At 50.2% G+C, this 118,949-nt stretch overlaps 2 protein-coding genes and 1 long non-coding RNA gene across 4 annotated transcripts; 1 reads left to right on the top strand and 2 right to left on the bottom strand.

The window, feature by feature from the left end:
* Positions 1-27,435: 27,435 nt before the first annotated feature.
* Positions 27,436-51,404, bottom strand: WDR4 (WDR4 tRNA N7-guanosine methyltransferase non-catalytic subunit). Its single transcript, XM_082840284.1, has 11 exons — positions 51,301-51,404; positions 49,557-49,622; positions 48,416-48,559; positions 41,603-41,759; positions 40,906-41,018; positions 38,272-38,332; positions 32,089-32,187; positions 30,597-30,661; positions 29,679-29,862; positions 28,915-28,984; positions 27,436-28,063 (listed from the first exon to the last, which is right to left on the bottom strand). Exons 1-11 carry the CDS (start codon positions 51,387-51,389, stop codon positions 27,867-27,869), a joined length of 1,245 nt encoding a protein of 414 aa, XP_082696410.1. The 5' UTR covers positions 51,390-51,404; the 3' UTR covers positions 27,436-27,866.
* Positions 51,405-60,230: 8,826 nt separating this feature from the next.
* On the top strand, positions 60,231-70,827 carry NDUFV3 (NADH:ubiquinone oxidoreductase subunit V3). 2 transcript variants are annotated; one of them, XM_082839147.1, is made up of 3 exons: positions 60,231-60,329; positions 61,558-61,678; positions 70,277-70,827. In XM_082839147.1, exons 1-3 carry the CDS (start codon positions 60,276-60,278, stop codon positions 70,438-70,440), a joined length of 339 nt encoding a protein of 112 aa, XP_082695273.1. In that variant the 5' UTR covers positions 60,231-60,275; the 3' UTR covers positions 70,441-70,827. The 2 variants fall into 2 exon arrangements, with proteins under 2 accessions (XP_082695273.1, XP_082695272.1); XM_082839146.1 differs by lacking the exon at positions 70,277-70,827 and adding an exon at positions 66,664-68,047.
* Positions 69,333-74,136, bottom strand: LOC309961678. Its single transcript, XR_014326200.1, has 3 exons — positions 74,084-74,136; positions 73,775-73,921; positions 69,333-69,702 (listed from the first exon to the last, which is right to left on the bottom strand). It is a non-coding gene; the product is annotated as an uncharacterized lncRNA (long non-coding RNA).
* Positions 74,137-118,949: the final 44,813 nt, after the last annotated feature.

Here is a 118,949-nt window from a genome sequence, read left to right as displayed (position 1 = left end):
CCCAACATCTAAAAAAAACCAAAACTGTGGTTTTGTGAGATATTGCATTTCAAGCTAGTTATAAATAAGAGTGGTTTAAGAGGCTGGTTTTCTGTCATGTTAAGACGTCTGGAGATCAGCAGTTGTGGGTCAAATGTGAAATAAGCCTCTTGCCAGCCTCACAACTCCTCAAGGACCCAGGAGTGTCCCTTTGAAATGCAATCACCGAGGAGGTTAATACCCCATCTCCCAGTTTCCTAGGACGAGAGATGGCCAAACCTCAGCTGGCACCTGACTCCACGACACAAACCCTACCTCCAGTCATAAAGGTAGAAGAAATTGAGCCGTTTCATCTTAGAAATGTGAATATAATGGGTTATAGTTACTTAGCTACATGCAAGAGAAAGATTCCTGCCTTTGCAGTCTCTGTAACAGATTATCTGGGATGCACATCACATCGTAGCTAAATGCTTGTTCAATAATAAAAGCGCTTTCTTGTTCTCCTACCTTTATGGAGATGGTTTGTGGACTGGGAGGAGATTTTGTCTTTCTTTCTATTTCCCCAGCATAGTTCTGAGCTAGTAGGGCAGCTGCTCCTCTGATCAGAGCTCCAGGTCCTTTTGTGCTTCTTCTTCACCGTCCTTAATATGTGGCATCATGGAAATAAATGAAACCCACTCGAATGAGAAAGCAAAGGCTATTCATTCAGAGCTGGCTGTAGCAAGGGGGTCAGAACTCCCAGGCAGATAGAGGTGGGGGAAAGCTTCACAAGGGGAAAACGGAAGGCTCCAGGCGTGCCCTGATGGAGGCTGTCGGTGTGGGAAGCTGCAGGCAGGCTCACTAGAAGTGGGGGTCCTATGTGACTCTTTAGGGGTGCATATTTGGCTTTCTCTGGTTGGTCCCAGGTTGCAAGCAGGAACAAAACTTAGGGAAGCTGTCAGTTATTAATCAAGTCCTGGACATTTGGGGCCCACTGTTGCAAGGGTTATTATTTGGTTTCCTGAACCATATACTAGAGATAGCAGTCTGAATTCATACATGTCTGACTTATAGCAGTCTGGCTGTAAGATAAAGGGTTGGTTTCCTCTATAGGCCCCTACAGTTTGTGGGTCAGCATTCTTTTTTTATATATGATCTGGCCGTTGTCCACTTACACATTTAGTCTCAGCATTCATCATCAAGGTCACCTCACAGTCCCAATATGGCCACAGTAGATCCAGCCCTTGTGACTGCATTCCAGGCAGAAAGAAGGTAGGCAGAAGGGCAAAGAGTATGCCTCCCAGGTGAGTCCCTTTGCAGGACGTTTTGTTATGAGGTTCCTCCCAAATACATTTGCTTAGATTTTTCCAGTCCTCCCTACGTTCAGGGAGGCAGGGAAATGTGACTGTTTACTAGGCATAAGGGTGCTCCCCCAAAAGGAGACCTTGTGCTAAAGGAAAAAAACGGAGAACGGATACAGAACAGGCAACCGACAACCTCTTTTATACCTTCAGATTGAAAAAATGGAAGAATAAATCCATCTAAAAAACATTTATGAAAAATGCATCACTGAGCGTAGTCTTGAATGTATTCTTCAATATGAAATATTGGTTTTATGACAATTATTTCATGTTAATAAAGAGCTGGTTGATCAGAACTCTTCATAGTCAAGGTCACAGGCTTAAAACATACTCCCCGTTGCCTTCTCCAAAGGCCCCTTTCTACATCTCTCCATCCCCAGGGCACTGAGGCAGAGACAGAACGGTCTGAATACGCTGATATGAACACAAATTGAAAACTGCTCAACTACAACGGATTGGTTCAAAGAAACCATAAATTCAGGGAATTGGTCATTCGGCAAATTGGCTCTTAAGATAATTAATTGGCTTTTAGCAATTGCCGGAGAGCGAAGCGCGAGTTCACGCAGAAGAGCCCATCGTGATGGGGGTGGGGTGGGGGGAGTCGTCTGTCAAAGGCTCCCAGGGGCTTTCCTGCGGCTTGGAGGGTCCTCCCCACGCTCAGGGGAGGTCCCAAGGGCTGGAAAGTTGACTCCACTGCACGGCCATCACTCCCTCTGAAGTGGGTAATTTATGTCCTCTGGAAGCAAGGAAATGAGTCCTTTGCACATTTGAGACCGAGTGTGCTTTTAAGACGGGGCCCCTTGGCAGCCAGGGAAGCAGGATAAGCCTCGCTGGGGAGAACACTGTCACAGGAGGAAATGGGCCAAAACGGGGGGCATCCCAGCCTCCCCTGCGGCTCCCCGGGGAAGGCAGCTTTCCAGCCAATGCAACCAAAGTTCTCAGGACACGAGAGCGACCTTCATGTGCCTTTCCCTCCCCTGCGAAGGGTCCAGATGCTGCAAATACCCACGTGCACATACACACACGCGCGCGCGCGTGCACCCACCCACAGCCATACACGTGCCCGCACACACGCACACGTACGCCGCGCTTGCCTGTCCTTCCCTGGGGTTTTCAATTTTCTCGGCTGCTAGGAATGGATTAGGAGGGGCTTTCCATTTCTGCTCGGTGTGATTTGCCCGGCACTTTCCTCAGCTGCAGTGCCATCCGCACAGCCTGTCCCCCCCAGGTGAGGTGCAGTTTCCCACCTGACTCGGGGAACACGCAGGGTCCTCCTGCCACCAAGTCTCGCACAGAAAACATTTTTTTCAATTCCTCCATCAGAAATGTATTTTTTTCCATTAAGGAACTGTCCATCATTAAAATGTAAAATGGGAAGCAGGAGGATGTTTCGAGCGGTAACTTCCAATCTACAAAGAAAAAAATGTAAAGCGCTTTATAATCCTGGGAAAACAGGGAAAATGGAAAACCTCAGGGGGAAAAGGAAAGTCTTGTCTGGTCCTGCTTTGATTGAGGGGTTGGAAGCAAGAATATTTAGAAGGCAAAATAGGAAATTAATGGATTGGAAGCTTTTTAAGGGTAAAGAAAAAAAAGTTGATGAGCTGATGCGTCATTGACAATTCAGTGGGGATTAGTCCTCTGATCACACCTGACTGCACTCAACAAGAGGGGGATTTGAAAGGAAGAGATCCCATCATTGTCAACCTGGAAGGGCCAGAAAGCGCATTTCTTCGAGTGCCCCTCGGGGGATTTCACTGGGAAACCGCTGGCTCGCTGTGAGGAGGGGCCTCGGGGGTGGTGATAAGGAGGGCGCTTGCGTGGAAGGTGGCGCAGATGGGCTCCCATGGCACCAGCCGCAGGCTTTCCGATGCCCAGTCGGCCACGGGGCGGCAATTTCCGCTAGACCAGCAGGGACCATGGGCTTTGCCTCGGAAGCCAGGCGGCCAGGTCCAAATTCAGGATGGATTATTGCTAACCTCTGGGGCCTCAGCTGCCCTGCTTTAAAGGAGGGGTCAGCACGACATTCATCTGGTCGTGAGGGTTAAATAAGAGTTCATGAAACCCCACTGGAGGAGTTCAAAGAGTTCCAGGTTGAACCCCTCCACACACCAGAAGGTGAGTGCCTCAGCCCCATGGGGACAGAAGTCCTGGGCTCAGGACCCCTCTGGACCTTGCCCGGGCTACCTCGTCACCTGGCCGTCCATCTGCATCCCTTACGATAAATAGGCGAATGTAAGTAAAGCGTTTCCCTGAGTCCTGTGAACTGTCCTTGCAAATTATCAAACCGAAAAGGGGGTTGCGGGACCCCCTGATTTGTAGCCAAGCCAGACAAGCTTGCGGGACCTGGGGACCCACTCCTTGGGGTCCGCATCCACAGTGGGGGCCGTCTCGTGGGGCCGAGCCCTCAGCCTGTGAGATCTGCACTAACTCCGGATACCTGGCATCAGGACAGTTGAATTACAGGACAGCTGGTGTCAGGGTTGGAGAACCGGCTGGAGTGGGGAATAAACCCACACATTCGGTGTCAGAGCGAAGAGTAGTGAGTTGAAAACAGAAGTTTCCTTTTACGTAGAGGCTGAAAGCAGCCTGGTGGTTGCCAGGGGCTGGGGGTTTGGGGACGGGGAGTGACGGCTTAGGGGGTGTGAGGGTCTCTTTTGGGTGATGAAATATTTGGAACTAGAGGAGGTGGCGACTGCTCAGCACTGTGAATGCACTGTCACTGAATTGTACTCTTTCAAATGGTTAATGAATATATATATTTTTAATGAGTCGTGGTCTCTGCTCTCAAGACTCAATCTAGTCGAGAAGAAAAAGCATAGATTCATCACAGTTTGTCACTGCAGGAAGCAAGGGGGAAGAACACCAATTCCAGCCCATTCTCAGCTGCCACCTCCATCCCTCCTCTTGACCCGACCTCCCCCATCACTTGGTCCTAAGATTAACCTAGAACAGAACATTCCGAGGTGCCCACAGAGCTTCCCAGGCAATAACCCCCTCACCCTGACTCACCCCTTCCCGACACCTGCTTGCAGATATGTTGTTCCTCATTTTCTGGATTAAGATTTTTTTTATTCCATTTTTTCTCTCTCCTCTTTAAGAGTTACGTACCTACTCTATGTCTAGTCTTCCAGCGGCGCCATTATGTTTTTAACTGTATACTCAGATTAACGCAATCTAAAGTGACTAACTCTACCCTCCTGCAAAATGCAAACATCTCAGGATCTTTCACTCCGATTGCCCCTTTCGTTTGTGTGTCATTTTTGCCCAGTGTTTTGGGGTCTACCTGTGTGCTTTAACAGCCCAAAGTAGACTTTGACCATTATCCTTATTTTTCAAAGTCAATACTTGTGTATGTTTACCGAATCCTCTGCTCACTTCTGTACCTGGCTGTCCAGCTCCTTTCATGGTAAACTCCCTTTGTTTTCTCTTGTTTGAAAATGTCTTTGTTTCCTGCAGGCTTGTGAAGGATGATTTAGCCCAGGACCTACAGCCCTAGGTTGGCAGTTACTTCCTTTTCTCAGCACTTTGTTCTGCTACGTTCTCGCCATATACGTTGCTGTTGAGATGTCCGCTGTTAGACCATCACCATCCAGGTTATTTAGCTTTTCTCTCGGCGTGCTTTAAGACTGGTACATGGGCGAAGTGGGAAAGCCACAGAGGACTGAGGCAGAGATCAGGCAAGAGACGTTTAAGATGAACACAAGGGCTTCCCTGGTGGCGCAGTGGTTGAGAGTCCGCCTGCCGATGCAGGGGACACGGGTTCGTGCCCCGGTCCGGGAAGATTCCACGTACCACGGAGCAGCTGGGCCCGTGAGCCATGGCCGCTGAGCCTGCGCATCCGGAGCCTGTGTTGCGGAGAGGCCACAGCAGTGAGAGGCCCGCGTACCAAAAAAAAAAAAAAAAAAAAAGCAATTATTGATAAGGAGGTACTTACTTCCGTCATTTTGCTACTTGTTTTCTATATGCCCTATAGCTTTTTTGTCCCTGATCTCCTGCATTACTGTCGTCTTTCGTGTTTAGTTGATTTCTTGTCATGAAATGTTTAAATTCCTTTCTCATCCCCTTTGGTGTATATCCCATAGCTATTTTCTTTGTGATTACCATGAGGATTACACTTAGCATCCTAAAGTTGTAACACTCTAATTTGAATTTGTAGCAGCTTAACTTCAATAACATACAAAAACTCTGCTCCCTTACAGCTCCATCCCCACTCCTTTTCCTTGTCAATTTCACAAAAAATTACATCTTTATACATTGTGTCTCACAGGGCCCTCAGGCTCTGTTCACTTTTCTTCAATCTTTTTTTTTTTTTCCTCTTCGTCAGACTTGATAATTTCAACTGTCTTACCTACAATAGCACTGCTTCTTTCTTCTGCTCAAATCTGCCTTTGAATTCATCTAGTGAACTTTTCATTTCGGTTGTAAGCTCCAGGATTTATTTTTGGCTTCTTTTTAGGTTTTCTTTATTGGTCTCGATTTAGGTCTATTTATTGATATTTCCATTTTGTTTGCATATCATTTTCTTGCCTCTCTCCACATCCTCCTCTAGTCCTTTGAGCCATCTTTAAGGCAGTTGCTTTAAAGTCTTTGTTTAGTAGATCTGCCCTCAGGTCTCTCAGAGACAGCTCCTGATGATTTTTTGTTTTCCTTTGAATGGACCCTGTGTCCCTGTTTCTTTGAATGCCTTGTAATTTTTTGTTGAAAACTGGACATTTGGATCTAATAACGTGGTAGCTCTGAAAATCAGATTCTTCCCTCTTTCCCCGTGTTTGCTGGGTTTTGTTGTTGACTTGTTTATTGTTGTTGTTGGGGGTTTTTTTTGGAGTATAGTTTCTTTACAATGTTGTGTTACTTTATGCTATACCACATGTATACATATATCCCCTCTAGAACGCTTCACGAATTGCATGTCATCCTTGCTCAGGGGCCATGCTGATCTTCTCTGTACCATTCCAATGTTAGTATATGTGCTGTCGAAGCAAGCACTGTGTGTGTGTGTGTGTGTGTGTGTGTAATTGCTGTAGGCTGTCTCCTGTGCCTGAGGTGTAAATTTAGTCTTCTCAGGTCTTTTCTGAGCCTTTCCCTGGGTATATACAGTTACTTTCTAGTTCTCCCCATATATGCAGTTGTTTTTGGATGTTCTAATCTTTAATGTCTGGCTCCAAAAAGGAAAAAGCAAAAAATGAAGGATAAAAAAAAAGATGCCAGCCCTTTAAGTGCTCTGGCGGTCGCGTTGGCCTGAGGGGGAGGGCCTGGCAGCCATGGGGGAGGTACAACTATGGCTACCCCCGCCCCCGTGGGCCCCTCTGGGTTCGGAAGCAGCAGCCTGCCGTCAGATCACAGTACCCTGTATTTGGGGGCAGAGTCCTGTTTCCCACCCTAACTCTCACAATCTATGCAGGTGGCTGCGAGGGCGCAGCTGCCTGCCCTGGGCTGGTGATGGGGGCTGAGTAGCCACTACTGTGCAAGAGCTGACTTTTACCAAAATTAACCGCAATTTACAACCCAGCCCTTCCCCCTTGAAGTTGCAAGGCTTCAACAGACTCCAGATTGCGAGAACAGTTCCACCATTCAGATGCTGCCAGTGCAATGGTCCAGGTGGGGAGACAGATTCTGCCGCTTCCTACTCTGCCGTCTTCCCAGAATCCTCCCACATAACTCTGGGTGCCTCCTGCATGGGGGGGAGATGAGGCTCAGGGACATAAAGACAAAGAAAACTGTGTCTTGTCTCAAGGAGACAACTGCACATGGGAGAGGTTGGACTTTGAAGCCAGAAAAACCAGTGCAACCCCTGGCTCTGGCGCTGGCAGCCGTGTAACCCTGGCCACGTCCCAAGTCTCCTGTCCCAAGTCTCCAGGTCCCAAGTCTCCTGTCCCAAGTCTCCACGTCCCAAGTCTCCCAGGCTCCTGACCCAGAAAGGGTGATAACAGTAACTGCTGTGAAAATTCAGCAAAATGAGCAAAATTCAGCAAAATGAGAGCACCTCCCATGGTGCTCTCCCATGAGAGCACCTCCCGTGGTGGTCAGCAAGTCAGCAGGTCAGCACTCAGGATGTCATTTTCTTCCCATCTCCATGGAAACAGCCCTCAGAGTCCTCAGGCTTGCTCTCCACCAAATGTGAAGATCTCAGAGGGGAAACCGTTTTCAAAATCAAGAGTGACGGCTCACAGCTGACTGCCCCAGCCTGCTGTGGCCCCACGGATAGGTGTGCCCTGCGCCTGCCAGGGGACAAGCCAGACCTGCCCAACATCAGGCAAAACCTAGGAACTAAACAGGAGTTCCCAAACCTTTAAACCCGAAAATGTAATCCCGGGTCTCCATCCACCCAATCAGTCCTCCAGTTGTGCTGTGACCACACTCACACCAGGAAGGACATGCGTAGGCAGGCATCAGGCAGGGCACACACAGGGACAGTCACAGCGGCTCAGATGCAGTGGCCCAACGCTCCAGCCAGCACAGCTGTGAGGCAAGGCATCCTCCCAACAACGTGATGAATCGCACGCCGTGATGCAAAACGAAAAAGCCAGACACAATGGAGAACATAATAAAGGATTCCATGCATGTCAAGTTCAAAAAAGACAAAACAATATATGATGTCAGAAATCAGGGTTGTGGTTACAGGGGAGTGGAGGGGAGTGAGCCCAAGAAGACTCGAGGGGAGAGGGGCTTCTCCTGCTGCTGGCGCCCTGTCTCCTGACGTGGGAGTGGACTACACATGTGGTCGGGACAATGAGAAATCAAGCTGGCGTGTGCTGCAACAGACGGGCCGACTTACATTCTCAGGTGAAAAGAGAAAAATAGAAAGGGCTGGGGAGCAGGATTCAACGGGCACAGGCTGCTTGTTCTGCACCAGAAGCAAAGAGCAGGGCATCTGGCCCAGTGTGCAGTGCCGAATCCCAGCACAGCACTCCTGGCGGACACCCGCTGCGGCACTGAGAGCAAACCTCGCTGCCCCAGTGGGGTCTGGGAGGGACATCCGTGCATGCCCGCTGGCTCTGCAATTAGAGGGGACAGGCAGCTGGCGCACGGACATGGGAAGTCCCGAGGGCTCAGGTGGCTGACTCAGACACAAATCATATGGGCATGACACGCTTTGCAACAGGTGTAGACCAGACTTCCAGCCCTTGCGTGAGAACGCATTCCAGACTGCTGCACAGTCTCAATCAAATGACATCTGAGCTCCGCATCACCACCCTCCCCCACTGCAGGTTACCTCTGGTTACATGGGCATCCCCCCACCTGGCTCCCCAGCCTGACACTCAGTAAGAGAAGGTCAGAGAAAGAGGCAGGACCGTCTGTCCATAGGGGAATCCATCGCTGCAGGTCTGCGGCACCTCTTGACAACTTCCTATGACCTATACTTCCCTTCCCTCAATACATGTTAAGAACGGGCTTAGAACTGCAGTAACGATCCAAAAGCTTGTACCACTGACCAGCTTTGTATCCTCAGCGCTGGCACACAGTGGGAGCTCAGTGATTATTTTTTCCGTGATTTAATATAGTTTTCTCCAGTTTTCAATTTTACATATAGCAATATATACAACACACGTATTTCTTAGTCTATATCTAATGAGCTAACGTTTATTAAGAGCTTATTATGTGCCAAGCCCTGTTCTAAGCAAGACACAGATGAATATATGTAGTTTCTTCTACATGTAATTTTCGCGGCTCTAGCAAGTGGGCATTCCTCTTGCCCTCCCTGTATGGACAAGACACTGGTTATCTCGTCTAAGCTTTCTGCTACAGACTGTCTCCCCACAATTCATACGTTGACATCTTTCTTCTTATAAATTATTTATTTATTTTTGGCTGCGTTGGGTCTTTGTTGATGTGCACGGGCTTTCTCTAGTTGCGGCGAGCGGGGGCTACTCTTCATTGCGGTGCACAGGCTTCTCTTGTTGCGGAGCACAGGCTCTAGGTGCGTGGGCTTCAATAGTTGTGGCATGTGGGCTCAGTAGTCGTGGCTTGCAGGCTCTAGAGTGCAGGCTCAGTAGCTCTGGCACATGGCCTTAGTTGCTCTGCGGCCTGTGGGATCTTCCCAGACCAGGGATCAAACCTGTGTCCCCTGTATTGGCAGGCTGATTCTTAACCACTGCGCCACCAGTCAAGTCCCATACACTGACATCTTAATGCCTGATGTGATGGTGTTAGGAGGTGGGGCCTTTGGGGTGATGAGGTCATGAGGGTGGAGCCCCCGTGAATGGGATCAGTGCCCTCATTACTCACAGTGCAGTGGCCCTTGGGAACCTGTTTTCACGGAAACAATCTAGGTCTTCCTGCTGCCCAGTTCCCTAAGACCACTTATTTCATGCTGGTTCCCCCAGCACTTGGGTTGCTGTACCACCCATCTTGCTGCCGTGAATAGCGGTTTCCAATGGCTTTCAAACGTGTGGTTAATGGTGACCGCAAATGCAAATGTGAACGACAGTCCCTTTTCTGGCCGTACTGGATTTACTGTTGGAAATTTCATGTAGGACAAGGTGCCTTCCAGTCTTGTCTCCAACCGGCCTCCCCAGCTGTGATCGCTACACTCCCAGAACTCTCTCAATGTTGCCACACCCATGCCCTCCACACTGCCACCAGTGGGAGGCCAGGAGAGGGGCCAGGGTGGAGCCAGAAGAGATGGCCCATTTGCACAAGGAAGGTCCATGACTTTTCCCACAGGGTGAGCCTGACATAATTGCCTGGATTGGAGACCAGAAAGGATAAAGGTATGGGAGCAAGGGTCTCACGGTCCTCAGGGGAGATGGGTGTGGCCACTCCCAGGACTGCCTGCTGACAGCCAGGGGGGGCACACAGGGCAAAGGAGGCCCCCCACCATCTTGCTGCCCTTGGGTGCTTTACCTGAGCAGTGGAACATGGAAGGGCAAGCAGAAGTTGGGCATGCAGACACACACACACACACACATACACACACACATACATAGGGCTGCAGCCCATGAGCGAGGGATGCACTGGTCAATCCCAGGAGGTAGGGTATAGAGGATCACGAAGTACCCCAAAAGGTAAAGATGGGGATCGGCCATTCCCAAGCATGAGAAGTACTTGGACAATTCAGAGGAAGGCACTTCAAGGTGTGGGGCCCCCGGGAGGGTTCCCAAACCACTTTTATTTGCTGAACCCGTCAACCTACGCCTGAGGCACGGGGTTCCACTTGCCCTGGTCCAAGCGTGGTCCTGGGGAGGTACTGGGGTCAGGGGCCCAAGGAAAGTCTCCAGGGATGGAAGCCCTCAGCTTGGTTTGAATGATGGTGTGTGGTGTGCACGTCTGTCAGTGTCCACCCAACAGCATCACGGAGCGCTCCGTCTTCCCGTGTGTAAATTAACCCCCACCCCAAAATGCAACCAACTCCACAAAGGCAGGACAGGCAGCCACTGGTCCCACCCGGCTCCCCTTCCTGTGGACTCCCTCCTGCGGCCCTCCCCTCTCTCCTCCTTATCAACTGCCCCGCCTCTGCCAGTCCATTCCCATAAACACACACCAGGCCAGGTACCTCCCGTGTTTAATAAGTGTCCCACTGACGTCCTCTTCCTGTTCCAGGATCCACGCCAGGCTCCCACACTCCCCCGGGTTGCTGGGTCCCCACTCACCTCCACACTGAGGCTGTCCCCAGTCCACCCGTCTGTCGTGGCCGTGACGCCTTGGAAGGGTGAGCCCTGGAGACTGTCCCTCCAAGAGGGCTTGTCTGACATTGTTTCATGGGTTACTCGTGTTGGCAGGAGCTCCACAGCCATGATCATGGTCCTGCTCAGTGCATCAGGCAGGTCAGGGGGTACGTGGTGTCCACGAGCCTGATTACAGGGGAGGCTGACCTTGATCACCAGGCTAGGGGGTGTCTGCTGGGGGTTTCCACTGTAAAGGTATAGTTTCCCTGCGTAATGAATAAATATCTTGGAGGAGGTACTTTAAAACTGTGCGACTCTCCTGTTGCTCTCCAAACTTTTGCCCTCTGGACGGAGCACCCATCGGTGGGACTTGCTGGCAATGATTATCATGGTGGCGTGTGCCTAGCGGTGATTTGGAATTTCAGTCCTTCTGTTTACATTTTTTTTTTTTTTTCTGTACGCGGTCCTCTCACTGTTGTGGCCTCTCCCGTTGCGGAGCACAGGCTCCGGACGCGCAGGCTCAGCGGCCATGGTTCACGGGCCCAGCCGCTCCGCGGCATGTGGGATCTTCCCGGACCGGAGCACGAACCCGTGTCCCCTGCATCGGCAGGCGGACTCTCAACCACTGCGCCACCAGGGAAGCCCTCTGTTTACATTTTAATTGGAACTCTTCTGCAAGGAAGAACTGTCTCTCCTCCACCATTTATTTATTTATTCAATACTTTATATGAGCTTGTGGATACCTCTTTTATGCTAGGGTTATAATACAACTCAATCACCATTTATTTAGTTGCCCAGATTATCCTAGATTTGGCCACTGGGAACTCCTGCAGGTTGGTTCCTGTGTACTTTCAACAAATGCCCCTCTTTTTCAAGTGATTCCTTATTTTCTCGTTCCACAAGATGTTTCAGGCTCAGCTTGTATTTCCGCACCACAGTCCTGGAATCAACCAATTCTCCAAGGACCCTTGGTTCCTTACATTGGAGAATGGTGCTTAAACACCAAGATTTGGGCACCAGGTGAGCTCACTGTGACTGAGGTGTCATTGTCTTTGAGCAACGAGAGCTAGAAAACATGTATATATGCTAACCCAAGCATATGCATACTCTGTATTGATTTCCGTGTCTACATACCCGTATATCAAAAACCAGAGATTCACACTGATTTCTCAGAAACAATCCAATACCACCAGGTTCCTTGCAGCTCTCCCCTTTCCTTATTTGTAACGTCTTTCTCCAACAGTAAGAATCCTCGCCTCCTTCTCCACCATGTATTTAATTACTTTTTCAGTCCTAATGTGCACAGAGAGTAATTTTTTTACAAGATATTAAATATAATTCCCTGTGCTATACAATATATCCTTGTTGTTTATGTATTTTATGTATAGTAGTTTGTATTTGGTAATCCCATACTCCTAATTTGTCCCTCTCCCCTCCGGTAACCATAAGTTTGCTTTCTATGTGATTCTGTTTTGTATATACATTTATTTGTATTATTTTTTAGATTCCACACACAAATGACATCATATAGTATTTGTCTTTCTCTGTCTGACTTACTTCACTATGCATAATACTCTAGGTCCATCCATGTTGCTGCAAATGGCATTATTTCATTCTATTTTATGGCTGAGTGATATTCCATTGTATAAATATACCGCAGCTTCTTTATCCATTCATCTGTCGATGAACATTTAGGTGGCTTCCATGTCTTGGCTATTGTAACTAATGATGCCATGAACACTGGGGTGCATGCATCTTTTTCAAAATAATTTTCACTTTTTCCCAGGAGTGGGATTGCTGGCTCATGTGACAGCTCTTTTTTTAGTTTCTTAAGGAAGCTCCATACTGTTTGCCATAATGGCTGCACCAATTTACATTCCAACCAACAGTGTACAAGGGTCCTCTTCTCTCCACACCCTCTCCAGCTTTTATTATTTGTAGAATTTTTGATGATGGCCATTCTGACCGGTGTGAGGTGATACCTCATTGTGGTTTTGATTGTATTTCTCTAATAATTAGCAATGTTGAGCATCTTTTCATGTTCCTGTTGGCCACCTGTATGTCTTCTTTGGGAAAAATGTCTATCTAGGTCTCGTGCCCATTTTTTTGATTGGGTTGTTTTTTCAATATTGCGTTGTATGAGGTGTTTGTACATTTTGGATATTAACCCCTTGTCAGTTGCACTGTTTGCAAATGTTTTCTCCCATTCCGTAAGTTGTCTTTTCACTTTGTTGATGGTTTCCTTTGCTGTGTAAAAGCCTGTAAGTTTGATTAGGTCCCATTTGTTTATTTTTACTTTTATTTCTTTTGCCTTGGGAGACTGATCTAAGAAAATATTGCTACAATTTTTGTTCAATAATATTTTGCCTATGTTCTCTTCTAGGAGTTTTATGGTGTCATATTTTATATTTTAGGTCTTTAAACCATTTTGAGTTTATTGTTATATATGATGTGAAGAAACGTTCTAATTTCATTGATTTACATGTAGCTGTCCAGTTTTCCCAGCACCACTTGCTGAAGAGACTGTCTTTTCTCCATTGTATATTCTTGCCTCCTTTGTCATAGATTAGTTGACCGTATGTGTGTGGGGTTACTTCTGGGCCCGCTATTCTGTTCCACTGATCTGTGTGTGTCTGTTTTTGTGCGAGTACCAGGCTGTTTTTGATTACTGTAGCTATGTAGTACTGTCCAAAGCCTGGAAGGGTTATATCTCCTTTGTTCTTTTTCCTCATGATTGCTTCAGCAATTCTGGGTCTTCTGTGGTTCCATATAAACTTTAGGATTATTTTTTTCTAGTTCTGTGGAAAATGTCATGGGTATTTTGATAAGGATTGCATTAAATCTGTAGATTGCTTTGGGTAGTATGGCCATTTTAACCATTTTAATTCTCCCATTCCAAGACCATGGGATATCTTTCCATTTCTTTGAATCATCTTCAACTTCCTTTATCAATGTGTTTTTTGTTGTTGTTTTTGTTGGATTTTGCCACGTGGCATGTGGGTTCTTAGTTCCCTGACCAGGGGTCAAACCCACGCCCTGTGCACTGGAAGCATGGAGTCTTAACCACTGGACCGCCAGGGAAGTCCCTCCTTTATCAATGTTTTAGAGTTTTCATCATATAGGTCTTTCACCTCAGTGGTTAAGTTTATTCCTAGGTATTTTTTTATGCAATTAAACAGGATTGCTTCTTTACTTTCTCTGATGTTTCATTAACAGTGTAAAGAAGCACAATAGATTTCTGTGTATTAATCTTGTATTCTACTACCTTGCTGAATTCATTTATTAGTTACAGTAGTTTTGTGTGGAGACTTTAGGGTTTTCAATATAGAGTATCATGTCATCTGCAAATAGTGACAGTTTCACCTCTTCCCTTCCAGTTTGGATACTTTCTTAAAAATTAATTTATTTATCTTCGGCTGTGTTGGGTTTTTGTTGCTGCATGCGGGCTTTCTCTAGTTGCGGCAAGCAGGGGCTACTCTTTGTTGCAGCGCGCGGGCTTCTCATTGCAGCGGCTTCTCTTGCTGTGGAGCATGGGCTCTAGGCTCATGGGCTTCAGTAGTTGTGGCATGCGGGCTCAGTAGTTGTGGCTTGCGGGCTCTAGAGCACAGGCTAAGTAGTTGTGGCACACAGGATTAGTTACTCTGCAGCAATGTGGGATCCTCCGGAACCAGGGCTCAAACCTGTGTCCCCTGCATTGGCAGGTGGATTCTTAACCACTGTACCACCAGAGAAGTCCCTTGGATACCTTTTATTTCTTTTTCTTGTCTGACTGCTGTCGCTAAGCCTTCCGATACTATGTTGAATAGAAGTGGTGAGAGTGGGCATCCTTGTCTTGTTCCTGAATTTAGCTGGAATGTTTTCATCTAGTATTATGTTGCTTGTGGGTATATCATAAATGGCCTTTATCATGTTGTGATAGTTCCCTCTATACCCACTTTGGTGAGTTTTTATCATGAACGGATGTTGAATTTTGTCAAATGCTTTCTCTGCATCTATTGAGATGATCATGTGGTTTTTGTCTTTTCTTTTGTTAATGTGATGTATCACATTGATTTTGCTTATACTGAACCATCCTTGTGACCTGAATGAATCCAACTTGATCACAGTGTACGATCCTTTTTATGTGTTGTTGGATTCAGTTTGCTAATATTTTGTTGAGGATTTTTGCTTCTATATTTATCAAAGCTATTGGCCTGTAATTTTCTTTTTTTTTTGTAGTGTCTTTGTCTGGTTTTGGTATCAGGGTAACTGTGGCCACAAAGAATTGATTTGGGAGTGGTTCCGTCCTCTTCAATTTTTTGGAATAGTTTTAGAAGGACAGGTATAAATTCTTCTTTGTATGTTTGGTAGAATTCCTCAGTGAAACCATCAGGTCCTGGATTTTGTTTGCAGGGAGTTTTGGAGGGTTTTTTGTTTGTTTTGTTTTGTTTTTAACAGATTCTATTTCACTTCTAGTGATCAATCTGTTCAAATTATGTTTCTTCTCGACTCAGTTTTGGTGGGCTGTATGTTTCTAGAAACTTGTCCATTTCTTCTACGCTGTCCAATTTGTTGCTTATAGTGTTCTCTTATGATTTTTTGTATTTCTGTGGCATTGTTATTTCTCCTCTTTCATTTCTTATTTTATTTGGGTCCTCTCTCTTTTCTTCTTGGTGAACCTTGCTAGAGGTTTGTCAATTTTGTTTACCTTTTTTTTAAAAAAAACACTGCTCTTAGTTTTATTGACCTTTTATATTATTTTCATCTCTTTATTTCCTCTCTGACATTTACTATTTTCTTCCTTCTGCTGACTCCGGGTTTTGTTTGCTCTTCTTTTTCTAATTCTTTTAGGTGGTAGGTTAGGTTATTTGACATTTTTCTTGTTTCTGGAGGAATACCTGTATCGCTATGAACTTCCCTCTTAGAACTGTTTCTGCAGCATCCCATAGGATTTGTCAATTTGTTTTCATTTTCCTTTGTCTCTAGGTATTTTCTGAGTAGTTTCAGCATTACTAACCCATAGCCCTGTGTGAAACAAATTTACTATCTAAAGGACAGTATTTTGTCCAATTCTTTTTGTCTTTAGACTTAGCAGTATCCTGTCAAAATACTGTTCTCCAAAGTGACTTAAGTTGGTTCTTTCCTTCCTGGCCTCCTTCACAGGGGTTCATTACTCGCTGTAGAAGAGTTAGGTTCATTTGTTGCTGTTCGTATTCCTTTCTCCCCATATAGTGCTTGGTTTTCATCATTTCTTTGTGGGTGCACTACTACGGTTCTAAGAAAGGGAGCTTTAAAAAAAAAAAAGTACCCAGTTCCCTGGCAGTCCAGTGGTTAGGACTCTGTGCTTCCACTGCAGGGGGCATGGGTTCAACCCCTGGTTGGGGAACTAAGATCCCACGTGCCACACCGTGCGGCCAAAACAAAACTAAACAAAGTATCCTTAGACGAAATTTGCTCCCACTCCCCCCAACCTCCACCCCCGCAGGTAACCAACCACCCTCTTTAGTTGCTGGTTTATCCTGTATTTCTTCGGCACAAATAAGCAGGTGCCTGTGTCTTTTCTTCTATCCCCATCTTTCTCACATGAAGGGATCATGCTACAGACACTTGTGCGTGGTGTCCTACACGTAACAGTATGTCCTGGTAATCACTGTGTCTGTTCATATAGACCTTCTTCATTCATCACTACGGCTGCACAGGCTCCATTGTGTGGGGATACCCTGTTTATTTATCCCTCCCTACGTGGGCATTTGCACTGGTTCCTACATTTCACAGTGACAAATCATGCTCAATAAATCACCTTACGGGTGTGTATTTTCATATCGTTGGACATGTGTCCTCAGCGTGGATCCCAAGAAGTGGGAGGAGAACATAAGTGCATGTGTGGTTTTGCTAGTTATTGCCAAATTTCCCTCCAAAAGAGTTCTGCCCATTTGCATTCCTTCTAGCAATGTACAAGAGGGCTTTTCCCCAGAGCCTCACTGAGTGTGTCATTTTATTTAAGTTTTTGGCAATCTGGTAAGTGAGAAACAGTATGTCATTGTCGTTTTAATTTGCATTTCTCTAGTTATGAGTCTGAACTTCATCTTCTTCTTGTTTGAGAGTCATTTTCACGCCATTTTTGTCAATTACTTGGGCGTGTCTTTTTCCCATTTCTCCCCAGTTTTTAATCCCTTTGTCACTCAAGTCTTTAAAGAGCTCTTATATGTTAGAGATTTTACAGAGACAACTCTTTGGTCTGTGTTGCATGTGTTTCCTCTCAGTTTATCAGTTCAGTTTTTATTTGGTTTATGGTGTTTTCTGTGATACAGTTTTTTTTCTATTTGTATGCAGTCAAATGTATCAATACTTTTCTCATATTGTCTCTGGATTTGGGGTCATAGTTAGACCCTCCCTACACCAAAGTTAAGCAGAAATCCACCTATGTTTTCTTCCATCACTTGTGTAGTTTCATTTTTTACTTCCTAATCTATTTGGATTTCATTCTTGTGTATGGAGTGAGATAAGGATCTAATTTTACCTTTTTCCAAATGGCAATCCACTTGTCCCAGGACATTTTCTAAACAATTCATCTTTACGCAGTGACATGAGACACCACCTTGTCACTCACTCAGCTTCCACATACACTCGTGGCTACTTCTGCACTGTCTCTCCTATTCTGGGCTCTATTTGTTCACGTGCCTGCACCAGACGGTCTTGACTACAGAGGCTTCACGGTGTTAATGCTGGCTGGGTTGGGCCCCCTCATCATTTTTCCATGTTTTTCTGGCTATTTTTGTTTGTTTTTCCATATGAGCTCCATAAAACAGCTAATATTTTTCATGGGACTGCTCTGAATTTGTAAAGTTAGGGAGACCTGGCATCTTTGTAAAGCTGGGTCATCCCATGCAAAAGGAGACATGTCTTTCCATTTCTTCAAGTCCACTTTTGTGTCCTTCAAGACTGCTTTAAAATGTTAATTGTAGACGTTTCCCCACGTTTCTGGTTAAATTTATTCCTGAGCAAACCTTGCTGCAATTGTAAATGGAATTTTTCCGTATTGTCTCTTACTGTTCATATGTAGGCAGGCTATTGACTTTTTAATATTAACTTTGTATCCAGCTACTTCACTGCATATTTTTTTAAAATCACTGATCCCCTAAGGGTTTTCCAGATACACCATCATGTCATCTGCAAATACAGATGGTTTTACTTCTTCTTTACCATTGTTATGCCTCTAATTGACTCCTCTTGTCTGATACGTGCAGGATAGTAGAAAAGGTCGTGGGCATTCGTGCCTTTTTTCTGATCTTAATGGAAATGCCTCTAAGTGCCTCTTCATAAAGTAAGGTGCTGGCTTTAGGACTAAGGTGTATCGTGTCAGATGGCTGTAAACAGCGTGACTGTACTTAATGCCACTGAACTGTAGGCTTAAAAATGGCTAAAACGGCATATTGTATGTATATGTTACCACGATTTTTTTCCCTCGATTCCCATTCTTTTATCATGGTACTGAATTTTGTACAAGACGTATCCATGGAGAGAACTATGAATTTTTTTCTTAGATGTGTTAATGTGATAAGTGATACTAATATTGAACAAACCTTAAATTCTTAAAACAAATCCCATTCAGTCATGATGTATTATTTTTGTAATGCTATTGTATTATTTTTATGTTAGATTCCAGCTGCTAATACTTAGTAATTTTGCACTGATAATTCATGAGTGATATTGGTGTACAGGTTTTTCCCTTTATACTGTCTTTATCTGGTTTAAGTATCGGATATTATACTAGCTTCACAAGAGGAATCAGGAACTGCTTTCCTTCCTTTTCTACACTCTGGAACACTTTATGGTGCTCTGGGACTATCTGGTCCTTGAAGTTTGGTAGAATTCCCCTGTGAATGTCTGGGCCTGTGGTTTTTCTGGGGTAGTTCCTTAATAACTTTCTTACGTATACTTATTTCTAACATGCTGTCGTCCTCATTTAACCACATAACAGTGAAGAGCTTTCCAACACGCACCTACCAGAGAAAAGTCTGCTCTCACCTGTGCTGGTGGCTTCGGGGGTCTTTTGAATACTGGACTTTGTTAAGGTTCAAAGCAAGCTTCCCAGCAAGGCTCAGCTGCAGAGGGGCCCTGAGCACACGGTGCTGTACAGTCAGACTTGACCTGGCAGGATTCACGGGTGCAGGGCCAACAAGTGGGGGGCCCGCTTTGTCTGCTCTTCGGGTCAGATGAAGAATGCTCGAGAGCTGAGGTAGCCATCACGTGACCCTCAGTCAAGGGCGCTGTCTGCCCGCCTGCTGTGCAGAACAAGCCACTTCACTGGAATATTCACTGTCGTCGGAATATTCCACAAAAGGAGCAGATGTTCCAAACAGGGTCGCCGTGACAGATGTCTCATAGCCTTTTGATTTCTCTGGGTAATGGTCCATCTGAGCCAGTAACCTCAAAGAACACTGACCTAAGAGACGCTTGGCCCGGAACCGCAGGCTTCCAGGAACCCTGACCCCCTCTGTGGCCGCCCCTGCCCACCTGGCTACCGCCTGTGCCCTCTCAGCCACGCTGGCCGCTCACAGGCGCTTCCCCCACCAGACGCCTCCCCTCCCCGTCAGGCCAGCAAAAGTCAAAACAAATCACCCAGAGGAGCCATGAGCACAGCTTTTTTATTTTCTTTCATTTCTTTGTCATGGAATTGGAACCAGCAAAACATAACATCAAATGTCAGGCTGGTGATTTTCTGCTTCAAAAATTGGCAAATCCCACTGTGAATCTTAGCACCACTCTGCCTCCATTTCACGGGTAAAAAGCCAGGCTTGGGGGGAAAAACAAATGGCTTTTGACACGGAAATCACAGTCTTCCCACACGCTCCTCCCCGACGTCAGGCGGGCTTGTCCTGTCTTTGGTCGCACGCTTCTGCCCCCCTGCTTCCTAAACCAGCTGTTTCAAAGGTATGCAGGGTGGAGAAAACCTTCCCAAATACAGTGTGATACCCAAAAATCATAAAGAGATGGATGAATCCGACTACCAGAAAAGGCCATATTAAAAAGAAAATATCTAAAACAAAGCCAGAAGCCAAACTGGGAAAGATGCGCAATTCCCATAACAGAGGAAAGGCTAGGAAGATGCCCTTCAGATCAGCGCCCCCTCCCCCCAGGAAACCCTGCCAAGCACCTGGGCCAAGGACTGTCACAGGCAGGTCAGAGACGAGAGGCCAGGCCTCACTCGTCACAGGACAAATGTGACTCAACCACAGACCATGGGGAACACGGCGGGCCCAGACACAAACCCCGCCCCCCAGGACCAACTGGAAACCTGGCGACACGGGCCTGAGGACTCTTTGCCTCAAGTAATCGTTTGGCCGTAGCACAGTGGGGGCAGGTCCAGGTGGAAGGGAATTCGGAGGCAGGGCAGCTGAGTCTGGGACAGGGTGCCTGAGAAGAGGGGGCTGCCCGGGTCCCCTCGGGTCTCTGCTTCAACACCACCCTGCTCACGTGTGGTGAAACCCCACGAGGCTCACACAAGTACTTCTGAGGACAGGACGATTCCCAGACCAGAGGCCACCCGAGGCCCCTCCGGCCAGCCCAGCATGGGGAGACTTCACGAACATACAGGTGTTCCCCAGGGATGCCAGGTGGGCCGGCCTCAGAAAGCAGGGCACACTATCCCTCTAAAGGCTGCTCCAACCTGCCCCGGTGAGCTCCAGAACAGACCCCAGGAGGATCGACTTCATCCCCAGGAGCTTAACAGCCTGCCAGGAGGAGCGCAACATTCTCTAAAGGAAGGTAATAGAGCTGAGCACTCAACCATGACAGTGTCACCACATCAGGCACCCGACAGAAAACCTCCTGGACACAGCAGCAGGAAAAGAGGTGCATAAGCAGAAGGTAGACCAGTCAGCAGAAACAGGCCAGAAACGACAGGGAAGGTGGAGTCGACGTAAGGGAAAACCACCATTTTAAGTATGCGCCGTGTGCTCAAGGACAGTTTTTTCATGAGTATGATGAGAAAAATGAAAGCTATTTTTAAAAGAACAAAATCGAAATTACAGAGATGAAAAATACAATGTCTGGTTCAGAAAATACTCAGCCTTGGAATGACAGCAGCTTACACACCACAGAAGAAAAGATCAGGAAACGTGAAGATGAGAAATAGAATCCATCCATGGAATTCCCCGGTGGCACAGTGGTTAAGAATCCGCCTGCCAGTGCAGGGGACACGGGTTCGAGCCCTGGTCCGGGAAGATCCCACATGTGACGGAGCAACTAAGCCCTGCACCACAACTACTGAGCCTGCGCTCTAGAGACCGTGTGCCACAACTACTGAGCCTGCACTCTAGAGCCCGTGCACCACAACTACTGAGCCCATGAGCCACAACTACTAAAGCCCGCACGCCTAGAGCCCGTGCTCCGCAACAGAGAAGCCACCCCAATGAGAAGCCCGTGCACTGCAACGAAGAGTAGCCCCTGCTCACCGCCACTAGAGAAAGCCCGTGCACAGCAACGAAGACCCAACGCAGCCAAAAATAAATTTAAAAAAGAGAATCTATCCACAATGAAGCAGAAGCAGAAAAAGGCCCGAAGAGAAACTGCTGAGACTGGTTGACCCTAGTGCCCGCAGCAAACAGCCTGAAATGCAAGTACTGAAGTCTGCAGGAGGCAGAGAGAGAAGGGGGAAGGAAACAGATATTTGAAGAAATAATACTTGGAAACTCCCAAATTTGATAAAGACGATAAATCCACAGATTTAAGAAACTCAGCAAATGCTGAACAGGACAAACACACACATGCCCCCAAAGCACATCATGATCAAATTACAGACGACCAGTGAGGAGGAGGAAGCTTTTTAAAAGCCAGGAAAAGAAGACACATTACGTACAGTGGGGAAAAGAAGGTGTATCGGCCAAGAGATGGAAGTCACACAATTTAAGGAGGAAAACGCTAATATAAAGAACTGTTAAACAGGAACAGAGGGCTGCTGAGTAAAGTGTGAAGAACTTTAAAGGACAAAGGAATCTGAGTCTGGGAGTAGCCGGCACCTCCAGGACTCACGCAGAGGGAACAAGCCAGGAGAAGCGTGGCATCTGTGGACCTCGGGGAGATGGCAGCATCCCACTGGGGGTTTGGGGTGGGGACTGGACCTTGTTTGAGGGGGTGCGGCTGTGATGTGCCAGCTGGTGGTGCTGGCGAGCAGAAAGCCTCCTGCCAGGGTTCCAGCAACTCACTGGGGCACCAGGAGACACGCTCCCTGGGAGCTGGACGTGGTACCAGGGCACGTGCCAGGACGCCTCCTGCTGGGGTGCAGTGCATGCTCACTGCGAGCCCGCTGGGGTGTCACAGAGCACCCCGTGCTGCCGGCCGGCATATCACAGCCCACGAAGGAAGGACCCTGGGCCCTGGAGCAGCAGCCCTGTCCTCCTGCAGTGCCCCCCCAGCCCAGCCCAGCGCCCTCCACTGACCATGCCTGCCACTGTGCCAACCCGCAAAGGCAAAGGCAGAGGGTCCAGCTGCAGGGGCACGGAGCTGGGCACAGACTTTGTGCATAGACACTGAGGCCACCAGCACAGAGGAAAACAGACACTGGGGAGACTAGGGCGGCCCCGAGACAGAGCAGGAACATCTCCAAAGAAACGAAAATTAAAGAACTACATCCAGTGAAAATACCCTTCCACAATGAAGGCCACAGCGGCAATTCAACAGAGGACAGACAGCCTTTCCAACAAGTGGCACCAGGGCAGGCAGACGTCCACAGTCAAAGAACAGAACCTCACATCTTACACACAAATTAACTCATGATGGATCATGCACTTAAATGTAAAATGGGAAACTATGAGACATCCAGAAATATCACAGGAGGAAATCCTGAGGGGCTAGGGCTAGGAAAAGGGTTCTTGACACCAAAGGCACCATCCGTCAAAGGAAAAAACTGATGAACTGGAGCCCATCAATATCACACGTGTTTGCTTTGCAAAAGACCCCGTGTTCGCTTTGCAAAAGACCCCGTGTTCAAAGGATGAGAAAAGGAATTGCGCCCTGGGAGAAGACGTCTGCAAACCATATCTGGCAAAGAACTTGAATAAAGAACTCTCAAAACTCACTTAAGATAAAACAGTGATGACACCAAATGCTGGTGAGGATGCAGAGAAACTGGGTCAATGTGCACCACCCAGAGGAATGTAAAATGACACACACACTCTGGAAAACGGTACGGGGCTTCCTTACAAAACCGCACGTGTGCTTCACACAACCCAAATTGCTTAGAGCGAGCCCCCGGACGTTTTCCCCACCACAGCCAAGGTTGTGGCTGGACCAGCCTGTCTGGTTCTTACGGTTGCAGGACGCGCTTCAGCAAAAGCCATCAGGGAACTTTGAGAAATGAGGTTTATTACTCAGTCCTAGAGAGCACAGCACACCTGAGGGCCACACAGCGAGGCCCGTGCAAACGCATGAGCCTGGGGAACTGCCTCTATTGGGGTCGACGCTGGGGTGCCTAGGGCTTCAAGGGTTCACTGTTTATTGGCTACTTTGAGGCTTAAGAGTGGGAATTAGGTTGTGGGAAGGGCAAAACAAGGTCATTCACGCAGTCAGTTTATCTAGGCTACCAGGGCTTTCTGAAAGAGGAAACTTATGTACAGTAGACACCATATTTCTGACAATTAAGACTAAAAATAGAATGTAAAATAGCTCATGAATAACTTTTATATAGATTATATGCTAAAACACCACTTTTGCTGTATTTGGTTAAACAGACTATTCTCAAAATTTTATCTTTTTCAAACTTCTCAAAGTGACTACTGAACACTTTAAATTACATACGTGGCTCAGCTGAATTCCCACTGAAATCCAAAATTTGGAGGATAAGAAGAGATTGTCTACAAAAAACAAAAAGAAACCACTTTAAATATAAACACATACATAGGTTAGAAGGGATGAAAAAAGAAATTCCATGCTAACAGTAACTTTTTACTTGGAGTGGCTGTATTCACAGGATAACCTCCACTTCAGGACAAAGAATAGGACTAGGGACAGAGCGATATTTCAGAATGGTAAGGCATCATTCATCAAGATGACACACTACTCCTACGTGTGTACGCACCTAATATCAGAATCAAAAACCACTAGAACGATGGAAAGTTAGTTCCACAATTAGACATTTAACTACTGCTTTCAGTACGTAAGAGAGGTACACAGAAACTAGGAGGATGGCTGTGCTCCTGAAATTGGTAACAACCAACAGCATCACCAACTTGACCTGATGGACATTTACAGAACACGCCTCCAGCCAGCAACGATGGGACATGTTCTCTTCAAGGGCACATGAAACCACCACCATACTGGAGCATAAAACAAGGTTCAATAAATCTAAAGGGAAAGGAATCAAAGTGTATCGAGACCACAATGGAATCAAAACCAGAAATCAATTTTAAAAATCTGAAGAAAACACATCCAACGTTTGGGAATTTAACCACACTTCCAAACAGCCCATGCAGCAAAGAAATCACAATGGAAATTAGAAAGAAAAATGCATGGCAACACGTACAGAACTCAAATCAGTGCTGCAGGAAACAAATCCACAGCGTTCTCTCCACATTTACACAAGAAAGCTCTCCCAAGACAGGAGGCCTCAGCTCCCTGCCACAGTGATCTACTGGCAGGCCTGAATGTCCCCACGACCGCGTGCCGGCTTCCCCCGGAGCGGTGATCCACGCTTTGTTAAGGTGCCTTTGCTGAGAACAGGGTCAAGGTTAAGCCTCCACACGAAGTGGGCTGCTTCACTGGCCCGCACACAGCGGCCCATAACTCCAAGTCTGCCCCTTTGCAAAGTTAAACCTCAAAGGCTGAGCAAGAGAATGTACCCAGTTGTACATTCTCCGTTCACGGTAGGGGTTGAAATGAACGAGGGTGGGCGGCGCTGTCCAAGTGCCTGCGGAACAGCAAGGGCTCTCCCGAGAGAAATGCTTATGCGTGTTCCAGGACAGCGACCAGCTCGCTCCCCGCAGCCCAGAAGTGGGAACTACTCAAATGCCCACGTGACAGTGGGGTGAGCGCGCTGTGGTGTTTTCACACGAGGGAGCAGTGAGAGTGACCACCACAGCCGTACACAACAGCATGAGAGGCGGCGAACCAGCGCGTTGGGTCGGCCTGGCCTGGGGGTAGGGGTGGGGGGTCGGCGGTAACTGCCAGGAGGGAACCCGGGGACCACTCTGCTGTTGCTGAGCGTCCTGGCTCTGGCTGGGACTGTTACCCATTCCGGGCACACTTGCCAACCGTACACTAGGGTGAAAACGAAGGAACAAAACCCCTTCGAATTCACAACTGTGGTGACCAGGTTTTTAAAAAATCAGTAAATGAGCCGGAACAAAGCCCAAGGAATCTCCCCAAACGCAAAACACACGGACACTGAGAAAGGACGGAAAATGGAGATGAGTAAAGGGGTAAGAAAGCCAGCTCAACTCCTCCGCCCCCGCGGCTCAACAGACAAACCCAAAGAAGCCGCTCTTCTCATCAGAGGACGATGGACCGGCCTTCTCAAGGCAAAGCCACGGAGGGAAGCAGGGATGCTGCTGCTACGGGTGAAGACGGAAAAGACGAAAACCCAGGAAATCCAACAGCTGGCTCCTCACGGGTCTGCGTTCCGCCAACCACGGGAGAAACTTCGGGACAACCGGGGGCACATGAGCAGGAATGGCTCCTAAGTCAGGCTTCCAGCGAGAATTCAGCTCACACTCACCTGAGATTCGCTAAGGTCCTTTGATGCAGACGCTAGTTCCAGAGACGCGGATGGGGTTTCGGGACCAAGAAGAAGCCACGTCTGCCCCTGGGGCTGGGTGGAGCCAGGGCCCCCAGGAGGCGACAGTCTCAGAGGGAGGCAGCCCACGGGAACGGGCACCGCAGCAGAAGAGAAGGCCGCTGCCTCCCTCCCCCTCCCCCCCCCACACCTGCTGCCGGGCCTCTAGCGGCCGAAGCCCCGGGAATGGAGGCACGGATCACCAAGTGGGGCGGGGCTGTGTGGGAGAAGCAGCAGACCAGACCACAGTCCCAGTCAGCCCGTCAGTATAGCCTGGTCTCTGACACGTGTGTGTGTACCTTCGATCAGAACACAAGTAACTTTAAAGCAACCCCCGGAAAGGCGGGAGATGTTCATGGCCCCTCTCACCTGTGCTCTGCTCTCCCGGACAGGCTGCCTGGCACTGCCGCTGTCGTTAAGTTTGAGCCTCCCAATCAGATGCAAGAGGCCAGCCTCACACACCCCTGAGCGCCACCCCTGCTGCCCGGAGCTGGGACACCGGGGTTCCAGAGGCTGCTCCCCTAGCTGCCCTCAGGGACCACGTGGAGCGCGGTGAAATTAACCAGTTCCTTTAAAACACTGCACAGACTTGAGAGAGAGCGCGGTAGGGACTGGCAAGGCTCTCTGTACAGAACCAGAAAATCAAGGCTGTAGACTGGGCAGGCCATCCGGTCTCCGAGGCAACCATCCCCCTCTGCGGCTGCAGCCCCGAAGCTGACGTCGACCACGCCCAATCGCGCAGGCGTGGGCGCGTCCCAGTAGAATTTCAGTGATGGACACTCATCTCGAAATCTTTTGCTTTTGACTTTTTTCAACCCTTTAAAAATGTAAAAACTACGCTTAGCTCAGACCACAGAAAACTGGTCAACAGGCAGCATGTGGCCTGCGAGCCCGTTTGCTGACCCCTATCTTAGACAGAGACACCAAAAAGAACAAACCTAAACTGCTCCTAAAACCAAGAATTCAGAGCAGACTATTATCAAAAACCCTTCCTGGGCCCGATGCAGTGCTCGAGAGGTCAGGCTCCCCCTCCAGGACCATGGCCAGGGCACCCCACTCTGCCCTGGGGACCCCATTCCATCCCAGGCACACCCCCTCTGCTCTCCTTTGCCCAAGACAGCCCCCAGTCTGGGGAGGTCCTGATGTCCCTTGTGGGAAGCTACCCCGGGCGGTTCACAAACAGCACTGTTTTCAGATCAATGTTTAAAGTAAAGTAAGGCACTTAGGAAAAGTTTGAAGCCTTGCAGCTTCTGATACACAAAATGATTTGTGTCCAAGTACCCTGTGAAACCCCAAACCAAAGAAATGTTTTTCTTCAAATCAAAAGGCAAATGTTTCAGTCGGAAACAGCGCACTCATCACAAATGGTTCCACTCGATATATTCTGAGATTAGCTCCAGGTGCTGCTGCTAAAATTTCTAGAAGCTGCAAAAAAGCTCATCTTTATTGATCAGTAATTAGAATTCAGCCGACCCTCCTGCTCTGCAGCACGTGCACAAAGTGCAAACCGAAATCAAACATACACAACATCACCCATCACTTCCCTGCGGAGTAAGTGTGCAGCCGGACTTCTCTGTCCGCACGCGTCGCGGACAAGCTCCCGTCTCCACCAGCGCCGGCGAGGAGCTCTCCGCACCCCGAGGGGCCTGAGCACCGGAGCCAGCGCTGCCCAGGGAACCAAGGACTTAACTCCTCAGGTTTACGGCCCCCGCGGCGCGCAGCCGCCTGCTGGACAGCGTAGTGGACCATCCAGGAGGGCGAGGGGACTGGAGAAAAGCGCAGGTGTGCACCGCACTGCTGGAAAGACATCCGTCCGCGTCCAGGCTCCCCTAGAGGAAGCCGCGTGGACGAGCAGGAAAGGACAGCGCCACAGCTGCAGGGTGACGTGCCCTCCAGTGTGAAGGGAAGGGGATTGGAGGCACTCACTGCTCAGGCATAGCGGCTCACACGCTGCATGGCCTCCCTCCAGCCAGAGGGCTCTGCTCAGCAACAGAATGTTCTAGAGCCCAGGGTCCCGCGTCCAGCTACCTGGCACGGCCCCAGGTGTCCGCTGAGTCGGGATGGACCTCGCCGCCCCCCAGCCCGAGTAGGGAATGAGGTCCCCCCTTTGCCTGCGTCAGGGCGCTGCGGGCAGGAGGGGCGAGCACAGCGTCCCGCCGCCCCGAGCACCCCCAAGGAGCACTCCAAGCCGAGCTAGGACGAGCAGCTCCGTGGTGCGCGCCCCGCCTTCATCTTCTTGGTCTGCCCGTTGGACCCGCGCGGTGGCCCCCTGCGTCGCTTCTTCTCCAGCTGCTGCTGCAGCCGTTCCTCCTTCTTCTTCAGGTAAGTGGTCATGTTGTCACAGGTGGCCTTGTAGAGGCTGCTGAAGCCACTGTCCGTGCCAGCAGAGCCTGTGCGGAACAAGAATGGGTGCCAGTGTGCCACAGGAGCGCAGGGGCTCTGCTTCTAGCGGGGGACGTGGTGGGCCGGAGGGACCCTCCTGCGACAGTGACCACCCGGCTCTCCGTGGACCTGTGGCGCCTCCTCTGGCATGGCCCCAAGGATGCCCACCTCCTGGTGGCCACACCTGGCTGGACCGAGGACTCGCTTCTAACAGGACATGCGGGGCCCGGAGGTCCCCGGGAGGCCAGGTGCAGAGGCTGTGGCTGCGTCCTGTCGGCACCGCGCCCCTGCTCCTCTGCACTGGGGACTGGGGTGTCCTCCAGCCAACAGCCAGCGGGGACCTGAAATCTGCCAACCACCGAGCGGCCGGATGCAGACCCCGCAGGGCCCACAGAAACAGTGGGACGTGCGGGCCGCTCTAGCGTCTATACACACCGAAGCTGCGTTTGTGTCCCCAGAGCTCGGAGGACCCAGGCCTCCATCTGGACGGTGGCTTGTCTTCCCAAGAAGTCTTCTGAGCAATCATTTCTTTATTCGAGTAAAGGCACCTGAGTTCCAGGGCTGAGTTAAAAGCACCCCCAGACACAGCCAGAAGCTGCGTCCCAAGAGCCTGCCTTCTGCCAGTACAAACGGAGGGGCTCTCGGCGCCTCAATCTCCGCGAAGGGAACCAACCAGGCCCCGGCTCACAGCAGCTCTGCTGTCCTGACACGGACGCGGACACACACACCGCACCCACCACAGGCCCTGCACCCTCACCCACAGAACAGCTTCCTGCTGCGTTCCGCGCTCTGGAACCAGCGTCCGCCCGCGCCCACGGCTGAACATGACCCTGCAAAGCAGGCCAGGGCGGGTCCTCACCTTCCAACATGGCCCAGTTCTCGCGAAGGTGAGCACAGACCCTCTTCGACACAGCACTTTCAGGAAGAGACTGAGAAGACGAACGGAAAACCTTTATTGGAAAGAGGCCGGTGGACAGTGGTGACCCCTGTACTCACAGGAGGCGGAAAGGCCGCTCTCCCCGGTTCATCAGGCATGGCAGCGACCGCGGCTCGCCACGCAGGACTCCGCCCAAGGTGTCTGGAACCTGGCAGGCGCCAGCTGGCGGCATCACTCACTGCTAGTTTTCAGATAAAGACCCCCGAGCGAGCTGCCGGGCGCTCTCAGCACTCGTCAAGGCCGTGCAAGTTTGCAAAGGGCTCTGCGGGTGTCACCTGCTTCTCCCCATGGCACCTTAGACACAGGACAGGCGGGAGGTGACATCCCTGCTTTATGCACGGCTCACCCAGGCCACCTGCAAGGAGGGGCCCCCTCACTGTCCAGCGGGACCACTGCCCCAGCGCAAGGCTGCGCCGAGGCTGCAAATGTTAAGGACACACCCCCAGGGCTCACCAACTGTGGGCTTTTCTCCTAAAAAGACGTGTCCGCAGAACAATCACAGGAAATACATACCAATGACAGCAATTCACCCCCGAGACACCCGTGCAGGCACCGTGACACTGAAGAACCCAGCCAGGCACCCAGCTCCCTGCACCCACGCCGCAAGCCCTGTGGCCGCTGTCCCCCAAGGACACAGCCGCTGGCACGGGCGTAGTCGACGGAAACAGCGGGGCCGCCCATCTCACCTGCCACTGGCCGCCCACAGGCCTGCAGAGCACGAGGGGGGCCTCCCGGCAGTCCTGCAGGACCCACAGCCCCCGGGCCTCCTCGAAGGCGGCGTCCCACACTCTGTGCTGGAAAGTCAGCTGCTGCTGGTAGACCAGCTGCCGCCGGGGGACATCCAGCTGGAAGAGGCAGACCACGGGCAGCCTTCCCAGGGAGAGAGGGGACGATCACGACAGCGCCCACGGGGTCACTCAGCCCCGGGCCAGCCCCGCCAACACCGCAGCGGCAACCTCGGGACGCCCTGAGCCCGGAGCCCCCAGCCAAGCCACTCCCGCTTCCCCGACCCCGGGAACCGTGAGCTAACGAACGCTCCAGTCCCGAAGTCTGGGGACAGCTTACTAGGCAGCAAAGTCGAAGCCGTGCAGATGAGACAGCCGCCCTGCCCGCCAAGCAGCGGACGGGACCCCGGGCCGCGCTCAGCCCTCCCCAGCAGGCTTTTTACCCTCTAATCCTGCGTCCTCATTTCCAACATGAGCTCAGCCGCCCACCCCAGGCCTGCTGTCAGGACAAGTGACAATGTGGGAGGCCCCCAAACGCCCCCCCCTCCAGCACGCAGACAAGGCCCAGGAGGGAACGCTGAGTGGCCCGTGCCCCCCACACCCACCTCGTCAGCACCGCCAGCCCCCGACGGGTCTCTCATGCCCAGCTGGGACTGACTGAGGTGGACTCTACCACAGCCGACCCTTCGTTGGGATTCTATCTGCACAAAAGACCAGCCGGGGGCGACTGCTCCCTTCACCCTAGCGGATTAAGATGCAGCGCACAGAAAGGGAGCCGCCCGGCCCGCAGCAGCAGGGCTCGTAAAGCGAAGTTCATTGCAGGCAGACGCCGCGCCAGCGTCGCCGTCCAAGCCTCCCGAACGGGCCGCGTGGGCTCACCCGTCACACAGGAGCGCCACGCAGTCCTCCTGGCGCCAGTAAGTGATCCTGGACGCAGCAAACCTCTGAAAGGAAAAGCAGCGGCTTCAGGGGTGTCAGCCTGGCAGGACCTGACGCCGGGCTGCTCTGCTCCAACTGCGAGCATCGCTGCAGGACAGACGGTCCCCACGTGTGGTCCATGACAGGCAAAGAGAAGACACTGCAGGACTCTCTGCACACCAGTGAGGGCACAGCTCACAGGGAATTCCGACACACGGGGCAGACGGCAGAGGCCGCTCCGTGGCTCTGGCCCTCCCTCCGGAGCTGTGCCACATCTCCAAGGCCAATGGAATTGCTCAAAAAGGAGGGAGGACAGAGCACACGGGGAGGAAAGGAAGGCATGCACGTGAGCATCCACGTGCTCCGGCAGAGGAAGCAGCCTGGGCTGGGAGCCAGCAGAGGCGCAGGGGGCACGGCAGGCCCACGCACAGCTCTCAGGGGCTGCCCTGGCCGCTGCTCCCCTCTACGCTTTCTCCTCGCCGTCCAGGGGCGTCAGGGGTGAGCAGAGCACAGATGGAAAGAAGGCAGAACGAGCAGGCCTCTCTCTGCCGCAGCTCTAACGGGGGCACCGTGGCTGCAGAAACCCAAGGCGGAGGCGCGCACGGGGGCAGCCAGGGCAGCTGGAGGCCACTGACCCAGAGGGCCCTGAAGCCACTGGGCTGGGTGGCCGCGGCCCTGAGGTCCTGGGGCTCTGACCCATGTCAGGCCTACCTGCCCACGTGCTACAGAGAGGTCTCGGGGTGGACGAGAGAACCGAGAAGCCAAGGACGAGGGAGGAGAGCCCTTCAGTTCAGGTCCAGGTCTCGTTAGACATGCAGCAAAGCCCCGTGCCACAGGCTGCCACCCTGCGCATCATGACCCCAGCCCCCAGGCCAGCTCTGCAGGCCCTGGAAATGCGTGAGCAGACCCTCCCTCCCCACCAGGCCCAGCTGGGCCTCTGGAAGCTGCCAGAACCGTCCACGTGTGATCAGCTGGACCCCAGCCAAACAGGGCACCCGCCCGGGAGCATCAGAGCGAAGAAGCCCGAGAGCCTGAAAGGCAGCCCACACCTTCTCCCCTGCAGATCCCCTGACAGCTGAAGGCTCAGGTGACCCGACCTGGGGATGCACTGGCCAGTGCGCCATCCTGGGGGCACGAGGCTGACCCACGATGGACCAAGGTAGGGAATCCTGGGCATGCTCAGCTCCCCACCAGGCACCACTATTTTTTCCATTTCCAAGCAGGATTAGAGGCCTTTCTGTAAATTAGTGGTTTGAATGCAAACATGGTAAGATATAAACTTTTTCCCATTTACATGACTAGGTGCCTTCAGAATTTGAAATACACGATTCCTCTCAAGCTGGAAGAAGTTTACATTGACAGGAAAAACACTTTTCCAACGTAAAACGAATTTTTTCCACAGGATCCACGACTGGAGAGACGCCCTATAAACCAGAGACAAACGTGAGGTTACCTTGTTGCTCCAGGGCTCCGCTGGCTCCTGCAGGCTGGGCAGGTGACAACAATGCAACTCACGGCCGCTTCTGTACTGCCAGAGTCTCAGGGTGCGGTCCTGCACACAGCAAGGACGGGTCAGCACCCAATGAGGCATCCAGGCTTCACCGGGTAGTGGGAATAACTCAGCTATGTCCACTGCACCTCTCTCCCAGCTAAAGGCTCTTTGCTTAGTAACAACTGTGCAGAGTCGCACAAACCAATAAGTAAACACGGGTGACCCCACACAGCCAAATGGGCAAGGACACAAGACACCCTGTCACATGCCGGAGGTCAAAGACAACACCTGCTATGCTCGGGCTGGGAGTGAACACACACGCATGCATGCACGTACACACACGGACCCATCAATGAGCATGCATTCGCACAAGGAGAAACACATGAGGTTAATGAGCATGTGACGACTGTCCACACATCACTGTTTAAGAATGGGTGAAAAGAGGACATCCGTTTGTTACCCATGAGAGTGTCAACTGGCACGGCCCTGATGTGTGCGCCAAAAATAACATAAATGCAAAAAAAGGAGGGTTTATCAGGAACAAGACAAAGATGCCCACTTTGGCACTTTTATTCAACACAGTAATGGCAGTCTTAGCCACAGCAATCAGACAAGAAAAAGAAAAGGAATCCAAATTGGAAAAGTAAAACTGTTACTGTTTGCAGATGACGTGACTTTATATATAGAAAAGCCTCCACCAAAAGACTACCAGCAATAATAAATGAATAGAATAAAGTTGCAGGGTACACAATCAATGTAGAAAAATCTGTTGTGCTTCTACACACTAACAACAGACTAAAAGAAAGAAAAATTAAGAAAGCTACCCCACTTACAATTTACTTAGGAATAAATTTAACCAAGGAGATGAAAGACCTGTACTCAGAAAAGTATAAGACGTTGTAGATAGAAACTGAAAACACAAACAAAGGGAAAGATATTCCTGCTCATGGATTAGAAGAATTAACATTGTTAAAATGTACATTATTAACTAAAACAATTGAAGACTCACTCCAATCACTATCAAAATCACAACATGTTTCAAACATAAGACAAAAAAATCCTAAAATTTATATGAAACCACAAAAGACCCAGAATAGCCAAAGCAATCTTGAGAAAGAATAACAAAGCTAGAGTGTGTCACGCTCCCTGATTTCAAACTATACTGCAAAACTACAATAATCAAAATGGCATGGTATTGACAGAAAAACACACACACAGATCAATGGAACAGAATTGAGAGCCCAGAAATAAACCCATGCACTTATGGACAATTTACAACAAAGGAGTAAAGAACATACAACAGAGAAAGGGCAGTCTCTTCAATAAATGGTGTGGGGTAAACTGAACAGCCATATACAAAAAAATAAAACTGGTCCACAATCTCCAACCATACACAAAAATGAACTTGAAATGGATTAAAGACTTACACGTAAGACCTGAAACCATAAGACTCCTAGAAGAAAACACAGGCAGTACACTCTTTGACATTGATCTTAGCAATATCTTTTTGGATATATCTCCTCAGGCAAAGGAAATAAAAGCAAAAATAAACAAATGGAACTATTTCAATCTAAAAAGCTTCTACACAGCAAGAGAAACGATCAACAAAAGGACAACCAACCGAATAGGAGAAGATATTTGCAAATCATATATCTGATAAGTGGTTAATAACCAAAACAGATAAGGAACTCCTACAACGCGACAACAAAAAACCTTTAAAAATGGGCAGAGAAGGGGCTTCCCTGGTGGCGCAGTGGTTGAGAATCTGCCTGCTAATGCAGGGGACACGGGTTCGAGCCCTGGTCTGGGAAGATCCCACATGCCGCGGAGCAACTGGGCCCGTGAGCCACAACTACTGAGCCTGCGCGTCTGGAGCCTGTGCTCCACAGCAAGAGAGGTCGCGACAGTGAGAGGCCCACGCACCGCGATGAAGAGTGGCCCCCGCTTGTCACAACTAGAGAAAGCCCTCGCACAGAAACGAAGACCCAACACAGCCCAAAATAAATAAATAAATAAATTTATTTTAAAAAAAATGGGCAGAGACTATGAGTAGACATTTTTCTAAAGACATACAGATGGGCAACACGCACATGAAAAGATGCCCAACATCACTAATCACCAGGGAAATGCAAATCAAAACCACAATGAGATATCACCTCACATCTGCCAGAATGACTACTACCAAAAGGACAACAAATGACAAATGTTGGCAAGGATGTAGAGAAAAGGGAACCCCCGTGCACTGTTGGTGGGAAGGTAAACTGGTGCAGCCACCGTGGAAAACAGTATGGAGGTTCCTCAAAAAATTAAAAATAGGGCTTCCCTGGGGGCGCAGTGGTTGAGAGTCCGCCTGCCGATGCAGGGGACACGGATTCGTGCCCCAGTCCGGGAAGATCCCACATGCCGCGGAGCGGCTGGGCCCGTGAGCCATGGCCGCTGAGCCTGCGCATCCGGAGCCTGTGCTCCGCAATGGGAGAGGCCACAAGAGTGAGAGGCCCGCGTACCGAAATAAAAAAAAAAATTAAAAATAGAGCTACCATATGATCCAGCAATTCCACCCCTGAGAAGAAAACAAAAAACACTAATTTGAAAAGATATACGCACCCTTCTGTTCACTGCCACATTATTTGCAATAGCCAAGATCTGGAAGCAACCGAAGTGCGCATCAACAGAAAAATGTGGTACACACACACACACACACACACACACACACACCACGTTACTGAGCCATAAAAAAGAATGAAATCTCGCCATTTGCAGCAACGTGGATGGACCTGGAGGGTATTATGCTCAGTGAAATAAGTCAGATGGAGAAAGACAAATACCATATGATTTCACTCATACGTGGAATATAAAAAGTAAACAAACAAAACAAAAACAAACATGCAGATACAAAGAACAGAGCAGTGGTTACCAGAGGGGAAGGGGTGGGGGGAGGGCAAGATGAGTGAAGCGAGTCAACTGCACTGTATTGTGACGCATGGTGACTAAACTTTCGGTGGTGAGCACACTGTAATGTATAAAGAAGTCAAAATGCAATGTTGTCCACGTGAAACTTACACGTTATAAACCAACGTTACCTCGGTAACACAAAAAAGAGGAGAGGGTTATATTAAGGAACGTTTGTTAGAACACTCATTAAGACGGCAGGAAACAGAACCACACATCTAAGGAGAAGGACCAGACAACGAGTGAAACGAAGCAGGGTCCACGCCAGCATCCGCCTCAGAAAAGCCCCTCCTGTGAGTGGGATCCCTTTACTAAAACCAGACGTGCACAGGCCACACCCACCTGCGGAGCAAATACGAAGTCTGAGGAGAAGAACCTCTGTGTGACTTAAATGACCGAGAGAGAAAGAGGAAAATTAACTTCCCCCAAATGGTTAAGGCAGGAATCGCCGGGTGCTGGGACATGAGTATGAATGTCTTGCCGTCAATATGGCTGATAAACAGGGAGACGAACGCACGTCTACAGGTGTCCCCACTCGCCCCTAGTCCTCCCAGGTGACAAGGGGTGTTTTAGAGCAGAGCCCTACAGGACAAAGCCAATCACGGGGAGATGCAGACAGAACCCAGATGCTGGGGACAGATGATGGGAACAAGAGGCCTTGGTCTCGGGGACGCTGGGACACATGTAGAGAACAGACACGGGGCCCCTCCCCACAAAGGGTGAAGACAGGACACCGAACCCCACCCCCATGAGAAAAGGAGGACTGACTGACCCAGGAGGGCTCCCACAGGGATGCAGCCGGGTGCCCGAGTCTGACACCCAGGCTCACAAACCCAGCCCCAATGCCATAAGTGGACGGACCACCAGACATCGAGGAAAACCTCCAGCTGGAAAGGTGTGCGACACACAGGGAGGAAAGGAAACACACACAGGAAAATCCCTAAAAAAAAACACACGTCCCAGCACCTCAAGGAGATGCAAAGTCTACATTCAGGATGCAAGGATGGGGGCTATGAAGAGAGAACGTCCCGAGGACGAGAAAGAGCCTCTTGGAAAGCAGAAACCACAGCGGAAATGAACACGCCCACAGAAGGCTGGAAAATAAAGTTGAGAAAACCTCCCCCAAAGCAGAACAGGGAGCAGGCACATGAGAGAAAAAGTATGAAAGGAAAGAATCAAGAGTCAGCGGGTCAAACATCCAGCTGCACAAATCCCAGGAAGAGTGAGGCGCGGACGGCTCCAGAGGGAGGGAGCCTAAGGAAACTCCCAGGTCTGTGGACCTGAAGACTCAGAACGGAGAGAGCCACTGACTGTGCAGCTAATTTCAGGGCCCCCATGACACCCCCACCCTGCTCCATCATTCTTCAGAGCACGGGGAGAGAAGGCCCCCAAAACACGGCCAGAGAGAAGGGCGATCAGAGCCCACATGAAGGACCCAGACTCAATGGCCGCAGACTTCTCAAAAGAAAAAGCAGGCAGAAAACCAAGCAAACTAAAAACCAGAGAAAAGCCTGGAGCAACGGCTTGACAATCTGCAGGGAAACATCTGACTGAGCGTCATACACCTGCCTGATAACCGAGTGCTGGGGGCGGGAGAAGGGCACCTCCTGAAAGGCAGGCTCCTTCCTAACCACCCTCCCTGCACCTTCAGAAAGCTGCCCCATGACATGTACCCCAAACAAGGTCGGGGGGCACGTTCTGGAGACAAGGAGCCCACCAGCAAAAAGGGAGGGGACGCAGGCAGGACACTGCTGATTCCCACGCAGAGGGCAGCAGCTGACACGAAGAAACTGCTCGTGTTTGTTTCTTGATGACTCGCGTTGTTTGGGAACACCGGCCACCAAGAGGACACAGCCGAAGGCTCCCAGGGCCTGCCTTGGAGGCCATGGCAGGTGGAGTGCTAGTTTCCACTCTCAGCCTTACAGCAGCATCTGACTCTTTAAATAAACATACAATCTGCACTTCACAGTGTGCAGGGCACGCAGCGTACCACGCCTGGGCCGGGTGGCCCGTGAGGAGGTAGGAAGGCAATGGGATGGGGCACCAGGACGGCCAGCACCAGCCCTACGGCAGTTCTGTGAAAAGGAGTAAAAGCAAAACGCTGGACTTGGCAAAGCTAAGTGGTAAGACTAAAGGTGGCCACTACGCTTTTCTGTGTGGCTGAGTGTTCTTTTTCATTGTAAAAGAGGCTTACAGCAAAATTCACAGAAACTGGCTATCTCTGGGAACTCCAGCACATTTATTTTCTTCTCTTTACTCTCACAAGTCACTGTCAAGAGAAGGGAAAGGTAAAAACCTGTGAGAAACCACACTTGGTGAAGGAAATGGGGCGCGGCCACCGCCTGGAAGGCCTGCCTGGCAGGAGTCCATGAGGCCCCCGCCCACCCCAGGCCCCTGAGTTGCATAAAAAGCTAAAGGGTGGAAAGACAAAGATAAAGGGCTGTGGGCAGAGCTTCTGAAAAGAAAAGAAGAATCAGAGCCAGTTAGGAACTCAAAACCTGCACTTCAGCAAAAGGACTGCCTGATGATCCTTCTGAAGAGTGTTCCTTAGAGAAAGGTGCCGCCAATCACTCAGCTGTTAAGGCTTCCGGCTCCTGCGACAGAGCTGCTGTACTTACTGATCAAACTTCCACCACGGCCAAGTGCCTGGCCCCTCTCCACGCGCTCACACAGGGGCGGGTCAGGGACGAGGGCTGAGAGCGGCAGGACCGGAGGGAACCAGGTCCCTCTGGGATTCGGAAAGGGCCGTCTACCAACCGTTCTGACGAGGTCATCGTGCTGTAAGGACCCCTCAGACCGGAGTCCCTGCACACCGGTTCTGGCTCAGCGCGCGCGCACACACACACACACCACACACACACACATACACCACACACACACACACACACACCACACACACACACACCACACACACACACACATACACACAGACACACACACCACACACACACACCACACACACACACACACACACACACACCACACACACACAGCCCTGGAGCAGCCGCCGGCTCTACCCTGCAGACCACAAGCACCACCTAGTGGACGGCCACCCAGGAAAGGCACGTGCTGACCTCCCAACCCCGCTGGGAACAGAAGACAGGCTGCTCGCTGACAGGTCCTCCCCCAGCCGAGGCTCCAGGCTGCACCCCCAGCACGGGGAGCCCGGGCGCCCGCGGGGAGCAGAGCACTTACCCCGGACGAGGACAAGAGCAGCTCGGGGTGGTCGGGCACCACGAAGATGCGACTCACAAACCTGCAGGTGGAGAGAGGCAGCGGGTGAGCAGGGCTGCTGTGACTCTGCCCCGCCCGTGCCACCTCGGAGCCTGACCCCAGCAGAAGCCAAGAGGGGTGGCGTGACTGCGTGGGGAGCACGCCCCGTCCCTCGGGCCCAGAGGCAGTCCCCAGCCGCGCCAGCCAGGAAGGCCCCCGGGGTTCTGCCCTGCTCGGGAGCTGCCCAACCACGCACTTCAACGGGGTCTGGGACACCAGGGCAACCCGCGAGCAGGGCCGGGTGGAAGGGGGGCAGCGCCACCGACCGCAGCCACGGCCACACCCACAGGCCTCAGCCGAGCAGCCCAGCCCCCCAAGAAGGCAGCCTCGGGGCTGCAGGCGCGCACCAGCGTCTCTCACGCTGTCACCCTGGGAGAGGAGCCCCCGTGGCTCCCTCGCCTCCACCAGTTCCATCCCAGCCGCCTGGAGCCTCACCCGGCCTGGGCCCTGGCCTGGCTGCAGCCACCCTCCCTCCCCAGGACAGCCTTCCCCGAAGGCCCTCAAAAAGGAACAAGAACACATTGCAGGATGAATGCAGCCTGTGTCCCCCGCAATGGCACGTCCACGACAGCGGGTACGAGCCACCTCGATGTCTTTACAGGAAAGGAGTGGAAACCACAGTTTCCAGGGCCTTCACCAAGACTCTTAAGGAGCAACGATTGGTCATTTATTCGCCGAAATATCCACTGAGCACCTACTGCGTGCCAGGCGCTGTGCTGAGGGCTGCAGACAGCAGTGAGCAAACCTGACAAGACCCCCCCACCCCAAGTCTAGGACTCGGCGGGAGACAGGCCATAGGAGACCCTGGGTGTCCGCGGAGGCTCAGAGAGGCCCGTCCAGCAGAAACACGGCCGCAGCCATGATGCGAGTCACCAAGGGAACTTTACATTGGCTGATACCCACGCTAAAAAGGTAAACAGACTCAGGTGAGACTAATTTTAATACTATGTTTTGACTTAACTCAATACACCCAAAATGTTATCATCTCAACCTGCAATCAATATAACAAATTAATAATGAGCTATTTTGACACTGTTTTTTCACACTGTCTCCGGAATCAGGCATTTAACTACTGGCACCTCTCACTTGAGACCCGGCGGCTCACGGCTCCGAACTGGCCGGCACAGGCTGAGAAGCCCCGCAGGGAGGGGCCGGGGGGAGGGGCGCTTCCTGAGAGGGCAGGTGGCATCGGGCGGAAAGCTGAGTGAAGGAGGGCGCTGGGCAGCGTGGGCAAGAGCTTGCCCGGTGGAGAAAATGGCACATGCAAAGGCCCCGAGGCACAGTGTGCCCAGTGGGGTGGGGAGCAGCAAAGGCCCCCGAGAGACGGCAACGGGGCGGGGGGCTGGCCGGCCACAGGAACTCTGCTCGCAGGATTACTAGACAACTGAATAAAAGCTAAAACAACGCTATCGTGACGTACAAAGCCAGCAACCATCGCCCTTTAGGGTCAACGTTCCATTCAAAAACCAGGAAACAGGAGCGATCTCAGAATTGAATTAAATCCCTCCAATTCTTCCCCTGCCTCAAATAACGCAGTTTAAAACACTTCAGCCAGTTAAACTAAGTGCTTTTCCTTCCTGCAAACTGTAATCAGCCTTTTGCCTCAGAAGAGCGACATTCCTCAGAAACGCCACCCTCACATGACGTCAAACTTCACTTACTAAAGAAGCGCTCACTTGCCAGAAGACAGATCACAGAGCAACAACGCCTGCCTGGACGATTTCAATTGCTGAAGCCTGTTCCTCATCCCCCGACACACCCCCACTGACCGCTGACTCTACTGCCGGGCGCTGAAGGGCATCGATGCTGGCCTGCGGTGACCACGCACTGGGGACTGAGACCTCGGTGCCACCAAGAAAACCTCTGGGAAATGCATTCTGAACAGGGAAGGAGGTCCTGAAGGTTCTGAAGCCCTGGGACCAGGGGGTGAGCTAGACGGGGCCCAGGAGGAAGCAAACCGGTGCAGGCCAGGCGTCCAGGCTGGTCCCCTCCTCCCAGGAGGCACCTCTCACTTCGCCACCAGCTTCCCCAGCTGAAGGGTCCACCTGCGTTTCAAACCTGAGCCTCCCTCTGTGGAGGGTGAGGGACTCACTCGGTGGGGGTACAGGGACGGGGGACACTCACTAGTTGGGGCGACGGGGACGGGGACACGGTGCGGGGACAGGGGTCACTCGGTCGGGGGATGGGGGACACTCACTAGGTGGGGGGACAGGGATGGGGTCACTCACTCAGTGGGGGGACGGGGGACACTCACTCGGTGCGGGGACAGGGGACACTCACTCGGTACGGGGACGGGGGACACTCACTCGGTGCGGGGACGGGGACGGGGGACACTCACTCGGTGTGGGGACGGGGACGGGGGACACTCACTCGGTGTGGGGACGGGGACGGGGGACACTCACTCGGTGTGGGGACGGGGACGGGGGACACTCACTCGGTGCGGGGACGGGGGACACTCACTCGGTGCGGGGACAGGGACGGGGGACACTCACTCGGTGTGGGGACGGGGACGGGGGACACTCACTCGGTGTGGGGACGGGGACGGGGGACACTCACTCGGTGTGCCCAAGGCAGAAGGACTCGATGTTGTGCGGAGCTGCAGCCCAGCTCACCCGGATTTTCTCGTCCCGGTCGGCAGTGAGGACATAGCGGTCGTCGGGACTCACGGCCTGTGCACGAGGGTTAGAAGGGGCGGGTCAGCATGGCCGGCTCCCCCCGCCACCCCAGGCCTCAGCTCACGTGTCCCCCGAGGGCCACAGCTGCCCCACACCTGCTCCCGCCCCAGCCCGGCCGCGCCCACTCCCGTCTCGGGCACCTGGTCGCCTTCCTCTCCTTCCTTTCACGTGTCCCCATGTCCAGCCCACCACTGAGTCCTGGTGATCTGTCCTTCACGACCGCCCCGGTTCCTGTGAGCCCCTGCAGGGTCCCACCCGGCCCCCGCCGCCCCTGGCCGCAGCCCAGCCCTCGTGGGCCTCTCGGGGCCCCTGGGGGCGCAGCTCGTGGCTCGGGGGCTCCGAGGATGCCTGCTCTTTCCACACCCTTCCCCCTCGTCTCCCCGACCTGGGCATCCCCCACGTCTAGACCACGCAGCTGCCCCTAACTTGACCGTCCTCTTTCAGCCTGCTGCCAGCTTCACCTCTGAAATCGGGGCCCTGCCCACAGCAGAGCCCAAACCCGCCCACCTGGCACACAGGCCGCCCCCTCCTCGTCCCCTGGGCCGGACTGTAGCCAATGAAGCACGTCGCCCACGTACCACATCCAGCAGCATCGACAGGTGTCCCAGTTCAAGCTTGCCGCTCCCGTGTGGCTCCAGCACCGAAAAGGAATAAACGTCCCCAGACTTGTCTGCTACCAGAACCTTCTCCTCAGAGGCCGTGAAGGTCAGGGCTGTGCACCTCCTCACCACAGTCCTACAAGGCCAGAGAAGCCCACGGTCGGCCTCTACGGGTCGTCGCCAGGGCCGCCCGCTGACCCGCAAGGCTCCCGCCATGTGGCAGCTACCGAAGACGGTGCCAAAAACATAAGGGATGGAAACAGAGCCAATGCCTCAGACAAAACTTACTTTCGCAATATCTTTTCTTTTAAAAATGTGCTAATGGCAGAATCTTGAGCGGTGGGTTTCTACGTGGCCAACGTGAGACCCGCTCAGCCTGACGGTGTGTTTGAAGGCTGTCCTGATAGAGTGCTGGGGGCGGGGCTCTCCGGCCTCCCCCGCGCGTCGTGCGTGGAAGGGGGGGACACAACAGCAGCCAGTTTCCTGAACGCCAATGCGCTCTGGGCCACGACCACAGCTGCGGAGGGCCCTCCTGCCCCTGTGGCTTCCCATCCAGGACCCCGCCCTCCGCGCCGCCCACCCACCGCCGCCGGCTCTGCCGCCTGGACCGGGATCCTGCACGCGCTGCTCGTGAGCACACGGGAGGGCCGCGATGCTGAGAGCTGGGGGCGCATCACAAGTCCAAATCCTTGATCCGGGGCCACAAGAGCTGTCACGTCTGCGAGCTGGTTCAGTAACGACATCAGCCACGAGGAGCAAAACCACAAGTGGTGACACTGGCCCCACCGCCGGCCCGCTCGCCCCGGGTCGGGGTCATGCCGGTTCCTCCTGTTACCATTTTTCATTTTGTTTCTACCGGGACGTCTTCCAGGTAGCAAACTAGGCTCTCCACGACAAGGTGCCCGTAGTTTTCATCCTACGTTAGAGACGAGCCATAACGCTGCTTTACACACAAACGCCTTCCGTTTATCCACACGCGTGGCCTCTTCACAGAAGGGCCGGCCTCAGCTTTGCCGTCACCCGAGGGCTGGAAGGAGACCCACTGTCCCCATAAAGAGCTAACGTCCGTGCAGACGACACCCAGCTCACAGCAGCCGGACTCCAGACGTCAGCCTGAAACGGAACTGAACGTTACGCCCCCCACGCAGGGCCCATCAGAGCCCCGCCTGCCTTCCGCCTTTCGGGAGGGAGGGGCGAGAGGACAGAGGAGCGAGCGGGAGGCCCTGCTGGGTTCCAGGCGCCGCCACCGGGCTCGGCAGCTGCTGGACGGCCCCCACTCCTCGGTCTAGTGCAGCCCGGCAAGGAGGCGTGATGCCATGAACGTGGGGAAACAACAACAAGGAAAGGGAATCAGACCCCAGGTCAAGACTGATCAGAACTCGCAGCGTGCCCGTCATTTAAACAAACGGCCTGTGCTGCACCAGCAACACAGCTGCACAGCCTAACGGGCCCACTGAGCATCTGCGCGGAGCGCGGCCACGGCCTGGGGGGGGCAGAGGGGGAGGCACGACCTCCTAGGGGGCACCGGCCTAGGACAGTCCTCGGGAGGCAACAGGCTTGCATCCCAATGAGCTCGCCCACCCCAGGACGAAGTGAGCCCTCCAGAGCCGGCCCCCTCCCCACTGCAGCCCCCCCATTCCCACTCTGCATCTCGCCCCTTGTGCTCTGCCAGCTGGGGGCTTCCAGCTTCTCAGGCTAAACCGTCCTGGCAACGATTCCAGGACGTGGCTCAGCTGTGCAGGACAGGTGTAGGAATTGGGACCCGTGGGCATCAGGACACAGGTGGCGGACAGGACCGTCGGTGGCTGGCCGTGCCGCCCCAGCAGAACGAGCCCCGGGGGCACCAACCTTCGGCCTCCGCGGGGTCTGGGGCCTCAGCGCTTTCCCTCGCTCCACAGAGTCACTGGGTTCAAGGCCCAGGCCCCCCCAGGGTGGGTGTGGCCCCCTCCTCCCTGCCAGGGACACAGGAAGGGCCGCTAGAGCGAGCTCTGAGCCGTGAGCAGGTCCCATAGCCACTCGGGGCCCTGGCCGGTCAAATGTGCATGAACTGGACGTCAGATGTACTGAGGGTGGGTGCCGTTCTGAGGGGGCCCATCAGATCCCAAAGGGGTCTGTGCCCCAAAGGTGAAGAGCTGCTGCACCCCCTCCAGGGTGACGTCCACTAGACCAGCATGGGGGGGACCGCCCACTGCATGTCATCGCCCCGGCGACTTCAACTCACCCTGCTCTCCCGCAAAAGCGTAATCAGAGAGGGAAGGCGCTGAGCTCAGGGTAAATGCACTGGAAAAGGCAACGGGAGACACGCGACCCCTGCCCTGGGCTCGCCCCGGCCCAGCCCCTTGGCCCCATTATCCGAAGGCTGCAACACAAGGGAGGTCCTGCAGTTGTAATCTGGTTCCTTAATTTCTTCCAATCACATCATGCCTTCCACACCACCTAATGCAAGCATTTCCTACACAAAGTTATTCTGTTGATATCAACTTAAAAGCCAAGAGAGAACGACTAAAGGGAAAACGCCCAGCACCGAGACCGCTAAGGTCTACGGCCCCGAGCGTTATTGGGTCTCACGTGGAAAGAAGCCCCGACACACAACCTTCCAGAGACAAAACAACACGGCACCTTCCCTTCAGTCCACACCCACAGGCCTCGGGGTAGGGGGACCCAGGCAGGGTCACGGGGACCAGGCCCGCCCTGCCCCGCGCCTGAGGAGGCCTCACCTAAACTCTCTCATTAAGAAGCCCGACACCACGCAGACCCCTGCTCCCTCCTCAGACCCTGCACGAGCCAGGACCCTTCTAGAACAGCCAGAGCCCCCCAGGAGCCCTGGGCGCTGGCCGTGCCACCCCGGCAGAAGGGCAGGAGCTCCGGAACCAGGACCCTGGAGTGCGGCAGGCTGCATGGACACCCCCGTGCCCACGTCCAGAGTGAAATCCCTACCCACCCGCGGAACGCACACAGAAGTGGCAGTTCACCCGCGTGTCTGCCTTCTAGCAAGTCCAGAGCTGCCACCTACAGAGCGAGAGCAAGCTGGCCGCCAACTCTCCCCACCACCAGCAGGCCCTGCGCCCGCACCCACGCTTCACAGAAGTGGTCAGTGTGACTGCGAGGGACCCAGGGGTCAAGAGCCCTAACAGTGGGCACACCCCCTCGGTGAAGAATCACCCTCATCCAAAGAGAGGTCAGGCCCGTGGCCTCACGGCCTGGGAGGAGGTGATCTCTAGGAGGACAAAACAGGTCTCCAGCGGCAGAACAGATCCCGCGAAGAAAGCGTCGCAGGGGGAAGGCGGGTGCCGCGCAGTGTCTCTCGCTCGGGATCTCTGGGTGACGAGATTCAGAGTGGTTTGTTTTTGTTCCTACTTTGGCCTTCTCTGAAGTTCCCAAATTTTTACATGAACCACAAAAATTCAAGGGGGAGAATGGAAAAAATTGCTGTGGTAGGAAACCACACTGCTCCAGGGACCAGACAGGACACCTACGAACCCGCCCTCAGCTGCCCTCCCGCAGACCCCACAGGGGCAGGTCTGCACACAAGCACGCCCGTAGCAGCTCTGTACGGCGGCCTGGGGGAGCCTGTCGGCCGAGGCTCACCCGTAGTGTCTCGCTCAGCACGCGACGCTACATGGGACGGCCGGGTGACAGGGCAGCCGCAGCGGATGGACTCGTTTAACACAAATGGGAAAAACCCAAGTTCCCCAACAGAGAATCAAAGGGAAAAGGAAGCACCACCCCGCGGAAAAGCAAAGGGCGTAAGACAGCTCACAAGATACAAGCAGCTCTTCAGGGTAAGGCTGCTCTCCTCACCCCTAACGAGGTAAGCACGCAAGGTCCCACTTTTCTCTCCCACGGCCCCAGGCCCAAGGTTAGATGCTACTCAGCGCTGGGGGGTGCGGTGTTTGCTCCTGCACTCCGGGGGTAAAGGGAAAACCCCTTGGGAAGGCAATTTGTGATCAACGACATAATTTACAAATACACATCTTCAGACTTGGCAATTCAGTTTTGGCAACTTTTACAGATAAATGAGAAAAGTTACGTCTGAGAAAATATGATAATTCACTGCAGCACTTTTTGAAAGAGCAGAACAAGTGAAACGCAGGTAAGAAATGTCCATGAAGAGGGAAGGTCAAGAAAACGACGGGACTGCACGCAGTTGCTACTCTTCACAAAGTACTGACCAGCACAGACATCTCTGCCATCAGCTCCATCGGGTGCACCTCCAACACGCCCTTCAGTCCTCAAGACCCCAAGTCTCCTCTGACCCAGGCCTGATCCCCTGGGTCCTCTGATCGTTGCCCAGGTCCCCTCGGCAACCTGGGGGTCAGACGCAGATTTCCGGATGTCCCTGGAGGGCGATCAGAGCTCTAATACATCCCGCTGCAGGCAGAATCAGCCTGCATGTCCTCGAGGCACCCTGGTGGGCGCACCAGAAGCACGGCCGGACAGCCTTTACTTTAGCAAAAGAACTACTGCCAGATGCCTTTAGATCGTTTGATTTTCATCTTTTGGGGCAAAGCCCCCTTTCTGAGAATCTGACGTAAGGTATGGAGACTCCACAGACAAAAGTAGCAGTCAGGGTCAAGAAAGGAGATTAACTACTGTTACGGGCTGAACTGTGTCCCCCCCAAATTCATGCTGGAATCTAAAACCCCCCCAGACCTCAGAATGTGGCTGTATTTGGAAAGACAGCCTTTAGAGAGGTGATTCAGGTGTGATGTGGCTGTCCAGGTGGACCCCAATCCAGTGTGATGGGCACCCTTACAAGAGGAAAACAGCACACAGAGGGATGACCATGTGAAGAGACAGCAAGAGGGTGGCCATCTACAAGCCACGCCCAGGAGAAACCAATCCTGCTGACACCCTGATCTTGGACCTCAGCCCCAGAACTGTGAGGACTAAATACCTGTTGTTGAAGCTGTGGTGTTTGTTACGGCAGCCCTGGCTGCCTCACCAGCCACCATCACCTGCCATCACTGTCGCGGGCCTGCCCTCCCCGCTCCCTACAGGTTGTGGAAGCAAAACCAAGGCTACCCGCAAGGATCCCTGTGGGGGAGCTCAGGGTCAGAAACCCCAATGTTCCCAGCAATGCTGAACCCCGAAAACACATGACATCGCCTGTGCTCTAAGTGACCCGCTGATGTTCCGGCTACGTTGGCAGGAAGACGCTGCCTCACAGGCCTCTCCGGGTAAGGGTGATGTGAATTCACATCGGCAGGAAGGAGCAGTTCATCATCAATGATCCTGTGGCTACACGGCAACACACATTTAAAAGTCATTCTGGGGCTGGAAACTGTAACTGACTGTGGGCGGTAGCTGGAGGGCGCGGATGCAGGGAGATTCCCCATACATCCCTTTAATTTTCTGTTTTAAGCTTTTAAAACATGACCATCTATTGCCCACCTAATACACAAAAACACGTATAAGGTAAAAACGAAGTAATGTTACTGGACTTTATTTTTAACCTGACTGGAATCGAGGGCAGAGTGGGTACTCCTTGCTTTTGATGCCACCTGGAATCTGGCTTTTTATCCTTCTCTTAGCAAATAAGATGAGATAAAGATCTTAGAAGTGTAGCTGTCCCAATACAGGTGTGAGTCGGCTACAACAGGAAATTCCTTGACCTTGGCCCTTCAGTAGTTAGAGCGTTATAACCGCACACGTTTATCTCTGATTATGAAAGGGCAGTTAAACCCTGCAGCCCGCAGGGAGGCGAGAAGAAGGGGAAGGGCCGGCTCTGCTCCGTGTGGGTGTTTCCATCAATGTCAAAGAACAATCAAAATAAAGCCCGCCTGCACCCTCCTAAGGAAACAGAGAAGGTGCAAGTTAAGAGAGTATCAAAGCCAAAGGGCATTTACATCTGCCCCCAGCCGACTGTCAGCATCACCCACCTCCGCTCCAAAGACAAGGAAGCTCTCGGGAAGCGAGCGCTCAGAAAACCACAGTGCCCCCTCCCTTTGAGGAAATGATGGAGAGAGATGCAGGAGAAGAATAAAAAGTCGGAAGAGCATGCACAGGACTTTGCTGGGTAAGAGGAAACACCCAGGCCCAGTGACAGCTATGTTCTTGCTGAGTTACTGACATCATCTCCCATCAATGCTGAGCCCCCAGCCCTTGAGATACTCAAGTAAGTGCACCGACTTAAAAACTCACCAAGTTAAAACCGTGGCCCAGGGCTTCCCTGGTGGCGCAGTGGTTGAGAGGCTGCCTGCCGATGCAGGGGACGCGGGTTCGTGCCCCGGTCTGGGAAGATCCCACATGCCGCGGAGCGGCTGGGCCCATGAGCCATGGCTGCTGAGCCTGCGCGTCCGGAGCCTGTGCTCCGCAACGGGAGAGGCCACAGCAGTGAGAGGCCCGCGTACCGCAAAAAAAAAAAACGTCGCCCAGGTGCCTTAACTTACACGAAGTCCCCGACACACTCCCCGGGGGCATGCTGGCATTCTCTATTTCTGCCACCACAAGACTGGAGAAACAGTGTTTGGAAAGCACGACGGCACAGTGGCCAGGGGCACAGACTCTGTAGCCAGTGACCAGGACAGGGCCCAGCTGAGCTGAGTAACTGGAGCTGCTTCAAAGTTTCCTGAGCAGCGGTGTGTGTGAGAACACCACACCGCCCCACTGACGGGCCTGCCATGAGAATTAAATCAGTTAACACAAGTACAGCACTCGAAACGGCTCCTGGCACAGAACTGGTGCTCTGTGTTAGCTTCTTACACTATCGCTACTGTCACTATTGTTATTGGCATGCAAGTGTAAGCCGTGCGTTCAACAGCGTAATGATTCCACGTTAGCATTTCATACCTGACACTCAGACATTGCCATGGTTTTGTACGGAAAAGAATCAGACGCTTACTGTCATCAGTTAAAGCGAAATAGCTGCCGGACGTGGAGAAGGTGGACGCCAGAACCGTGTCACTCCCCTTATCCACGGGCTGTCCGTCCTCCCTGAGAAAGAGAGGGGGCAGGTCAGGACTTACCTCAGCAAGTGAGGCTGCGCCCTCCAGGCCAGCCCTGTGCGTTTATAACGCGATCGGACGTGGAAAATGTGATGAGGTTCACGTAGCCAGAACATAAAACATATTAAGGGGACACGGAGAGGTTAAAGACCACTCTAATTTTTAAGGAGTAAAGCTAATTAAACAGAAAAGTCTCTCAGCATGCACACTAGAATCCCAAGGGCTGATCTGCAAAGACCCTCAGAGGCCCACTCCCTCAAGGACATGAACTGATCTACAACTAGAGGCAGGGATCAAATCACATTAAGAAAAATAAAGTGGGCCCCAAGCCTGATTCTTCTAAAGAAAACCACCATACAGAATGACCGTACTCTGAAAACAAACCTATGGCTACCAGGGGGGAAAGGTGGAGAGGGATAAATTGGGAGATTGGAATTGACATATACACACTACTATATATAAAATAGATAACTAATAAGGACCTACTGTAGAGCACAGGGAACTCTACTCAACAGTCTGTAATGACCTATATGGGAAAAGAATCTAAAAAAGAGTGGATATATATATAGATGTACAGCTGATTCACTTTGCTGTACACCTGAAACACAACATTGTAAATCAACTATACTCCAATAAAAAAATTTTTAAAAACCATACTCTACTTTTATCTTTCAATGAGCTAAAGTTAATTTCATATACCTGCTTTCAATGCATTTAAAATTGCCCTGTTATTTCAAAGTGCCAATAAAATAGTTAATTACTGACAAAAACGAATTTAAAGTATTTTAAAAACTGCTAATATTCTTAATGCTGAATTTGAAAGGTAGTTCCACATTTCTCTCCTGAGGTGGTCCCTGGTTTATCCACACAGCCGAGTAACAGAAATGAAGAATTCAGCAAATAAGACAACAGCTTACTCCTTAGACTGAACGGTCCCATTATTCAAACCATGCATCAGCCCTGAAGAGGCTCCCCTACCATCTCACCCTTTATGCTCTTGTGCCTCCTTTTCTGCAGCACTGCAATCATATATGAAGAGGCTGTCATCATCACTAAAGAAAAAAATAACAAAAACATTTTAAAGGAAGCACTTCGGTAATTATAATGTTCATTTCTTTTTTTTTAACCTGGATCAAAACAATATTTGCATACTCACTAAGGGTCTTATCCACAAGAAGCTGTCTCCATAAGATATTTCAGGGAACAGTTAAGTAGCTTTATTTGCTTCAACTATTTATATTTGCCATACATAACTGATATGGTCTGTCCATAAAAGTCAGTTAAGTGAAATAAATGAAGACAAAAATTCAACGGGAAGTAATATACCGTTCTTTGAGAACCAGAACATCAGTGCAAGATGGCTATGTAAGAACAAGTTATATTCTGATGTTATTGAGTTTTCAGAGGGTCTTTTGCACCCGTTTAAAACCACCATTACTTGTTTAGAAAAATGTCTCATCTGCCCCAGAAAAGCTCCCATGGCTGCCAAGCATTTACCAGTATAGAAGCCACCCACCTTCCCTATCAGACCCTGAGCTCCCCCTCCAGTGCCTGGCACAGAGAAGACATCGTGCAAATTTATAGCCTTTAAAGTGACTGCAGCCAAACTCTTTTCACGTGGCACACTGCAGCGCAGGAAGCGAAACAGTCCTCCAAGCCAGAAACTGTGCCAGCCAGCCACTAGATTTCCTCAAAAGGTATGGAATGAAGCAACCAGATGGAGTCTAATTTAGCCGTCTCTCACTGTGGCATGTGTTAGATACCCCGAGGCTCTAAAACAAATAACCTGGGCCAGACAACAGGTTTGTGAATAAATCTGTGAAATCTAAACTTAACATCTTATTGGATCTCTGAAACCAAACACTGAACAAAGAAAACAGAGAGTATCTTTACATTTGAGAGACACACAGTTTCAAGTATGGAAGAATCAAAACTACCCTGGGAAAGAAAACAGGGGCCGAAACTTACCACTACTAATACCCAAGAGGCTCCTGGGTCAAGACTATTCGATCAACAAACATTTACTGATTTAAAAATCCCGGGAACGATAAGGAAGGAGCGTGAAATTAGGGAAAGCAAAAGCAAGACCTTGTAATGGGCCACTAGGGAGGTGCGCGCAGTGGCTCTGGAGTACCCCCCGAGCGAGGAGGTGTCAGATAAAACCCTCCAGCCCCGAAGGGCAAGTCGGGCGGGGTCGAGGGATGTGGGCTGGGAGGAGGAAACAGGCACCTACGCAGGAAGAGGGAGGGGAGAGAGGGGGTGCGCCGAACTTGGTGGCCGGGAGTAAAGGCCTCTCCCCAAGGGCTGCCTTCCACCCCTCTCCAGAGAGAGTCTGACCAGCGTCCCCCAGACCCCGCAGAGCCCGGAAGTGTTCCACCCCTCTCTCCAGAAAGGGTCTGACCAGCGTCCCCCGGACCCCGCAGAGCCCGGAAGTGTCTCTCGCCGAACCCTCAAAGAGCGCCGCAGACCCGCCGCGGAGGGCGCGGGGCCCTGGGCGGGCGGCTAGGGGACCCCTTGGCGGGTCTTGGGAGAAAGGCACGGAGAGCGGACATTCCGCAGCGCAGGCACGCGGCCGGGCCCAGGTGGCAACGGAGAGCTCACAGGTAGTAGCGGGGCTCCCCGGGGTCACCCCAAGGCGGGTGCAACCCCGGCTGTGCGGGAGAGCCGGGGTCTCAGGGCCCCGACGCGCGACCGCAGCCTTGGCTCCTGCTCCAGGCCCAGACCCCTCACCTGCTCGAAGTGGAGGTGGCCAGCAACCGGCTGCCGCCCCGCACCACCAGCTCATGCCCGCACAGCGCCAGCCCTGCAGAACCCGCCATGTACCCGCCCGCCGCGCAGCTACCCACGTGCGCCGCCTAGCGCCTCTTCCTGCCAGCGCCGAAAAGTGACGTCAGACGTAGACGCCGCGAGGAGACGTCATCCGGGCTGGCCCCGCGAACGCGCCAGCCCCGGGCATGCGCAGAAGGTGCATTATCCCCAAAACTCGCAAGCTGGCCTTCGCGCCTCTGGTGGCTTGGGGTCGGTTGCTGATCGCGTTTGTCCGGATGGAATACACTTGCTTGTTTAGTGTTCGTGTCATCCTCCAGACTGCATAGGGCCAGTTCTGGATCTTTCTCACGCTGTGGCCGGGCGACTTGGCCGGGCTGGTACCTACTTGGTCCTTCAAAAAGTGAGAGGGTCTGAGTTTGCCTCCAGGTCGAGGACACGGTGTCAGAGGTGGGCTCAGAGCTGAGGGAGGATAAGCCAGACGCGCCCGAAACGCAAAGCCTCTGAACTGCTATTTTTCAACCCAAGATAGGGCTCCTTTCCTGTGTTCTAATGCTCATGGAGTGGGTCACCAGGCATCAGTTATGCGGGATGATTTCTCGGGACTCTCCGCGCCCATATTCCACACTCTTCATCTAATCTCATAAATCCTCCTGGACGCCCTTTCTCTCCAGCTCCGTGGCCTCCGCCACGACACAGCCCACAAGAGTCTCACTGCTCACTGGTGTCACGTCCGCCCTTGTCTCCCCGCCACCCCCACCTCGTGCAGTTTCCACACTGAAGCCAGAGGGACCTTTTCAGAACACAGTTCCAATTCCCTGCTTAAAATCAACAAGTGGCTTCTCATTGTTCTCAGTACAGAAACCAAATCCTAATCTTCCACTGTGAGACCAAGTGTGGTCTGCCTCCTAACGACTCTGCAGCCTCCTTCCCTACCAGGCCCGCTTCAGTCTCAGTGCTCTAGCCATGACTACCCTTCCGTTCACTGGAACAATGGTTCTGCTAACCACAGGACCTTAGCGCGTGCTATTCTTTCCGCCTGAAATGTTCTCCCCACACCCTGTCTATGTCCCTAGTTAACTCCAGTCACTCAGTTTCATCACAGTGGAGTCATCACTTAATCAGGGAAGCCTCTCCTGACTTTCCATTATTTGCATCCACGGCACCGTGATAACTTGTTTAATGTCTGTCTCCAGACTACAAATGCCATGAAGGCAGGGACTGATGCCTACTAAATTGGCAAGTCACCGATCGATGCCCCAGCTTGCACCACAAAACCTGGCATGAAGTCAGTGCTCAATATTTGCTAAGTAAATAAATGGAACAACTAATTGGCAGTCTTAAAAGATAAGCTATTTTTGCATAAGACGAATTACGATAGGCATGAGGCATGGAAACTCTGCCTGACTCAGCCCCACCTCCAGTTTGATTCAAGGATGAATTGACGCCCAGACTTAAAGCAGAATGCTTGGGAGACTTCCCTGGTGGTCCAGCGGTTACGAATAAGCCTTCCAATGCAGGGGACTCAGGTTCGATCCCTGGTCGGGAAACTAAGATCCCACGTGCCGCGGAGCAACTAAGCCTGCGCGCCACACCTACTGAGCCTACGTGCCACAATGAGGAGCCCACGCGCTGCAGTGGAGGATCCAACATGCCGCAATGGAGGATCCCTCGTGCCGCAACAAAGATCCCAAGGAAGAACGCGCGTGCCGCAGCTAAGACCCGCAGCCAAAAATAAAATAAATATTAAAAGAAAAAATCAGAATGCTTGGGAAAAGCTGGGCTTCCTTTAAGGCAATGAGGTAAAAGGGGCTTTCATGGAGGCAGAAGATGGAAGAGAGTCTGTATCACAGAACAGAGAACGCAGAGGGCTGGGGGCGGGAGGTTGGGGGTGGGGAGAAGGGGCAGGAGCTAAGCCGGAGACTCACATGAGATCATCGCAAGGGAGCTTCCAAGGAGGGATTGACGCTGGGCAGAAAGCAGAGGAAGCAGGAGGCTCCACAGTGTTTCTGAAGGTGAGTCGGCTATAAACATCATTTCTATTCAGCTAACCTAGCCGGTACAGTGAAAGTCCATACTCATGGTCTCGGGTATTTTTCAGGCCCGCAGGTGAATTTACAGTTTCTCTTCTGGGTGGGATAACAATACCAAGAGCACAGAGATCCTAGAAAGGGGCAGCCAGTCATCACAGGCTTGCAGGCAAATTTAACTTTCTTTACAATCGTGGTTTACATCGTTTTAAATGTTCTGTAACACACATTCTAACAGATACAATTAACCGTAATGTGCGTATTTAACCTGACCTTGGGGCTTCCCTAGTGGCGCAGTGGTTGAGAGTCCGCCTGCCGATGCACGGGACACGGGTTCGTACCCCGGTCCGGGAAGATCCCACGTGCCACGGAGCGCCTGGGCCCGTGAGCTATGGCCGCTGAGCCTGCGCGTCCCGCGTACCGCAAAAAAACAAACAAACACTAAACTGACCTTGAAGCTTCACTACTTTCATGTTATAGGTTACAACCTCGAGAAACAACTACAATTTTTTTGGAGTTGCACTATTCCTCTTAAGTCTTTATTATTTGTTATTTGGAGGAAAAATAATAAAGACTTAAGAGGAATCCTGCATTGTATCAAAAGACGCAGAGCAGCTATAAATGAAAACTTAAAGATCTGTACTTGACCATCAGATGTAAACAAAACTTAAGCATTTTGAAGTTTTTGAGTTGATAAATCACTTGCCTCATACTTTGAATTCTTATAGTACTTGTGCCAACGAGACTTATTTTCCTCAAGATTTTTTTCATCAAATTTCATGATACCATCTACCCTTTTAATTTTAATCAAATCTAATTGAAGGGGCTTCCCTGGTGGCTCAGGGGTTAAGAATCTGCCTGCCAATACAGGGTACACGGGTTCGAGCCCTGGTCCGGGAAGATCCCACCTGCCGCAGAGCAGCTAAGCCCGAGAGCCACAACTACTGAGCCCACGCACCTAGAGCCCGTTCTCCACAAAAAGAGAAGTCCCCGCGCACCGCAACGAAGAAAAGCCCCCGCTCGTGGCAACTAGAGAAAGCCTGCGCGTGGCAGCGAAGACCCAATGCAGCCAAAAATCAATCAATTAATTAATTTTTTAAAAAGTTAAGAGAATAGATCTTGAAAGTTCTCATCACAAGAAAAAAAAGTTTGCAATTATGTGTGGTAATGAATTTTACCTAGACTTACTGTGGTCATGATTTCACAATGTATACAAGTACTGAATCATTATGTTGTACACCTGGAACTAATACAATGTTATACGTCAACTATATCTCAATAAAAAATAAAATAAAAATTTTACGGAAAAGAGAAGAAAAAAGAAAATGCTACATATATGTATATACATATATATATATGTATGTATATAATTCAGCCATAAAAAAGAAGTAAATCCTGCCACTGCACCATTGCAACAACATGGATGAACCTAGAGGGCATGATTCTGTGTGAAATAAGACAGGCAGAAAAAGATGAATACTGTATAATCTTATTTATATGTGGAATAAGAAAACCAAACTCATAGAAACAGAGCAGATTGGCAGTTGGCACAGACAGGGGTTGGAGTGGGGAATCAGGGGAAAATGGGTGAAGGTGGTCAAAGGCTACAAACCTCCAGTTCTAAGATGAATGAACACTGGGCATGTAATGTACAACATGGTGACCATAGTTAGGAATATTGGATTGTATACTGGAAATTTAATAGAGTAGATCTTAAAAGTTCTCACCACACACAAAAATTATACCTATGTGAGGCGAGGGGAGTGTTAACTAAACTTACTGTGGTAATAATTTGCAATATATACACTTGACCCTTGACCAACTCAGGGGTTAGGGGTGCCAACCCCTTGTGCAGTCGAAATGCATGTACTGCTATCTCTGCCTCAAAGGGCAGGAAGCTGACGCAGTTTGTCCCGAATCAGGACTCAAACCCCAGTTCTTTTGATTCCGCATATTGTGATTGCTAATAGAACACAAACTTTTCCCTACACTTAGTTAATGTAAAGATCTGTAAAAGGAAAATACAGGTACTATATTTATTGAAAAAAATACAGGTATAAGTGGACCCATGCAGTTCAAAGCCTGTTGTTCAAAGGTCAACTGTACATATGTCAAATCATTACATTATTCACCTTAAACTTACACAATGTTTTGTCAATTATATCTCAATAAAGCTTAACAATTTTTTCCATTAAAAAAATAAAGTCACTCATAATCTCCCATTTGGTGTGGTTTTCACATATGTTATGGGTTTAATTGTGTTTCCCCCAGATATACTTGAAGATATATGGAAGCCCTAAGCCCCAGGACCTCAGGATATGACCCTATTTGGAGAGAGGGTCTTTACAGAGGTAATCAAGTTATAATGAGGTCATTAGGGTGGGCCCTAATCCAATACGACTGGTGTCCTTATAATAGGGGGAAATTTAGATACACAGACATGCACAGAAGGAAGACTCAGTGAAGACACACAAGGAGTACGCCTTGTGGAAACAGAGGCAGAGACTGGACTGATGCAGCAGAAACCCAGGGACAGCAGGGACTGCTGGCCACCACAGCTAGGAAGAGGCAAGGAAAGATTCCACCCAGGATCTCAGGGGGCGCGTGGCCCTGCTGACACCTTGACTTAGGACTCCAACCTCCAGGAAAAACTGTGAGACAATAAATTTCTGTTGTTTTAAGCCACCCAGTTTGTGGTCCTTTGTTACAGCAGCCCCTGCAGGCTACTACGACACATATTTTCATCTTGAGGACACTAGTATTATGAAAACTAAGTTCTTAGTGGCAGCACTCAGCTTCTCGCTTAGTTGGTAGCGACCTTTGTCCATCAGACGCTTGGAAAGTCTCCAGTAACGGCCACTTGGTGAGGTGGGAGAAACGTGAAAGCAGATCTTCCAAGCTGGATGCAACTTTTATCCCAGTTGGTCCATCGGGAATGAGTTAGAGCATGCTTAGATATGCAGGATTCACATACACAGGACCTTGCTGGATAATCCTAGTCGTCACGTCAGTGTACAAGAAGACAGCCTTTCTAGTAGCATCGTTGGAATCTACATCTTCTCCATGAAACAGTGGGCGTCTAAAACGATCATATCAGGACTTCCCTGGTGGTCCAGTGGTTAAGACTCTGTGCTTCCACTGCAGGCGGCACGGGTTGGATCCCTGATTCGGGAACTAAGATCCCACGTGATTCACGGCATGGTCAAAAAGTAAAAAAAGAAAAGAGAAAAGAAAACAATCTTATAACTTTGAAGCACCAAATGAAACAAAACATTTGTGGGGTTTTTTAACTCATCAAAATGCATTATGAAATATTTCTTACAAATCAAAACCATGCATATAAGAGAGCAAACACTCACGTGCCCCCAATATACCTTAAGAACTAACCATTACAAACAGAACTGAAGCCCCAAGGCTCCCTTCCATTAGGCCTCACTCCAGTCTCCCAAGTCCCCTCCAGAGGTAGCCCCTACCTGATTCTTTTGGGTGGCTTGTCCCTCTTGTTAATAAGTAGGAAACACTTTATGTATGTTGGATACCGATTCCTCACGAGTTAAATGATTTCCCGGTTTGTGGCTTGTCATTTCACTTTTTATAGTATCTTTTGCTAGAGAGAAATTTTAATTTTAGGGCTTGGCATGTCCGGGACCATGGGAGGTATGTGTATGTTTTAACCCCAGACTCAAGAGAGAATAGGCCTTGAGATATGTATCCCCACCTGAGATAGACACCTTTCCTGTGGACTTTCTTTGCAGATTTTTTTGCTAGCGGGTGGCTTTGCCCAGGTTCACCCTGTCACTGAGGGGAGCTCTGCAAGGGCTTCCTCTGATGCTCTCCAGCCCACTCCCAAGTGTCCTCAGGGCCAAAGTCTTGTCTCCTCTTCTGATGTCAGTTAAACCAATGCTTTGGCTTTACTGAGATCAGCAGATGCTCCCAGGGCAGTGCTGGCTTCTTGTCGTTTCTGGCTTCTGTGTCTTGGCCCCTGGAGACACACACTTCCTGTGGTCCAGGACACTGCAGACTGTGAAAAACATGATCACACTAGACCAAGACAACCAGCACTCAGAAGGGTATGGCAAAACCCAAATCCACTCGGGAGGAACGCACATTCAACCCGGAACTTGGGAATCCCCACAGAGAAGAGCCCAGAAACACGAGCTCCCAGTACATCACTGCCCGGCAGTCATGAATAGGAGCCAGCAGAGACCACGGAAAGCAGAACTGGCGTGAGAACGGAACTGGTCGTTTGAAATTATGCTTGTAATACTGTACCCAGCATTGCTACATGTTTTGTAACCCGAGGGTTTTTCATTACGTCTCGTGGCCACATACTGCCAGAAATAGAAGTCATTACATATGTTTTAAAACACAGTTTTAGGTACATCCAGTATAACTTCAACTTTATTTTCTTATTTTTTCTTTATGTAAAAGCTTTTAAATTTACTTTTCCTGTTTGCTGAGCAATCTATTTTTTTTATTCGATTATTAAAAAGAAAATTATCTTACTTAGTAAGGCATGCTATGTATGGTCATTCTAAACAATAGTTTTAAACTACACTGTTATCATATACACACTACTATACATAAAATAAACAACAAGGACCTACTGTATAGCACAGGGAACTATACTCAATATTTTGTAATAATCTATATGGGAAAAGACTCTGAAAAAAATATATATATATATAACTGAATCACTTTGCTGTACACCTGAAACTAACACAACATTGTAAATCAACTATACTCCAATAAAAATAAATTTAAAAACTACACTGTTATTGAAAGCTTTGTTTTAAAAAAAATCTTAATTTAAGCCATAATTAAATCATCCTTATTTACATAGGATAATGCCATAATACATTTCCTTTGGGGCTTACGAAGTATGTACATATTAGCCCAGGATGCAGAGTGAGATCATGCGTATGGAAGGTGTGATAGCTGAGTATGTTAATTTTCCTCTTTGGCCCAAACACCTTTGAGTTCAGGACCCATCACTGGGTCCAAGTGATGCCCAAGTTATCCAGTTATCTTAAAAAGAAGTTTAATTCACCCTTGGTTGGGTGGGTGGTGGATTCCTAATAGTTTAGACAGAATTTTATGTGATTCATTAAAGAATATAGACAAACACAAGTTTTTGAGGTTTTGCCTAAAAACACTGGATCATCACTTGCTAGAACCTCAGGCAGAGGTGATGGTGCCTGCAGAACGACTAGGGCAGAGAATTAACAACTGACGAACAACCCCCGCTGGCAGCAAAATCTAGCCTACACTTTTCCAGCTGACTGTGAAATAAGATATAATCTCCTCTCCACAAATACCTGTGAAACCACCGGCCCTTTCTCTGGCCCCTGCTTGATTTTTCTATTTCCTATTTGCCTCTTGCACTTGGCACTGTTGCTTCTGTTCCTTTTGGCCAAATGTCGTGTAGGCCTGCTTAACCTCCCCACGTGACTGCAGCAGCGTCCAAGGAGGTCCTGCTCCCCCCAGGCTTAGGTGCTGGTGCCAACTACAAATTGTCCCTTGCCATCTGCCTCTACAAAGATGAGGTCATCCTCCACTGCAGCCGCTCACCTTCAACACCCCCTGAAAGGAGCTCAGGGTGGAGATCAGGAATGAGGCCCTCTGTGCTCTGGGAGAAACTGGCAGAACAGGCCCTCGGAGAGTTAGAGATTTGCAGCAGATGTTATGAGCCAAATATCTAGAAAAGCACTAAAATTACTCACGGTGACATCTGTTCCTCCTGATTAGCATGATCTGAGGGTGGAGTTTTCCACCCTCTGATCTCAAAAGGTCATTCGTCCGACACCTGGCACGGGCCCAGGTTTAGGGTTGGTGATCCCAACCAGTCTTAGCCGGCTTGAACCGGACAGGAGCCCACCCCAAGTTCCTGAAAAACGGCGCGGCGGCCTGGGCGCTGGGTCACCGAAGTGGTCATTGAAAAACCACTAAAGCCTCCATTACTACAGTGACCCATAGGTCAGAGGTGTTATCTATAGGCGCGACTAAGGAGTCAAAAGTAATTAAGGTGAGCTTGGTCAGTGAAGGCACGTTAGAAGCGGAGTTTTTAGCGAGCTGTTCCTTTAGCTGCTGTTCTGTCAGACAAGCTCAGGTATTTCTCTGTTAGTCACCAGTTTCTGTTAATCCTATGGGGATGCTTTTTTTTAACCCTATGGGGCACGGTTTCACGGGGTATCTGTTTTACCCATTTATCTGGCACTTGCATGAGTCTCCAGCCTTAGCCACGGTGGGGGGCCTCTCCCGGGTGGAGTTGAGGTGTGGGTATGCTCCTCTTGGTTGGAATGCTTCCCGGCACCGGGCATGGGCAGGAGCGGGGATTGAAGGCACAATCAATGGGGGAGAAGGAAGCCAATACCTAACCACACCTACTCCATGTCTATGCCTAACTTGGGGGGAGTCTGCACCGCAAGTTATAAACACTCAAGTAAACTAAAGCTTGCACTTCTGATCTGTTTGGCTACGGGACTAGTGCGCTCACAGGCCAAAAGAGCGTCCACGGTCCCACCTCAGGCTGCCCTGCAGGGTGACCACAGGTGACCACTCCGGACGGAGTACAGGAAATGGCACCCACAATGATCACTTCGGTGACCCAGCGCCCAGGCCGCCGCGCCGTCCGGGTCCGCGAGCCCCAACCGCCAGTGATTGGTGGCTCTTCCCGGGGGCGTGGCCTCGAGGCGCTGCGCGGGGAACCTGGAGGCCACCAGGATGCGCGCGCAGGACCTCGGCGGTGGTGCGCGCGCAGCAGCCTGAGCCCCGCCCCGCCCCGTCCCTGCCTGTGATTGGAGCCTTCATCCTAGGGGGCGGGCCCTCAGGCGGCAGAGGGCGCGCTGCGGCCGCGTCTTAGGTGTGACCTTCTTCCGCCCGGCCTGTTCCCCGGCCCGCGCCGCCGTCATGGCTATGGCGGCCTCGTTTCTGCTGCGGCAAGGACTAGCCGGGGGGCTGAAGGTAAAGGGGGGCCGGGCCGGACCGGGCCGGCGCCCGGGAGCCCGCGGAGGGCGGGGCGAGGGCCGCGGCCCTGACGGTCACCTCCAGCCGTCCGGGGACGCCGCTGACCCCACTTCCTGGGCCGAGGAGAGGACGCCGGGTCGGGGGCCGGGCCCGGGGAGCGGCGGGGGTCCTGGCGACTCCGGCCACCGCTCCCTCTGGTCCTGGATCACCGGGAAGCTCCGGTGTGCGGTCCGGGCCTCCGACAGACGTGGGGGCCGCTGGTGCCCCGCGCCGAGCCCTGTCCGAACCCTTGAGGACAGTGTCTCTGCTGCTTATTTAACCCACGAGGAAATAAGGGCACTTTCAGGCACCTGGTTGACCCGGTAACTTACGAGGCAGCCACGTGAAGCCAGCTTAGGTTACCTCATCTGTGAAAAAAAAGGAAGAAAGAAGGGCTTTCTCCATATAGGAAAAGCGAAGTCCCCTTCACTATTTTTAAAATTAAAAGGGGCTCTTATTACAAAAGCAAGAACTATTCGTGGCAAAATAAAGTACAGATGGTTGGAGGGGAGATCTGTTGTCAGAGAGGCCACTATTTACCTCTGCACATCTAGTCCCAGTTCATTTTGGTTTTAGCTTTCATGTATACATATACACACGTGCTGACGTCATAACCATAAGAAGCAAATGTTTCACTCTCATACATGGGCTGTAGGCACCTCTCTTCTGTGTCCAGCATCTGGAACAGTGCCCAGCACATAGCAGGCCTTAGTAAATGTATGCTGAGTGAATTAACGCTCTGTAAAATGCTTTCCACTTACGATGCATGGTAGGCAGTTTGGAAGCAACTATTATTCATCTACATTATTTTTCATGGGTAGATAGTGCTTCTACTTTATATTCTAAGTACAGGAAAACATTTTATGAAAAGAATCAGTATTTTGTAGGTTGATAGGTAATTGGAGAGCACAAAACAGTACGCTCAGGAGAAAGTCTGGTTGGAGAAATCCCCAAATGCTAAGAGTGACTGTCCTTGAACTCAGGTGTTTTTTCATTGCAGCTTTCTTTGTATTTTCTCAAATTTCCATAATACACATAGGTTAAGAGAATTGTAGTCACTGTTAGAAATATGCCATCTGTATGCAAAGCATTTATATGTCATAATAATACGTAGTATTCGTGTCGTCATAGCTGTTAAGAACGGTATTGCTCTAAAATATTCGTATCTGTGCCATTCTGTTGTCAGACTGTGCTCCTAGAAGCAGGAGTGTTTCGAGGACTTGCTTCTACGGTCTCTCTCTCTGCAGAATCAGGAAAGAATGAAAAGGGATTGCCACCGAATCCCAAGAAGCGAAGTCCACCAAAAAGTAAGATTTTAGTGGTCATCATAAGGGAGACAGAGTACAGAGTAAATCAGTCAGCTTCCCAAGCAGGAAAAGGAGTTTACTAGCTACACAATTGGACTCTTTGTTTCTAGCAGTGTCCAGGTTATAATCAGACATAGGATCTGTAGCAGGCTTTAGACCAAACACATCAGTAACATAACGGTTAACTCTGTTAAGGCTGAACTCAACGATTAGCCCTGAACTGTTCTCTCTGTATTTTCTAAATGCCAAACTCCACGGATAGCAGCGGGCTGCAGAGTATGCAGGCTCTGTGGCATTTAGGTGGCCCTAATACCGATCCCATACTCCCGTGAAGTAGCTGTGAACCCCTCCTTTTTTTTCTTCCCTGATTGTGACTTTTCAGGGTCTCTGGGACTTATCCGTAGTCTCCCAGGCTTTGCTTGGTCATAGCCCAGGATTGCAGGCATCCTTTTACGACTGTGGAGAGAGAGTTAGGAGTAGGTACCGTCTTCCATTATGACTCTGGTGAAGCATGATTCTAATCTGCTTCCAGCTCTGTCCACAGTCATTTTGACTTTTATCACCAGTTTTGACTTTTTCCCCTGAATCCAATATCGTATATCCTCATAGGAGGAGAGCAGGAAATGCAGCAGTGTAAACCTGATTATAATCCAGGTCCACCGCGTTTAGTCTTAACTGATGAAACCCTAGTTAACTCTTAATACATGCATATGATATATACAGTCTCTTTGTAAAGCTTTGACTGTGTGGGGTTTAGAAGGATAATTGGAGTTTGTCTTGTTTTCATCAAAATATCATTTACTCAGTTTGAATGCTTGAAAAGCGTGTAGACACTTTTGTCCCCCTTCATCTGCCCACGGAGACATGGGCAGCCTATAAAACGTCTGTGCGCTGTTGAGAGAGCCAGCCACCCACTGCCTTTCACACGCCATCCATCCACGCTGAGCAGGTGTACCCTCCCTGTGCTGTCTACGCGCTCCCGTCCGAATTCAGCAGGAGCGTTGTTTTCTGTCCTGTACCTGCTGTGTTTTTAAAGCCAGAATTCCATTTTCATTTTCATCTGTACGTTTCTAAACAGGTATCTTAAACGTAAGGACTCTTCTTTTTTCCAAAGATCCCCCTTTTTACAAACATGCTTCTGCATATGAGTAGAAATGGAATACTTCATCCTGTGGCGGTTTGGGGTGCAGCTACGAGAAGGGAACACTGAGCTGGGAGTTGGCCTCGGGCTCATGTAGCTTCTGCCTCTGGGCGTGGCGGGCCCTGCCGCCCTCGGAGTTCCTCCGTGCTCAGCGGGATCAGCATGCCAGTCTTGGCCTGGTCGATGTGAGACTGACGACCAGCATGTCATGTGTATGTGCTGTCAGGTGGGAGGACAGTTTTTAGAGCTACACCGTCTTTAATGCACATTATGTTTGCATCTCAGAATTTAAAAAATAATTACAGTCCCTCCATGAAGAAAAAGAAATGATGCTTCTAAGTCAACATGTGCAGGCCTCAGTATTTCTCCCGAAGTGTCAGTGATTGGTGAGTGTAAGATACACAAATGCTTTGGCCCGCCAGTGGCGCATTGCCACTGTGGGTGGTTTTGGAAGCTCGAGGGAAAGTTCCCTGCGTGCAGACCAGGCCCTGAGCGCTCACCCTTGGGTTCACATCTAGTCCGGGGATCTGCATCTGGGGTGAACATGCTCTCCATTGTTCCACCTGGGGCGCAGCTCATCGTAGCCAACGCTTCCTTCCTGAGGGGAGCTGCCAGCATGGCGAGCACAGACATCAGAATCCAGGTCTCCAAGTGGGTGCCTCCCCTGCACAGCTGCCTGGCTTGCCAGCTTTGATGTTCTGGTGAATTCCATCACTAGGCTGAATTTTGCAATAATCAGTAATAAACCATTGACAGGATAACTCCTATGTGGCTTTCTAAAGACTCTGTCAGGAAGCCAAAGTTCATTATCTGCTTCAAGCCCCTGTTCCAGTTTGAGAAACGAGGAATCTCCGGAAATAGGGATTTGATGTATTTAATTCTAACCAGTGTTGCTAGGCACTGTTTTAAGCACTCCGTATCTCCCCTCCACACCCTGTGAGAAGGTACCATTAGTATCCCTGGGTTATAGATGAGAAAGTGGGCGGGGGACTCCTGAGCTGCCCAAGGTCACACAGGTGTCTCGGTAGTGGAGCCCAGTCTGAGCCCAGGCAGGAAGTCCCCACAGCCCATATTTATAAGCAATGTGCTGTCTTGCCTCTGAAAAAGGTCTCGGTTCTCGCATGTTCATTAAAACCAAAAAAAAAACAAAACAAAACTTTTTTTAATAGTAAAAAACATGTAAAAAGAGGTTTTAGTTACCATACAGAATTTGAATAACTATTCTTTCACATCTTGTTGAAATGCACCTTTGTTTCTGAATGTGCTTTGTTTCTGAAATTAGTTTTGTGACCCACTGACAAGATGTGGCGGTATTGTAAGGCTGCTGACCTGTTTCAAACACCAGAGGCGTTTTTCCTTTCAGTAGGGGACTACTAAAAAGTTGCAGGTCATGCCCTCCCTTGCTTTTCAATGCGCAGGAAAGAAATTCAGGAAATTCAAATTGAGAGGAGATAGAGAAGCAATAAGAGAACTCCTGTCTCTGCGCTGTCACTAGTGTTTGTAGACCTTTATTTACGTGGGTTGTGATGGTCTCTGAGGGTTCGAAACCGTCCCTGAAAGCCCCCCTCTTGTGCTGGGAGGGGTGTCTCCATGGCTAGTCTTATTTAAGTAGCTTTGTGTTTTCGTATATTTATCTTTCAAGGAAAGTCACACTGAAACTAAAACGTTTTCAGGGTATGCGGGCATCCCGCCTCTAGACACGCAAGAGGGTTCATGAAAACAAACAGGTAAAGTCATACTTGTGTTCAAAGTGAGAGCCATCGCTCCTGTACCCGATGGTTGTGTCTCCAGGTGACATCCTGCACTGTGAATGCAGGTGTGGTCCACACGGGCACTTTGGCACAGAGGTCACTGGTGGCAGCTACAGATCGTCGTGGCAGGCTTCCTGCTGAGTCACAGAGGACGCTGCGCCTGTGCTGCAGCAGGTCAGAGGTTGGCTCTTAATAAAAAGCAAATATGCTACTGAGGCTTATTCTATTAGCCTTTCCATGGAATTGTCCCAATAACTAAGCCTGAATGAAAGATATTTTAAAACATTAATATTCTTATTAACATTATATGTTAATGTTAATAAGAGCATTAATGTTCTTATAACATTAAATAAGACAGAAGTTTCCTTTTTCAAACAGAATAAACTATATCATTTGAAGTTTTCTTCCTGTTTTCAATAGGTGATAAACTCTAATGTTTTAATAACTTATTTACATTTTTAAAAATCTCCACAATAAATTTTAGAAGATTGAGGCATAATAATTAGATAGCAGCCTATCTAAAATAAGCCTTATTTTAAGTTAATTTTTCACACTGGAAAATTCGTGCTCAGCCTAAAAGTGTATTAATGATACAGGTGAGCAGGCTAGCAGGGTTTGTAGACCAGCCTGTGTTACCCATTGCTTATAGGAATTTCTGGGCTATATCAGGTATGGTTTAGAAAGACAGAGAGAGAGTTCAAGTGCATGTGCATGCCTTTGCCATGGTTTTATGTTTAACACGATCCTGGAGCTCTGTTCTGCTCCTGTAGTCAGAATGCAGGTTCTGGGGTGGCACACGGCCACAGAATCAGACAGGGCATGGCAGAGGGGGTGGGGGGGTTGGAGGTGACACGGTGATGGTTTTTTAAGCAGTGACCCACTGCTCCAGCTGTTCAGTCATATCCTCTTACACTGCCCATTAACCTCTCTCTGGCCCATTTCTCATTATTTCTGGTTATTCCTCAGTTTTCTTTGACCATTTTCCATCCTGTTTTAGAGAGAGAGAGAGTTCCTGAGCTCAGAAAACAATTAGAAACTTTTTTGGATACCAGTAAGATGGTAAAGTTAGAAATACATTTTTTTCCACTTTAAAGAAGTAGTATACTCTTTAGTATAAAGTAGACTCCTAGACTTGAAAGTAAGGAATGCATTTAGAGTTTGCTCATCTGAAATATACTTTATAAAGTTTTGCTTTAGATTTGAGAAGTAATTTTAATTTATAAACACTTGTCTTGTATTTTTCTTCTAATCTGTATGGTTAAAAGAGATTTAGCACCTGAGAAAACTGAATGAAATGAGCTCTCATGAATGTACTGTGGCGGGCTTTCGTTTTCTTTTGTAACTGACTCTACAAAGTCTAAGACGTTTATATCAGCATCTTTTTGTAACAGCTTAAAACTCATTGTTTCCAATGATATATATGACACTAAATTATTTTAGACTTTTCTGGTCTTGTAATACTTTTCCTTGGCAGAGGAAATCCCCAAATGATAGGATTTTGCAGGACTTCCCATCGTCTCCAGCACCTTCACTTGAATCACATTACGCCCTCCGTCTGATCTCCCACTCTTAGACTCATGCATCTGCTCACCCCAGGCCACTGTCTCTACTTCTGCTTTGCCGTTTTGTTCAGAAAGTTCAAATTCATACAATACGGGTAATTTTTTAAAATATTTGAGGTGCACCAATTTTTTTAGGGATTTAAGAAATGATACATTTCTAAAACTTCATTATCTGAAAATATATTATAGTTTATCTTAAATTTAGATGAAAATAGTAGCTTAAAAAATTACCATCCAGAAGCTCTCGCTGCAAAAAATGGAGACAAGATTGTTACTTCTTTCTATTGGTAAAAATCCCATCTTAAAAAGTTTCAGCTACCAAGAAAAACATCTACGTTTTCTACTGTTCTCTGTCTTGTGTGGCTTGCCTTTCACTTAAGAATGGGTTTTGACAGAACAGTTCCTAAGATGATTATGTTGGAGATATTATCAATAACAAGGTGATATGTAATGAAATGTCTGTGGCCTTGGTGAATTTTCACTGTTTTACTAAATATTAAAAATAATCTTCCTCTTTATGCCATTTCCTAGATGTAGTGGAGCCAAAGGAGAGGGGCCAGCAGCTAGCCACCCCAACAGCAGATGAATTGTCTAAAAACGTACCTTCACCCACTTCTTCCCCACCAGTTGTGAAGCAAGGCAGGGTGCTAGCTGGCCCTAACCCCGATGCCAGCATGCCGCTCACAGACCAAGGGGTTCTGAAGTTTTTGCCAAGAAAGACTTTGGTAGAGTTTCCTCAGAAAGTTGCACCTCCATTCAGAAAACAGGGTTCTGATTCAGAAGGAACCCAGCAGGGCGGGAAAGGGACAGATGATTCATCTTCGTCTTCATCTTCGTCCAGCTCCTCTGATTCCGAGTCAGATGAGGAGGGTGACAGCTCGGAAGCGGGCCCTCAGGCAAAGAGCAAGCTCAGAGGAGGGTTTCCCGTAGCACAGGCCTCCCATTCCTCTGCAGGGCCCAACTGAAAGGTCTGCACAAGAGAAGAGCGTATCACAGCAGCCGCATCCGGACCTCGTCTCTGCTCAGAGGACCCCCGGGCCAAAGAAGAAAGGGGCCTCCCGTCAACCATCAGAGGACAGAAAAGACCCTAAACCAAAAACCACAGCACCCAAGTCACACGCAGGTGGAAAGTTTATGGAGCAGGATGTAAAGGAAAAACAGTGGCAGGAAGTTTCTACGTCCAATGAAATAGATAAGGAAAGCCAGAAGCCACTGGAAGTTAAGAAAACCTCATCCGAGCGTGCGAAATCAGGGTTAGCCACGCGACCGCATGGCAGCCCAGCGCCCACTCAGTCTGCGGAAACCAGAGCAGGACGACGGCTGCCAGCGACTCCTGAGACCAAAGACAGGCTTTTGGAAAAACAAGTACCGGAGCCTGAGGGGGAGGTGGCTCTTTCCCTGTTCCAAAAGGAAAATCTGGGAAAGCAAGTAGCAGAAGGAATCTTGAAGGCTAAGGAAGAGATTTCGGAAGATCAGTTACCAGTGAAAAATTTGAAGCCAGTCCCTGTTCACAATAAAGACGTTTTTGATGAAAAGACAGCGGTACTAAAGCTTGAGGAAAAGGGCGGAATCATCGAAGACTCAGCAACTCAGATGGAAGGCCAGGACACACAGGGTATACCTTGACCTTGACTTGGGGCTGAGAGCTCTTGTCCTGTGGTGGTGGGTGAGACTGAAGAGCTGTGTGATCTGAAGAAGCCTTACGCTTGATCAGATTCTGCAATAGGAATATGGCCTATAGCACTGTCTCAGATAAGCTGAGGGATATATGTTAGTTATGGATAAAAATTCCTGAAACATTGGAAATTTATATCACAGTGGAAGAGTATGCCCTTGGCACTCTTGGACCGTCCCTTAACCAGTGTAACTTGTGAAAATAGGCAATTTAACGTCGTCACCCTTAACTTTTGAGGGTGTTTAAGTGTTCATTTCTTGAACCTGCAGAGCATGTCACTGAGTGGAGGGGGGGCTGTCCTATTAAACTCCCACAGGTGAGGAGTGATAGTTCCAGCTGTACTGATGGTCTTCAGGTGAGCCAGACAGGCTGTGGCTTTCAGCATCTTTATGCCTAAGGGAAAATCACATTTTAGGGAGTAAAGCCGTGACATGAAGGCAGCCATGAAATGCACGAGTCTAATTTACCCTAGACAGTTCCTGCTCCTAAAAAGCGCAACGGGCTGCTTTTTCTATATTGAATTTTTATGAAGGGCTTTTTTGCTACCCTAAATTTTTTTTTTTTTTTTTTTTTTTTTTGCGGTACGCGGGCCTCTCACTGCTGTGGCCTCTCCCGTTGCGGAGCACAGGCTCCGGACGCGCAGGCTCAGCGGCCATGGCTCACGGGCCCAGCCGCTCCGCGGCATGTGGGATCTTCCCGGACCGGGGCACGAACCCGTGTCCCCTGCATCGGCAGGCGGACTCTCAACCACTGCGCCACCAGGGAAGCCCTGCTACCCTAAATTTTTAAAGGGAAACTTTATTCCTATTATTTTAGCATTTTCTTGCGCTTTGAACCTCATAAAATGCAGTGTGCTCTAGGTGGATCATGGCGAAACTGTAAAGCAGGTCTCCTGTCTTAGGATCTGTGGCTCTTGAAACGCATCACTGACAAACCCCGCTCCGTCCTGTTTGCTCTCTTCTTTTTAAAGCCCCCCCCCCTGCCTAATTTACATTACCTGTAATTATACTTACAGGTTGCACTATGTTGACAGGATTGATGTGTTTTCTTCCCTCTCCATCTCCTCTTTCATAAATGTGCGAAGTACCAGCCCCTGCTAGACTTCTCCAGATGTCAAGAACCACTTTCCTGATGCTGCTGTTAGTCATTCTGCTGTAAATTTGTAAAACCTTCAGGATGATAACAGAGAGAGTCGGGGGTTTTCAGACTGCAATCTTTTTGAAAACAATTTGCCCCTACTTTTTCATGGTTGTGTTATTTTTCCAGTGTTCTCTTTGCCCTTCAGAGGCTAAAGACACTGCCCAGGAGTGCAGCTCACTTGCAGGGGCAGCGTCTACAGGGGGGCCGACTTCGTAGCTCTCCCAGCCCAGCTGCCTGGCTCCTGGCCCTCCGGGGGGATTGGTGTTGGACAAGCGTTCTCCAGACCCTCGTTCCCTCCAGTCAGCACCTGCCCCACCTGGGCTGTAAGAGTGCATCTGCTTGGGATGTCCCTGGACCACATCGAAGATACTCTGCGTGTTGAGATTGGAAAGACAATCATTTATTTAAATAAGACATCATTTATTCTAATACAACCAAAAAAATGAAAACCAAAACTTTTGGTATGAATCCAAATAGTGGAAAACTGTAGTTATTTTTTGTGCTGCATGAGTAGGAGTGGCGAGAGTCCCGACGGCAGTGGTTTAGGGTCAGTAAGAACTTAACCAGGCTGAGCCATCACCCCACGCCAGCTTCGCTGTGCCTGCATCGTGTCGCGTGTCATGTTGCAGGAGAGCCGGGCGTCTTGTGCTTCATCCACGCTCTTAGTTCTAAGATCACCAGTTGTGTAGGCGTGTGGATTTTAATTCTTCTTTCCACTTAGAGAAATAAGGCTAAGTATTTCTTAGTCTGTGAATCTAAAGTATACCAACAACTTCTTCAAAAAAAGTTAAACAACAGAAATTACACATCTCATTTCCAGTTCCCCTTAACTGTGTCATTATTATTATAACCACCGGGCTTTATCTAATTTTCTTGCGTTTAGAGACTTAAAAGGTTCACTTAGTTTCTGCTTTTAAATTTCTCTTCTGTGAATGGTTTATTTCTATTAGAGACATTTTTTAATAGATCTGCTTTTTTTCTGCATCTTTAAATGACCTGAAAGTCCCTCCATAACTGTTCTTGGCATTTTCAAGGCTAGAGGTATACAAAGTTAAGATGTTAAGGCACGTTGTAAAAGCTATTCCATTTCTTACATTATTGAGGCTGTATGTTTTAGTATAAATTTTCAGCTAATTTCTTTATTTTGCTTTTGAAGACACTGTTGCTTTATGGGCTTTTCTAAGTAGACAGTGCATTCAGGAAAGGTTCATGTAGAATGCTTGGTATGTGAGTGTGTGTGTGTGTGTGTGAGTGAGTGAGTGTGCGCTGACTCACTCAGAAGCTCCCTCCCTGTCCGAGGTCCTCACCTGCGCTGTGTTTCCCCCGCAGAGTCCCCGCTGGCCGCCACCCCCGCTGAGCCATTTGACAACACCACCTACAAGAATCTCCAGCATCATGACTACAGCACGTACACCTTCTTGGACCTAAACCTGGAGCTCTTGAAGTTCAGGATGCCTCAGCCCTCCTCAGGACGAGAGTCACCTCGCCACTGAGAGCTCAGTTTAAAGATTAACCTTTCGGTGTCTTTCTGCATTCTTGCGTGCGAAAATAAAATCTGCTCAGTGGTCCTGAGGCCTGGTGTGTAGGATTGCTTTCCCTTCCACACCTTTCACAGTGAGTTGTGAATTGGCAGCAGTCCTGCTGATGATTTATTCACCATGTGTTTAGATGCATCTATGTGCAGGGAATTTTTCTTTTTTTTTTTAATTAAAAAAATTTTAATTAATTATTTATTTCTGGCTGTGTTGGGTCTTCGTTGCTGTGCGCAGGCTTTTCTCTAGTTGCGGTGAGCAGGGGCTACTCTTCGTTGCCCTGCCCAGGCCTCTCATTGCGGTGGCTTCTCTTGTTGCGGAGCACGGGCTCTAGAGCACAGACTTCCGTAGTTGTGGCTCGTGGGCTCTAGAGCTCAGGCCCAGTAGTTGTGGCGCATGGGCTTAGTTACTCCGTGGCCTGTGGGATCTTCCTGGACCAGGGCTTGACCTGTGTCGCCTGCACTGGCAGGCGGATTCTTAACCGCTGCGCCACCAGAGAAGTCCGGGAATTTTTCCTTAATTATAAAGTATGGGTCACTGGACAGATCCACACAATTAGAGAATTGCAGGTGCTTTCCCTCTGTGATTCTGCTGTGCTGGGCCTCTGGTCAGTTCAGCGTTTTCTGGTTCACCAGCAAGGTGTTGATAAGGGCAGCAGGGCCTTCTGATTTGGTAGACCTAGTTCTTGATGAATTGGAAATAGGAGTTTTACACATTTTAACTACCTGCTGCATTGCAAAGAAATTACTAAATCATGGCGTTTTATTATCAGAAGGATGGGAATTCTTTTGCTCACCTGAATTAGGCATGGGATGTAAATCGGGGAAGTTTTGAGCGGTGGCATTACAGACAGGTGAAGGTCGTATAGGGTCCAGCAGCAGCTGGGTTCCCAGGTGGCCTGGCAGACTGAGCTCATTTAGCCACAGAGGGTTTCTGGGTTGGCCGAATAACTCTGTCATTTGCGGGAACATTACCCAGGCTTGGGGACGTGCGCTGTGGGAGCAGGCTCCCGTGTGTCACTCGGTGCCTGCACCAGGCCCCTGTGAGGCCGGAATAAACAGTCCGCTCTGAGAAGTAACAAATCCAGATGAGGTGTTGCTGGGCTGAGAGACTGCACCCATCTGTTGGGGCCTCGCGTCCCCCCCTGAAGCAGAATGTCCGTCTGCACACCGGGGACGTTTCCTGGTTTGCCTGTTCTCACACTTCCCTGATGTTTATGTGCCCAAACTCGTGGGCCTTATTTCATTTCAGTTCTGGTTCTTGGCCTCTAGTCAATTTATAGCAAACAGTACAGGGTATTATAACTTCTGACTCACATTTCTGTAATCCTGCATTTCTTAAAATGAGTCCAAGTAAGGATACCAGGACCGAAAACATGGTGTTGAAAACTAATATCGTGATCATATGTCTCAGACTTTGTTACCACCCTGGAGGCTTAGCAACTCTGCAAGATTCTTCTAATCACATTTTTTATTATAATAGCACTAAAACCCCATTACCAAAAGAAAGAAAACGGGGTTTCCCTGGTGGCGCAGTGGTTGAGAGTCCGTCTGCCGATGCAGGGGACACGGCTTCGTGCCCCGGCCCGGGAGGATCCCACGTGCCGCGGAGCGGCTGGGCCCGTGAGCCATGGCCGCTGAGCCTGCGCGTCCGGAGCCTGTGCTCCGCAAGGGGAGAGGCCACAACAGTGAGAGGCCTGCGTACCGCAAAAGAAAAAAAAAGAAAAAAGAAAGAATATGGAAAATACTAAGATTACCTAAAATCCCCTCTGCTAACCCAATCATCGTTAACACTGAACAGGCTTTCCTGGTGGTGGTGGTGGTGGTGTTTAGATATGACCATATAATGTATGCACAATTTTCCGTCCTTCTGGGGCTCTTTTTCATTGGATAGCTTGCTCCTCACACTGGCCCACAGAACCCCTGTGCTCTGTGGTGGTTGGGGGTGGGGGCATGGACTCTGATGCCACGGAGTGTGTCTCCCTGGGCTGTTAACACCACGGAGAGTTGAAGTTCTTTTTACATAAAAACCAGTCCAAATATATTTTAAGTTGCATGAAGCTTTCCCTTGGAACCAGTGCTGTTGGGCTCATCTCTCAGTCTCTCTGGGAGTTTGGTTCCCTCTGCCCCGCCCCCTGAAAAGGCTTCCTGCGGCCACGATAAACAGCACCGGGTGTGGCTCTGTCTTCAGACCCCCTGGTCCTGCATCTGGGGGCAACACTGGTTGCCCGCCAAGTGCAGCGTTTTGGGTTTGTGTAATTTCCCATGTTCTCCTTTAAAGAGTGCTAGCAGAAACACCTTTGTGAATGTAACTCATTTTGTATTTTGTATTGTTTCTTGAAGATGAATTTCCAGAAGCCAAGCTGATGAATCATAAGTGATTCATGAGCACAAGCATTGCTCTCATTTCTGTGAGATTTTTAAACCGGCTTAATATGCTTTTGAGTTCAACAAGGTAATGATTCTACCTCCTTTTATATTTTTCCCATCACGTCACCTGAACTCTGACATCTTCCTAGATGTTGGTTCTCTTACACCTGTTACAACACATACCCTGGGACCGCAGGAGGCTGTACAGAGACCCTAAGTCCAGGCCCTGCTTATTGTGGACCCTGGTTCTAATGCTTACTGGCCGCTGCTTAACCTGAAACTCAGCAGGTTATCGTGTGGCTTTTCTGATGCTGCTTCCAAGCCCGGGGTTTGTGTTTTGATAGTTTGTACGTTCTGTTTGTCTCCCAACCCAAGAAAGTGCTCGGCGCTTCCTCGCTCACCCCCAGTGCTGTGTGACCGTGGCCCCGTACCCTGCGTGCCGGATGCAGGCAAAGGTTTGTAAAATGAGTTCGCCAACGGCACCATGTGCCTCACCCTGCAGGGAGGCTGCATGAGCTAGAAACGATGCACACCGACTCAGTCTGTTAAAGCAGGGGGGGTGGCACGCTTTTCCAGAAATGGGCCGGATGGTAAATATTTTTGGCTTTGACACATACAGTCAGTGCGGCTCAGTCATCCTTTTTTTTCAACCCTTTAAAGATGTTAAAAACCATTCTTGCCGTGAGCCTTACAGAAAGACGCGGAGAGCGGGGTTTGTCTGAGGGCTGCGGTTTTAAGTGTTAATACCCCAGTGTTATGCGGCGGCCACAGATCATTTGATTCAGTGAAAGGCCAGCTAAGTGGCGTTCTCCACATGCTCAGCGCCCCAGCTCTACTGCCCTCTCCCCTGCCCTCCTTCCCTCCGCCCTCCTCTGGCCTTTATTCTAGAAGGGTCTGAAACAGAGACTAAGATGTAAAATATTAACCGCCGAAGTGATGCCCCTTTGGGAGTAGTTTTCTCTCTTGCAGGCCTGGAATCCACATCAGTCTAAATGTCTGCTCCACGCTGGGCTCGGGTCTGGGCCTTGGGTTCACAGACGGTAAAGGCCGCCGGCCTCTCCCGAGTTCACAGCCTGAGAGAGAAAGGAGGCATGTGAGGCACATTGTAGGCCACGTGCCGAGTCTCACGACATGAGTCAGCTGTATGGAGAAGAGGTGAGGGTGGGCGTTCATCAGAGGAGGCTGTGGGGGGCGTGATGTCTCACCTGAATGCTGGAAGGGGGCCAGGGACTCACCGGTGCAGGTGTAGCTGGTGGAGGGAGCCCTGAAGGTCGGTCTCCGAGGCACGGGGGATGGGGGGTGTGATGCACGGGCCTGGATGCTGGAAGAGCGTTGTGTTTTCAGGAAGCTGTAAGTCCTTTGGCATTGCTAATGTGGTAAGTGCTGGCGCTGAACCAGGCAGCCAGGGCTCCGCCTGCCATGGCAAAATGCAGCAGGTTCAGTGGCTAAACCACACCCATTCACTGTCTCACAGTTCTGGAGGCTGGACGTCCCAGATCAAGAGATCTGGTGCCGGCTGATTCAACGTCTGGTGAGAGCCCTCCTCCTGGCTTGCATGTGTCCGCCTTCTCCCTGTGTCCTCCCATGGCAGAGTCAGAGAGTAAGATTCTGGTGTCTCTTTTTATAAGGGCACTAATCGCATCTTGGGCCCCCTGCCCTCCTGGCCTCTCTAGTCCTAATTCCTCCCATCACATCGGGGGTTAGGGCTTCAACATATGAATTTGAGGGGGACACAAACATTCAGTCCACAACAGGCTCTGTCCTGTAGGAGAAGAATTTCACTGTCTGGTTTTATTTTTTTTTTTTAACTGGTAATTTGTTTGAAATATTCTGACAAAAAGTATGGGAAGGGCTGAGCTGCAGAGACGATAAAAGAATGGGAAAATGATAATTGCTGAGCCTGGGTGATCGACGATTCTGTTCTCTGCAACTTATTAAGTCCTTGGGAACTTTCATAATAAAAAGACTTTTACAGGGCTTCCCTGGTGGCGCAGTGGTTAAGAATCTGCCTGCCAAGGCAGGGGAGACGGGTTCGAGCCCTGGTCCGGGAAGATCCCACATGCCACGGAGCAACTAAGTCCATGTGCCACAACTACTGAAGCCCGCGTGCCTAGAGCCCGTGCTCTGCAACAAGAGAAGCCCCCGCAGTGAGAAGCCCGCGCGCCGCAACGAAGAGTAGCCCCTGCTCGCCGCAAATAGAGAAAAGCCCGCACGCAGCAACGAAGACCCAACACAGCCGCAGATAAATAAATAGATTGATTAAAAAATAAATAAATACATTTCCTTTTCTCTTTCTTTTCCATGTGTTTGGACATCTAGCCTTCGGTGATAGCACTTCCGTCTGTCCCCACATCTACCATCTTCTAACTCCTTTCTCCAGACAGCATATCACCCCGTGCCCTTGGTGGGAAAAAAACTAGGCAGTGAAATCCAGCTGCTTGGAGATGAATGAGCTCGTTTCCGACCCAGGGATTGGAGAGCGCGGAGGGGGCCGGGCTGACCACACAGCCCCTCTGCACAGAGCTAGGACAGAGCACGGGGTCAGGGTGGCAAGACAATGGAACTGTCAGAAACCTCGACTAAGGAAGAATCAAACAAGGCAAGGGGTCTGGAGGAGGCAGGGGGGTCGGGGGGAAGCCTGAGAGGGTGACTCAGCTGGACCTTCAGAGCAAGTTAGCTGGGGCCTAGAGCAGAAACTCGGAGAACAGCCACCGGGCTCTGCAGGGCTCGCACGGGCTGTTTCTGGATCCAGTGGGATTTTTAGGAACCAGTGTGTCTTGAAAAAAAATGTGTTTCTGACATTTAGGAACTCCTTCTTTTTTACTTCAATTTCTTTCCATCTGTTAAAATTTAATAATTTAATGCTTTTTATTTTTGAAAGTGTCAGATGAGTTCTTTTATGTCTGACAGATTCTTGTACAGAAGAGACTTTTTTTTTTTTTTTTTTTTTTTTGCAGTACGCCGTCCTCTCAGTGTTGTGGCCTCTCCCGTCGTGGAGCACAGGCTCCAGACGCGCAGGCTCAGTGGCCATGGCTCACGGGACCAGCCACTCCGCGGCATGTGGGATCTTCCCGGACCGGGGCACGAACCCATGTCCCCTGCATCGGCAGGCGGACCCCCAACCACTGCCCGAGACTTTTTTTAATTAATATTAAATTTTTTAAAAAATATTTTAACATTTAAACAATTTTTTAAATTTTTTGAAAACATTAAAGTTTTTAAAATACAGTATTCTTAATAAAAACCTAATTTTTCTTAAAGCATTTTTTTACAAGTCTCAGTAACTTACTTATGAAGTCCAATTTTAACAAACATTTCTAAACTTATAAAGTAAGTTTTTACTGGATACGTATTTCTTAGTGATTTGTATCGATACTATTTTTTTCAATTAGTTCCTATATCCATGAATGACTAGTACTTAAGGCTAGAAGAGGTTCAATGAAAATTAACGGAAAAAAAAAAAGAGAGAAAGTATAGCGCACTCTTGAGGATTGATTCAGGTTTTGTGGGGCCTAAATCTGACAGAATATGGAGCGCTCTTAAATAAAAATAATGCACAATTATGAATTCAAAATTAGGTATGAAGGTGATATTATTTAGAATGAGGAAAAACTAGCTTACAAATTTTAAAATTTGGTAGATACTGTAAACCTCGCAAAATCCAGAAAAATAACATGGTATTTTGATTAATGGCTTGACATACCTCTTTATGTGTCAAGCAGTTAATAAAAAAATCATTTTTGGTCGCATACTTTTTGAATCCTTCTTCACATGGCATTTTTATAGTACTATTTTGATAGAAGAGAAAGATAATTCAGTCTTTCCACCTGCAGGGTTGATCAAAATTTGTTTTTAGTCTGGACACATGAAAATTGTGACCGCACACTGACATCCTCGGAGGCCTTTTGTAGCACTGCTTCAAGCACAGGAATTCTGATCAATATAATTTCACATGATTCCCATCAAAAAAGAGAAAGCAAGGCCTATGTTTAATTGCATGCACTGTATTATGGAGTTTGTTCCCCACAGACAGAAGTTCTGTTCGTCTAGGTATGGAGGGGAATCAAATCTGATGCCGTATTTCATGATGTAAAGAATTTTCCACGACTAGTTTCTGGCTCCCTGCATTTCAAAATTTGCTTCTCAGGACTTCCCTGGTGGTCCAGTGGTTGAGGCTCTGCCTTCCAAAGCAGGGGACTCGGGTTCAATCCCTGATCCGAGAACTAGGATCCCACATGCCTGCGGGGCAACTAACCTGTGCGCTGCAATTACTGAGCCCACGTGCTCTGGAGCCCACGGGCCACACCTGGAGAGAAGCCTGTGCGCCGCAAGGGAAGATCATGTGTGCCGCAACTAAGACCCGATGCAGCCCAAAATAAATAAATAAATAAACGTTAAAAAAGACAAAAATAAAAACTTGCTTCTCCTCCTTCCCCACCTACCGCTGCTGCCAAACCTCTCAGGACGTGGTCACAGCTTACGTTCACGTCACATGTTTGTAAGCATGCTACATGTTCACGGTCATGGGACATGGTCATAGCACATGTCCGTGACGCTCATACTGCAGTCTCCCCTCTGGTCACCACCTTCACATCCGCGTGCCTGGCGGGTCGGCTCGGTGGGAAGCAGGAGTGTCCCCGGAGGCCGTGCCCACGGCAGACAGCTCTCAGTAGCTCAGCCACACAGGAAGTCGGTGTGAACCCATAGACATGCCTCTAAACCCAGACAAAGTGTGCCCCGACAGCCACTCCAAGCCGGCCAGGAGTGGGAAGTGATGGAGGACCCTGGAGTGGAAAGAGGCTGTGGTTTGGTTTGGTTTTTTTGGCACGTGGGATCTTAGTTCCCTGATCAGGGATCGAACCCGTGCCCCCTGCAGTGTGAGTGCAGAGCCCTAACCACTGGACCTCCAGGGAAGTCCCAAGAGACTGTGGTCTTAAGTGATTGTGGTCAAATACCCTCCTTTTGCAAGTCTGACGCCACCTGACTGTGTGAAGCCTTGGCCGGCCCCTCCACTGCTCCCGGGAGGGGCCTGAGGCTTGTCCCCTTAGCCACGGGGGAGCCGCCCCTGGGCTGGGGTCAGCGTCCAGCTTGCACACGTGCCATGATGATGGCTGAGTGCATCTTCACACAAAAGTCTCAGCACTTCCCATTAAGCTCATTTAAAACATAACACATACATTCGTGCAGGCAGGAGTGAGTGAGAGCAGGCAAGATTGCCCCATGTCAAAAAGAAAAATAAAAGAGTGTGGATTTATAGTAACCAGTTACCTTTTGGCAAAAATCAGTGACTGTTTTCCCAAGTCTGGAGAACACGTGAAACATTCAGTTTTCTCCGGTATCTGCTTCTTTTACTTGAGGATGTTACCTTGATCTGTCAGAAGTGAGGACTTCTCCCCACCTCCTTGAAATCATGAAAACTGTGCAGCTGAACCCCAGTTAGTGAGAGCACTCACCACACACTTCCTTGTGGGAAACGTGCAGCAGGTGCTCCTGCATCCCGCAAATACTGAGTATCCCAGGTCCGCGACGCACACACGACTAGGTGGGATCTCCGACCTGCCAAAGGTTATCGCCTGGATGAAGCCGGGAGTCGTACCCTCGAGCCAGGGGAGGGGGTCTGACTTTGAGTCTGCTCTGCTGTCTGAGGACCCTCGTCCTTCTTCCCTAATCGGAGGTGGAAGGGGCACAGCTACATGGGACCACTGCTTTCAAGCCCACCACCCCTCCCTCAAATACCCAACGTCGTGACACAGGCCAAAATGTCTGTGTCTAATGCTACATTTTGTTCATAACAGAAATACACATATAAGCCCAGGGAAGATGGGAGCTCCACTGCGCGGTCCTAGGGCCTTGATTAGTGGGGCGTCCTCTGACATTGTGAGTTGCTTCTTTGAGGGGTGCCCCGGAGATTTCTTTTTTTTTAACATCTCTGGGATGATGTATCCGAACAGTCTCCCAGATGAGTGAGAAGCCAGCCTTCCTTCTGTGGGGGGAACAGGGTGCTGGTGAAAGGGGAGATGGACAGGGCAGGCACCCACCACAGCCTTCTCCAGACATCAGGGCATAGGAAGACCCAGGGGAAGGTGAGGGGTACAGACCCTGTGCCCCAAGCGGTCCCTGCTGCCCAGCACATATTAAAATACCTTTCATTTATACCGGGTTCGACACTTACAAATCAAGTATTAACCTAAGTAATATTGGAAATGAAACAGTAAAACCGAATCAGCTCCTCAGCCACTGCGGGGCTGGGTGGTGGAGTACCTCAGCCGGGCGGTGGGTGAAGACGGAAATGGGTGTCCCAGAAAGTGGGCTGCTCGGGACCTGGTTAAGCAAGGTCTACCCACACGCAAGGAGAGGGCCTTCCACAAAACAGATACTAGGGCAGCATGAACGATTAGGTCCATGTTAGAACTATGCCTGTGACAGATGGAGACGTGGGTTGGAACGCAAATTCTCCACGTATGTTCCTTTTATCCGTTTGGATTTTTGAAGTATGAGAATTTATTACTCACTCAAAAATAAAATTTTAAATCTTTGGGAAAAAATTTTTAAAGAAAGAAAGAAGCAACTCTTTTCACCAAATGAGGTTGAAGCTATTTCTTCTGTTGACCCCGCCTGCTGAATCCCCAGCTGAGCAGGGACGTAATGGGTGGAACAAATCAGGGACAGAATATGGCCAGGCACAGCCGTGCCCGTCTAACGTCTAAAACAGGCAACCCGGCAAACACATTAAAGGGGCAAACTTGGGCAGCCTGGAGAGAAGCGTCTTTGCGCTTTCTTAGGTGGTCGAGGCCAACCGACCACCTGCACCCCCTTGGCAAGAGCTGCCTCCAGGCTCTGAGGGCCACGAAGCGGCTTCCTGGACCACCATGCTCTGTCCTGGGATGCCAGCCCCGCCCCGGAGCGGGACCAGCCCTCGAGGGATGGAGTCCGACCTGTGGCCTGGGCTCCCCCAGTCCTTTTTTCTCTCTCTTAAGCACTGGTGTTAAAACCTGACAAAATCCAAACTACTCAGAGCCCAGGTTACAAGTGTATCTTGATGTCTTTAGTTCATCAGAAGTCTTGCCAAGGTTTTTAAAGCGTGGGGCTTAAAATACATCATCCTCTGCTCCGAGCCAGCTGGGGGAAGCCAAAGGAAAACACCGTCTCCCTCTGAGCATATGGCCAGCCGCTGCTGCCAGCATAGGGAGAAATCAGGAGAGAAAGGATGCTGTGGCGTGAAATTAAAATGTGGGTTCATTGCATGGAAATAGACAAAGCTTCATGCCACCAAATGCTGTTTGCAGAGCGAATTTTTTTTTTTAAGCTGAGATTTCTTTTTTTTTTAATTTATTTATTTTTGTCTACACTGGGTCTTCGTTGCTGCTGCCCGTGGGCTTTCTCTAGTTGCAGCGAGCGGGGGCTACTCTTCGTTGCGGTGCGCGGGCCTCTCATTGCGGTGGCTTCTCTTGTTGCGGAGCACGGGCTCTAGGCGCGTGGGCTCAGTAGTTGTGACTCACGGGCTTAGTTGCTCTGTGACATGTGGGATCTTCCTGGTTCAGGGCTCAAACCCGTGTCCCCTGCATTGGCACGTGGACTCTTAACCACTGCGCCACCAGGGAAGCCCTTCAGAGTGAATTGTTAAATGACAGAGTTAATGAGAAACAGAAAGGGGGTAAGGCATTGCTGAAACCTCACTTGGGTGCTGGCGACCTGACCGTCCTACCTGAGATGGCGACCGGGAAGGGAAGGAGATAGATCTGGATAGAGTTAACACGTGCACACTGCACAGCGAGGTTTGTGGGCGGGACGAGCTCCAGCCTGGGCCTCGTGGTCCTCCAAGCAGATCCTTTTCTTTCTTTTTTTTTAAAATTTATTTTATTGACGTATAATTGATTTATAATGTTGTGTTAATTTCTGCTGTACAGCAAAGTGACTCAGTTACATTTATATACACGTCCTTTTTCGTATTCTTTTCCATGATGGTTTATCCCAGGAGATTGGATAGAGTTCCCTGTGCTCTACAGCAGGACCTTGTTGTTTATCCATTTGAAATGTAATAGTTAAGCAGGTCCTTCTCTGGCTCACGGCTTTCAGTTCCCACCTTCCCCGTTCTCACTGTGCCACCAGGTCCTTTAAAGCATCGTGATGGCATCGCCAGGTGTACTGCTGCAAACGAAGGTCACCTGCACGCAGGGCACAGCTTAAAGAGCTTGTGGTGCTTCAACCATATTTAAGGTTTATTTTTTTATTTTTATTTTTTTGCGGTACGCGGGCCTCTAACTGCTGTGGCCTCTTCCGTTGCGGAGCACAGGCTCCAGACGCGCAGGCTCAGCGGCCATGGCTCACGGGCACAGCCGCTCCGCGGCATGTGGGATCTTCCCGGACCGGGGCACGAACCCGTGTCCCCTGCATCGGCAGGCGGACTCCCAACCACTGCGCCACCAGGGAAGCCCTATTTTTCAGCATCTTTTGACCCTGTATTTCTGCTCAGTCTTTTGGTTATTTAATCTAAAACGCATAATTCTCTTTTCCACACTTTTAGCATTCCTGGGGTTTCCACCTCGCTCTCCTCCTTTCACTGAATGTTAGACTTGTCATTGTTATTAAGGATTTGACAATACAGAAGGAGGAAATTTTATGTAGTGTCACTGGCTAGTCAACGTTTTACTATTTGAGTTGGAGCGTCCTTAGGAAAATATGTGTGCCACAGAAGACTGTTGGTGGTGTAATTGTAGAGGTATTAGGTTAATATATAATGCATAAGTCTGTGTCATGGATCGTTTTTATTCGTCATAAAATTTTCAAATGACTCGAGGAGGTGTGGCCCTCGCAGCTGTTCCCCCGCGCTAATGGCCTCGGGCTCCGACTCAGAGAGGAATTCTGTGCCAAAGCGCCTGGCAGCCACCACAGTTCTTGGGATCCTCCCAGGGAGATCACTCGTTGTCAGCAGGGGTGATGATGGCAAACCAATAAAAGGCTGCATGGGCAGGACCTGGTGAGCATAGAAGTCTGGGTCCCTGGGGAGCGAAGAGGCTGTTTTGACCCCAAAATGCTTACCGTTGATTTACTTACTTAAATCCGTTTCTATTTACAAAGTCTAATTTTTGCCCCCTGGAGCAGATGAGAGAGGCCTGTGAACACGAGTCCGAGGACACACCTGCATCTGGAGAGCGGATCCCCCAGCCTGACGCCCGCGTGCCCCTCACCTGGCTGTGCACAGTGTCCGTCTGAGGTCGGACCATGCAGCCCTCGAGATGCTCTGATGCTGCTGCCTCTAGGGCTGAGCTGCTCAAACTTGACCCCGTAGGAATCGCCCAAGGGTGCCGGTGACTCCTGGGCCCAGGGTGGGAGCTGCGGGGACAAAACAAACGAGAGTGGAGATTGATTTTATTCCGGCTGCTAAGGTAAGGGGACGCCCAAGATCAGAGCTGCTCAGCGGAGGGGGCCTGCCTTGGGCTTTACAGGCAGGGCCATCGAGAGACGGCTCAGTTCGCTGAACGGAAATGTTTGTCTCTGTGTCCAGCTGGTTTCACAGGGACAATTCTAATCTCAGCTCACCCTTCACAAGACAAAGAACGGGACATTGGAGGGCCTGTGTGTAAAAGGGCATCTTCTAGGAAAAAAAAGGGGGCATCTTCTGCGAGTCCTACGGGGTCGTGAGGAAGCGCGGACTTACCTAAGTCGTGTGGGGCAGGGGTTTTCCTGGGGCTCAGCACCAACGATCCGCACCTTAACAAACGCTCAGTGACTGAGAGGCAGGTGGGACTGGACCAGACGTTGAGAAACTCCCCCTGGAGCATCTGAGAGAGGCTGGAGGGCCCGTGTTGCCCTGGTAACACCTTCGCCATCTCCTGGTCCTGTGACAACCTGGGACACCGGGGTGCAGGTATCCCGGCCTCTCCAGCGTTTGCTGCTGTCGGCCCATGAGGTGGGTCTCCCACGTCTGACACTGGGGAGACCCCAGGCCCACGATGGAGGCGGGGCCTCCCCGTCCCCGCTGCACAGAGGTCTGCCAGCCGAGGGTACCTGCCCTCTGCCCTCTGTCCTCAGTGACCTTTGCGGGCCTGCCCGCTCTCACCCCAGCCTGGTCGGACCAGAACCACCCGGGCTTCCCCACCATGAGCCTCAGCGCTGGGCGGACGGCGGCTGCTCCCGCGGGGCGTAGGCTGTTCCCGCGGGGCGTAGGCTGCTTTCTGGGCCCCCTCCCTGTTCCCAGCGGGACACAGTCCCAGTCATCTGAGGACACTTCCTGCGGGCACTGGCTGCGAGCTGGGGCCGAGGGATGAGGCACCGCTGGTTCCTCACATGGGGTTGGTTATCGAGAGCTGAGAGCCCCCAGAGGGAGGGCAGGGGAGGGGCGGTCCCAGAACCGGGAGGCAGGCGGCTGCCTGGGGCTGTGACAGCGGGCGAGGACCCTGCACCCACGGTGACCCAGGCATGACCCCTCGCTTTCTGCCGACCCTCTGCCTTCTGAAGGTGCCCACATCGGCCAGCCCCCCCGGGAGCCAGAGGAGGATCCTGGGGGCAGCCAGTGCGATGGCCCCTCAGGGCACAGAGCAGGAGGGGGCAGGGGGAGGGTTGGGGGCGGGTGCAGCATCCCCGCCTTCGCTGCGGGAACCGGGCCGGCTTCCTCCTTCTCCCCTGAAAAGGGCACCTCTTCCAGGGCACGGCGACAGCCCATGGGGACACTGGGGGTATTTTCATTTATCGGCGTCTGTATTTTTGTTTGCTTCCATATTTGAGCTTTCAACGACGTGTGTTATTCGATAACAAAATCTACTACAACTGGTCCGTTCCCAAACGTACACGAAGCGGCGACGGGGGGAGACGTTAGGGCAGCTGGCCCACCCCCGCGCTCGCGGTGAGGCTGGAGGTACTGCCTCCTCTTAGGGCGTGGCCCCCAGGCCCCCGGGGTGCCATGTTGAGACCTGGGGGTGGTCGCAGGACAGATCTGGACCGGGCGCCTGGGCCCAAGGCGAGTGCGCTGGGGTGAGCGGTACGACTCTGACACCAACTCCGGGCTCAGCGCAGACCCTGCAGGTTGGGGACACGGCCCCCCACAAGACCGTCCTCACTCCGGACACCAGCTGCACTTTGGGGGTTCCAGGCCCCTCGTGCTTCTGACCAACTGGCTACAAATTTGGGGGTTCCCGGCACCCCCTCCAGTTCCATGGTTCGCCAGAATGGCTCACGGAACTCAGGAAAGCAGGTCCCGATGACTACAGGTGAGGTCCGGGAGGGCCCTTGGGCGCGCCCTCCGCCCATCAGCACAGCCACGTGATCCAGACGCCCATCTGAGCTTCCAGCGCCTGGAGTTATTAGGGGTTTGTTACACACGCATGATTGAACTCTGATCTTGTGATTGAATCCAGTTTCCAGCCCCCCCCACCCCGCCTCTCTCAGTGGAGGTCAGAGGTCAGCCTGATGTCACTCGACACCAGGTCCCCACCCTCTAAACCCAGGCCTTTCTGGCACGATGGGCCCCCCGCCCACACCTGAAGCTCTCTAGGGGCCACGGTTAGTCACCTCATTAGCATAAACTCAGGTGTGGTCTGAGGGGTTGAGCCGGAACCGGAGACAAAGACGGCTGAATTCTTGTTGTACGACAGCTGCCCCGGGGGTGCCTCGAGGCGCCGAGGAAACTCCCGAACTGGCCTTCTAGCCTCTGGGAGCTGCCCCGGAAGCCCCACCCTTGTGGGGAGGCCGGAGGGGGTGATGCGTCTGGCAAAGTTTCCTCGATGCGGCGGCAACCAAAGCTCAACAGAAAACCCCAGACACTCAAGACGTCTTGGCGGGAGATGGTGTTTGCTGTCATTCTCCTCGCAGGAACGTTGGAGCTGCCAGTGCAACAACAAAAATAAGTATTTTTAGGGTTGCAGTTAAACAAAAGGTCACACATTTATTCTTTATGACTCCATATGTTTGGATTTTAAATAACATTCTTCTGAGTAAATGTAATTTGGGGCGTTTAGCTTCCTAGTTATTCTTCAGAGGGACTCTGATTTTTACTTTCTGGAAGTTAGCTCTTAATTTATTTAAATAGTTGTGGGCTGAGATAAATCTCTCCATGTGATGGATCTGGTTGAGGACCTCTGTCCCAGCTGACACTGTGTCGTGGGTGACATGCTCTCTACATGCCTGAGTCAATCGGTGTGTGGGATGGCTGCGTCAGTTTGCAGGAGCACAGTTAGGACAGGGGGAAGTTGAGGACGGGGGGAAGTTGGCTTCTGGTACCTACCTTCCCCCACAGACTCAGTGTATCATTCTGGGCGATACTTTTCAGTGCTTCTATTTTCCCATAAAGTGGAATTATTAACACTTGCATCCTACTGCAGTGAAATAGCATGATCTCTGGGATTTGCTTTAAACTATGTAAGGGGAAAAAAGGATGGGAAATAGATGAAACAAGATTGGCAAAATATCGACAGATGAATGAATAAAGAAGATGTGGTGTATATATATAATGGAATACTACTCAGCCATAAAAAAGAACGAAATAATGCCATTTGCAGCAACATGGATGAACCTAGAGATTATCATACTAAGTGAAGTAAGTCAGAAAAAGAAGGACAAATACCATATGCTATTGCTTAGGCGTAGAATCTAAAAAAATGATACAAGTGAACTTATTTACAAAACAGAAATAGACTCACAGACATAGAAAACAAACTTATGGTTACCAAAGGGGAAAGGGTGGGGAAGGGATAAATTAGGAGGTTGGGATTAACATGTACACACTATATACATAAAATAGATAAACAACAAGGACCTGCTGCACAGCACAGGGAACTATATTCAATAACCTGTGATAAACCATAATGGAAAAGAGTCTGAAAGAGAATATATATATATACGTATAACTGACTCACTTTGCTGTACACCAGAAACTAACACAACATTGTAAATCAACTATACTTCAGGGAATTCCCTGGTGGTCGGTCCAGTGGTTAACACCCCACGCTTCCACTACAGGGGGCATGGGTTCGATCCCTGGTCGGGGAACTAAGATCCTGCAAGCTGCATGGAGCGGCCAGAGAAAAAGAAAAGAAGAAAACCTGCAATAAAGGGTTGTTTGTTTGGGGGAAAAAAAAGAAAGTCGTAAAAAAAGATTGGCAAAATGTTGGTAATCTTACAGCTGAATGATGAGTCCACACAGGTTCATGATACTCTTCCCTCTACTTCCGCGCATGCAAAAAATTTTGTGAATTTTTGTGAAAATTTCCAAAATGAAAAGGTTAAAAAGATAACAGTAATACCTGCCCCTGTGTACCACACATGAGCTGTCCTTAGAGCACCTTGCTTCCCTTGGAGAAGGATGCCTCGTAAACACAAGACCGAGTCACTACTCCGTGGCCCTCAGATTACTGCATCACACCTTGAGGTATTCTTGACAAGGAGACAGAAAATAGATTAGACCCCGCGGGAAGCATGGCCATGAAAGAGGAAGATAAACTTTCAAAGCATCGGATGCTACGAGGAAAGAGCTCATCTTCAACTGACAAACTGGAGGGCCATCTGGGCAAATCGTTGACGTGGGAAGTACATTTGCAATACATCAAAAATATGTTTCCTGGTCGCTGACAGTTTATTTCTGGAGTTCCATAAATGTAACATTTCCGAACTTGTAAATAATAAATGTTTATTTATAAATCACTGGTTCCCAGAGGCAGATGAGCACAGAGAATAAAAACAAGCTGCAGCAGCTGGTTAATTCCTACCAGCCTGACTCACGGTGGGGATTCGTGAGCCCGCGGGAGAGGCCAATACATCCAGGAAACTGCGCTCATCTCAACACCAAGGCTACCAAGCGTGGTCGGCGACACCCAGAGCATCAGCGTGCGTGCAGCAGAGGAACGCATGTCCTTGCAGGTCAACAAACCTGCCCCTGCTTGGAAAGATGCGGACCGGGGCACGAACCCGTGTCCGCTGCATCGGCAGGCGGACTCTCAACCACTGAGCCACCAGGGAAGCCCCCTAATTTTGAAAAACGGCTAACGTGCCTTTGGGAATGCAGGATGGCTGAGGACTGGAACAAGGCATGAGTGAAAGCTTATCTTAGTTAGCAAACCTTTTGGCCATGAGATAATACGGTGGTGTAGATAAGCCTATAGTGGAATCAGAATAAGTAAGAAATGCTTTATTAAAGGCGTTGAAAACTTTTACGTACAATTGGCAAAAGCTTAGCTAATTTTAAGTGATTCCACCCCACTGCTAAACAAGCCTTCTGAATCCTTACTAGGGAAGCGTGTGTATTCTTTGTTCACTCTGAAGGCAGTAAAAGGGGGCGCCCAGTTAGTTAAGCCGTGAAGACCACTGCCCGGGATGAGGGCCCGGCCCGGCTTCATGGCCCTTCGGGACTGCTGGGAGCCCTCAACTTGTCCAGTTTTCTTCCCATAAAAGGACCCCGGGTTTCCTTCCGGGTCTCTAATTACATGAGCACTTTCTGTTTTCTGGTAACAAATCTATTCTTTAATCTTTCCACTGATCCTGACTAATATTTGCACGTAAGAAAAGTGCATTTACGTAGCACAGGGAGATCAGCTCGGTGCTTTGTGACCACCTAGAGGGGTGGGAGAGGGAGGGGGGAGGGAGACGCAAGAGGGAGGAGATATGGGGATATATGTATATGTATAGCTGATTCACTTTGTTATACAGCAGAAACTAACACACCATTGTAAAGCAATTATACTCCAATAAAGATGTTAAAAAAATAAAGTAAAAAAAAATAAAAGTGCATTTAGATAATGTCATACATGGTGACGCAGCCAAATAAGGGGCCACCCAGCCCGACGGGCAGCGAGGGCGGCACAGCCCACCACCCAGCCAGGCTCGGTTCTTTCTTTTCTTCTCATTGAAAATATGTTGCAGAAGCAGCAGCTCTGTTCTCTGACGTCTCAAGAGATGGTAAACATTCATTTCAGCAAGATCAGGAAGAGAGCCAAGAATGAGGTGGCAAGAAGAAAGAGAAACGTTTTCTCATTTTCATGCTCCTTTCTGTGCTAATTTCGTGCCGTCGGGGGGGTGGGGGGGGTGGGGGGTGGGGTGGGGGCAGGAGGACAGCGTGCCAGCTCCGCCTCCCTCTCCCCTTGGGCCTCCATCATCAGCCTCCCCGATGAGCCACAGAGACGCCAGGCCCTGCAAAGGCCAGTGCAGCCAGCCGGCGGGCAGGGGTGGGAGAGGGGCCCGCAGCTAGGCCACCATCTCTCTGTCCCCCCTCATCCTCTCTACCCGCCCCCACTCCTCCTCAGGCAGGAGGGCACCCTTCCCAAGGACACGGATGGCTGTGGGTAGAGAGGAAGCAGGACTTGAAAGCACGTCTTCTGAGGCCGAGCCTCAGCTGTATCATTCCTGTAGGAAGAACCTGGAGCTGAGCCTCCCAGGGTCCTCCCACGGCCACCTTGCCATCCACGGTAGGGAAGGACGAAATGGTGCAGCGAGTAAATGGAGCCTGCCTGTTCTCGTGGTGGCCTCAATGTGCCATTCTCAGGTCCTAACTAGAGACAGAAAGGGTACTGTCTTACTCAGGGGTCTCCAGAGAATCAGAACCAATAGGATGGAGAGACAGACAGATAGGTAGATACAGACACACACATAGAGAGAGACAGACACAGAGACAGAGAGAGATTGATTTTAAGGAAGTGGCTCATGCCATGTGGGTACTGGCAAGCCTGAAGTCTGCAGGCAGGTTGGCAGGCTAGAAATTCTGGTAAGCAGTCGGCTGGGAGAATTCCTTCCTCCTCAGGGAAGCTCAGTCTTCTCTCTCAAGGCCTTCAGCTGGTCGGATGAGGTCCACCGCATTACGAGGGCGCTTGGCTTTACTCCAAGTCAGCTGATTCAAACGTTAATCACATCTGAAAAATACCTTCACAGCAATATCTAGACGGGTATGTGACCACACAACTGGGCACCCCAGCACAGCCACGCTGACGCAGGAAACTAACCATCCCAGGTGCCGAAGCCCAGGAAATCCTGTCCTGACCCAATGCAGCTGAGCCCATGCCCAGTGCCAGCTGCATACACTGGGTCATCTCACAGCTCTTGCCTCTGTCTTCCTCCGGCCTGAGGGCGTTGTCTCTCTTTTAAAATGAAGTACAATCGGGCTTCCCTGGTGGCGCGGTGGTTAAGAGTCCGCCTGCCAATGCAGGGGACACTGGTTCGAGCCTTAGTCCGGGAAGATCCCACATGCCGCGGAGCAACTAAGCCCGTACGCCACAACTACTGAGTCTGAGCTCTAGAGCCCGCGAGCCACAACTACTGAGCCCGTATGCCGCAACTACTGAGACCGCGCACCTACAGCCCGTGCTCTGCAACAAGAGAAGCCACCGCAATGAGAAACCCGTGCACCGCAACAAAGAGTAGCCCCTGCTTGCCACAACTAGAGAAAGCCCGTGCGTAGCAACGAAGACCTAACGCAGCTAAAAATAAATTTTAAAAAAATAAAAAATAAAGCAAAAGTATTATTCAGCCTTAAAAGGGAAGGAAATTCTGACCCATGCCGCAACACAGATGAACCCTGAGGACACCGTGCCCAGTGACATAAACCAGTCACCAAAAGACGAGTCCACTCAGATGAGGCCCCCGAGAGGCAGAGACAGAAGGCAGAGCTGTGACCCCCAGGGGCTGAGGGGTGTGCGGGGAGCTGCCCTTCCAGGGCCCAGCGCCTCAGCTTTGCAAGACGACAGAGCGCTCTGGATGCGCGGTGATGGCAGGACTACAGCGCGTGTGCGCCAGGCCACTGACCTGGACACCTGCACACAGTCGGAAAGGCAAACCTTGTGTTATGCGTATTCTACCCAAGTGTGTAATACTGGGGGTTTCCCATTATCTCTCTGTTACTGATCTGTAGTGTAGTTCCCTTGTGGTGGGAGGACGGGCTTTGTACGACTGGAATCCTTTTAAATTCCCGGACACCTGACCGCACTTGCTGGCTTGCTCCGTCCTGCTGTTGTTGCCATGTTTCCACTGCTCAGTGACCTCCTCAGCAAAGGGTCTCTTACAGGATTACAGAATCGAGTGATACGCAGAACGATTGGAGTGGACACGATATGACGATATTTGTACGGTTCCCGGCGTGTGGAGGGAGAGGCCCTGGAGGGGTGTATGAAACGTGGGCTCCGCTCAGAATAAAAAGAGGGAGGGTCACACCGATCACTGAACACCCGCACGGGACCGCACACCCCGTGGGCTCTCAATTACAGGACAATAGCAGGTGAACGATGGAAAGGAGGAAAAGACGATGCTGAAGAGGTCCTGCGGGGAACTAACTAGTCTTCCGTGCGGCACGCACGTCTAACCAGCTTCTCTCAATGTGTGGCCCATGGGCCCCAAGGGCCCCCAGACCCGTTCAGAGTTCAGCAGTTTAGGGTCAAAGCTACTTTTTTTTTTTTTTTTTTGCAGTACGTGGGCCTCTCACTGTTGTGGCCTCTCCCGTTGCGGAGCACAGGCTCCGGATGCGCAGACTCAGTGGCCATGGCTCATGGGCCCAGTCGCTCCGCGGTATGTGGGATCTTCCCGGACTGAGGCACGAACCCGTGTCCCCTGCATCGGCAGGCAGACTCTCAACCACTGCGGCACCAGGGAAGCCCATAGCTACTTTTAGAAATTAGGAGTTTGGGATTAACATACACACTACTATATATAAAATAGGTAAACAGCAAGGACCTACTGTATAGCAACTATAAGTAACTTATAATGGCAAAGAATCTGAGAGAGAGTAGATATTTGTATAAGTGAATCACTTTGCTGTGCAGCAGAAATTAACACAACATTGTAAGTCAACTATACTTCGGTAAATTTTTAAAAATCTGAAAAAGAATATATATATGTATAACTGAATCACTTTGCTGTACACCTGCAACTAACACAACAGTGTAAATCAACTATACTTCAATTAAAAGATAACTGGTATTAACAAAAAACTACTTTTCTAATAATACTGAGACGGTCCTTGCCTTTTTGCGGGGACACGATGGTACATATATATATATCACCATCTTTATCCATTCATCTGTTGATGGATACCTAGGTTGTTTTCACATTTTGGCTATCGTAAGTTATGCTGCCATGAACATTGAGGTGCATCTATCTTTTGAAATTAGTGTTTTTATATTCCTTGGATAAATACTCAGATATGGACTAGCTGGATCATATATGGTAGTTCTAGTCTTAATTTTTTGAGCAGTCTCCTTACCATTTTCCATAGTGGCTGCTCCAATTTACATTCCGCACAACTTTGATTTTTAATATTGTCTAGTGAAATGGGTCAACATTTGGAATAACTGCACCATTCAGTGAATTAATATTTTCCAAATGACCAAATGGCCATGTTACAAAATCATGTGTGGGTTAATAGATCCATCCAAAGTGCCAGAGAGACCAGTGGGTTTTAGTCTAACAGCAGGAAAGGTACATTGCAGTGCTGCTGGAGTCCACATTGCAATGAACCCGTAAGGGACATTCAGGTGTCAGTTTTGGTGGAGAACCTGTATAAACGCTCCTCCACTTTCCTGCTACACATCCCTACGAGGTCAAATTTTCTTCACAGACATCAACTAAAACAATATATTACAAGAGACTGAACACAGAAGCAGCTACGAGAATCCAGCTGTCTTTTATCAAGCTAGACATTAAAGAGATCTGCAAAAATATGAAACAAGTCCCTTGTTCTCACTAATCATTTTCTGAAAATAATGATTTTTCATAAAATGTTATTTATTGTTGAGTAACATGGAATCGGTTTCTTATTGTAGGTTTAAATGAATGAATAAAAATCTTTTAAAAACAATCTTTTAGTCTTAATTTCTAATATTGTATGTGTTTTCATGAACCCAAAGCCAGCTGTGAAGTGAGACAGGGCAGGCTCTGGCTGGGAGAATTCAGGGTGGTAAAAAGGGACTCATTCCAATCCCTCTGGGAAATGTAAGTCTAAACTTCCCAATTCCTCATTTTTGGGAATTTCCTTATCTTATACATTTAACCTCTTAAGTATTTCATAAGGTAGGAGGGGAGAGAAATCGGGAAGCAAAGGAGTCTTAAAAATCACCGATACCGGGCTTCCCTGGTGGCGCAGTGGTTGAGAGTCCGCCTGCCGATGCAGGGGACACGGGTTCATGCCCCGGTCCAGGAAGATCCCACATGCCGCGGAGTGGCTGGGCCCGTGAGCCATGACCGCTGAGCCTGCGCGTCCGGAGCCTGTGCTCCGCAACGGGAGAGGCCACAACAGTCAGAGGCCCACGTACCACAAAAAAAAAAAAAAAAAAATCACCGATACCGCCTCACGCCCTCGAGGGTATAGACCCAAAAGAACCGAAAGCAGGAACTCAAACAGATATTTGTACATCCATGTTCAGAGCAGCATTACTCACACTAGCCAAAGGGTGGAAACAACCCAAGTGTCCACTGAAAGGTGAATGGATGAACAAGATGTGGTCTATCCAGACTATGGAATATTATTCAACCTTGAAAGAGAAGGAAGTCCTGTCACCTGCTACAACATGGAGGAACGTTGAGGACATTGTGCTTGGTAAGATAAGCAGGGGCCTTCGAGTAATGCTTAAATCAGATCACTCTTCACAGTAAACAATAAAGAGAAGTTGTATTCTGCTTATTAGTTCTGTTTCTCAGACCAGGAAGTGGATGCACAGCCTGGCTGGATGCTTCGGGCAGAGGTGGTCTTCATCCACCCACCACCCTGGACCCCCTACGCCGGTGGCAACGATCAAAACGAAGCGAGCTCGGCCCTGCGAAAGCTCGTGTTGCCATTACTTTTGTAAATTCAACGAGAAACAGATTTTTAAATACGTGACAGCACAGACCATGCCTCTTGACCGTTACCCAATTTAGAAACTGGCCCGATCACAAAGGAAGCTGAAGCAGCTGCTGGTTTGGGAAAGTCGCCGGTTGCAAGCGAGCAGCTGGGTCACGGTGCCACTTGCAGCTGCACGGCCCGAGGAGGCCTGTTCTGGTCCCGCTCAAAAAAGTCGCCACCCGGCTCTCCTCGGGAGCAGCCAACTCCAGAACCTGTGGTCCATCTGAGGGGTGGGCAGCCATCATGGTGTGACCCACAACGAGGCCAGGGAGAGGGACGGCTGGGAAACAGGAGCTGCGGAACGAAGCTTCGTGCCATCGGCACAGCTGCACTGGGGCAGGTGGTTGGAACAAAGCTTTCACTGGCAAAGTTGTCCAAAGGCTGTGCAGTCAGGGGACAGCCAGGAATCGTCCTCTACCACGGTGTTTCGTACTTTGTTTTTTTAACTGGACAATATAGTTTAATGTAGCAAAAATCTAGGGAACGATCCGGTATTTCAGTTAAGGCTCCGGGTGCCTGAAAATGATCAAGAGAAAATTGGTTTCACGGCCTAAAAACGTGAGGTTGCATCAGGGAACGTGTTCATGTAAGAAGACTTAGTCTAAAACATTGGTTAATAAAAGGTCAGGATAAAACCAAGAGGAAGTTGGCTTTTCCCTGTAGCATCTGCTGTTTGTTTTGACTGGTATTTCGTATCCTCGGCTTCATCTCAGGGGAGCATGCCTGGCCAGGAGGCAAGCCTGGGAGACAAGGACCACTGCAGCGCCCCTGCCCCCAGAATGCCTCAGGAATCATTTTCCTGATGAGCAGCTTTTCAGTTAGGGACAGAGAGTCACCCCAATAAGCCGAGTCGTTCTGGTGCCAGGGCTGGAGCCCACTGGCCAGGAGAGGCCACGGGACCACGCTGACCTATGGGTGGGGAAGGGACCCACACAGCACGGACCTGGTGCGATTTGATGCTGTGACCAGAGCTCAGGCCCTAGTCTCCCTCACAATTCTGCCTGGCCAGCTGTGTTTCCAGGGTAGGATTTCCTGGTGTGAGGGTTGGATTGTGTCCCCGCAAAATTCATATGGTGAGTCCTAACCCTCAGGACCTCAAAATGTGACTGTATTTGGAGATACAGGGTCTTTATCAAGTTACAGTGGGGTCACTGGGGTAGGCCCTAATCTAATATGACTGATATCCTTAAAAAAGGGGGGAAACGGGGCACCCAGAGGCACACGGGGAGAACACCACGAAGGCAGAAATCAGGGTGATACTTGTACAAGCCAAGGAGTGACACAGCTTGCCAGCAAGCGACCAGAAGCTGGGGGAGAGCTTGGGACAGATTCTCCCTCTCAGCTTCAGAAGGAACCAACCCTGCTGACACCTTGATCTCGGACTTCTGGCCTCCAGACTGAGACAGAATAACTCTCTGTTGTTTAAACCACTCAGTCTGTGGCACTTTTCTTACGGCCGCCCTAGCAAAGTAATACACCTGGTGTAAGGACACCTGGAATAAGCAAAAACGTTGCCTGGGCGTCTCCAGTGGGCAACTACGCATTCTTTAGAGCTCACCCTTCTGGGTCATCTGATTCTAGCTTTTCCTTGCCTTTGAGCTATCTTATGGTTGTAGAGAACAAGTGACGATGCAAATTATTTTTGTCTCTGGGCTCTGTGATGGAGGGACAGCCCTCACCCCATGGTCCCCAAATCCTCCCACCCAAGGCCAGATTTGCACAGTTTGCAAGTTCCCGCCAATATTCCTGCCTATACAGGTGTGTGTTCTTTGCATTTTCCTTTGAACTGGCTGGAGCGTCTTACCAGTTCCCTCGCTCAACTTACAAGCTCAGGAAGCTGCTGGCCACCCGCTGATTGCACGTCTGCCTGAGAGTCACGATTCCTTTTTTGGTCAACATTATCTTTTGACACTGGCCAAGGCTGCCACGTCCCTGTTGCGCTGTGCTGGGATCCTTGAGGAGGAACCGTCACAGCTGGGGGCAGCGTCTCCCGCCCTGATCTTTTAGGGACTTAATTGCTGGAATTGTCCTCTTTAGAAAAGCGGGGCTCCGGGGGTGGGGGTGGGGGGTGGGATGAACTGAGAGACTGGGATTGACTTATATACAACTAACATGTATGAAACAGATAACTAATAAGAGCCCGCTGTATAAAGTCAATAAATAAATAACCAGTGGCAAAACACTCCCCCAAAACAAACAAACAAACAAAACCCAAATTGCTGACACAGGTGAAAGCAAACAAATAAAATTATTGTTAATTTTTTAAAAATTTAAAAATAAAATAAATAAAAACAAAACCACGAGCCATGAAATAGAGAGAGACACAGAGAGAGATAAAGTAGATAGATAGAAAGATAGGAACGCACATCTTTCTTCGGCGTTCTAGTGACTGATTCCTCTCCCTTTCCCTTCAGCCTAGGAGTTCACAGTGGTTTGCTGTTAATTAGTCTCCTGGATATTTAAGTATCTTTTTAAAATAGTACTTTTATTAAACCGCTCTTGAAATCTTCCTGATTGATACAACTCCCAAATTTGTATCTCTACCTATAACCTCTCTCACAAACTCCAGATTTGTTGACAAAACACTCGTTATTCTCAGAAGTCATTTTGAAAATACCTCAAAATCAGCATGCACGAAACTGAACTTTTGCATTTCCCCCAAATACCATCTCTGCCAGAGCCTCCCCCGTGTTATTTAACGGCAACTTCATCTGGGAGTTGCTTTAGCCACTCATTATAGCTTATGATCCAACAATTCTTTTTTGTTTTTTTTTTTTGCGGTACGCAGGCCTCTTACTGCTGTGGCCTCTCCCGTTGCGGTGCACAAGCTCCGGACGCGCAGGCTCAGCGGCCATGGCTCACGGGCCCAGCCGCTCCGCGGCACGTGGGATCCTCCCAGACCGGGGCACGAACCCGCGTCCCTCGCATCGGCAGGCGGACTCTCAACCACTGCGCCAGCAGGGAAGCCTCCAACAATTCTTTATTAGATGCACACCCCTGAGAAGTTCTTGCACGTGTACCCCAGGAGACATGCAAAAGAATATTAATATCATGCCTATAATCCTTGCAAAGAAAGAACAGTCTAAACCTCATTAAGAGTAGATTGGATAAAATGCTGGAGAGGGTGTAGAGAAAAGGGAACCCTGTTGCATTGCTGGTGGGAATGTAAATTTGTACAGCCAGTATGGAGGTTCCTTAAAAAACTAAAAACAGAACTACCGTATGACCCAGCAATCCCACTACTGGGCATATACCCCGAGAAAACCATAATTCAAAAAGAGTCATGTACCACAATGTTCATTGCAGCACTATTTACAATAGCCAGGACATGGAAGCAACGTAAGTGTCCATCGACAAATGAATGGAGAAAGATGTGGCACATGTGTACAATGGAATATTACTCAGCCATAAAAAGAAACGAAATTGAGTTATTTGTAGTGAGGTGGATGGACCTAGAGTCTGTCATACAGAGTGAAGTAAGTCAGAGAGAAAAAAACAAATACCGTATGCCAACACATATATATGGAATCTTAAAAAAAAAAAAAAAAGGTCCTGATGAACCTAGGGGCAGGCCAGGAATAAAGACGCAGATGTAGAGAATGGACTTGAGGACACGGGGAGGTAAGCTGGGATGAAGTGAGAGAGTGGCATGGACATATATACACACTACCAAATATAAAATAGATAGCTAGTGGGAAGCAGCTGCATCACACAGGGAGATCAGCTCGGTGCTTTGTGACCACCTAGTGGGGTGGGATAGGGAGGGTGGGAGGGAGATGCAAGAGAGAGGGGATATGGGGACATATGTATACATATAGCTGATTCACTTCGTTATACAGCAGAAACTAACACAACATTGTAAAGTAATTATATGCCAATAAAGATGTCAAAAAAAAAGGGTAGATTGGATAAACAGTGGTTAGACAGATGGAATAGTATACAGCCCTTAAAACGAGTGAACCTCAGTACTGTGCAGACTCATAAATGGATGTCTCAAACCAAAGATTAGGTTAAAAGAACAAGACTCAATAAAATTCAAATATTGTTTTAAAACAGTGAAAAGTAAAATATATATATTATTTGAGATTTCAAATCTAGATGGTAAAACTATAAGGAAGGGCAAAGGAATTACAAAACAAAAAACAGAAGTCAGGATATGTTTATTTCTGGTTAGAGAAAAAGAAAAGCATTTAAGAAAGGGGACAGTGGGTTTGAAAGGTAATGGCATTGTTCTATTTCCCAAGATTGATAAATGTATTTATATTCCTTTTATTATTATATAAATGTACGTATATGCTATCTGCTCCCTTGCAGATAGATAATGTTTCATAATAAAAAAGTTACACAATTAAAAGAAACGGGGCTCAGGCATGAAGAACCGTGGTTCCTCCAGTCTCGGCCCTGGGCACCCACTGTGTGCTGGGAGCCTTCCACACGCAGCTCATTGCCTCCTCTGCAGAATCCCCTGAGAGATGTACGAAGTCCCCACTGAAGGCAAGGAGCTGGATCTCAGGGAGGTCAAGTGCTCTCATCCACATTCACACGGCAAGTGGCAAAGCCAGACTCCACCCCCAGCACTGTGGACTGCAAGCCCAGGGCTCTTCTGACTACACCCAGGGCTCTTCTCCTTTACACAGAAAAAGAAATACCACTTGGGTGGGCCCTAAGATGGTCCTGGGGGATCCTCTCTTCCTGGTGTTTGTGTCTTCCTGTGACCCCCTCCCCTTGTGTGTGGGCAGGACCTGAGACTTGCTTCTAACCAATAGACTAGACAAGGGTGATGGGAAGATGCTTCTGGGATTACCTTACATAACAGTGTGACTTCTGTCTGCCTAGCAGACTCTCTTCCTTGCTGGCTTGGATAAAGCAAGCCGCTGTTTTCCTCTCTGGAAAGGTCCGTGTGGCAAGAAACTGAAGGGGCCTCCAGCCAAGAGCCAGCAAGGACCTGAGGCCCTCAGTCCATCTGCCCACGATGATGTGCGCTTGGAAATGGATCCTTCCCCAGTGAAGCCTTCAAATGAGACCCCAGCCCTGACGGCCACTCGTGACAGGCCCTGAGGCAGAGGACCCAGTCAAGACACGCCCAGATTCCTGACCCACAGAAATTTGAGATAATGTATGTTGTTTTCAGACACTAAGTTTGGGATAATTTGTTATGAAGCAATAGCTAACCAATACACCATGCCTCAGAAGCACTCATTCATGCATTCAACAAATATTTCCTTGCCAGGCACTAGTACAGGTGCTCGGTATACATCAGTGAACAAAACAGAGTAAAATTCTTGTTCTCCTGGAGAGTAGATTCTAGTGTTTATGTGTGTGTGTGTTGGGGGTGGGAGTGTTGGATGATAGACATAACAAACAAGCTACATAGTTATACAGTTACATCATATGTTACATGTATCTACACAAGTACCACAGAGGAGGAAGCAGGGTGAGGACAGGGAATGGGTTGGGAGTTTGCAATTTTAAACCTCTTCTGAGAAAGTGATGTTGAGAAAGATTTCAGGGAGTGAGGGAGAAAGCCATGCAGATATCTTTGGGAAGAGTGCTTCAAGCACAGGGAATAGGCAGTGCAAAGGCCCTGAGGCTGAATCGTGCTTGCAGAGAACAAGGAGCCGCAAGGTGGCAGACTGGAACACAGTGGGTGAGGGGAAGGATGGTGGGAGCTGAGGTCAGAAGTGCAGAGGGGAGAGAGATCCGGGAGACCCTCAGGGGCTCTGCATGGACTTTGCTTTTGCTCTGAATGAGATGGGTAACACTCGAGGGGTTGAGCACAGCAGTGATGAGGTCTGACATATTTTTAAAAGGATCATCCCCTACTCATCGCTGGTGACTTCCTGCTCACCTATGCAAACTGAAGCAGCTTACACACATCAGCCACACGGGCCGCCATAACAAGCCAAGAGACTTGCCCTTATTTTTAGGTGTTTTTCTCACTCGTTTTTCTTACCAAAGCCCCAGATCCCAGCCATCCTCTGAGGATGGCCCAAGCCCTGCCTGCCCCCGTCACCTCCTCCAGCCTTCACCCCGTAATCTCCCCCACACAGTGCAGCTCCCTGCACCCCATCCAGGCTGCCACAGGCTTTGTGCACTGTCTCATAAGCTCCGCCAGGCAGGGTCCAAGGCTCGCCTTTCTCCTACATTCTCCCCAACCCGCTCCAGCTTGAGACAGCGCTGCACAGGGGCTCTGTCAGGCTGGCCGGCGCCTTGGCAGAGTTCTTTCTGCCTTTCCTGTGGGTCCCTCAAAGCGTTCCTCCACCTCCCTGCCTGCGCCCACCTACTGTGCCCTCCCCTCCTGGCCTCACAGCACCTACTGTCATCTGGACAGTTCTAGAAACAATTATATGAGGCTTTTCATTTCACACACCTAGACGTGGTCCTTGGGAAAATAGTAGCAAATCTTTATAAAAAAGAAATTGGAAGGAAAGTACTCAGAAGAGCTGCTTGTGCACAAACGTTCCTTTTCTGTTAGTAAACCACCCTGGTGCCAATACTAGGGGGCACACTGTGGAGGGAGGCAAATGGAAGCAAAGGAAGCCTTGCCCTCCGTGACCCCACTTCTACCTCATTTTTAATTATTTTTCCTAAAGAGGGCCCCCAAATGTGTGAGCCTCAGAGCCGCAAACCTGGAGGGGACCACCGACGGCACCTGCAGCTCTTCCTCTTTTCTGGAGATGGCCCTGTAGAGAGAAGGAAAGAAAGAGCGGGCAGATCATGGGTGGCACGGGTAGAGGAGACCAGGCGCAGAGGCCAGACTGGCGTGCAGGGCCTGGGCCTCAACTGCCTGGTGACTTGTACCTGGCTATCAGGGGGCTGCACACCCCCAGGTCTTCCTGGTCCGAGATCCCTGCTGCCTCACACACTTGATGGGAACCAGGTCAAAGCTTCAGCCCTGGGCCAGCACTAGGATGAAGCCAGTGAGGCCAGGGCTGCTGCACCGCGCCTGTGACCAGTGTAGACGGTTGGGCCCGAGCTTCGCATAATGCTCTGCTGTCCCTGCCTTAAAATTCTTAATATCCTTTGAACAAGGGACCTGTATTTCCATTTTGCACTGGGCCCTGCACATATAGGTAGCCGGTCTGCATCACTGACATTCTGGGGTCCCCTCCCTCCAACTTTCCACTGGTCAGTGGCTCACTGGCCTCCCCTGAGCCCAAGCGCTGCTACAACCTACTCTCTGGAAAACAGAGCCGTTCTGCAGGGCCACACAGACTGTCTGTGGCTTCCTGGTGTTGCTGGAACCCTGAAGACTTAGAGGGATGTCCTGATGAGCTGTTCACAACTGAACCCACCCCAGGCACCTTTCAGCCACGTGTTCCCGTCCTGGGTCTGCTTCTTCCCGGAGCAGCGCGGGAGCCCTTCTCCAGACAGCGATCCCACACAGGAGGAAGGTTTCCGCAAAAATGGACAGTCAGCCAAGCCCCGTGCCTCTGCACTAGGGAAGGCCTGCCCTTCCCTTCACGTCTTGGAGCGCACGGCCACCGGCGGGGCCCGCGGACGCAAGGCAGCACCGCCTTTGAAAGTCCACCTTGAAATACGACCACACTTTCCGGGTCGCTCTAAGGGAGGCCACTTCACCTACAGACTGGGCCTTGCGTGGATCACCAGGGGACAGGTGCCTGAGGGCAGAGCGCGAGACCAGAGGCGAGCGTGCTGCAGTGGCTGGAGCCCGGACCAGGGCTAAGGGCGCTCGGGGTCAGGCGGGTCTCTGGGCACAGCCGCCGCGCTCGGGACGCACGTGCGCATCCGCGGGGAAGAAAGCGGGGGGCTGCCGCGGGCCTGTACACAAAGAGGGCGCTGCGCAGAGTAGGGGCCTGGGCGCCAAACGCCCGCGCGGCCCGGCCTCCGAGGGCAGCCCGGGGGGGCCGGGCCCCGCGGCGCCCTGGCGCGCGAAGAGGACCCGAGGCTCCTCCCGCGGATGGTACAGCCCGCCCTCCCCGCCGGACCATCGCGAATGGTCTCACCCACCCGAGCCCCACCACACACCTCCCCCGGCCGCTAAGGGGAGAGCGGAGGGGGCGTGGCTAGATAAGGCCACGCCTCCATCTGCGTAGTAGTGAGGCGGGGCTCGCGGCCAGCGGGGTGGGCCTCTCCTCGCGCCGCGGCGCAGCGGTCGTGGGCGGGGCCCGACTGGGGAGCGAGGCGGGGGTGGGGCCGGCCGCCGCCAGCCCCCGGCTCACTCTCCGCCCCCGGCGACAGGCCCCGCCCCCGGCCGCCGCGGCGCCGGGACGGGGCGGGGCCCGGGCCCGGAAGGCCCCGCCCCCTCTGTGAATATTGATGCGGCGCGCGTCGGCGTCGCCCTCCTCCCATTGAGCGAGGCTGTGTCGCGTGGCCCAGCGTCGGCGTGACGGTTGGACGCGGGCGCGGCACTGCGGGTCCCGATTGCTGCAGCCGCTTGTCAGTGTGATGAAGATTGGCACCCAGGTAAGCTGTCACTCAACCGCTCTGCCGCCGCCGCCGCTCCGCCGCCCCGTCACTATCAATCACGCCGGCCTGCAGGCGCCGCGGCCACCGCCCCGCCGCCGCCGCCCGGGTCTCCGCGGGTTGCCGCCGCCCGGGAGGGCCGCGCCAGACCCGCCGCCCGGGGCAGGGGGCGGGGAGGGGGCGCGGGTGGGGGAGGGGAGCCGCGGCAGCGGGGAGGGGCGCTGTCCGCCGGGCCGGCGCGGGGGCGCGCCCCGCTTGTTTTTCGGTGTGGGCTTAGGGACGCGGAAATTTCTGGAAGGCTCCGCCGCCGCCGCCGCCGCGCGGGGCCCGTGGTGAGGCGCGCGCTCCTAACCGTCCCTCTCGGAGCGCGGCGCGCGCCCCTGCGCGGGCGGGGCGGGGGGCGCGGGGGCGCGCGGCGGGGGCGGGGCCCAGGCTGAGGAGGCGCGCGGAGGCGGGGCCTGGAGCGGGCGCGCGCGGGGGCGGGGCCGGCGTCGCGGGGGCGGCGGGGGTGCTTCGGGGGTCACCGAGGCACTGCGTTGGCCGTCGCCGAGTCCGAGGCTGGGAGGGAGCCGGGTGCTCGGTGTCTGGAATGAGTGATAAATGCGTCGCGAGTAATAAACAGCCGATGTGAAGGAGAGGCCTGGGCCCGTCGGGCACGGTCCGGCCACTCGCTGGAATTCCACATTCCTTTAGAAAGAGATCGTGAGTCACTTCAGAAAAGGCAGGGAGCGTTAGTCTGCTTTATATCATCGTCAGGGCTGTTGAAACGCCGTTTTGTTAGCGGTTCCAAGCCTCGGCCAGCCAGGTTCTCCTTCTTGAAGTTTGACTCCTAGAATGCGTCTTAGCGCGTGCTGCTGGGGTCGGAGTCCCGGACGGGGGCGGCGCGGGGCGGGGCGGGGCGGACTGGGGGCGCGGGTAAGGGCAGAAGGCAGATCCTTGCGGGGGGGATACCTATACATGCGCGAATATGCATTTGGTAAATTTGATCGCACACCTGCAACCATCCAGGATAGATTTGCCATTCGTAAGAGGGTTGAAATTAATTTTGATCCCAAGACTTAGGTTTTTTTGTTTTTGTTTTTTTGCGGTACGCGGACCTCCCACTGTTGTGGCCTCTCCCGTTGCGGAGCACAGGCTCTGGACGCGCAGGCTCAGCGGCCATGGCTCACGGGCCCAGCCGCTCCGTGGCATGTGGGATCTTCCCGGACCGGGGCACGAACCTGTGTCCCGTGCATCGGCAGGTGGACTCTCAACCACTGCGCCACCAGGGAAGCCCCAAGACTTAGTTTTTAATAGAAACTACTGGTTTTTCCTTAGGAAGGGAGTGCTTTCTACTTTATGGTAAATGAAACCCTCAGCTTTCGTTGGGTATACTTGTATGATTTTTCCTGACATATTGAAAAGGGATTTATGTATTTATATAATACATAATTTTATATAAAGTATTTTGAATATTGTATGAAAGAATCGAAGTGAAATGTAAACATTTTGCCAGTCAGTTATTGGTGATACTCCCAAGTCTAGTTGCACATGCCTTTGGAAGATGGCTCACTGACTCATATCTGCCTTGCATCATTTTTTTTCTTAATTTACGGAGCGTGGAGAGTGGTATGTAGATCGTTTAGTTACAGTATTTGGTTGAATCAGCGATGCACGGCTGTGTGATATTGACTGACACAGGGCTTTCGGAAGGCAGCAGTGGAAGGACTCTTCCTGCTTCAGAGATTTACAAGTGGGAATTGAAATATGGTAGGTGAAGTACGATTCGGAAGATTAACGTTCTATGCTGAGGATTTAAGTGTCAGCACTAATGGAACTGGGTGTAAACAGCCGTCCTCAGTGTCCTACATTTACATTTCCGTATCAGTGTGTTGTGACTTTAGGAAAGTATTACTTAGGATTAGTGAAAGGTAGCATTCTGCTTATAACTTCTGCTTTTGTTTCAAACTAATTGAAACTGTTTAGAAGAAAACCTTGAAACTTCTGGACTGATGCAAATCATGCGCCCCAGGGGACCTTTCCCTGCGCTCTGCTGGTCTCCAGACTCCTCCTCTCCTCCTACAAACGGTTTAGAAAAAATAAGAGAGGATCAAGAAGAGAACCTATTACACTGAAATACAGTTATCAAAATACTGAACCAAACTGGTGATAAATTTCTTTACATGCTGTTTAGTAGCTCACTTAGTAACAGATTGAACACTGGCTCTAATAATTTCTTCTTGAGTATATGATGCTAATGCTTTGTGCAAATACCTGCGGTTTCTGTTGGTGAAGAAGTCACAGGTGCTCTCCAGGATTTCACGTCTGCCGGTGGAATTGAGTGAGTGTTAACTTTCAGCCAGATGTTATTGCAAATAAAGATGTGATTTTTTTTCTCATTCAGGTTCACAGAGACCAAGTTAAGGACCTCTGCACTGGAAGGCTGTTTACTCTCAGCCCATCCCTTAGTAGGAATATGTATGTGCCTCCTTTTTCCTTCTTCAGATGCTTATACTGATGGCAAGGGTGACAGGAAGTAAAAACAGTGCAGCGAGGGAACCCAAAGCTTCACAGTATGGGGTCATGGTGGGGTGAGGCCACGTGGGTTTACTGCCTGACACCAGTTGTGATGACTCACAACTGTGATGGGTTACTGTTCTGTCTTGTACAATCTGTTTAGGAAGACGTGGAAAGTGAAATATAGTGTAGAAAAGGTTCAGTTTGGAAATTGTTAGAATAAACATTCAAGGGCTGGGAGGCATGGTTGTTTGGTTGGAAAGGCCTGGCTGCAAGGGGCCGCATCAAATGAGGCCCCTCCGGCCGTGCTGTCTGCCCTCCAGCGAGTGGACAGGGCGCCTGGCTGCTGGGTGCCCTCGCCAGCAGCCGCGCCTAGTGTCGGTGTGTCACCCCGCTGGTCTAGTCACTGTTTCTGGGAGTTTCACTCACAGAGGGCCTGGTGCTGACCCAGCAGACCTGCCGTCTGACGAGGTGGTTTTAGACTCCTGATGCAGAAGCACTGTGGCTCTGAGGATGCGTCTGGGGGACTTGGGGAGGGGACAGAGCAGCTGCTTCTTTCCATCTAGGATTCCTTGGGGAAAGGGTCCTACAGCTTTGTCAGAATCTTGAAAAGTACTGATCAGTCACGTTGCAGGATTGAGGGCCAGTGAGTTAGTGAACCTTTCAGATGCCCTTTGTCTTGAGTCTTCCCTTCAGTGTTGGCGTGTGCTCGTCCTGACGGGTCCAGCAGCAGGCCTTGTCATCCCTCCCCTCAGGGTGAGCTGCTCAGTATGGGGTGATGCGCTCCTGTCTGGGGGATTATTTCTGTTCAGGGCGACCCTGCCACCCAAACGGTGTGTGTCATTTGGTGTAACCTCTGGCCTAGCAGAGCCTTGTTGGTGGCAGGCTGCAGGGCACGTGGTGGGAATTGCCTTTATCGTTTGTGTCTGTCTTTGATGGACACCTGGCTGTTGTAGGCAGGCCCCAGGACGGCAGGGAGCGGGCCGACTTCAAGTCCAGGGGTTTAGGGTCACACAGGAATAAGGAAAAAAGGAATCTAGCGGGGTCCAGGGACCAAGGTAGTGCTGGGCCTTGGGGCTGATGGAACTGCGGCTTGGGCCCTGGCGGGATCCGGCTGCCACCCTGGTCTTGACCTTCCCTGTTCACTTCCACTGTTGCTCTTAACGACTGACTGCTTCTGCACACTGTCTGCTGCATGTTCTCCGTTTCCCAGCTCTGCCCACCTCATCCTCTTCCTGTTTCCCAGCACACATCCTGGAGACAGGGTGACAGCTCTCTCGCCTTCCACCGTGTCTCCCAGGTGTTGACCTGGGTGCCAGGGGCTCCTGGTCCCCGAGCTCTCCCCAGGGAGGGGTGGGCTCCTTTCAGCAGGGTCTGCAGTGGTGGGTGGGGTCACTCGGAAGGGACTGTGGATGGTAGGAATTGTGATCGCAGCTTCCTGAACAGTCTGATCGGACTTGCAGAGATAATGCCTTCACGAGAGTTTGGCAAGCCCTCACTATATGTCACATGTTGTCTGAGACATTTTACCAAAGTTTGTATTTTTTTTTTTTTTGCGGTACACGGGTCTCTCACTGTCATGGCCTCTCCCGTTGTGGAGCCCAGGCTCCGGACGCGCAGGCTCAGCGGCCATGGCTCACGGGCCCAGCCGCTCCACGGCATGTGGGATCTTCCCGGACCGGGGCACGAACCCGTGTCCCCTGCGTCCGCAGGCGGACTCTCAACCACTGCGCCACCAGGGAAGCCCCCAAAGTTTGTATTTTTTTTTGCATTAAAAATCAGGAATTTAACTTTGCGATAGTCTAAGTTCAGTTATGTGTTTGTGCACAGTTTTTTTTAAAAACAAATACGTGGGCTTCCCTGGTGGTGCAGTGGTTAAGAATACGCCTGCCAATGCAGGGGACACGGGTTCGAGCCCTGGTCCGGGAAGATCCCACATGCTGCAGAGCAACTAAGCCCGTGTGCTACAACTACTGAGCCTGCGCTCTGGAGCCCACGAACCACAACTACTGAGCCCACGTGCCACAACTACTGAAGCCCGTGTGCCTAGAGCCCGTGCTCCGCAACAAGAGAAGCCACCACAATGAGAAATGAGAAGCCCGCGCATCACAACGAAGAGTAGCCCCTGCTTGCCACAACTGGAGAAAGCCCGCGCACAGCAACGAAGACCCAACGCGCCAAAAATAAATAAATAAAAAAGAACCCTATAAAACAAATATTTATTTCAGTACAATTTATTGCAGCCTAAGTGAAACACCCCTGTGATCCTCTGCGGCAGGCGTTCAAAGCTGGGGCCCCGCTGACATTTGGGACTGGGTACTTGGTGTCCTGTGCATTGTGGGATTTTAGCAGACACTAGAGGAACCCCCACCCCCAGTTGTGACGACCAAAAATGTCTTCAGATATCACCAAGTGTTTTCTGGGGGACAAAAATCCCCCCTGGTCGAGAAGTACTGACCTAGAACGGCATTTCCCAAAATGCCTTGTGTGGAACCCGAGTTTAATGGGATGGGCATAAATTTTTACAAGTTCAGCTCCTTTGAGTTGTGTTTTTAGTCAGTGTTATTACATATGTTTTCATGTATTTACATAATTGACACATTTCTCATTTTAAATATTTGCCTACAGTCTTTATTTTCTGGCCGTGCCCGATGTTGTGAAGCCTTTCAAGCGTTTAAGTCTTGTTGTTTCCCATGTTTATTTGATCATCCTCTGGGCTGCCAAGCTGAGCGCCAGCCCGATCAGGATAGGGGTGGTGCCGCCAGGCCGACGTCCATGGTGCTCTGTCCCTGAGCTCAGACGGTGCCCTAGGGAAAAGATGGTCCCAAGAAAGAGCCCTTGCCTTGAAGGGTTGGGGTTCCTGTTTTTCCTACAATATATTCATTGACCGTCAGTAGCAAGTATGTCATGAAAGTTTTAAATAGCAGTGTTTAGTGATGCCGGTGATAGTCATGGCCCTAAAGACAGAGCTGTGGTGTGAATCGAATCTATCAGCTGTGAAAGGCCATTCAGCCCAGAATTTACTGAAATGGGTTCTGAAACCATTAAACACTTTGTTGTTAGAATTTTGCTGTGTCTCTTGGGGACATAGGTGGTTGGCTTGGAAATATTTTGGGGGGATAGATTTTAACAGGATTTAACGTCTGATTTTATTTGAATATTAAACTTCAAGTGGTACCTCCCAAAATCTTGCTTGAAAAATAAAGTGATATCTTGATAAATGTTTTCCTCAGAATGAGTTCTTGACTGAACACCGCCCTGGGATGGGACATGGAGCCAGGACAGAAAGCAGGGGACATCTGGCTGGTGTTCTCGAGTGGCAGTCACCTCAACCCCACACACAGGAGGAAAACTGATTGCACTGTAGTGACGTACAGCTGGTGTCCTGCAAGGTGTCTCAGAAAGGATCTGGTTTTTTGAATATAGAATTTTGAGAATCTTGGGTTCCTTGACAGCTTTCTTAGCTTTATTAGTACACAGGTTTGGTTTAGAAAAGGATCATCAATTAAATGTTTTGGGAAAGATAAGCAACTGCCCCCTAAAATCTAGAGATATAGTTTGTATTGTCTCCCAGCCCTTTTCTGGCTTCATAACCAGTGTCTCACAGCCACTAAGACTGAAATTACCCCAGAATTTCCTGTGTTTCTCGGTTAGTGGAATTGGTGGAACTCTTAGAGCAGCTTCTGAGAGCAGCTGGGGAGGTGCCCTGCTGGGAAACTGAAGCCTAGCTGGGTGGGCGTGGCAGCCTGGGAGGGAGGGAGCTGCCTGGACGCACCAGCATGTGTGTGGATTAAATGAAAAGTGCAAGAGACTTGACATCACCGAAACTGAGTTAGAGAGTGCGCTGTAGCTGGGGTTATATTTGTCAAGTACAACATGTCTCTTGGGACAGCTAAACTTTAGGCCTGGGGTTGGCAAACTGCAGGCCTATGGGCCACGTCCCACTGTGGCCTGTTTTTGTACAGCCCTAGAGCCATACATAGTACATTTTAGAGGAAAAAGAAGATGGGGACCTCCCTGGTGGTGCAGTGGTTAAGAATCCGCCTGCCAGTGCAGGGGCACGGGTTCGAGCCCTGGTCCGGGAAGATCCCACATGCCGCGGAGCAGCTAAGCCCGTGCACCACAACTACTGAGCCTGCGCGCCTAGAGCCTGTGCTCCGCAATGAGAAGCCCGTGCACCGCAACGAAGAGTAGCCCCTGCTCGCAGCAACTAGAGAAGGCCCACGCACAGCAATGAAGACCCAACACAGCCAAAAATAAATTAATAAATTTAAAAGAAAATAAAAAGGGATATGACTACAAATATGAAAATTTTACAAGTGAGAACATCCATGTACAATTTGATGGCAGTAAATTTGAAAAGCTGTGGATAGTTTATGAAGAAGATATAAATGATCAGAATTGACCTTGGAGGGACTTCCATGGTTACGCAGTGGATAAGACCCCGAGCTCCCAATGCAGGGGGCCCAGGTTCGATCCCTGGTTAGGGAACTAGATCCCACATGCATGCCGCAACTGAGAGTTTGCATGCCGCAGCTAAGGAGTCCGCCTGCCACAACTAAGACCCAGTGCAACTAAATAAATAAATAAGAATTGAACTTGGAGGTAGAAAACTTGTACAGACCAGCAACTTTAGATGAAATGGAGAAAGGTAGTCAAGATTTATCTTTTTAAATTTTTTTTAGTAATTCTTTTTAAAAAAATTTTTATTTATTTATTTATGGCTGTGTTGGGTCTTCGTTGCTGCGCACAGGCTTTCTCTAGTTGTGGTGAGCGGGGGCTACCCTTTGTTGTGGTGCACGGGCTTCTCATTGCAATGGCTTCTCTTGTTGTGGAGCACGGGCTCTAGATGTGCGGGCTTCAGTAGTTGTGGCATGCAGGCTCAGTAGTTGTGGCTCGTGGGCGCTAGAGCACAGGCTCGGTAGTTGTGGCGCATGGGCTTAGTTGCTCTGCGGCATGTGGGATCTTCCCGGACCAGGACTCGAATCCGTGTCCCTTGCATTGGCAGGCGGATTCTTAACCACTGTGCCACGAGGGAAGTCCCAAGATTTATCATTTTAAAAAGGCACTGGCGTGAGTTAGGTCAGATTTTCATGGAACAGATACTTACTGTGTTACATGTAACAACCATTCACTAACAAAATGACTGTGCACCTGCTGTGTACCAGACATTGCCACGGCGGTGGGGAGTATAATGGTGAACAAAGACAGACACGGCTCCTTCCTGCCAGGAAGTAGTAAAGGCACAAGTTAATCCGAGGCCCATCGGAATAATGTAAGATTCCAGCTGTAGGAAAGACTGTAAAAGGGAGGCATGTTTTGCTCTGAGATGTGAGTCGGAGGTCAGGGGCAGCTCTTCTAAGGTGGGGATGACTGATGTGAATGGTCCAGGGGAACAGGAGTGGGCGAGGGGACGAGGATTAGGGTGACCAGTCCAGATGGGGGCGGGAACTGTGCTCAGAGGCTTTGGGAGTTGGGGGAAGCCCAGGGCTCTGAAGAACCTGGAAGGGCCTGGTATGCTTGCGGTGCGGAGAGTGGGGCGATGGGGGGCGGGGAGGGAGGAGCACAGTAATGACCCAGTCATGCTGCGTTACAAGTTATCATCTGTATCTTGTAGGCAGTGGGAATCCTCTGAAGGGTTTTAAGTGGGTGTGTCTTGATCAGATTTGGGTTTCCAGAAGATCCCTTTGAAGACTTGGAAACACACCCATGTCCACAGAGGGGCTGGTTAAATAACTGCACTGAGTCTGCTACACCTGTAGTACTCACTCTGCAGCTGTAAACAGGAGTGAAGGTGATGACAGCCTGCTGGGAAGCACCTTTAGGATGTGGTAAGTGAGAAAAGGAAGGCCCGGAGCTGAGAAGAGTGTGCACTCTTATCTGAGAGAGGATATGACTATTTGCTTATGATAAAAAAGCTTAAACCCCAGACTATTAAAATGAGTTCCTTATTGGAGAGGGAGGGGACAGGGTTATAGATTAGGTTTCTAAACGTATCTTATATAGTAAAATTAAATCAAGAGGAGGGGGGAGGACTACCTAAAAATTAAAGCAAAATGAATCAAAAGAATCTAACTAGGGCTCCCTTGCCTCCTTGCTTCTAAGATGACCAAGAAAAGAAGGAAAAATGGTCATGTCAAAAGGGGCCGAGCCAGCTGTGCCCAATGCATGCCCAAGGATAAGCCCATTAAGAAGTTCGTCATTTGGAACATAGTAAAGGCCGACGCCGTCAGGGACTTTTCCGAAGCAAGTGTTTTCGACACCTGTGTGCTTCCCAAGCTATATGTGAAAGTACGTTACTGTGTGAGCACAGCATGGTAGTCAAGAATGGTTCTCGGGAAGCCAGAAGGTTGGAACACTCCCACCCTGACTTAGACCTGCGGGTGCTGCCCCATGGCCTCCACCAGAGCCCAAGTAAGGAGCTAAGTCCTTAAAGACTGAAGAAATACTATTCTCTGAAAACACAATAACATGGAAATTATACTTAAAAAAAAAAAAAAAGAAAAGAGGACTTCCCTGGTGGTCCAGTGGTTAAGAATCCGCCTGCCAATGCAGGGGACATGGGTTCGATCTCTGGTCCGGGATGATCCCACATGTCCCGGAGCAACTAAACCCGTGCACCACAACTACTGAAACCTGTGCACTTAGACCCCGTGCTCTGCAGCAAGGGAAGCCACCACAATGAGAAGCACACGAACCAAAACGAACGAAGAGCAGCCCCGCTCGCCGCAACTAGAGGAAGCCCACGCGCAGCAACGAAGACCCAGCACAGCCACAAAAAAAAAAAAGAAAGAACAAGAACCTAACTAGGAATTGAATTGGTGGCTTAAGTACACAGAGAATTATTATTTCCAGTGACCTCAAAACAACTCGGATTGTACATCTATCCTAGTGGGATAAATCCTAAAGACAAAGGAAATACAAAGAAATCTTAAACAATTTTTAGTACTTGTATTGTTAGTAGTAATATTCATATTATTTTGAAACTATATATATACACACACATATATAAAGTGATAAATAGGTCATTATGTTACTGTCATTTGGAAATTATTTTCAGGGTAAGAAAAGAGATATACAAATATTAATTTGAAGTAAAGTAAATACCCTGTAATCCCAAATTTGAATTGGAGGTATCAGTGTTATTTTGTTTGTACAAAATTTTTATGAGAAAACATTTCTTATCCCTGTCCATTGGAAAGGCTAGAAACAGTGACCAACCAGTAGCAGTGAGCACACAGCACCTAGATTGTGGTTTCTACGCATCATTTCCCATTGGAATCAAAGCCCCTTGGATCAATGGCAAAGTCTGGGTTTGACACAGAAAATAAACAATATGAGCCTGGAGTATCTCGTTTTACCTGAAAGCAAGAAAGCTATCAAGAATTACTAGAGGGCTTCCCTGGTGGCGCAGTGGTTGTGTGTCCGCCTGCCGATGCAGGGGACGTGGGTTCGTGCCCCGGTCTGGGAGGATCCCACGTGCCGCGGAGCGGCTGGGGCCGTGAGCCGTGGCTGCTGGGCCTGCGCGTCCGGAGCCTGTGCTCCGCGGCGGGAGGGGCCACAGCAGTGGGAGGCCCGCGTACCGCAAAAAAAAAAAAAAAAAAAAGAATTACTAGAGTGCGTTAAAAGCTGTAGGAGGTAACTGAAGGGGCTTACATTGGAAAAAGATGGGATAATTTGGAACATCAGAAAATATATACCTATATAAAAAAGCTGTACTTATTTTTTTTTTTTGCGGTACGCGGACCTCTCACTGTTGTGGCCTCTCCCGTTGCGGAGCACAGGCTCTGGACGCGCAGGCTCAGCGGCCATGGCTCACAGGCCCAGCCGCTTAGCGGCATGTGGCATCTTCCCAGACCGGGGCACGAACCCGTGTCCCCTGCATCGGCAGGCGGACTCTCAACCACTGCACCACCAGCGAAGCCCTGTACTTATTTTTTACATGTTTAAACCCGTGGATCACAGCCTCACGGGTCACTATTTGAGAACGCTAGGGAACCAGCACGTTACTCTGAAAACTGATAGCAGAGGGAAAGCAGCCAGCCTTAAGAAACCCCATCACTGGGGCTGCAGTGTGGAGAATGGACTTGGGGGACAGGTGGGGTTGGGAAGAGTGGCCATGGGGGAGAGGTCCGGAGGCATTACGGGGAGCTCAGGGGATGGAGGTGTGATGGTTGGTGGTTGTTCTGTAAGCTCAGTTGTTGGATCAACAACACCAGATGGCTCTTCTCCAAAGTGAAATTCTGGAAAATAAACTTTACGGTTGCAATTGGGGTCTTCATCGCCCAGCATTTCAACTCTTACATGCTCATGGGTAGTATCGTTACCATGTGCTGGCAACATACGGTGGCTGCATCATGTCTTTCTCATACATGTTGATCGGGCAGGAAGGAGGAGTTCCTTTCCTTTTCAGTAATTGTTAACGATATTTTGGAGATGTCTGACTTGCAAACCTTGGCTGTTACTGGGAGATGCCACTTGTACACTTAGCACCGGGCCGTCATTTTCTTTAGACTCGTTAATGTTTGCAAAGCAGTTACCTGTGTGTGCAGCGTTGAACGTTACATGACTGGAGGTCATTTGTGGTGTGTACCTGGTGGTTCACCTTCTTCATCCGTTCTCTTAGTGTCTCCCGTTTTGAATGACACTATAATTCGTAGATTGAACTGATGTAATTAACATCTGTAGGCATCAGAGCTGTCAGATTGTCAAACATTTGCCTGATTTCCTTGTGAGTTCTACAGTTATCTTAGAAACGGTTGCCATAAAACAGATAGACTGCTGGTTACTTCTCCAGCAAAATTGGGTTTATTCGGGACCAGCGAAGAATTGAAATCTGGGGTCTGCCACCATGGGGCGCCCGTGCAAGTCCCTGCGTGGCCAGGAGAGGAGAGCTCTTTTAAAGAGCTCTCGACTCTGGAGTCGAGAGTCCGCCGGAGGAATGGGTCCCTCCGGCGGCTTTTCACTGCTGGGCTGGGCTGGGGCAGCGTCTCCTGGGCTGAGGCCTTGCCAGGCGGGAAGAGGAGTCTGTCCACTTTCTGTCGGGTGGCCCTACCGTCGGGGTGTGGGAGTGCGTCTGCTGCCCTCCCAACTCTTTTTTTTTTTTTTTTTTGCGGTACGCGGGCCTCTCACTGTTGTGGCCTCTCCCATCGCGGAGCACAGGCCCCGGACGCGCAGGCCCAGCGGCCACGGCCCACGGGCCCAGCCGCTCTGCGGCACGCGGGATCCTCCCGGACCGGGGCACGAACCCGCGTCCCCCGCATCGGCAGGCGGACTCCCAACCACTGCGCCACCAGGGAAGCCCCCAACTCTATTTAATTAAGGGTTCTGTTTATTAATTTTTACAAGACAGAGTTCTGTTGTGTTCTCTGAAGTAGCACATAGAGGGAATGGCAGGGCCTGGGAGCCAGACAGATCGGCCTCTCAAAGGCGCTCCACCTCTTTGCACCTGTTTGCTCATCAGCAGGGCTCCAGAGACTGCCGAGCGCTCCGGTCCCTACTGGCGGGGGCACAGGAGGCTGCACACCTCACTCTGCTCACGGGCCTGGGGGCCAGGAGTTTGGAAGGGCTGCGGTGGGAACGGCCCGTCTCTGCCCCACAAGGTTGGGGTCCTCAGCTTGGAGGGCGCCGGGCCGTGGATGGCTGGGTGGCTGAGGGCTGGAGTCTTTTGGAGGGGTTTCCTCAAATCTGGAAGTTGCTGCTGCCTGTTAGCTGGGACGTGAGCTGGGCTGCTGAGCACAGCACCTCTGTGTGGACTCTCGCTGTGGCCTGGGCTTCCTCACAGTGAGCGCAGGGGGCGCTCTGTTTAGTCAGACTTCTTACTTCTCGGGGCTCCGGAAGTGAGTGTCCCGGTGAACATGGCGGCGGGAGCTTCCGCAGCCCTGGAGTCACACAGCGTTGCTCCGGATGCGCTCTCCTGCTTCCCAGCAAGTCGCTGAGTGTAGGCCACGTTGAAGAGGAGGGAACAAAGACCCCCATCTCGGGAGGAGTGTCGCAGTTTGGGGATGCGCTCTAAAAGTGCCTCACTTAGGTCTGCACATATATAGACCCTGGGAGATATCTCCTCCCTCGTTTACCTTCCTGCCCTCACTAAGCCCCGCTGTGATGCTGGCAGTGCAAATGAAGATGGACCCTCCTGGACCAGTTCTCTGTGCGTCTCTGCGTTAGCGTGGGCCCCGTAAACAGGACTCTGATGCAGAGCTCTGATCTTGCGGGAGCTTCTGCTTGGCCCGCCCAGGTGGCCGAGAGTCCGCGTGCCCGTGGCTGAGCGGGAGCGCGTGGTTGACCACGTACAGTGTGTGTGTGTAGCAACACCAAAAGCCCGCGTTCACCAGCACTTCGCAGCAATTGATGAGTTCAGAGAGGTGTTTGTAAAAGCATCAAAATTCCAAAGCTTTTTGCATCTTTGGTACTTTTCCTTCCAGCCCTGACGAGTCCAGCGTCTCACTTCTGCTGTTCCATTGGCCTGTTTACCTGTTCTTGTGCCGTTAGCCACTTCTTAGTTGTTACCTGTGGCCTTGTAGGATGTTTTCAAATTTTTTGAGTTTTTCAAAAACAGCAGGAATCTTGATTGGGATTGCATCTGCGTGTGCTGAGAAACACCAGCAGCCTCTCCACGAGCTGTTAGGAATGTTGGCGGGTACAAGGTTAGCCTGTGCAGACTGGGGGCATCTCTCACCCAGCAGTCCACCAGAAAGTAGAGTGACAATGAGATACTTTTGACAGTAGCAAGAAAAACCATGATGTGTTTCAGGATTAGTTAACCAGGGTTACAGAAGAGCTCCACAGAGAGGACCATCAAACTTTTTAAATTTTATTTTATTTTTTAAATAAATTTATTTATTTTTTATTTTTGGCTGCGTTGGGTCTTCGTTGCTGCACGCAGGCTTTTTTTAGTTGCGGCGAGCAGGGGCTGCTCTTGGTTGCGGTGAGCGGGCTTCTCATTGTGGTGGCTTCTCTTGTTGCGGAGCACGGGCTCTAGGTGCATGGGCTTTAGTAGTTGTGGCTCGAGGGCTCTAGAGCGCAGGCTCAGTAGTTGTGGTGCACGGGCTTAGTTGCTCCGCAGCATGTGGGATCTTCCCGGACCAGGGCTTAAACCCTTGCCCCCCGCACTGGCAGGCGGATTCTTAACCACTGCGCCACTACGGAAGTCCCCGGACCATCAAACTTAATCAAGGATGTAGGAGAGGACCCCACGCTCTTGGTCCTAGAGAGCTGTCTCTTCTCCCCACATTAATTTCCAAATACTTTTTCAACATTGTTGTAAAGTTGTTTCTTTTTTTTTCCCGGTACACGGACCTCTCACTGTTGTGGCCTCTCCCGTTGCGGAGCACAGGCTCCGGACGCACAAGCTCAGCGGCCATGGCTCACGGGCCCAGCCGCTCCGCGGCATGTGGGATCTTCCAGGACCAGGGCACGAACCCGCGTCCCCTGCATCGGCAGGTGGACTCTCAACCACTGCGCCACCAGGGAAGCCTGTAAAGTTGTTTCTTGACAGCAGGGACTGTGTTTGGTTTGCTGCTCCATACCCAGCATTTAGAACAGAGCTTGGCCCAGAGAAGACTTTCAGTAAACATTTGTGGATTAAATGAAAGGCACAGTTACGTGCACAGCAGATTGTGTGCCCTGCTTTTCCACTTGACAGCACCCATGAGACTTTTTCCTTGGACTTAACCTTCATGTTCGTGATTGATGGTTGGAACCGTAATGGATTTCACCATTCCCCTATGGATGACTTGTAGGTTCTTGTTCTCTTTTCTATCAATGTGGATAAGAAACATTATTTGCCTCTGACTTTCTTGCCATGAGTTGTTTTTTTTTTTAAACAAAAGGCTTCATTTTTTTTTAAAATTAATTTATTTTATTTTTGGCTGCATTGGTCTTCGTTGCTGCGTGCGGGCTTTCTCTAGTTGCGGCGAGCGGGGGCTACTCTTCGTTGGCCTGCCCAGGCTTCTCATTGCGGTGGCTTCTCTTGTTGAGGAGCACGGGCTCTAGGTGTGTGGGCTCAGTAGTTGTGGCTTGTGGGATTCAGTAGTTGTGGCTCGTGGGCTCAGTAGTTGTGGCGCACGGGCTTAGTTGTTCTGCTTGCCGTGAGTTTTTAATGCCCTTTGAAATGAGGCTTTTGAGCTTTTCTCTTTTGAGAAGAGATTATTTGAGGTTATTTTTATTTATTTATTTTATTTTTTTATTTTTCTCTTTTTGCGGTACGCGGGCCTCTCACTGCCGTGGCCTATCCCGCCGCGAAGCACAGGCTCCGGACGCGCAGGCCCAGCAGCCACGGCTCATGAGCCCAGCCGCTCCGCGGCACGCAGGATCCTCCCGGACCGGGGCACGAACCCGTGTCCCCCGCATCAGCAGGCGGACTCTCAACCAGTGCGCCACCAGGGAAGCCCTGAGGTTATTTTTAAATCAACATTTATTAAGGCTACAAAGCTACAACCCTGTTTTTCTCTCTATGCTTTTACGTTAGAATTTATAGATTTCATTTTTCTCTTTATAAGTTTAGTAAATTTTGATCTTTCACCCATAAGACAGCCTTTGATCAACTCAAGATGATCAGACTACATGCACCATTTTTAATGATCAGTCCCATATACAACTTAAATCTCCTTATGCAGTTTGAACCCTAGTTTTAAGTTTAGTAGATACAGTTTTTGTTTTAAGCACCTTAAATATCTGACCAAATAAATAAACCCTTCTCAGTAGATCTAGTAACTTAGAATCGCACATGTAGTGAATCTCAGGTTCTCAAACTTCCCAGACCTTCTACCAGGAAGTGGCGTCCGTCGGCTGAGGAACTTGGGTTTGCTCACTGCCGCACCCTCAGGACCTGGAATAGACCCTGGCAGTCGGTAAACTTGCATAAATGAAGTGATGTCTACAATCTTAGTAAATTTCTTGTGCCTTTTCACTAAAAAAGAAATGTGTAAAACCAGTAACTCAGTTATACTTTTAAACTGGAATCAAGGCTAAAACCTAAGATTAATTTGCCAAAATTTCTTGCGTACTGCACACAACTTAAATGTCAAATACATAGATTATTCTGAAGCTAAACACAAAAATATTAAAATCTAAATCTCCCACAGGCCTTAGAGACACCACTAAGGCAGGAAGGAAGTCATCTCAGGCGAGTCGGGCTTCTCATCTCAGGGACCACGTGGGCTGGGATGAGGGGAGCTGGGGTGCTGCTGACCTGGGGCCCCCTCCACCATCTGACCCGCATGCTGCACCTCCTCTTCCTGTCTCTGCAGACTGAGCCGTCCTGGACCTTCCCGGACTCACCGTCTGCTCTGAGCAGGAAGGCCTTCTCCACCTGGTGGGACTCAGCCAGTCTGTCTGCCTCTGGTTCTTCCCTGACTTGTCAGTCGTCCTTGACTAGATGCTTAGAGATATTAAAACACCTGCCTGTTAGATTTGGCTCACGTTTCATTTTTTTGTCTGCCTTTCAGGTTGCAACACTAATGCTGTCTTCTTAGCTGAGTTTGAGAAGAGTGTAACTTTTTTTTATGGGTAACTATACATGTGGTCAAATCGCCTTCCAAACCAATTACACGGTTTGTGAGACCTAGGATTCCTGCAGGGTGCTGGGTTTCACTTCGTCTTTGCTAGCAAAGTGGCGCACTGTTGTTTTAAAGTTAATAATTGCTAGCTGAGAAAGGATGTATAATTTTAAATTTTGTATTTCTTTAATTACTTTTAGTTTTAACGTTTCTGTACATGAAAATTGGAAAGTTGTGTTTTCTTCAAGTCTGGCTGGAACTCTTGAAAGGGTACCAAAGTGACAGTGTCCATAAATGTGTTCTTTTTTAACTGGATGAAACTTGTAGAAATAAAATGGACAAAAACCGTGTCTCACCCTTCAACACCATGGTATCGTTAAGTCTGTTGGGTCGGCAGTTCTTTGACTTGGATTTTAGAGCGCCGCGTGACGTTAAGAATTGAAGACAGTTGGAGGAAAGGGAACCCGTGTGCACTGTTGCTGGGGATGTAAAGTGGTGCAGCCACTGTGGAGAACAGTATGGAGGGTCCTCCAAAAACTAAATATAGAGCTACCATATGATCCTGCAGTCCCACTCCTGGGCGTATATCCGGAGAAAATGAAAACACTGATTCAAATGTTCATAGCAGCACTGTTTCCAGTAGCAAAGATATGGAAGCAACTGAGGTGTCCATCAGCACATGAATGTATAAAGAAGTGGTATATATTTACACAATGGAGTACGACTCAGCCATAAAAAAGAGTGAAATCCTGCCATTTGCAACAACATGGAGGGACTTGGGGGGTGTTACGTAAGTGAAATAAGTCAGAGAAAGGCAAATACTGTACGTTTCCTTTATACGTGGAATCTAAGAAATAAAATAAACTAGTGACTATAACAAAACAGAAACAGACTCAGAGATATAGAGAACAAACTAGTGGTTACCAGGGGGGAGAGGGAAAGGGCAGGTAGGGGTAGGGGAGTAAGAGACATAAACTACTAGGTATAAAATAAACAAGATACAAGGATACATTTTACAGCACAGGGAATGTAGCCAATATTTTTTAATAATCATAAATGGAGTATAACCTTTAAAAAAAGAAGTGAGGACACTGTTGTTGAGTTTGAATATAATAGAAGCTTACTTTTCTATGTAATGGGGGAGAGAATTAGGGATTAATTGATTGTTTAGAAATCTCAAGTTAACCTTGGTTTTCATATAATGCCTAAAAGAAGAGTTTTTGCTAAACAAAGATGAGCCTGCTGACCTTTCATCCTTGGGCTGGATGCTTTATTTCCCAGTTAATGGTAGGTTTCCCTTAGTCGCTCAGGTTCTGTCTTGGGCCTGCCTTGGCCAGGGCTGGGAGGGCCTGTAGCTGAGTAGCTGAGGTTGCCAGAGGCCTGGACCAGGGCACGCGCTTCCTCCCGAGCCCAGGCAGCTCTGCGGGATGTGTGACCCTGTGAATTCTGCTGGGGGCTGTTTGCCTGCCCGCTTGCAGGTGCCAGGCCGTGTTTCTGCCCCAACATGGAGGACCATTTTGCTGCAGCCTGGAATTGAGCACCTGAGGACTTTGCAGATAGATGGCTGCCGGCGGGCCTGGACCACCCTTTCAAGCGGACGGCGCCATCTGCTGGCAGCTTCTTCCAGGCGCCTTCGGTGTCCTGCGGGAGTGGGACCTTGGCACTCTGTCCCCACCTTTTTACTCAACAAAATGTTAGTCATATGGAGTTGCCTTTTTTTTTCTTATTTTTCCACTTCCTTGCGTGGTGTTCCATTGTAGAGAAAGTATGTATTTTCAAAGCTTTTGATGCAAATTTCAAATTTTTTCCTTTAGAACGGTTGTACCAAGTTATGTCAGATATTGAAGTTTCAACCAGGTTGGTAGAGAGAAGGACTACACATCTATATGT

Source organism: Leucopleurus acutus, assembly GCF_964270905.1.
Source record: "Leucopleurus acutus genome assembly, chromosome: 5".
NCBI classification, from domain to species: domain Eukaryota; kingdom Metazoa; phylum Chordata; class Mammalia; order Artiodactyla; family Delphinidae; genus Leucopleurus; species Leucopleurus acutus.
The sequence above is the reverse complement of the archived record's forward strand: the minus strand, read 5'-3'. Positions and strand labels throughout refer to the sequence as shown.

What these genes read in the sequence shown, in the direction of transcription:
- WDR4 (XM_082840284.1), bottom strand. Translation starts at nt 51,389, where the DNA reads ATGGCGGGTTCTGCAGGGCTGGCGCTGTGCGGGCATGAGCTGGTGGTG. An exon ending in GAGGCACAAGAGCATAAAGG is followed by an intron (nt 48,560 to 49,556) that starts GTGAGATGGTAG and finishes TCTCTTTCTCAG; the next exon opens with GGAGGACGGACAGCCCGTGG. An exon ending in TGCTCTTGTCCTCGTCCGGG is followed by an intron (nt 32,188 to 38,271) that starts GTAAGTGCTCTG and finishes TGCTGTGTGCAG; the next exon opens with GACCGCACCCTGAGACTCTG.
- NDUFV3 (XM_082839146.1), top strand. Translation starts at nt 60,276, where the DNA reads ATGGCTATGGCGGCCTCGTTTCTGCTGCGGCAAGGACTAGCCGGGGGG. An exon ending in GACTAGCCGGGGGGCTGAAG is followed by an intron (nt 60,330 to 61,557) that starts GTAAAGGGGGGC and finishes TTCTGTTGTCAG; the next exon opens with ACTGTGCTCCTAGAAGCAGG. An exon ending in GAAGCGAAGTCCACCAAAAA is followed by an intron (nt 61,679 to 66,663) that starts GTAAGATTTTAG and finishes GCCATTTCCTAG; the next exon opens with ATGTAGTGGAGCCAAAGGAG.